Source organism: Pseudorca crassidens, chromosome 5, assembly GCF_039906515.1.
Source record: "Pseudorca crassidens isolate mPseCra1 chromosome 5, mPseCra1.hap1, whole genome shotgun sequence".
Taxonomy (NCBI): Eukaryota; Metazoa; Chordata; class Mammalia; order Artiodactyla; family Delphinidae; genus Pseudorca; species Pseudorca crassidens.
This window is the reverse complement of record NC_090300.1, coordinates 18,378,402-18,500,297: the sequence shown is the minus strand read 5'-3', so window position 1 is coordinate 18,500,297 and position 121,896 is coordinate 18,378,402. Positions and strand designations below refer to the sequence as shown.

Here is a 121,896-nt window from a genome sequence, read left to right as displayed (position 1 = left end):
GCTAACAGTCCGTTCACAGTATATATGTTTGTTTTGGTTTTGTTTACAGTTATAATCCTGTGTACCTAGAGCTAGTTTTAGCATGAAATAGGCATTCATTAAATATTATGATGAGTACATGAATGAGAGTAGCTGAATAGTATAAGAAATTAAGAGAAAATCTATTTATGAAATCCAATACTACAGAACTATGTTGAGAAAAAGCTTCCAAGTAATGCATAACCAAGCCTTTTTTTAAATTATATTCCAAGTAATACTGTGATATTCGCTGTCTTCAAAATGGTTGCCTCAGTCATAATTCTTGGAAGTCTTTGGGATTATGTAATATGTGTTTATATTTGGGGAAATCTTAGGGATTATGTGTTTTCAGTTTATAAAAGTCACCACCAGATGGTGATATTTTTATTAGGTAAATAGTTTTTGTTTTCAGATACATCAATTTGTAGAGAAAAGAGATAAACTATATGAAATAGAGCATTTATTAATAATAAGAACAATATAACAATGCAAAGGTAAGATATTTAAATATAGCACAAAATATCTATAAGGGTATGTCCTATACCAGAATGCATTTTTACAATTGTAATCACATTAAAGAGAAAGTAGACTTTATACCGGTGTAGCTGAACCATCCCCTCTCTTAACAGGGATTGGTAGAAGCTGTTCATGCTTAGGCATAGCCCCCTGTAGAGTTTTCTTGTAGATTCACTACTGTTGCCTTGAAGTTTGAACTGTTACAGGTTAGTAATGTGATGCCAAAGTCTGTGGCTTTGTGGTAAATAATCCTGGTATTGTATGAATACGTCTGAACTTTTAAGTGTATCCATTATACAGTTAATTCAACAACCAAGGACAGTTAAATGGGGATACAATATCCTAGGTTTTTTGTTTGTTTGTTTTTCAATTCCCCCAGAATAGGCCCAAGTCCAGTGAAAATAAAATGGAACACAGGAGAGAAAATGGGTATTACTGTCTTCCAATCCAATTCTTGTATTCTTTAAATCTTGTTTTTCATCATCTCCTCTCCACTCAAAGTGCTGTGCAGTTATAAAGGATTTCTCTTTATTATTTTGTTCAGTTTTATTATGATTCTGTTTCTAATTTTCTTGCTGCCAGAAATTATACTTTAAGCAGCAAAATCACTTTTCTCTTTTATAAAATTATACATCTAAATTTAATATATCAAAACCTGTCTTTTACAAAGCATTATTAGAATATTCAATTCAACTTTGGCTTTTATAACAGACATTTAATGCTGCTGATTTATAACATCAGATTGATCTGGCCATTTGTCGTTATGTTAAATTAACCCTCAAGTTTGGAGATAAAAAGTATTATCTTAAGTTAAATGTATTTGTAATGAGAATACATCTGAATTTGAATTTATATGTTATGCATTATTTGAGGCTTTCTTTACAAACATGACTAGTGGCATTACCTTTGCTTCCCAAGTTTAGATAATGATATATTGAGAAGTTAGGTGAAAGATAGGGAAAGTCCACTGAGATAATTATTTTGAAAATAACTTCTTGGTAGCAAAATAATCATCTGAAGATAAAACAGTCTGAAAGCCCATGTCAAGTAATTTAGAATTCTGATTCAATATAATGAAATAGAAACCAGAATAAATCGTTTAAAAAATAATTCACTCAGTTTGTAAATAATAACTAAGATATGTGAGTTGAGAGTGTACAAAGTTTAAAACGTAAAATGTCAACTCAATAACTTTGGAAATAAACATTTAGGTAATACATTTAATATATGTTTACAGAAAGATCAGAATAAAGCAATTTGAGGAAAAATCACTTTCTAATTTTTTTTTTGAAATATACGTCACTAATATTCTGACAAGGTGATATCTGCATTTTTGCAATGTAACATATTTAAAATTAATCTTGATATGTGTACCTCACAATCACTTAATAAAGTATATTGAATTGTTTCTTTGCTTGAGATACACATATCTTTGGGAAGGAAATGAAAAAGCACCTAAACTTAGAATAATATGTGAACTAAAATTTTCCGTGCTTCAAGAGTGGCGAAGAAGGTCTGCCATATCTGCCACTTTAGAAACAGATACTTTTGTTTGGACTTAGAGGATTTTCCCTCTGCTCTGCCCAGAAGTTTTTTAGTCTACTTGGGTGCACCTCACAGAACTTAATCTTATGGTGTTTTTCCCTAGTTTCTGTTCAAATAAACAAAAGAATTCTAGAAATGATAAGTATACATCTACAAACTTTTCCAATATGTTTAAGAGCTACGTCTAACATACAACATATCTGTTTGAAGAGCAGTCAACATACTGAAAAGGTGAAAGGAAAACTCTCATATTTAAGAGAGAAAGAAAAAAAATTCAGTAAACAATTTGTATTTTATAGAAATGAAGGGAACAACTATTTACAGACTAGGGACATGCACGTTTCAAAGTTGGAAGCTAATTTGCCGTTTTATACAGGAGTATATTTCCTAGACATCAGTGTAAAGCTAAAGCAGTAACTGTAATAATAAGCTTGCTTTGCTAGCCACATTTAGGAAGCCTCTTCAACTCAGAGTTTTGCTACATTTCTTCCATTCCCCAAATATTTTTCCCCTTGCTGTAAAGGCCAACTTTACGTGTAGAAACACATGCATGAGAACAGTATATTCATTGAGCTTATACAATTTTCTGTTTACTCTGAGGTTGACAAACATAGGCGAAAACATTAGTAAACAAGACCAAGGTTTGATTTAGAGAAGGTTTTTAGAAATCAGATAAGAAACAGAATCTTATAATTGCCACAGTGTGCGCGATCTATAAGTAACACTTAAAAAGCACTCAAGTGTTTGCACTAGTTCCAGCTGTTTGCACTAAAAATAATTAACTATTAAGTCTGTAAAGCTTATGTAAACCAACAAATAAAACAGAAAATCAGGGCTTCCCTGGTGGCGCAGTGGTTGAGAGTCCGCCTGCCGATGCGGGGGACACGGGTTCGTGCCCCGGTCCGGGAAGATCCCACATGCCGCGGAGCGGCTGCGCCCGTGAGCCATGGCCGCTGGGCCTGCGCATCCGGAGCCTGTGCTCCGCAACAGGAGAGGCCACAACACTGAAAGGCCCGCGTACCACAAAGGAAAAAAAAAAAAAAAAAAAAAGGGAAATCAAATAGCCTCAGAACAAAGGTGTTAGTTTAGTAGTTTGAAGTTGCAGAGCCATTCTTGCCTTTATTAGGCCAAATGATCACTAGTTATCCTTGCTTTCTTCTTCTCTTCTCCTATAAGCTTTATTTAACAACTGGATTTCCTCCTGGTAGCCGTCCCTCTCTTGGCTCTGCCTTTTACTGTTCTGCCTGTGTGCTTCAACAGTGTCTGGAATGGAGATGTTGATATCACCATCAGGATTACTTGTGGGTAAAAAGAGAGAATATGAGGCTGTTTCCCCTAAATCACATGAAACAAATCTGTTTTCTTTCCGTGAGTAGCGTAGGGAAGGAGATCTGATCTGTGTGGAGGACTGGCTGATGTTGCTAATAATTGACACCGTGTCCAAGGCCTCTTCATTATCACAAATTTCAAGAACCTCCAAGTGTATTTTCACGCTGGTGTCCGCAAATGTGGAGGGAGAATCTTCTGAGTTTGGTTCATGGCCAACACTTTTGGATCGATAGACTTCTATTTTCTTAGAGGCTGGGGTAATTTTTTGTCCTTCTGTGCTCACCTCATAGGTAGAAAGAGATAGGGTTTTCCCGGTTGGGGCTTGGAGAGACACGGTCCCCTGGAATGCACATAGGGGAATGGCCAGGGCACCACCGGAACGCTGGGGACAAAAACAAAATGGTTATTATTGAAACCTGGTGTCTGAGATTGGACCATTTAGTAATTCATTTTATTCATCAAAATGGTAAAGTTTCTTTATTTCAAACCCAATTCCATAGAAACCTTTTACAGATATGGGATTGAAATTCTGTCATCAAAGCTCTGTAGCTTAGTTTCTCCTAGGTCAAATACTACATCTAAATGAGGGCAGTCAGAAACCTATCTTTGATGATAAAGGGACATATTTCCACAGTTTAAGGTAAAATTTGTGTACTGTAGCCAGCAGGAGATGGGCAGAATATGGGCATAAAATCGAATGCATATTCACACTCTGGAATTGTTTTTATATTTTTGTAACATGTTCAGTTACATTAAAAAGCTTTCATATAGGTTGAAAGAAATGCAGAATGTGTTATCAAAATGCACTTTTTTTTTCCTGTTTAGTATGCCAGAGAGAGTGACACCTGTGAAACTATGGTTCAAATTAAATACAAAGAATATTTCGACTGTAGGTTTGAGCACACAGAAGAGGAACCAAATGTCACCAGAACTGTGTGGTACAGTGTGCTTACTTTTCCACAGAGAAATCACAGTCATTAAAGTAAACCCAGTGATAGGGAATGCCCTCACATCCCTGCAAAACTTTTACATTATATTTAGAAGTATTAAAATTTTGTTTTTAAATTGTACTCACCACTGAGGACTGCTTAAGAAATGAAGACTAATTCTTATGATAGTCTGTACTTTATATTGTTGATTCATGCCTTCATACTTTCAGTTGATTCTTTTGGATTACATGTTAGTTTCAGAAGAAGACAGTAATATGCCAACCTTAGAGCAGTGGTACTAAAAGCTAGATCCCCAGACCAGCATTATCTGCATCACCTGGTAACGTATGAGAAATGCGATTTTTGAGTCCTACCCCAGGCCTACCGAATTAGAAACGCTAGGGGTGGAGTTCAGCAGCCTGTATTTTAACAAGCCCTCTAGGTGATTCTGTTGCGTGGTGAGATTCAAGATGCATTGCTGTAACTAAAGAAATGCTGTAGCCCAGAAACAGAAGGTGAGGGGAGGGGTGGTTAACAGACACTTCTTATACGTGTGCCCACCATCTGTAAAGCCTGGAATCACTCACTGGATTGGCTTAAATGTGTCTTTCCACCAGGGGAATGGGCGTGAGGGCTCTTAATGTTTTGCCAATTTAGGATGATCACCCTTCCCAGTTTGCCTGTGACCGTCCCAGCACTGAAATTCCTGCATCCCAGGAAGCCTCTCAGTCCCAGGGAAACCAGGACAGTTGGTCACCCTATTTTCCATGGGCATTTTGTATCTGGACCTAAGAGTAGCTAGAGAAAGCCTAGGACCAGGGTCCCACATTAAAGAACAGTTTGTATTCTCATCTACTTAGGGAATTTTTTTTTTTTTTTTTTTTTTGTGGTACACGGGCCTCTCACCATTGCGGCCTCACCTGTTGCGGAGCACAGGCTCCGGACGCGCAGGCTCAGCGGCCATGGCTCACGGGCCCAGCCATTCCGCGGCATGTGGGATCCTCCCGGACCGGGGCACAAACCCGCGTCCCCTGCATCGGCAGCCGGACTCCCAACCACTGCACCACCAGGGAAGCCCGTAAGATCAATTTTTAAAAATACAGGTTTCCCTTGCTATCTGAAAGTAGACTGTTCTGGTGAAAATTTACATAAGCTGAAATGGCGTAAAGTGAAGAAGCAATTACCTTAGGACACATCTTGCCAATAGATGCACAAAATTAATTGAGATAAAGCACAGATGCTCATAGACACAGTTCAAAGCTATGGCGGCTTGATGCCGAGATGCTGAGTATATTTTCCAGAGAAGGAGCTGAGTGCTGCGATTCTCCAAGCTCTGGGTGTGCGCTGCTTCTATAAAGGCTTGTTGCAAAACAAAAACTGAATGTTATTTTCACTTTTTGCCTTTCTTATTTAAAGCAAAAATCCTCTTTGGATTTCTTTCAGTTAGTGAAAACTGGTTCTAATGTAGGTCTTTCATAAAAGCGAAGTGGAATAAAAGTGAATTTTCGAAAAGCAGGGGATACCTGTATTATTGTTTAAAATTTATCTATTTTTATTTTAACAGCCCTATATAATACCTGATGATAGTCACAAGTGCATCAGAAGGTCATATTGGAACATATTCTTTTTTTTTTTTTTTTTTGCGGTACGCGGGCCTCTCACTGTTGTGGCCTCTCCCGTTGCGGAGCACAGGCTCTGGACGCGCAGGCTCAGCGGCCATGGCTCACGGGCCCAGCCGCTCCGCGGCATGTGGGATCTTCCCGGACCAGGGCACAAACCCGTGTCCCCTGCATCGGCAGGCCGACTCTCAACCACTGCGCCACCAGGGAAGCCCGGAACATATTCTTTTTTGAAAATAAAATAGAATATTGAGGGACTGAATTGTATGTGAAAGTTTATTGCATGATAAAAAGTGGTAGATTCAGAGAACATAAAACTACTCATTTCGTAGTCTCTGCTTTCTTTCCATTTAAAAGCCTATGAATTAGCATATGCTGTCAGGAATAGTGCCAATCCATTATTGCTGTATTCCTGAGTGTAGGTGGCTGGGAGCATTTTTATTTGAAAATGAAAAGCAGTTTTCAAAACCTCAGAAATGCTTCAGGAGGAGAGATCATGCCATGGAAACACATTAGCACAAATAATCTGCTGTGATAATTGATTCAGACTAACTGACCTTGAGCATAATGAACTTTTTGTTTCTTCACTATAAGCCTCTAAGTGAAATCAGGGTGAAATTATAATATAAAGGAGTTGCTCCAAAATATCTCTCCTAACAGTTGAAGTTTCTGTTGATTATCTGAATCATTCAATTTATGGAAGATGTATTACAGCATGTAGGATCATAGGACTCACCAGAGACCATTTTATAAAGGGAGAACTGACAGCCAGAGAGGTGAAACTACCTGCCCAGGGTCACACAGGTAATAGCAGGAGGACTGGCACCAGGACTCAGGTGTCTTAACTCCCAGTTAAATGCTCTTCCCACTGCACTATGTTGTTACTTTGAAAGAAATCTGCTTTAGCCAGGGATGGTGGATCATGGGTTTTCTGTCCAGGAAGCTAGAATTCTATCACTAACTCATGAATAATCCAAGTGACTGACAATTTTAATCTAAATTAAAATCATATAGATGATCTTTATGTGATTTAGGTGACTTTCAGGCATCAAAAAGTACAGACATTGAGGAATTAAGTCAAGCAGACCATCTAAGAGAGCTTGGAGGAGAAGAGATAGGGACACAAAAAAATAGCAGGGAGAGTAAGAACTTTGTAAGAAAAACAATAAACTAGACTTTTTTTTTTTGCGTTACGCGGGCCTCTCACTGTTGTGGCCTCTCCCGCTGCGGAGCACAGGCTCCGGACGTGCAGGCTCAGCGGCCATGGCTCACAGGCCTAGCCGCTCCGCGGCATGTGGGATCTTCCCGGACTGGGGCACGAACCTGTGTCCCCTGCATCGGCAGGCGGACTCTCAACCACTGCGCCACCAGGGAAACCCTAAACTAGACTTTTAATAATTTACTTTTGGAATTTTATTTAAAACTGTGTGATTACTATATTTTCATATATTCAAGTCCCCAAATATTCCTTGTGTCATCCTGTCTACTTCATTTAAATCTTTAGTAAACCAAAAAGAAGCACACACATGAATTGCTTAAAGAAAAGAGTAAGAATAAGAAAATAAGGGCCTCTATAAAGGTCCTATTATGTGGCATGGAAAATGTTAGGTATTTTAACACATTTCCCATTTAATTCTCACAGACCTTTGAGCTATAAATTAAGATTTGCCTTGTTAGTGATGAAAAGTCTCACAACTGAGTGACAGATTTAGGATTGATATTCATCATAACAAATATTTACTGATCTGCTGAACACAGCCCATATATCAGACTTCTTACTAAAGTACTTTATATACATTTTCTTATTTAATTTTCACATCAACCTTATTAAATAGAGACACTCGTCACCCCAATTTTATAGAGTACATAATTGAGTCACAGGGAGGTAACTCCAGTTAGTAAATGGCAGTCAAATCCAAATCCAGGATTATCTGTCTTAAGCCCTCTGTTTTTAGCCGTTTTGCTACTTCAAGGCGTAGTGTTAGGGAATAAAACATGAATAACACCTCACTCTCCTAATCCAGCTGGAACCTGCGGTGTCATGTGGGAACAAGGGAGAAGGGGGATTTATTCACTTTAGGAAGTGAAGGGAGTCTTTAGAGAAGATCTTTAAGAAAAGGGTTTCTAGGGCTTCCCTGGTGGCGCAGTGGTTGGGAGTCCGCCTGCCGATGCGGGGGACACGGGTTCATGCCCCGGTCCAGGAGGATCCCACATGCCGCGGAGCGGCTGGGCCCGTGAGCCATGGCCGCTGAGCCTGCACGTACAGAGCCTGTGCTCCGCAACGGGAGAGGCCACAACAGTGATAGGCCCGCGTACTGCAAAAAAAAAAAAAGAAAAAGAAAAAGAAAAGCGTTTCTATACTTGACTGTAAAAATCCATAAAACTTTATAAGCAAACATTTTGTAAATAGAATCTATGCTACAGTAAAAGAATTAACACAATTATAAGAAGAAAAAAAAAGGAATTCCTTGGTGGTCAAGTGGTTAGGACTCGGTGCTTTCACTGCTGTGGGCCCAGGCTCAATCCCTGGTTGGGGAACTAAGATCCTGCAAGCCACTCGGTGCAGCCAAAAAACCAACCAACCAAACAAACAAAACAAAACAAAAACCCCACAACAATTATTTACATGCAATACTGACATATTTGGCACTTACTGAAAATATATGTACAAAACACTTGGCTGAAAAAGACATTTAAAATGAGAAAACTCAGAGCATTACTATAATGCACTTTCAAATATCTCACAAGCACTTATGGCACAGCAAGTGAAGAGCACCAGGCTCCCTGGTAATATTTAGGTAACTTTAATGTGCTTCCACAAGATTGTTGTAAAACCACCTGAACGTTGTCAAGAATAAAGTCAAATGCCATATTCCAAACTGAAAAAAAGAAAATGGTTTCTAAATAGGGTCCTAAAAGATAACTTCAGTTGGCAGAAAAGTAGGAAAAATGTAATCCAGGATGAGGGAACAGTAAGAACAAAGGCAATTGGAATTTTGGGGAAATGACATAGTAGAGGGAAATGAGACTGACAACAGAGTTTGGGCCCAGGGCCAAGAGCCCTGTCCACCAGGATAACAAGTTCTGATTGTATCCCATAGGCAAGCAGGAACCACCTATTTTTGTTTATTGAAAGGAAGGAAATTAAGATATATGGAAGGTCTACTATGTACAGGCGCTTCATCTTGGCACTTTACATGTGAAATCTAATTTAATATAATACTCCATAAGGAAGGTAAAATTATTTTCATTTTATAGATAAATTGAGGTGTGAAGAGGTTAATTAACTTGCTTAGGTTACACAGGAAGTTAAGTTTTGATTTGTGATATATACTCATCTCAGATTCCATATGCTTTCTGCTATGCCTCTTCTGGTCTAACATGATAATTGGGTAGCCTGTGAAATACAGATTGGGAAAGATGAGTGTGGTGGTAGGGAGACCAATTAGGTAGTTTTAAAAATCATTGTGTACAAAAGAAAAGGGAATCTGAACTTCAGTACTGATAGTAGAAACACATATGTGGGATGGACTATAGGGGAATTGCATAGGCAAAACTCTTGAGATTGTGGAGGGTCCTGGTGAAATATGGCTATGGAGTCATGTATACCTGTCTTTGAACTCGGTTGAGTCACTGTCTTTGTAATCCTTACCTCTCAAGCCTCAGTTGTTTCATTTGCAAAATATGAAGAATAAATGAGTTAATGAATGTAAAATGATTAGTTGAGTGCCTCACACAAAGTAAGTGCTCCATAACTATTAGCTATTTTGGGGAGGTAAGAGACAGGAAACCACGATGCTTTTGAGATTCTATTGCTAGTGTCTAGTACTAGTAGTTGAGAAAAGGAGCTTAGGAGGATGTTGATGATTTAATGCTACTTTAACAATCTTCATCTCCTAGTCATTTTATAATGATTTAAAATTTTGCCCTGATACTAAAACTAAACAGAGATAATCCAAAAAAGAAAACTACAGAGAGCTATAACTCATTAATATAAATGCAAACATTCTTAACAAATATTAGCAAGTGGCATTAAGCAGTCAATAAAAAGAATTAAACTTCATGATTAAGTGGGGTTTATTCCAGATGCAAGGCTAGTTTCCATATTCCAGAATAGGTTGATGTGACCCACCATATTAATAGGCTAAAGAAGAAAAATCACATGATTATATGAATTGATACAGAAAAACTATTTGACAAAATTCAACATCCATTCATGATAAAAGAAAAGTAAGATCAAGAGTAAGTTCTTTTCCTTGATAAAGAGCATCTATAAAAACCCTACAGCTAATGTTACACTTAATGGTAAGAGACTCCTTTCTCTTAAGAGCAGGGATAAGGCAAGGATGTCAGTTCCTACCACTTCTGCTCAACATAGTGCTGGAAGTTCCAGCCAGTGCAATAAGTCAAGAAGAGGAAGAACTAAAACTGTCAGTACTTAGATCACTTAGATTGGTTTAAGCAGAAAACCCCAAGGAATCTACAAAAACTCCTAGAACTAATAAATGAGCTAATCAAGGTTGCCTGCAAGTTAAACATAAAAATCATTTCTATTTCTGTATAATAGCAAATGAATGTATGGATGTGAAAATTGGTAATTACAGTACTATTTACAATTCCTCAAAAAAGTGAAATACATGTTAGTCTAACAAAACCTATGTAGAACTTACATGCTGGAAACTACATGACTCATGAAAGAAATCAAAGAAGTTCTAAATAAAAGGAGAGACATAACATGTACATGGACTGAAAGACTCATTATAGTAAAAATGCCAGTTTTCCCCAAATAGATATATAGATTTAATGCACTTCCCAATAAAATTCCATCAAGATTTTTTTTACAGATACAGACATGTTTATTCTAAAATTAATATGAAAAGACAAATGAACAGAAGTGTGAAGTTATTCTGAAAAAAAATGAATATAGTGGGAGTAATCAATCTACCTAACTTCAATATAGCTACAAAAACCAAGACTGTGTTATTGGTGGAGGGATACACACATAGGTCAATGGAATAGAATAGAGAACCAGGAAGTAGTAGACCCACACAAATACACCCAACTGCTTTTTGACAAAGGTGCAAAACCAATTCAATAGGCTTTTCAGCAAATGATGCAGGAGCAATTGACATCCATAGGCAAAAAAATTAACCTAGAACTAAGTTTCATACTTTATTCAAAAATTGACTCAAAATGGATCACAGACTTAAATGTAAGATGTAAAACTATAAAAATTTTAATAAAAACATAGGTGAAAATCTTTGAGACCTAAGGCTAGACAAAGAGTTCTTAGACTTGGTACCAAAAGCATGATTCATAATAGGAAAATTAATAAATTAGACTTCATCAAAATTAAAAACTTTTGCTCTGTGCAAATGCAGATTTTGATTCAGTAGGTCTGTGGTGGTCTGAGATTCTGCACTTAATAAAATTTCTCAGATGATGCTGAGGCTGCTTGTCCATGGACCACACATTAAGTAACAAAGGACATACAATCTGTAAGGCTCCTTACAGTTCTAAAATTACATGATTTCACAGGTGAATAGATTTTGTTATTTTATAGTGTTAGCAGTTTGGAAAAGTAGAGAGAATTCAATATCAGTTGACAGAATAATAGAAAGCGCCTCCAAATCTCATTTATAGATGAATAGGATGGGAAACAAACTCATATCTTTTCACATGCCTTTAATATATTCTAATATTTTATTCAAATGACACATATTTCAAATGATGAGCCATCCTGATGAAAAATGATCAAGTTTCAGCATGAATCTTCATTTTACGTTGATCTTACAACCAAAACATAAGCTTCTGAAATGAATATATCATTGCATTTAAATTGCTCTATTTTTTATTTATGGAAATTGGTATTCTCATATTTTCAATTCATACTTTTGGGCTTTATCTGAGCCCATGAGCACAATCAGCACAGGCTATAAGAAATCCTATAGGAATTTTTTTTTTAATTTATTTATTTTTGGCTGTGTTGGGTCTTCATTGTGCAGGCTTTTGCAGTGAGCGGGGGTTACTCTTCGTTGCGGTGCGCTGGCTTCTCATTGCAGTGGCTTCTCTTGTTGCGGAGCATGGGCTCTAGGCACGTGGGCTTCAGTAGTTGTGGCACGCAGGCTCAGCAGTTGTGGCTCATGGGCTTAGTTGCTGCGGGGCATGTGGGATCTTCCTGGACCAGGGCTTGAACCCGTGTCCCCTACATTGGCAGGCAGATTCTTAACCACTGCGCCACCAGGAAGTCCCCTGTGGGAATTTTGAATTTAAGTGTGTAAAATTGGAGCTCTTGGGATTATTGGATAGGTTTTCTATTCTCTGATCTAATAGAAACTAAATCTCTTGTAACTCTAACAATGACATTTCAGTTTAGATCTGGTATGTATCCAAATTTATTTCCATGTGAAATAAATGGAAATAAAGAATAAATAAATTTCTTCTTTATTTCCAGAAGAAACTAATTCTTTCTGTTTTATAACAAAATAGAGAATAAACTGTAACTTGAAAGAAAGCATGCATTGTTTCTATTTGGAATATACAATTTTATCAGGAATAAATGAATCCTAAGAAGTGAAATAGTTTTTCTCATCTAAATGATAAACACCCATTCAATTGGGTGTTGTACCAGTTAGGGATACCCTACTAAAAATTGTTGCACAAATATTTTTTCTCATACTTCATGAACCTGAATTAGCTCAGGAATGAATGTATATTTTCATTTGTAAGACAGTTTCAAAGGATAAATACAGTGTTTTTGGTAAGATTACTATACTTCAGAAAAGGTGTTAAAATTCATGTTGATGGTATTTATAAAAGTACAGAAGACAAAATGTTTTTACTGACAGCATAATATAAGAAAAAGATAAAATCAAAAGAACACAAATCTATGGAGATAGTAGTTTAGGGGTATCCTGGGACAGGTGATGGTGATGGATTAAGAGTAAATGGGTAGGGACTTCCCTGGTGGCCCAGTGGTTAAGACTCCGCACTCCCAATGCAGGGGGCCAGGGTTCGATCCCTGGTTGGGGAACTGGATCCTGCATGCCACAACTAAAAGATCCCACACACGGCAACAAAGATCCCGCCTGCCACAACTAAGACCTGGCACAGCCAAATAAATAAAAATTTTTAAATAATTTTAAGAAGTAATAAATGGGCACATGGGATCTAATTGGTGTGATGAAAATGTTCTAAAACAGATTTACTAGAAATCATTGAATTGTACACTTGAAATGAGAGAGTTATATAATATGTAAAATGTTCCTCAATAAAGTTTTGTTTTAAAGAACATTTGACTGATACTCAGGAGACCCTGAACTACAACACTTGTTCTGCCACTAAATAAATAGCCGTGTGACCCTAGACAAGTAGTGTATTCACTCTAGACTTTTATTTCATTATCTATCTAAAGAGTGGGTCAGGCAGATGACCTGCAAAGTATCTCTCATTTCTTCCATTTCAATATTCTTTGACTCTGTTTTGGCAAAGTTAGCCTCAAAGAAAGCACTTTGTTCCTTGAAAAATATCTAAGCAGGGATGCTCTTCTGAAAGAAATTGAAATATAAAAATTTCCTTTAAAAACTTGCTCCCAAAATTATGGATCCAAGCCCCTTCAAAGACCCCTCCCCTTTTTTACCAATAGGACATTGTTGCTGATGGAACATTTTTTATGCTTTCAAAATATATTAAACCTAAGCCACCATGCATTCTGTACAATGAAAATGTCTGTGGTGGGAAAATAAAATAGCAAGAAAGAAAGTGAAGAAGATTATAAACCACTGTTTAGAAAGAAACCTGTAAGAAGAGTTTCATGATGCTTATATAGTTCTAATTTAAATCTTCAATCATAGGAAATATTTATTGAACACTAGATATAGTTAAAAGACCATGTAGAACCCTGCATATATGAGTATATATGGGGTTTGTGTATGTGTGTATTATATATGTGTGTATAATAATTTATAGCTAACTTTTTCCTGATGATAAAAATAATACATTACTGTAAATTTTTACAATTACAATAATATCTGAAGAATATGGACCAAACAGTCCTTAGGTTATAGCAAATTAAGGATGACTTCTATGTGACTATAGTTTTAAGAATTTTAATCCTTTTGAAAAAAGAATCATTCAACTCTATACAGCCTATGTGGATAGCATGAGTTATTTAAATTAATGGGATTTCCTCCTAACTTTTTGCAAAATTTTTTTTTTGCAAAACAGTGGCGAAATTCTCTGGAAACTTTTTTTATACTTCTTGTCTAGAAAATCATTTGATAAATCTAATATTTATACCTTAAAAAAAGACAGTACATGCCATCAGACTCCATTCTCCAGAATTCCCTTCCTTGTATGCTTCCAGGTTAGAATTGGCCAAGACAGGGCTTGCTTAATATTTGGAAGGTAGGAACAAGGTAGTGGTCATAACTGCCTGGAACTATTTTCACAGGCAGGTACAGAGACAGAAGAAGAGATACGTGGCAGGTGCCACCATGTCATCTCACTCTCCTGCCCCACATCTAGCTTTGCTTACTGACTCCTGGCAGTGTTGACCGGCAGTGGCTCAGATCCACCCTTAGGTGCTTGGCTATGGCTCCACAGAGGTTGTGGTTTATTCGCAGGCAACAGGTTTTCATAGACCTCTACACAGATTCCCCCTTCGTGTCCCTACTTTGGGTCTAGACATATGTGGCTTCTTAAATTGACTAACTGGTAACTCCACATCTAGCCCTCCAACTTCTCTTCCAGACTCTTCTCTTCCCTAGATTTACCACAGTTCTAAATAAGTCTCTTATCCCATAACATAGTGCTTTTGCTCCCCTGACTAAACCTTAGCTGACCAAAATCCTATTCAATGGAAGAGAAGCCCCAACCTTAAGAGTAAAAAAATGAGATTTTTTTTTTTGAGATTATTTTTAATTAACTCAAAAACCCAACTATGCTTATGGATGAAGGTGTTGGAATGTAGTCCAATCACAGAATCTCTTTCATCCAGTAATAACATGAAGAAAAATAACAGCCACGGGTTCAAGCAACAACAAAATAAATGGCTCAGCCTCATGTACAGTAGTGGCTACAAAAAGAAACAAAGGAGTCACCCACTTCCAAAAGCAGTTGTACAGAAAGAAGATGACTTAATATCCTGATAACTCTGGCTATAAATTTTATTTTGGCAAGAAGTGGTTTGAAAAGTGGTTCTCAAAATGAGGGGGTCTGTATAGTCAAAACTATTTTCATAATGATACGAAAGCTTTATTTGCCATTTTCACTGTGTTGGCATGTTCACTGCTGGTGCAAAAGCAATGATAGGTAAAACTGCTGGCACTTTAACATGTTTCATGGCAGTCAACACCAAATCTACTAGTAGGCATTGTATCTTCCACCACTGTACATGCATGTGCATGCATGCATGCACACACACACACACACACACACACACTCCAATTTCACTTAAGAATGTCATTGATGAAGGTGAGTAGTATTATTATCCCCATTTTAAAGATGAGTTAACTGAGTTGCAGAGATGTTAAGTGTCTTTTTCAAGGTCAAACACATATTAAGTGATAGAAATGAGATTCCAATTTGGGCAGTATTGTTCCAGAAAAACACATCATTTATTTTAATCAATTATTTGATCCAATTCATTCATTTACTGTATTTTTATTGAGTACCTACTATAAGCCAGACACTATTCCAGGGACTGGGGGTATGAAATGATTTTCCAGCCATCCATCCATCCAACCATCCATCCATCCATCCATCCTTCCATCACCCATCCATCCCTCTCTCTATATATGCACATAGAGAGCTATGGTTCTTCCTGGGTGGTATAATTTTAGGTTAATTTCTCTCTTCTTTGTACTTTTCTGTATTGCTTGAATTTTTAAAATAGTGAGCATGTGTTATTTTTATTAAAACAATAGTCATTATTCTTAAGATAAAACCTAATGTGACTCGTTTCTCTTTTGAAGGAAATAGAAAGTAAATTTTCAAATCTTAAACTCAAAGGAGTATGAAAAGACTGCTTCGTTCTTTCTTCTCACTACATACAAAGCAAAAGAACATGACATGTGGAAATTGTTTTCTCAGACTGATTTAGAAGTCAAGGTCTCCAAAATCTTTCCATCCCACACAACAAATACTAAAGCAATTCTTTTAAAAAACATTACAAAGTTTCTTTAGAAAAAATTAGCTAAAAGTCTTAGTGATATTATTTGATCTCAAAGAAGGAGAATGCTAATGATACAGTTATACATCACCCATATGAACACTCTTCAGAAATTAACCACTTGCCTTCAGAGGAAATGAGCCCTGTGGAAGTGAAAATGCCATATCTAACTAGTCTTTTTATTTCTGGGAAGAGAATACTATACACATATAAAACAACATTAGGAATAGATTAAAGTCTCTGTCCTAATCTACAAGTTTGTAACATGCCTGATAGTGCATTTTTAATTGATGGAATTACTCAGATACTTAAACTTTTCCTGGATTTTCGTTTTAATTCCTGTAAATCATTTGTGTAGTAGATGATAGGACAACCATATGCACAAATGCATGCTTTTAACTTCACAGGGTGAAAATTGGTGATGCTCCAGTCTTTTTTTAAAAATTTGGGCCAATGCATAGTGTTTCTTCTCTCTTCCCTATCAGTTAAGGTTTCAGAATAAGTTGGCAGTCCTATCCTAATGTGGCAGTCCTAGAAATCTGCAATAGACCATCTAGGTTCTTAGAACCAATGATTCTCTGTATTATAAAAGTGTTGGAAGAAAATTTAATCCACCTATTGAGACTATTTATTCTTCAATGAGTGGGGCCTTTGACCTGGCTTCTTCAGTTCTTTAGACCAGTTGTTTCCAAATGTCATTTTTAAATTGGTGCTGAACTGACTCCATAAGAATCACCAGCAGAGTCTGTTAAGAATACAGATTTTTGGCCTCACTGTGGGAGAGCCTAACTCAGCAGGTTTATAACTGGAACCAAAAATTTATATTTGTAAAGAACTCTCCAAATGATTCCTACATATAGCCAGGGTTGGGACCCACTAACTTAGAAGATACAAGAAAATGAAGATAGAGCTGTGATGTCACACAGAGTAAATAATTTCCTGAACACTTCAGAAAAGGACATTAAGAAATATCTTGCTACAAGCCCCTGTTCTCTGATTTCCAAGCTTTAGTCAGAATGACAAATAAAAAAGCAAATGGGCATTTGCATTGGCTGGGACACGTAAAAACTATTAAGGAGGAGACAGATATATCATAAATTTAAAGTTCCAGAGCCACTCACAAGCATGGGCTACTCTGAAAACTGATTACTGTTGGAAGCTGTAGCGTCCTGAGTGGGGAGGGAAACGAGGTTACAACCAGAAAGCATTTCTAGGTGAGTGTACCTGGGAAATGGCCTAACAAGATCTCAGAAAATAGACACCTGAATCTCCAGGGCACCAATACATTTGTTATGATTTCTTCTCTTGTTCTAAATAAATAGTCATCTTCATACCTTATTTTGTACTCATGATTTGTATACTTTATTATTATTTTTTTAATTTTACTTTTTTTTCCTTGGCCGCACTGTGTGTCATGCAGGATCTTAGTTCCCCGACCAGGATCGAACCTGCACTGGAACTGAAGAGTCCTAACCACTGGACCGCCAGGAGATTTTTGATGATTTGCATACTTTAAAAAAAAAGATATCTCCCCGAAAGATGTAATGTTCAATTTCCACATAACCTGTATACATACCTGTCTTAAGGGTCAGTAGTAAGAAATCACAGTACGGATATCAGGCTTATTTAGAGACACACCACTGGTGAAGCATGAGACATGAGATCACATAATAGTATACAGTACTAGGTAATCTTTGAAGAATCCTCTGAGAGGGAATCCTTGACTAGAGGGTTCAAAGTTCTGGTGGAAAGAAAAAGCATGACATATTCAAGAAGTAAAATTATTAATAGTTAGAAAACCTGGAGCAAAGAGTTTAAGAGGAGAGATGAAACCACAGGAACCAATCACTTAGGCCTCATTAAAAACTTTCAACTCTGTCCTGAATGATAAAGGAACCACAAAGTGTTCTAAACAAGGGGTTGATATGATGAAAATTGCATTTTTGCAAATTTATTCTGGACTGTGGTCTGTAAAATAGACTAGAAGGGTTCACACTGAGAGACAGGAGGACCAGCAAAGAGGCGATTGAGAGAGAAAGAATGGTGATTTAAATTAGGGGAGAAACAATGGCTATGGTGAGTCATGAGAATAGCAAGATATTTTTAAGATATAGGATTGGTGACTGATTTGATGTGAGTTGTGACAGAGAAAGAGAAATCAAGGAGGTTGACCAAGTATCTGGCATAGGCAACTGGATGGGCGGTAGTGTGATTCCCAGAGAAAGTGAACACAGAGGAGAAGCAAGTTTGGAGCCATGGGATAGAGGGGTCAGGAGAAGATTAAGAGTTCAGTGTTGGAAAGCTGGAATTGAGATGACTGATGGGTGTCCAAATGGAGAAACTCGACAGGAGGTTGGATATTGGGGCTTGGGGTTCGGGAGAGATTCAATCTGAAATATACATTTATATATATATTTGAGATGAAATTGAATCAGGAGAGTGTGTGAAATGAGAAGAGGATCCTGAAGAACACAAACATTTAAGGAATGGGCAGAGATAGGGGAGATCATAAAGGGGTCCATGAAGGAGTAAGCAAAAGAGATAGGAGAGTAATCAGAAAAGTAAAATGCAATGGAATCCAAGGAAAGAGTAGAAGAAAGATAAAGACAGTGTCAAATGCTACTGAGATGTCAGGTAGGATAAAGACTGAAAAGTCCATTGACCCCTGGACAGGCAGGGAATACGAGATGGAGAATCAAGCTTCCACAAATGGAGTCAATGCAAAGATGCACATATATACTCTTTTCTCTCAGGGCCCAACATGGGGACAGTGGCTGATGAAACCCATGTTGAGAAGCCCTTGGGAAATTTTAAAGGAAGTCCATGAAACTTCATCACTAATTGTCAGACACTTTAATCAAATAACCTGGTTTTGTCTGACAGTTCCAGCTTATAAAATCCATTCTTGTCATATGTGTTTATAGTAGTCAGATTTTTTTGCTGGTTGTTGAAGGAAATATGGTCACCGTATATTTTTTAGGAATAGACATAATGAGAACAAGAGATGCAATTTATCCTGCTTTCCTCCTTCTTGTATACTGAAAGCCTAAAGAGAAGGCACACAGTTTGGTTCCAGAATTCTGAACCTTTCCTGCTTCCCTCAGGACTCTTTTTTCAAGAATCTACATGTCAACCTTTCTGCACCAGTATGATGCGTGGGATTTTAGGTAACAAAAATATGCTGCAAAGAGAAGTAGATGACTATTCATTGCTACATTCTCAGTGTCTAGCACATAATAGGCCCTAAATAAATATGTATCGAATGAAAGGAAAATGTAGGAAGCAATTTTGGTCTTTATGACTAATAGAAAAGTGGGGAAAAGAACTGCTACAGAAAATATCTTTTGCATGCTTAGAGTTTTCTGACCAGTTTTTTAAAAAATTATGAACTCCTTGAGAGCTAGACCACATATCTAAAGTGGCTCACACAAGTCTTAACATTTTCCAAGAGCCCCCAAATGGCAAGTGGTTGAGGGCAAGGGCTCTAGTCTGTCACAATATCCAGGAATAAAGGGGTGTTCCAGACTCAAACCAGGCTCGGTCAAAATGGCCAAAAATGAATATCCCAATATTTTTAGTAGCAAAGGGGGAGGCACACAGACATGTCAAATCTGGGTTAGTGTATATAGCTCAGGGGTCATGTTTTAGTAGAAGAAACCATTCTTGGCAAATCTTAGAAAGCAAGGAAAGATTGGAAAGCAGTTGACTGTTGGCCCATCTCTTGCTTTTTTTTTTTTTTTTTGCGGTACGCGGGCCTCTCACTGTTGTGGCCTCTCCCGTTGTGGAGCACAGGCTCCAGACGTGCAGGTTCAGCGGCCATGTCTCACGGGCCCAGCCGCTCCGCGACATGTGGGATCTTCCCGGACTGGGGCACGAACCCGCGTCCCCTGCATCGGCAGGTGGACTCTCAACCACTGCGCCACCAGGGAAGCCCCCATCTCTTGCTTTTTTGATAGCATCATTGGAGATGCAGACTTTGGTCCTTAGAGAAACTCTTGAAATGGGCTAAGCAAACTTACCAGCATTTCCAACAACCCACCATACTTTCTAACAGAATGCTATTGCAGAGTTGCTTAATAGACTTGTTCTCTCTGGTTAGCCTCTCAAGTCTTACATGATGTGGTACAGTTTGAACAAAGAGAACTATTTAGGACTAGCTCTATAGCAGCTTTTGACAGAGGTTTGTTTCTAAAAATTCTAATATCCTATGCTCCTTAAGAAATATTCAATATGAAATTTTAATCCAACTATTCACCCAAGAGCCACTTTTTAATATTGCTTTTTTCCTTTTCTTTTCCTGGTAGAGGTACACTAATATGCAATTTTATTTGTGTTAAGTAGGAAACATTACCTTAAAACGGTTTGAGAACATTTTGTCCTCAATAGTTCCATGCCAAAATATTACATTGTGTAAATATTTTATTTTTTCAAATGACTTGCATCTTTTTAAAACTTTTTTTCTCCCCAGTGAACTCTCTTCAATACCATCATCAAAGCTTACCACAGGGCATATTTGTTGGTATTAAATCTGTATAAATTCCTGTCCAAAATACCTTTAGGCTATTTTGTCAACTTGAAACTAGAACACTATTTTCACCAGAGGACTAGATGTGCCAGAATGTTAATTTTTAACATGCTGAATAGATCCTAATACTGAAAGTTATGAATCAAATTATATTTTCTCATAACTCATAATCCGTAGTGGCAGTCTAAAATGTCATAAAAGGAATTATACTGAAGTTGGGTGTATGTTCATATCCCTGATTATGAAAAGTATATAACAATTTCCTTATTTTTATCATTTGCTCCTTAATTACTCAAACTTTAGTTGCTGGAAGAGGCATTTTTCACAATGCCCATCTCGTTTACAAAGAAGTCTTAGAGTCAGGCTTTTGATTTTCTTAAAAAGACTCATTTCCTCCGCTACAACTAAAGTTTCTAAAAATGCATCTATAGTAGCTTTGTTCTTTCACAAACCAATTCTTCCTGTTCAAGTTATTCCTCCTTATATACGTTATACATGTCAGGATGAAGTAATGTGTATAAAGAGATTAGTTATTGGGGTTAGATTCAAAGTTCTACCAGGAAGTCAAATAACCAATGTGTGTGTATTCACATTGTATGTATCTTTATACTTTTCCCCAATTACTAATATGAAACAAATGCTATTTTGGAGGAGTGCATAACAAATTCATATAATGTGCCCACACATTTCATGGTTTGTCTTAAGGAACCAGGAGGAAAACAGCAGTATACACTTCGAGCATTCCTGTTTTAGAGAGCTTTATGTAAAAATATGCAAGGCAACAAGGCCATTGTAATAGAAATGGAAGATAACTGCAAAACATTCCCTCTCTGTCAATGCTCTAGAGAGACTTTTCAGCTCAGTGGTTAAGAGGTTGGGCTTGGGAGTCATATCTCGGCCCTACCACTTTAGATATGGGTTTAGATATTAAGCAACTTCCCTGTGCCTCCGTCTCCTTTAACATATTACAGGGATTACAATAATGCTATTTCATAGGGCTATTTTGAGAATTAAATGAAGTAAGGTGAGAAGTAAATAAAACAGATGTGTAAAGTATTGTAGAAGAGGGTATGTTTCAAGAAGTGTTTATAATTGTAAGCCCTAAGCACCAGTACTCCTGAATTTTAAAACAGAAGATAATAATAAAATACACAGGGTAAATGGGGGTGGTAAATTGTGGCAGGAATTTAGAAATTAAAAAGATGTAAATTGTCAGTGGAACATAATTTTCTTTTTTTTTGCGATACGCGGGCCTCTCACTGTTGTGGCCTCTCCCGCTGCGGAGCACAGGGTCCGGACGCACAGGGTCCGGACGCACAGGCTCAGCGGCCATGGCTCACGGGCCCAGCTGCTCCGCGGCATGTGGGATCTTCCCGGACCGGGGCACGAACCCGTGTCCCCTGCATCGGCAGGCGGACTCTCAACCACTGCGCCACCAGGGAAGCCCTGGAACATAATTTTAAAGTGAGTGGGAAGAGAATATGTTGTACTTAATGAATATTACTTAATGAATATTCAGTAGTATGGCCCTTGAGCAAGAATAAGGTCTTAAAAGAAAAGAAAGATTTTAGGCAAAGGATTTTAGGCAAAGGATGTTTTGGTTTTAAATCTGTAAAGCATATCTGTGTAAGCCAATATGAGCAGTGTGCTCTGGGCTAGAACATCATCTTGCTCTGCAATTATTACTTTTTTTCAAACATTCTTTATTAAGGTATAATTTACATACCGCTAAACTCACCCATTGTAAATGTACCATGCAACGATTTCTAGTAAATTGAGTTGTGCAACCATCACCACAGTTTAGTTTTAGAACATTTCCATCACTCCACCCCAAAAATCTTTCCTCATGTCCATTTGCAGGTATTCCCTATTCTGGCTTTCAGTCCCTGGCAACCACCAATCTGCTTTCTGTATACATAGATTTAAATCTCATGGGCATTCCATATAAATGGAATCATACAATATATAGTCTTTCAGGTCTGGCTTCTCTCACATAGTGTTTTTGAATTGGTTTCATGTGTTAGTATGTACTGGTAGTTGATTCCTTTTCATTGCTGAATAAAATCCCTGTTTTGTAGGGGTACACCACACCTTTTATCCATTCTCTACTTGATGGACATCTGGATTGCTTGCAGTTTGGGGCTATTATAAATAGTGCTGCTATAAACATTCAAGTACATGTCTTTGGGCATATGTTTTCATTTCTCTTGTGTATAATCCTAGGAGTGCTGGATTGTATAAGTTTAAGTTTACCTTTGTTTGGAACCACCAAACTTTTTTCCAAAGTGGGTATACAATTTTACATTCTTACCAGCAATGTGGAATGCTCCAGTTTCTTTACATCCTTGCAAACATTTATTACTGTATTTTTAAAACTGCAGCCATTTTAGTGAGTGTGTAGTGGTATCTGATTGTGCCTTTGATTTGCATTTCTCTCTGATATTAAGGATCTTTGCTTATTAATCATTCTGTATCTTCTTTGGTTAGGTATCTTTTCAAATATGCTCATTTTAAAAACCGAGTTGTTTTTCTTCTTATAATTGCTTGTAAGAGTTCTTTATATATCATAGATAAACATTTCTTTATCAGAAGTATAATTTGCAAGTATTTTCTCCCAGTCTGTGGCTGTTTTGTTAATTTTCTCAATCATGTCTTTTGGAGCACACAGTTATTTTTTACTTTCTTTTATAAATTAAAGCTATTTATTTATTTTCATGTTCAACTTTACCAGTTTGTTCTTTAATGGATTATGCCTTTGATGTCATATCTAAGAATTCTTTGCCTAATCCAAGGTTATAAGGATTTTTTTCCTTGTGTTTTCCTTCACAAGTAAAGTTCTTGCATTTATATCTTTGACCTATTTTGAGTCAACTTTTGTATATGGTGTAAAGTAAGGGTCTAAGTTCTTCTTCTTTTTTTAACATATTGATATCCAATTGTCAGCACGATTTGTTAAAAAGTCTATCTTTTTTTAAAAAAAAAAAAAGTCTATCTTTTACCCATTGAATTGTTTGGTTTCTTTGTCAAAAATCAATTGTCCATTAATGTAAGGATTTTGTTTTCTGGACTCTCAATTCTGTTTCATTTGTCTATGTTTTTATCCTTATGCTGGTACCACACTGTATTGATTACTGTGCCTTTATAGGAGGTTTTGAAATCAGGTAGTCTATGACCTACAACTCTGTTGTTCTTCCTTTTGTGCTGCTATCATAGCATCCTTTACATTTAAAAAATAGAAGATGTGGGCTTCCCTGGTGGCGCAGTGGTTGAGAGTCCACCTGCCGATGCAGGGGACATGGGTTCGTGCCCCAGTTGGGGAAGATCCCACAGGCCGCGGAGCAGCTGGGCCCGTGAGCCATGGCCGCTGAGCCTGCACATCCGGAGCCTGTGCTCTGCAACGGGAGAGGCCACAACAGTGAGAGGCCCGCGTACCGCAAAAAAAAAAAAAAAAAAAAAAAAAAAAGAAGATGTAAGTGCTGGGGCATGTGCGTGTGTTTTCTGTTCATCTTTTTGGTCGCAACACTCAAACAAAAAACAAAATATCCCCAACCTTCTTATATATTCTAGAAAATCAAAGGTTTAGGATTGTATGGTAAATGAATATAAATGTTTTTATTTGGCACACAGTTTTTACATTAGCTAGTCCTTGTTCATTAACACCTCTGTTAAAGAGTGTGCTTTCCTATTGGTTAAACTTGTAAGTATCAATGACGTGCAGTTCCTTATGAAACTGAACTTTTATTCTGAAAGTCTGCTTCCAGGGAGTTAACTGCATGCATTATTTTGTATGAGAGAAACCCAAATAATTATTGCAAAATTATTGTTTGGTGGAAAGATTTTTCTACCATTTGAACTGATGCCCATTTCCCCAAGCCCCTGCTGTTGCCACAGTCATTTAACACAAATAGGGAACAAAACAAAATAAAATTAAGTAAGCAGGAAAGTTGTGCTTTTTGCAAGAGAATTGCTTCTACACTATTTAATCCTACATATATGTGATTACATTAAATTATTTATTTACATGATTTATAGACATAAAATGATATTATTCCATCTAAGGCCCCATTTAAACTACTTTTTACATGAAAAATTCATATTATTATGACACATTCTTTGACTTAACTATTGTGCTCTCCACCTCTCATCCCAGAGTTCCATCTACATACAGTGCTATGCTCAGTTTACTGTTATGGGATCATACTGTTATGGGAGCACAGTACTGCTCTTACAGGATGGAAATATTAAAGCATGAATAACTCAAAAGATAACTCATAAAGATAGTGATTTTATTATCTAGATGCCTGACTTCATTATTAACAGGTGTGTCCAAGGAATCATGACAAATCCATTTTCTGAATCTTCTATAAGTATTTTGTGATTCTCTTTGTACCTAATTTAACTAAAATTGTAGAGACAATTGCTCATTAATGATAAACATTTACACTGATGAGAATCATTGGGTCTTATTATGGCTGAGAAAAATAGAGGTCATTCTTTCTTCAGGTGCTTCTTCAAATAAGCTCTTTTATTCTGCAAATAGCCCTTTAAACCTCCCCAGATTAATTTCTCTCTCTCCCATCCTTTTTTTAGAAATGACTATGTTTCAAATTTAATATTTAAACTAATAATTAACACTAATTATTTCAAGGTCAAAATTGTTGTACCTAAGTAAATTAAATCCAAACTCCCAATATCCAATTCTGTAAAAGCACTTAAGGGTTAGATTATACATACAGAGTTAAAAAAGTAAAGCCTGTTAGCTTAACTACCTGCCATTAGGCCATGTGTCCAAATAAATGCCAAGCAAACCCAAACCCACCATATACTGAGCTAAGCCAATGTCAGATACAGAATTTTAAAAGTAGGAACATGAAAGCTAATAGCCAAGGCCCAGGGGCAGAAAAAGCAGGAGGAAAGTTCCTACAGCTATTTTACTTTTTGTATCTAGCAGATATTATGCCCTAAACCAGTGGTTCCCAAGTCTAGAGAGTCATCAGCATTTCTTCAGGAAAATTTAAAAAGATACAAATACCAGGAATCCACACTCAGAAATGTTTATTTAATTAGTCTAGGTAGGAACTAGGTAATTCTAATGTGCTCACAGGTTTAAGAATCACTGTTCTAAACAAAACCTCAAAAAGGCAGCTAAGTGCGACATCGTGACAGATGCAAGTGAGATTTTTTTCCTGGTGAAAATATATTGAAAACAACATGGATGCCCTTGGGAGACGGTCACTGCAGACTATCAAGCTGCATTCACTAGACCTCAAAGATGTTTGCTATTCATGTGAGCTTGTCTCTTCCATTCATGTTGCCACTGACAGAAAGTAATCTGAAGATTTGTTCTTGTTCCTCATCGTATACTTGCTTGTCAGATAACTGTATGTTATAAATGCTGCAGATCAACAATCACTACACCATTTTGATTTCAGAAATCAAGATTTTTCAGGTAGCATTTTTCAAGAGTGCCAATAAAATAAGGTTTTACTGTTTAAATTGTTGTATTTTTAAATTAATTCAGTTCTGTTGGTCTCCAAATAGTTAGGGTTTCGTTTTCCGTACAATGATTGTTTTTAAGTGTTCCCTACCATACCAGAAATGTCTAGTTGCTTTAATATTTTTAATATAAAGTCATTATTTTGGTGGTGGTGGGAGTGAGAAGCTTCAAGATTAAAACAGACTTTAAGATATTTTATGTGGAACTAACAGCTAAGATCTAATTGGAGAAATAAAGGTAATGATTTGAAGTCCTCTTATGCAAGAGCATGGAAGTCATATGTTGTTAAGTCATAGCACTCAAAATTGAATTGGTGATATGCACTAATCTTTAAAAGATGTGATTACTTTCTAGCACAAGTTTCTTAGAAATATGCATTTGTCTTTAGAAGAGAGTAAGGGGTAATATTCTCAACCTAAATGAGTCCAACTGATGCTAAAATTACCTGTTTTGCTGCCCAACTACTTCTATCATCTCCAAACAATAAGACATCTTCCAACAGAAGTTATTCTGCTAAAAGTCAAAGTTTTTTTTCAACATAGGGAGCTAATATTTCCCTGTGGGCTTCAAGGTTTCTTATAACTCTGTTATTACTATGAGAGAATAGGAAACGTTTAAAAACTGCTTGTTTGAAAGAAAAGAGGACAGGCCTTTGGATCTGTTGTTATATCTTGAAAATTGACAGTGAGCCTGAGCAGGAGGGAGTGAGGAGAGAAGGAGTTGAGCCCACTGGTGAGACAAAATAGCCAGCAAAAACATTTCAGACATATGGGTACATCCCACCTATTCAGGAAGTGACATTCATTTTCCCATCAACACCTGGTGCCAGATGTAGCAGAGTTCAGCCAGGAGTGGGTGGTGAAGGAAATACTCAGAAATCCAGGAAGTTACAGGAGACTGTCCACGGAAGCATGGATGCAGCACCCTGGTGAATCTAGATCCCTTTACCAAAAGTCATTTTGCAGAAAGCCAACTTACTAAAAGGTCAATTTGTGAAATGACCATTTAATCAAATTTACCACTTATCAAAAGCTCAGACGGAGAAACAGTTTTCTTGAATAATTAATGTGTTCTACTCTAGCTATACTTTAAATAATATTCAATTTATTAAATGCTGAGGGTCATAGGATCATTAACTTTTCTTATGAGTGTGTTCATGAAGAATAATTTTATAAGGTGAATATTCATATTTAATATATTCAAGAATATATTCTTGATCATATTCAAGCCAAATATATTTTCAAATATATTCTCAATAAGAATATATCCAAATTCATTTAACATTTTCAAAAAGAATGTTCCCTAAAACAAACTGTGAGTATGTTGATACATTTATTAAATTCAGTGAATCAGTCATTCAGAAAATTGCTCTTTCAGGAAATTGACTTTTGGTGAATTGCTCTGTGGGCTGGATTGGGGGAGGATTAGGGCTGAGATGGGGGTGTCAAGGTCTGGAAAGAGTAGAAAATTGCTCTAGTATAGATCGTCGTGAGGGTAGCCCAGGACACAGTGCCCATGCCCCATATCTGGAAAAGGGCTGCTATAATAAGCCTGGATGTATGGAGGCATTGGACCAGAGGCTACTTATTTATAGCCTCAGATTGCTCTGAAAATAAATAGGCTGGACCTGCAGAAGATGAAATTATTTGACCCAGCTGTGGGAGGACTGGGGCAAGAGGAAACTCAGAAAACAGCCTTGGGGCTGAGAAGCTTTACTGAGTAGGCCACATTTAAACCATCTCAGGCCACACAGTCATCTCTGCTTCCTTTAAGTCATGGGCGGTCCCAAGGTAGGAGACAATTCAAGTAGGGTTTGCCTGAGGCTGCAGGCACCTACTTCTCTACAGATTTCTCTGCTTGAAAGGAAGCAGTATTTTCAATTCTTGTTTTGTTTCAGTTCCTGGCAATGAATATGGAGCACAGTACTGGGCACGCCCAAAATAGGTTAAAAAATGCTCGTTGACTTGATATAGTTATATCTGGACTCTTGAAAACTCACGTCAAATCATTTATGGCCTTTCTCATGACAAATTCTAATTTATGCTTTCTATGGCAAATTCCCTAGGAATCAGAATCTCACATTTCACAGGCATATGCTTGAAACACAGAGGTGTTACGGTTGTACCTTGACCTTTGAGGAAGAAAGTTACATACAGATACTGAATTGAAACCAAGCCCTCTGCACTTGAAAGTTGAGAGGAGATTTAGAAAATTGTGACAATTTAAAAGCTCGAGGCGGGCTTCCCTGGTGGCGCAGTGGTTGAGAGTCCGCCTGCTGATGCAGGGGACGCGGGTTCGAGCCCCGGTCCGGGAAGGTCCCACATGCCGCGGAGCGGCTAGGCCCGTGAGGCCATGGCCGCTGAGCCTGCGCGTCCGGAGCCTGTGCTCCGCAGCGGGAGAGGCCACAACAGTGAGAGGCCCGCGTACCGATAAAAAAAAAAAAAAAGGCTCGAGGCATCTTCCTGAAATCTCAGGTGAGATTTTATTTCTAGTAAACTAAACTTCAAAGAAGCAAAGTTATAAATAGCTATTACTAGTAAAGGTCTAGCCATTTTCTCATGTAGAAACATTTCCAGACTCTTTATTTATATAAAGTAACTAGGAACAGCTCAAACCTAAAAAGATTTATTCAAAACCAAAGTCTGTTTGCCTCATCTACAGCTCAGTAATAGATACAAACATCTTCAATAAGAAATGCCAACTGAGGCGATGACACGGTTGCCATGGAAGCCTAAAATTTGGGCTTATATAACTGGGATAGAGAAAACCCTACTACACTGGAAGCTTTTTGAAGTGAAATGTGGGTGCAGCGCAATGTATGAAAGAATTATAGACCATAGCATTCTAGGGCTGGAAAAGACCTGAGGTTACCTAGTTCCAATCTTTTCATTTTTCTCAAATGTCTCATTTTTCAGGTGAGAAAAAATGGCAAAGAGCCTGCCCAGTGTCACAAAATCAGTCCCTGAGCCAGAGATAGAGCCCAAATTCTGTCCAGCAACAAGAAAGCCAACCAAGATCCTGGGCTTGTGTGCCTTTATGTATAACTACTGTGTGTCAGGGTAGAGCTAACTTGGGGTTCATGGTTGGAATTCCATCATCAGTATGGCTATTCTTTCTGGCTACAGAATAACTATAGAATAGTTACTAGCACTTCTCCTAGGCAGAAGAGGATGATGTATGAGACACTGCTGATTCTTCTTCACCTCTTCTCTCCTACCAGCTTCTCTTATGGACTTCCCCTAAATGGACATGTAAGTAAGCTACAGCCTTGAATGCATATTATTTGTTTTGTGAGTATGGTTGTGTGTATGCCTGTGTTTCGAGAAATACTATTTCTTAAATGATACGAGTATGTAGTGCATATCTAAGCTTATGGGTTGAATATGAGTCAGTCTATGTCTGAGATCTTGGTGTTTAGATATTGTTAGGTAGAGAAGTTATTTGCTGAAAAGAAACTTGAAGTATGCCTGCTATAGGGTAGGGAAGGATGATGAGTTTGGAGGTTATCTGACCTGGTTTTCATCCCCAATCCCTGGGGGTCCTTTGGAGATGGAAAATCCAGAGTAGGAATTCATATATATTTTTTGTACTGGTGGTGAGTACTAAGAAGCTTAAAACTCACAAGAGGAACTCTTAACATAGGCATGACACCCTTACCATAGGCATGACACTCACCCCTTGTGAGTGACTGCCTAGTCTTTTCATAGCTACTGGTGGGGGAGTGAGTAGGACAAGAAGAGAGGTAAAAGAGAACCCTGGAGCCTGACATTCTGAGTATAATCTTGACCAGGTGCTCACCAGCTATGTGATTTTAGGGGAGCTCCTTTTTGGTTTGTTTGTTCACCATCAAGTCTACACATGGACTGTATACCCTTAAGAACTGGTTGAGGGACAGGCATAAATCCAAAGATCTCCAATGTGGTAATTTTCACAAATTTCTGTAATTTTCTGACTCTTTGCTATAGATAAGGGGAATGACTAATGGCTCATAACAAATATTAGTTAAATGAATACATGAATTAATACATATTTAATCAACATTAAACTCCTAGTATTTGAAAGATGCTTCATACTTTTAGCTTGTTTCACCTCAATATGCTGTGAGGTGAATCTTTTTATCTCCCTTCACAGTTGAGGGAATTGAGGGTCAAACAGAGGTTGAAGATTGGTCATAAAGCAGAACTAGAAAGTGCTAGCTTCGAGCTCCTGAGACCACAATCACAACTTACACAACTGCAAAGAACTAAACATCGCTTCTTAAGACCCAAGAGTGCCCCCTCTGCTTTTGTTTGCACCAGTATAGGATCAGCATGACAAGTACCCCCCAAAAAGACTCAGACTTGACCTCAAGAGAATACTCTTTTGAGGGAGGAAGATGATGCTGTCTCATGGGGTGACTCTGTGATCACAGGAAAGGGCTGTTTGTACCGATGTTTTAAAAGAGATCAGATTTCCACAGTGGAGCCTGTATCCATCTCCCTAACAGAACAGGAAGCCCTTTGTAGTGAAACCAGTTCCTTAAGGCAACATTCATCATATCTTCAGAAGAGACCACCTCTCACTCTTTGATTCCACCCAGGGACTTGCCTTAGAGAGACTGTGCATTCTGAACGGGCAAAATATCCCTGTGAAAGACGTTGCTGAAGAAAACACAAGATTAGGGACAAAAAAGAAACATAAGCACTTCAGATTTAATCCTTGTAGAGCTGACACTAAGATTTGGTCGTCTAAAAAACATTAATTTATATTTTTCTTGCAAAGACATTTATAATAAAGTTAGGAATGTCTAAATAGGAGAGTCAATATTTTAAAAATATTATAATAATCTGTGTATTTTCTTTCTATCCATCCGGGAGAAATTCAGCTTTTCTCTTTTGGAAGAAGGGTTGAAGTGTATTTTTCTTCTCTTTTTCCCTTTAAAAGAAACATCCAAGAGACTCTCAGGATTATGCTCACTAGATGTTAAATTTTAAAATGCATAACTGAATATATATAAACAATACCTATCACTGCAATTTTTGAATAGAAATTTTGTACCAAAAAAAAAGTGGAAAGTTCTTGGACTTTTCATGCCTCTTTGGGTTGAAATGTGCTCTCTTCCTCCCTCTCTTTCTGCAGGATGAACTATTATCCCTTTCAAAGCTCACAATGAAAGCTGTGATTATTTTAGTTCTCCCTTCAGCAGAATTAAGTGTGCCTGTAGCATTTTTGCCCAAACCACAGTAATCAATTATCTTGAAATACTGTTATTATCTGTGCCCTCCTCCCTTCCTTATCCCTGAGTTACTTGAGAGCAAGGGCTCTATCTTATTGCCTTTGAATATTAATACCTAAGCCCTGGGCTCAATGAATATTTTTTGAGTGAATAATCTAGACCCAGTCGGAAGTACCGATTTCTCCCCACAAGGTCAAGATGCAGTGACCTGACATAAACTCAAACCTGAGTGGACCCAAGCATACATCAGATTTCATGTCTTCTTTAATTTTGGTAGAGTAGGAGTCAGTGAGCCTAAATTATTTCCCTACTTCAATCATCTACTATCTCTGGATGTCTTATTAAACTTCAAAAAGCTATACCTTCTCCAACATGGGAATGGTGGAAAATACATAAGACGACATCTAGAGAACCAGAGTTTCTTATTAGAGAGTACATTATTATTGTCACATCAAGCAAGCTTCCGGCACTCTCCAGAGTGCTGAAAAATTTACCCCGAGAACAAAAAACAACCTGGAAACATTTTCACTATACCTGTGCTCTCTATTATTAAATAGTACACATCCTGTGAACTCCTAGAAAAAATGAAGCAAAAAATAAGACAAAGAGTGAAAAAAAATAAGCCTGAGCATTAGTTTTGTGGAGGACCAATGATTTTTTATAACTTGCCTCAAGAGGCAGAGGCTTTTAAAATAAAGAAATAATATTATTTTGCCTATTTTGAGTTGGAGGAAAGCATACTGATGTGTGAACCATACACAGTTTCTAATAACATGTACTTTTAAAAATACAACTTTTTTTTTTTTTTTTTTTTTTTTTTTTTTGCTGTACGCGGGCCTCTCACTGCTGTGGCCTCTCCCGTTGCGGAGCACAGGCTCCGGACGCGCAGGCCCAGCGGCCATGGCTCACGGGCCTAGCCGCTCTGCAGCATGTGGGATCTTCCCAGACCGGGGCACGAACCCGTGTCCCCTGCATCGGCAGGCGGACTCTCAACCACTGCGCCACCAGGAAAGCCCTGCAACTGGTTTTTTAGGTTGTTTTGAAAACTTATGTTTCAGTTAATAACTTATTTAGAAAATCCCAATGATCTATGTTACCTTACATTTTAGGTACATTTATATTTAGTTTTCCTCTTCTATAAAATGAGTTGTGGAAAATAGCAACATTCCAAAATCTATGGACTCTTATGAACTGTATTTGTGGGAAAAGTACCAGTTTGGAATCCAATTTTCCTTTTGTTTCTCCTGTGTTTTATCAGGACAATTTCAAACAACTTCTCTCTGTTTTTGTCCCTGTCTCTCTTTTTTCTCCCCATTTTCCCAATGTACTCTAAGCTTTTATTTCTGAGTTTTCTGAGTCTATAAGTACTTGGGCTTCTAAGTATATGCTGTTACCTGAGGACTGACTAAGGAATGACTTTCTGGTACCTTGGAAGCGGCATTCAGAAAACATAACCATAGCAAGGCCTGTGGAGTTGACAGGCAGAAACAGGGCAGGCAGGCCATGATTCATTACTTACTCTCTTGCCCTAACTTGACTCCAATCCACGTGACCTGCAGGTTGACTATACTATCACAGAACCATATCATTCATGGCACAGACAGAGGGAGAGCAGAATTTTACCTCATGAATTGGCCACTGTCGGGAAAACCAGGACCACCGTTAAGCTAAACACTTCACAAATAGAAATACGTATTCAAATAAAGTGAAGAAACCACTTTGTTTGTATGAGGGCACTTCCTGGTGAGTGTGAGTGGGAATTAACACAGGAGAAGAGGAAGAACAAAAAGATTACCTCAGGGTTTCAAGAAAAAGGTAACCACTTGTAGGAAAACCATTATGGAGTATTAAGCTCACACCAGGCACCATATAAGACTCCGGGAGACACAAAGATTCAATCACAATCTAGTGGAGATGGCAGACACGTAATTACAAAAAAGCATGATGAAAGACAGGGTAGGTGCATTTAAAAAGGCACAGAGGAAAGAACAATCACTTATGCCGGGGACACAGTCCATCAAAACTTACTGAAGTCACCTGGGAAATGGGTCCAAATCATCTTCGGAAATGACCTTATGAGTCTTCCAGATCAGACATGAGCAAGGGAAACATGGGTCTTCTGGGATTAGTATATATGAAATCAAATGTTCTGTAGGCGTTTTAGTGCAGACTGAAGCCTCCCGAGTTTGGGTTGGCACTAATGTTGGATTGAAAATGGGTAGGATGAAACTTGAGGTCTGAAACTCTCTGATTTCTTCTTTATAATAAACTGATTTTGGCAGTAACAGATGAGGAAAAAATGCACTTCAGCCATTTAAATAAGCTTTAATACACAGAAGCTATAGAACAGTTCCATCCAATAGAACTTTTTGCCATGACAGAAATGTTGACTTCACTCTCCAATGAGGTAGCCACTAGACACGTGCAGTATTTGAGCACTTGGAATGTGACTAGTGATACTGAGAAAATTATTTTTAAATTTTATCTAATTAATTTAAGCTAAAGTTTAGCTACATTTGGCTAGTGGCTACATTACTAGACAGTGCATCTTCAGAGCATAGAAGACCTGTCCCAGAAAACTGAGATGAAAAGTCCAATTTAGATTAACAACTAAATTAACAAGTATGACTTACTCTAGAATACAACTGGAATAAAGTTTTAGATACTACGAGGCTTCTACCCAAACCTGAATGTTTTAAACATTCCAACTATATAGATATGCAGATGTTCATTGATTAGCATTAACCAATCAGCTGCCAGAGGCCTTATGATAATTGTCTTCTAACTAGCATTCCAGCTCTCCAATAAGTAGTTTCTGTCTCCTAGTTATCATTCAAGCTGATTCCTCCCTTTTGGCTTTGTAAAAAGAGTAAGTACTTTCTTACAGATTGCACATCTGAAATATATTGTTTTAGATGCGTAAGTCTATAATTCATATATGTGAAAAGCTATAATGGGGAAGACATTTTAAAAGTTGGAATATTTTAGAGGAAAAGTGAGTTCTGGGATATTAACCTGCTAGGAAACTAAATCAGAATTGAAGATACTGACCTACAAAAGCAAATAAATAATACTCTTAAAGAACTGACTTATTCTTGGGAGGTAGACAAAAAGCTTAGGAAGTAGATTTGGGGAAATATATTTAAAATCAGGTTGTTTAGTAATTTCTCGAGCAAGACTAAAACCATGGATACCTAAAAAATCATACACTCTGTCAGGTAAAGATAATGTTTTCCAAACCTTGATGAATACAGCCAAAAAAAGAAAAAGAAAAAGAAAAAAATCACATATGGGAAAGCAGGAAATCATGTAAGAGTAATTTATTGATATGAAAACACAGACAGGGGCTTCAAAATATTTATTTAATATTTGAAAGTTGTATGTTTCTTGACTATTAATACTTTTCCTGATTCCTTAGACTCATATAGAGGCAGCAACTATTAAGAATTATAAACATGCTAATGTGTGTCCGGTTTTGAATCTAAATCTAGAGTACTTAGGTGGTTGGAAATCTGTAAGATTCTCACTGGAACATTTCATTCCAAGCAGGTATTTTTAAAATGTTGCCTAGATGAGCTTAAACTTATAAATTACATTTAAATTTTTTATTCAGATCAACTTCATTTCTTATACGGCAATCTTTGTTTAGTGAGAGACCAATGTAGCTATTGTCATTTTTATAAGTCAGGTAACTTATAAAAATGATAATAGCTAAGAAATAAAGCCAAACACCTAATTAATTGTCAAGAAATAGTGGAGCTCACATGTTATTGGTTTCTGTTATTAAGGAATTTATATTTTTATGATATATCTAATGAAACAGTATTCTTAATTATAAATATATATGCTCAAATGTATATATATGTGTGTGTATATATATATACATATTCTTTTATTTTGTGACTTTTAACTTACTATAATGGGAGGCTTAAAAACTTTTCTGTTTGTAATGAGTTGACTTTATTACTCTTCTTTTGCTTCAAAGTTTCCCTAAATCTAAAACTTCTTATGACTCAGTATAGGAGCTATCCATCTAAAGTAAATATTATATAATTTGAGAGGGTGTCTTACTCAGAGGGTTTAAAAATATAAATTATATCTGAAGGTGAACAAAATATCATGATTCTAAAAACAGAAATTCAAATAAAACTTGACATCAATAAAATATTTTTAGGAATATAAATATTAAGATTTAGATTATGTATATAAGGACTTTGTTGGAGCTAGAGATCTTTTCTCTCTTCCCCTTGTCTTGTTAACCCTTTTTTGATAATTTCCACCAGCCTGAGATAGGGAGGGAGAGAGGTAAAAAAAAATGAGAATGGTTTCTTCTGTCAATTAGTTCCTTATTTTAAAGAATATAGTTTTTAAAAAGATGTCTAAATATTGAACCAGAAGATATGGCCTTGAGTTTGAAGTATCAATGTTAGCCTTGTAACTTGGGTATTTGAATCCTTCCCACTGTTCTGTAGATCCATTGGGAGTGGTGGGGGGAAGGAAGTGTTCATGAATTACAGATCACATCTGAAATGGAAGCAAATCCAATTCCTATTATTTGGGAAAAGTTGAGAGTCATGTTAGGAAGACCAAATGCCTAAACCGGTTCTGGGGTGAGGTGCCTGGTAAAGGACAGACCCATGGCAAAACAGAGAAAGAATCAGATTCTAAGAAGGGATAGAGTCAGAAACGTTCATGCCAAGAGAAGGCAGGCAAGGAAGAAAGGGTCCAGGACAGCCAACTTGGAGGGACTGTGGCTCATGTAATCAGACACTGGGTGTTACTGCACGTGTTTTATGTTGAGTCTTCTTAAAGAATGGAGTATGCCAGTGGTGTGCTGGAGCTGACTTTGTACTGACGTGAAATTTTCAGCAATCTTGAGAGTCAGTTGCTAAAAATTAAATTATATAAACTTATAATAAGCTATATTATATTTAAAACAAAGATAATGAATACTCAAAATTCACCCTTCCTATTTATCTTATTACATTTTGTTATTATATATGCTCTTGAGATTATTTACATCTATTGTATCTGTGCATTGGAAGTACTATATAATGTGCAGCTGCACATTTCTTCCTAACTCTGCATTCAGTGATATTACTTTGGTAATTTGAAATCAGCTATGGTGGGAGTATTTACACCATGGAAGTTAGCAAATGCTACAAATTAGTACTTGATTTTTTTTGTTTTATTAATTCCCTAGACTTAAGAAAGTAGTGGAGAAAATATTAATACTACTATTAGAATTAAAGTGTGTCTTGTCCATAGTCATTACATATGAAGAGCACAGAAAATTGAAAACTATTATCTGATTCAAGAAAGGTTTTCTTATATCATTGGCAAACAAAAGACAATATGCCTTTGTTGTTTCACTTTCATCTTACTCATTAACGTATGAGAATGTTAACCAATATTCATATTAGAAATACATCCATTTGCCAATTGTAACTTGGCTATGGATTTGAAATTTTGGCAAAAATCAGTGAAAGCATTTTGTGATAATCAAGGAACTATATGGAATTTACAATAAAGAGTAGTATCTTTTTAATATTATTTGTAAAAGGATTGTGTGCTACATATTCTTTATATCAGTAAAATTTATAATAATCGTATGTACTTACATACGTAGGTATATATTCACACCATTGGAATATTAATCTCATTTCAATTTACTTATCCCTCAAAGCAGATGAAAACATCTGTGACTGTCCAGGGGGAAGATAAAATTAGGCAATATATGTGAAAGTTCTTTATACATTGTGAAGTGCTATACAAATTCCAATTAAGATTATGATTAGGGAAGTTAAAGCACCCTTTTTTCTTTTCATCCGATTTTCTCAAAGGCTTTAAAAGGAAAGAATCTTTACTCTATGAAATAAAGACTCACTGGGGAAGAAAGTTGCTTTATGGGGTTAAGTAAAGTTTTGTCAATTTTATCCATGTCTGATATTTTTCTTGCTTATTTTTGTCTTAAATTAAAAATTAGACCATTTAGAATGGTTATTTCTATTTGTATCTGAATTGAAACCATTATAGTTTCCCAATATACACAAATGAGAACAGGAAGTTTTGGCTATAATTTAAAAAAAGAAGACAGGAAGAAAGAAAGAAACAATAACCTTGAAATATCACGGGGAAATGAGGTAAGCAGAATATAGTTACTAAAATTGAAATTTGGCTGAAATGACAAGTTCTGAGGCCCAACGTTTTCATTTATGATCTTCGATCTCAAAATAATTGTGTCCATTATTCAGCTTATCGATGTAGGAACTGACTCAGAGGAAGCAATGTCATTTGTTCAGTGACACAGTTATTAGCACTCGATTGACTTGGCCAACTGAAGAATGACTGCATCAAGTCAACCCTGTTTAGTTTTCACCATTAAGGCATGAAAGCATTAAGGCATGAAATGACGTCTCATCCCATTCATAGAGCTGAACGTAATTCCAGTAAAAATAAGAGGTGGAGGATGCGATTAATTACAACTGGGGCAGTTTTTCTCATTATTTTATAACTTTGGTTTATAAAGTACAGACTAGTGGTGCTCAACCTAAGCTGCTTATTGGAATCAATAGTTTAAAAAATATTGAATACTAGGGGCTTCCCTGGTGGCGCAGTGGTTGAGAGTCCACCTGCCGATGCAGGGGACACGGGTTCGTGCCCGGGTCTGGGAAGATCCCACATGCCACTAAGTGGCTGGGCCCGTGAGCCATGGCCGCTGAGCCTGCGCGTCCGGAGCCTGTGCTCCGCAATGGGAGAGGCCACAACAGTGAGAGGCCCGCGTACCGAAAAAAAAAAAAAAAACAGCTGAGATCCTCATTTGGTTGGTTTGAAGTGGGGCCTGAGTATTGGTATTTCTTAAAAGCACTTCACATAATTTTAATGTCCAGATGGAGTTTAGAACCACTGGCTGGATTTAGGGTGTTTTTCTTTATTAGGTACTTCTCCAGAGATTAGGCTCATTAAACATAAATCAAAGCTTGTATTCATAATGTGAATATCTTATCAAATATTCAGGCTATAATTTCCCACATTTATACAAAACTATAATTCTCATGTAAAAGATAAGCTTAAGTAACATTAAAAAGTGAATAAATGCTACTATAAAGTTAATATTTTGAGGATAAGAAAAGCAAGTTGTAACCTATCCTTTCCCATAAATGTTTAAAAATTGTCAATTATTATTTTGTGTAACAAACATCATCTTTATCCTTAGACTAGTTTTGGACTCCTCCTTTTTCTTTTTTTTAATATTTATTTATTTTGGCTGTGTTGGGTCTTCGTTGCTGCGTGTGGACTTTCTCTAGTTGTGGCGAGTGGGGGCTACTCTTTGTTGTGGTACGTGGGCTTCTCATTGCGGTGGCTTCTCTTGTTGCAGAGCACGAGCTCTAGGTGTGCGGGCTCAGTAGTTGTGGCTCACAGGCTCTAGAGCACAGGATCAGTAGTTGTGGCACATGAGCTTAATTGCTCCGGGGCATATGGGATCTTCCTGGACCAGGGCTTGAACCCATGCCCCCTGCCTTGGCAGGTGGATTCTTAACCACTGCGCCACCAGGGAAACTCCTGGACTCCTCCTTTCTATTCATTACAGATCCTATCTTTAACTCAAATCCCTCCTGGAACTTGACTTGCCACACTGGAATCAAAATTCCCATAGAATGTTTCCAGAGTTGCTGGCAGCTTTCCTCTGGCCCAGAGATAGATGGTCCGTTTACCCAGGCAGGACTGTTAGAAGTATTTGAAGGTATCACCTGAAGTATCTTTGTGGCACTATTATTAAGGAGTCCTTGCCATTTGACACCCTGAGTTCTCTTTACCAGAGAGCAGGAAAATAACTCTTTTACAAACACCTAAGTCACTTCCACAATCCGGCTTGAAACACAAAATTGCTTTCACTGACATTTGTCCATTAATTCGACAGTATATTAGAGTCCCTACTATATGACATACATACATATCCAAAGGTTTCTCTGCTTGATGCTTCTATATTATTATAATCATATACATGTGTAAATGGTTTCATGTATTTGAAATCATTTATATTACAATATTAAATCCTCATAATGGTCCTATGAGCTTACTAAGGGCCAGAGAGGTTACGTTACTTGTCTTATACAATATTTCTTGTAATATATAGTGGTTGTGCCAATGGACAATCTAGGGGAAGGTCTTCATATCCTCCCCAATATTCTTCATTGATGCTCCCAAAGCCACTTCAATAAATTTGCCTTCCGATGGAAAACAGTGAGTTTACCACCACTTAACATAACCAGTGAGTTAAACAACACTTTAACATAAGTCCCTTCTACAAGACTGTCATCCTGATGCTGTATCTATATAAAAATCCTGGAGCCTCCCATGGTGATAAAATACTATATTCTATTGAATTAGGTGACATCATTTCTGAGTGATTCCTCCCTCATTTATACTGCAATGAAACAGAAGTTGTAAAACCACCTTCCTAAGTTCTTGGAATTAAGTTATACTCAATTGATAAGCATTTTATAGGTACCCTTGAATATCTTTGAGGGGAATTTAAAGCAATTCAATAGATTTGGGGAAATGTATCTAGAATGTCCATCATCCTCTTTCATTTATTATAAGATTGTGGAGATGAGGGAATTCTACAAAGAAGATAAACTTCGGAGTTTGACAGATCTTTTCCTGGTTGTGTTCTCTCCCACTTTGCGTGGATAATTCCTGCTTGTCATTCAGGTCTCTGTTGAAATAAATTCCTTATATTCTGGCACGTCTACCCTAGGTTTTCAGTTAGACACTCCTGTTATGCCCTCTATTTATTAAATACTCATTTATTTAATTTTTCTCTTTTATGTTAGGAATTAACTGCATGATGACAGAGAGGATGTCAGTTTTGTTAATTGCTCTGTCTACCACCAGCACCAAGTGTAGTGCCTGCCACCTAGTATGTATTCATTGAACAGCTGCTGAATGAATGAATGAAGGAAGGAATAAATAACAATAGTATCAAACATTATTTCTATATTATTATGAATTGTACACTGAAATAAATATTTGACATGCATTATCTTATTTAAGTTCACATCGGTTTTTTATTTGTTATATTATTATCTAGGGGGATAGAGTACAGGCAGGTGGAGGCAAGACGATTCAGGCCTGCCTATTTCCAAAGCTCATGCTCTACTTGCAACATTCCATCAGAGACTAGCCACTACTAGAGTGGAAATGCATTATAATTCATGATTATATAACTCATCAAAGTGTATTAAATATCATTTTGTTTAAAGTAATGTTTGCTCCAGAAAGAATGGATGTCGATAACATACTTACTGGACTTTTACACTAAAATACTATTGAATTTGTTGTTTCACAGGATGACCCACATGTTTGAGCCCTTGTTTGACCATTTGTAGCTATATGATTCATGGGATGAGGGGACTGGTTCAAAAGTTATCTTTCTTTGAAGAATGAAATTCAAAAAGAAATTAGTTATTTTCTAAAATTCTTAAAAGCTTTTTAACCCTTTTATTCCTATAACTGCTTAAAATCGCTGACTATCATAAATTGATGACTTGACAGTAAGTGGTATTAATTTAGTGGTTGTTTCAAAACTGTTCTGGCTTTGCAGATAATGCCAGTAACTGAATATAGATTTATAGATCATAGCTAAAGATATACAAAAGTGGCTCTTGAACAGAGATATATTCATGAAGGCAGAGCATCTATGTTTGCCCAGAGGCAAGGCAGTGTTTTCCAATGATTCTGCTTAAAGGTATTTTTAAATATAAAGCAGATCATCTAGCACACTTTTGCCTTGCTTTGCTGATAGTTTCACCTCACAGAGGGTATAGGAGGTAATAGGGTACAGTTTCTTAGACTCTGACCAATAAGGGGAAATGACTGGAAAAATTTGAAGAGTTGAACATACAAGGAGAAAAATGTTTATTCCTAGAATATGTGCTATCTGGGAGGGAAAGTTCAGACATAGTAATCTGTGTACCTTTAAACTTGAAGCCAAATTTGAAAAAAAAAAAGAAAAACAAAAGTGGTATGAGCATCAAGATTACAATTCTGGCTATGTAATCATAAGTGATCCAGCTAAGGAAGAAAAGAAGATTGTATATTAAAAATTCAGTTCAGGTCAGGTCAGGCTTAAGGGGAACTATAGAATAAATGACTCATCACCAAAGATGGGAAGATTGGTATTCAGAAGGACAAATGAAGAAAATGATCTTTGGCTTGTGAAAATACTAAGGGCAACAAAAAAGGCCTTTGGAAACATGTTCAGATGAGAAGATCAAAGAAAGGGGTAGGCCACTGCTTGCAGCCAATGCCATAAGTGAAGGATGATGGAGGAACAGCAGATATCCTCAGATCCTAATTTGCTTATGTATCCTTTGTAAAGGAATTTTAAAACATAAAGAAAACACTTGTGAGAATAAAGGAAGAACGATTTAAAATAAGAAATAATAGAGGATCCTGAAGGAGTGGGAGGGAGGGAAGGGGGAGCAAAAGTAAAGGCCGGACCTCTGAGACCGGCACCCCTGAGGGGTGGCTGGGGGAGGGGAGGAGTTCCTACACCCAGGGGGACCCACCCACGGTTAGGGGTCCAGTGGCGATGGGGGAGACTCTGTGGGAGATGGGGCCAGGGTGTGGAGGAACGGAAGGGAAGGTGGCCAGTGCTTTCCCTGTCCACTTAGGCAGCAAGGAGCCTGTTGGGCTTCTGGGCCTAATCCTCCGCCCTTGGAGCCTCCCTCCTGCCGCGCAGAACCCAAGCCCCGCCCCTACACTTCCACCCAGGGCCCTACCTCTACACTCGGAGACACCCTCCAACAAGCTGGGCCTAAACCCCACCCACACACCCTCAGCCAGGGCCCTACCTCCAAACTCCAGAATTCTACACTCCAGAGGACCTCCTTTGGACGTGCTGCCTCTCCCCTTCTGCGCAGGTCCTAAGCATTGGCCCCACCCCATGCTCAAACCTCACCACGCCCCCACCTAGGTGGCACCCCACCCTAAACCTCAACCCTAAGTTCCACCTCTGCCTAAACTCTGCCCCCCATAGCCAAGGCTTTTTTTGTGTGTTTTCTCTTCTCCTCTTTTAGACTGGGGTTTTATATTACCTTGTTGTTGATTCATTATTGTTGATTCATTTATATTTTTATTTTTTCTAATAAATTTTTTATTTTTCTAATTTTATTTTATTCTTTATACTTTGTTATTCTGTTCCTTTTGGCTGTTCCCTTGTTTTTATTTTTTCTGTTGTGGTTTTCTTTTACCTTGTTGCAGTTGTTTAATTATGTTTTTATTTTTCCTAATATATATTTTATCTTTCTAATTTTATTTTGCTTTTTATTCTTGGTTATTATACTGCTCCTTTTTTTCTTTCTTTTTTTTCCTCACCATGTGACTTGCGGGATCTTGGTTCCCAGGCTGAAGATTGAGCCTGAGCTCCGGTCATGGGAGCTCTGAGTCCAAACCACTGGACTAACAGAGAACCTCAGATCCTAGGGAATATTAATCAGAGTGAGGCCTCCTAGAGGTCCTCATCTCAGCACCAAGACCAGCTCTATCCAACTGCCTGCAAACTCCAAGCTGGACGCCTCAGGCCAAACAACCAGTAAGGCATGAATATGGCCCCACCCTTCAAAAAGAAAAAAAAAACGAAACGACAAAAAAACTATGTTACAGATGAAGGCGCAAGGTAAAAACGTACAAGACCAAATAAATGAAGATGAAATAGGCAACCTACCTCAGAAAGAATTCAGAGTAATGATAGTAAAGATGATCCAAAATCTTGGAAACAGAATTGAGAAAATACAAGAAACATTTAACAAGGACCTAGAAGAACTAAAGAGCAAACAAACAGTGATGAACAACACAATAACTGAAATTAAAAATTCTCTAGAAGGAATCAATAGCAGAATAACTGAGGCAGAAGAATGGATAAGTGAGCTGGGAGATAAAATGGTGGAAATAACTGCCAGGGAGCAGAATAAAGAATGAAAAGAATTGAGGACAGTCTCAGAGACCTCTGGGACAACATTAAATGCACCAACATTTGAATTATAGGGGTCCCAGAAGAAGAAGAGAAAAAGAAAGGGACTGAGAAAATATTTGAAGAGATTACAGTTGAAAACTTCCCTAACATGGGAAAGGAAATAGTCAGTGAAGTCCAGGTGGCAAGGAGAGTCCCATACAGGAAAAACACAAAGAGAAACACACTGAGACACGTATTAATCAAAGTATTAAAACTTAAATACAAAGAAAAAATATTAAAAGCAGCAAGGGAAAAGCAACAAAAAACATACAAGGGAATCTCCATAAGGTTAACAGCTGATCTTTCAGCAGAAACTCTGCAAGCCAGAAGGGAGTAGCAAGACATATTTAATATGATGAAAAGGAAAAACCTACAACCAAGATTACTCTACTCAGCAAGGATCTCATTCAGATTCAATGGAGAAATGAAAAGCTTTACAGATAAGCCAAAGCTACCATGAAACCAGCTTTACAACAAATGCTAAAGGAACTTCTGTAAGCAGGAAACACAAGAGAGGGAAAAGACCCACAAAAACAAATGCAAATCAATTAAGAAAAGGGTAATAGGAACGTACAAGTCAATAATCACCTTGAATGTAAATGGATTAAATGCTCCAACCAAAAGACACAGACTGGCTGAATGGATACAAAAGCAAGACCCTTATATATGCTGTCTACAAGAAACCTGCTTCAGACCTAGGGACACATACAGACTGAAAGTGAGGGGGTGGAAAAAGATATTCCATGCAAATGGAAATCACAAGAAAGCTGGAGTAGCAATACTCATATCAGATAAAATAGACATTAAAATAAAGACAGTTACAAGAGATAAGGAAGGACACTACATAATGATCAAGGGATCAATCCAAGAAGAAAGCATAACAGTTATAAATATTTATGCACCTAACATAGAAGCACCTCAATATATAAGGCAAGTGCTAACAGCCATAAAAGGGGAAATCGACAGTAACACAATAATAGTGGGGGACTTTAACACCCTATTTACAGCAATAGACATATCATCCAGACAGAAAATAAATAAGGAAACACAAGCTTTAAATGACACAATAGACCAGATAGACTTAATTGATATTTTTAGGACATTCCACCTGAAAGTGGAAGAATACGCTTTCTTCTCAACTGCACATAGAACATTCTCCAGAATAGATCACATCTTGGGTCACAAATCAAGCCTTGGAAGATTTAAGAAAACTAATCGTATCAAGCATCTTTTCCGACCACAATGCTATGAGATTAGAAATTAATTACAGGAAAAAAACAGTAAAAAACACAAATACATGGAGGCTAATCAGTGCACTGCTAAATAACCAAGAGATCACTGAAGAAATCAAAGAGGAAATAAACAAATACCTAGAAACAAATGACAATGAAAACACAATGATCCAAAATCTATGGGACACAGCAAAAGCAGTTCTAAGAGGAAATTCTTAGCAATTCAAGCTCACCTCAAGAAACGAGAAAAATCTCAAAAAAAACCCCCAATCTAACCTTACACCTAAAGCAACTAGAAAAGAAGAACAAAGAAAACCCAAAGTTAGCAGAAGGAAAGAAATCATAAAGATCAGAGCAGAAATAAATGAAATAGAAACAAAGAAAACAGTAACAAAGATCAATAAAACTAAAAGCTGGCTCTTTGAGAAGATAAACAAAATTGATAAACCTTTAGCCAGACTCATCAAGAAAAAAAGGGAGAGGACTCAAATCAATAAAATTAGAAATGAAAAAGGAGAGATTACCACTGACACCGCAGGAATACAAAAGATCATAAGAGACTACTGCAAGCAACTATATGCCAATAAAATGGACAACCTGGAAGAAATGGAAAAATTATTGGAAAAGTACAACCTTCCAAGATTGAACCAGGAAGAATTAGAAAATATAAACAGACAATCACAGGTAATGACATTGAAACTGTGATTAAAAATCTTCCAACAAACAAAAGTCCAGGACCAGATGGCTTCACAGGTGAATTCTATCAAAATATTTAGAGAAGAGTTAACACCTCTCCTTCTCAAACTCTTCCAAAAAGTTGCAGAGGGAGGAGCACTCCCAAACTAGTTCTGTGAGGCCACCATCACCGTGACACCAAACCCAGACAAAGATATCACAAAAAAAGAAAATTATAGACCAATATCACTGATATAGATGCAAAACTCCTCAACAAAATACTAGCAAACAGAATCCAACAACACATTAAAAGGATCATACACCATGGTCAAGTGGGATTTATCCCAGGGATGCAAGGATTCTTCAATATACACAAAACAATCAATGTGATACACCATATTAAACAATTAAAGAATAAAACCCATACGATTATCTCAGTAGATGCAGAAAAAGCTTTTGACATTTATGATAAAAAAACTCTCCAGAAAGTGGGCACGGAAGGAAACTACCTCAACATAATAAAATCCATACACGACAAGTCCACAGCAAACATCACTCTCAATGGTGAAAAACTGAAACCATTTCCTCTAAGATTAGGAACAAGACAAGGATGTCCACTCTCACCCCTATAATTCAACATAGTATTGTAGTCCTAGCCATAGCAATCAGAGAAGAAAAAGAAATAAAATGAATACAAATTGGAAAAGAAGAAGTAAAACTGTCACTGTTTGCCAATGACATGACACTATACATAGAAAATCCTAAAGATGCCACCAGAAAACTACTAGAGCTAATCAATGAATTTCGTAAGGTTGCAGGATACAAAATTAATGCACAGAAATCTCTGGCATTCCTATACACTAGCAACAAAATATCAGAAAGAGAAATTAAGGAAACGGTTCCATCTACCATTGTAACAAAAAGAATAAAATACCTGGGAATAAACCTACCTAAGGAGGCAAAAGACCTGTACTCAGAAAACTATAAAACACTGATGAAAGAAATCAAAGATAACATAAACAGATGGAGAGATATACTATGTTCTTGGATTGGAAGAATCAATATTGTGAAAATGACTACATTACCCAAAGCAATCTATAGGTTCAATGCAATCCCTATCAAATTACCAATGGCATTTTTCACAGAAATAGAACAAGAAATTTCACAATTTGTATGGGAACACAACAGACACCGAATAGCCAAAGCAATCTTAAGAAAGAAAAACGGAGCTGGAGGAATCAGGCTCCCTGACTTCAGACTATACTACAAAGCTACAGTAATCAAGACAGTATGGTACTGGCACAAAAATAAAAATATATATCAATGGACCAGGATAGAAAGCCCAGAGATAAACCCACACACATATGGTCAACTTATCTTTGATAAAGGAAGCAAGAATATACAATAGGGAAAAGACAGCCTCTTCAATAAGTGGTGCTGGGAAAACTGGACAGCTACAGGTAAAAGAATGAAATTAGAACACACCCTGACACCATACACAAAAATAAACTCAAAATGGATTAAAGACCTTAAGGTAAGACCAGACACTAAAACTCTTAGAGGAAAACACAGGCAGAACACTCTATGACATAAATCACATCAAGATCCTTTTTGACCCACCTCCTAGAAAAATGGAAATAAAAACAAACAAAAATAAACAAATGGTACCTAATGAAACTAAAAGCTTTTGCACAGCAAAGGAAACCATAAACAAGATGAAAAGACAACTCTCAGAATGGGAGAAAATATTTGCAAATGAAGCAACGGAAAAAGGATTAATCTCCAAAATATACAAGCAGCTCATGCAGCTCAATATCAAAAAAACAGAAAACCCAATCCAAAAATGGGTGGAAGACCTAAATAAACATTCCTCCAAAGAAGACATACGGATGGCCAACAAATACATGAAAAGATGCTCAAAATCACTAATCATTAGAGAAATGCAAATCAAAACCACAATGTGGTATCACCTCACACTGGCAGAATGGCCATCGTCAAAAAAATGTACAAACAATAAATGCTGGAGAGGGTGTGGAGAAAAGGGATCCCTCTTGCACTGTTGGTGGGAATGTAAATCGATACAGCCACTATGGAGAACATTATGGAGGTTCCTTAAAAAACTAAAAATAGAACTACCATATTACCACTACTGGGCATATACCCTGTGAAAACCATAATTCAAAAAGAGACATGTACCAATATGTTCATTGCAGCTCTATTTACAATAGCCAGGATATGGCAGCAACCTAAATGTCTATCAACAGATGATTGGATAAAGATGAGGCACATATATACAATGGAATATTACTCAGCCATAAAGAGGAACAAAACTGAGTTATTTGTAGTGAGGTGGCTGGAACTAGAGACTGTCATACAGAGTGAAGTAAGTCAGAAGGAGAAAAACAAATAATGTATGCTAATGAATATATATGTAACTTAAAAAAGCAGTACTGATGAACCTAGTGGTAGGGCAGGAATAAAGACGTAGATGTAGAGAATGGACTTGAGGGTACGGGGTGGAAGGGGAAGCTGGGATGAAGTGGGAATGGATGACTAGTGGGAAGCTGCTGCATAGCACAGGGAGATCAGTTTGGTGGTTTGTGACAACCTAGTAGGATGGGATATGGAGGGTTGGTGGGAGGCTCAAGAGGGAGGGGATATGGGGATATATGTATACATATAGCTGATTCACTTTGTTGTACAGTAGAAACTAACACAACATTGTAAAGCATTTATACTCCAATGAAGATGTGAGAAAAAAATATGAAAAAAAAAGAAAAGAGATAATAGGGGAGAAACTTGTTACTGCAAGAGTGCAAGATTAATCCCTCAAAAGAATCATGTTCAAAGTTACTAGGAAAAGTTGTATATAAACACGGTTGATGACCTTTATGCAGATGGGAAATCGAACACTGGAAATGTGCAAATGTTTCTCCTTTTTCAAATGGAAAGAAATGAAATCAACAAACTAGACAAGTAATATTTACATCAATTCCTGGGACATTTCTAAGATTTACTTGATGAAAAGATAGAGTTTGAACGCCAAAAAAAAAAGAAAGATTTAGGATGATGACACAGTATTAGTTTACTAAAACCATGTCTTAATAGAACAATTCTTTTCTTCCTCACGGTTGCTGGACATAATCACTCCATCCTCCACGGTCTAAAAATGCATTGTCCGTATTCTGTCCACTCTTTTCTCACTGAGCCCCAGCTATTTGCTTGAAAGTCTACTTCCTAACTTGAAGGCAGGAAGCTTATATCTTTATATCCATAGTGTTTTTATTAATAATATTTATTGAATAAATAAACGAATTAATGGCAGATAAAAGAGATGTGTTAGAAAATTTTATATTAGTGTTTCATTAAAGCATCGCATAATATACTAATTACATCCATGTGAAAAAGAGAGAGTAAAAATATATTGATTGGAAGGGTAACTAAAGAGATTAATAACTATTGGAACCACAATACTAAAGGTGTTTTTAAATAAACCAAACTAAAGGAGGGACTTGTTTCTGGTGGTGTACAGCAGGCCTCTTTCTTTGGTCCTGTCTTGCCCCACATTTTTAGTCAACAGTTTATATAAAAATATGAAGGGTGGGGCTTCCCTGGTGGCGCAGTGGTTGAGAGTCCGCCTGCTGATGCAGGGGACACGGGTTCGTGCCCCGGTCCGGGAGGATCCCACATGCCGCGGAGCAGCTGGGCCCATGAGCCACAGCCGCTGAGCCTGCGCGTCCGGAGCCTGTGCTCCGCAATGGGAGAGGCCACAACAGTGAGAGGCCCGCGTAACGCAAAAAAAAAAAAGAAAAAAAAAGAAGGGTGATTTATTAAATCCATGGGTGATACAAATTTGGGAATTACAGCATAGAAGTCAGGTCTTAGAATCAGTATCTGAAAGCATTTTGATGGCATTAGAAAAGGTTATTGAAAATAATGGAAGAGTTAACTAAGTGGAACTAGATGAAATTGAACAGAGATAAGATTGAGTCTAAACAATAGACTACAAAGGTAGTCTAAGCAGCAGCATGAGCAAAAGGGCTTAAGGGTGTTGTTAGCTGATGTTAAACACCCCAGCAGTGTGATATGGCTGCCGAATAAGTGAATGTGACCTTAAGATGCATTAAGAGAAGTGTAGCTCACAGAGTGAAGAAGAAAAGACAGCTTGAACATTCTGTTTGATTCTAGGTTTTACATAATTCAAGCCTATGGGCTACTGTAAGTGAATTTATCATGAGAAAGGCTGAGGAAAGTAACAATATTTAGTTAGCATAAATGAGAAAGGACAGCAATGTGAAGAACTGGATAACCATATTTCATTAACAGCAAGTGGGAGAGGTAACAGAATGGTTCTGGGTGGGCCCAAGAGGCAGAAGCAGGGCACATGAGAGACCTAGGGTGATGGGTGCTCATCAGAATCATCTGGACAAACTTTATTTTTAACTTCTTTAAATTGAATCACTGTGCTGTACACCTGAAACTAACATGACATTGTAAATCAACTATACTTCAATAAAATAAAATTAAAAAAAATAAAATAAAAAATAAAACTGGCTTTCTAACTATGACAAAATCCAGATGCAAGTAAATAAAAAAATTGATAGATTTTTACTATAAACAAATTTTAAAATTGTGCATGCTAAAAAACATCATAAGTAAAGTTAAAATACAAATGACAAGCTAGGAAAAAAATATTTGCAATATATATCACAAAAAACTAATATCCCTAATATATAAAGAACTTTTAAAAATTGAAGGACAAAGGGACAAAACTCCAATAGAAAAATGGAAAAGAGATAAAAACAGTTTACAAAAAATAAAAAGATAAAAAAGGCTCTTAAACAAATGAAAACCATTTAAACTCACTTATAATTATATAAATATAATTTAAAACAACCTGAGATAGTATTTCTCTACTATCAGACTGGCAAAAATTAAAAAGCATGGTAATATATGCTATTACTGAGGTGGTGGGGAAAAGGGTCTTCTGTTATACATTGTTGGTGGCAGTGCAAACTTTTACGACTATTTCTAACAAAATTACACTTAACTTTTGACCCAGAAATTCTAATTCTAGGAATTTATCCTAAAGATACACTTCCAACAATATGAAAATACATTTGCATGAGGTTATTCACTGCAATATTATTTTTAATTGCAAAATATTAGAAACAATCTAAGGTCCATATAAGAGAGTGGTTGAAATAACTATGGTGTATCCGCACTATGGATGATCATGCAGCTATAAAAAGAATGAGGAAGATCTCTATGAACTGATATGGAATGACTTCTAGGATATATTATTTAGTGAAAAAAGCAAAGTGAGAAAGAGTATATGTAAGGAAGAAGAAGATATAAGAAGATATGCATGTATCTGTTCATTGTGCAAAAAGACATACAGGAAGATTAAACTAGAAAGTATGATATTGGTTACTTACAGAGGATAGGTGGGAACAGGGTGGTAAGAATGGTAAAGCGAGAACAGGGAAAAAGGAATGAGGGAAGATGGTATACCTTTTCTATAGTTCCGACTCTTGGAAACATGGTAATAATTTCACATACTTAAACATAAATAATCAAAATCAAAAAGAATCAAAATGAATCAAAAGAACTCAAAATGTAATATAAAATGAAGAGAATGGAAATGAAAATAACTAATCTTATAAATGTAGAAGATTGTATTGTGACGATAAACTGTAAGGTTAAAGATAAAAAGAACTATACACAACTATTACACTCTAGTTAATATTTTTTCCCACAGTGGTGTGTGGGTTAGCAATTCTAAAACTACTTTATGTGTATACCAGGATTGAGCAGATAAGTAAAGAAATTTGTAGAGAATGAGAACCAGTTTCCTCACTGTCAGAAAAAGAAGTAATAAGTAAGAAAAGGGAAAGGTGTGAATGATTTCTGTGGTATTTGATTGGACTTGGGACTATCAGTGTAAACTCATGGTTTTAAATGATTTATACAGAGAAACTGATATAGAAATATAGATTTCTACATGAGCACATATATATTTCCTAGATCTGTCCAATGATAAGGTCTAGAAACAAGACACCTCTGTAACAATAAGCATACTCAGATGTTGGTTTCTAAATCCCATTCTCTAACAAAAGTGACTAGAACTCCTTGGAAAAATGGTTGATTTTAGGGATGGGTCAGGGAAAATACAAAATGAGGCTGGAATATCTTGTGTTGCTAGAAAGTAAGGAAGTGCTCAAAAAGATGAGAATGGCATGTTGAGGATAAAGGCATCAACTTGAAGAAGCTCCCAATGGCCAAATTTAGGATAATTGGAGTAATAAAATAAATAATAGTATGGCTAATAACCTATAGATTAAAATAAATACCTATGATCTCATACTGATACAAATAAGTAAACAGAGGAGAAGAGATAACTTTTTCTTATAGGAGAATTCCAATAATAAATATAGAAGAAATTATAAAAATAGAAAATCATCTTCACATGATAATTGTTACAGGCAAGGTTCATCAATTAATGCTAAAATTAGTGGGCAAAAGTATGATAGGAAAGAGTATTTGCATAGCCTAAAAATATCTCCCTATAAGATACTTATACATTACAAAGGGAAAAATAGTAACTTTACATGGAGAAATCTGGCAGACCTCACCTCTACTAAGTGCTCAAAGTTTACATCACCATCATAAGACATATCAACATCATATACCTCTTGATATGATGTGCTGGGAAGGGCAAACATCACTTCTGTGTTATTCTTGTCAAAAATGCATAAGCTCAATTGATTAATAAGCATATGTTAATTGCAAATTGAAGGATATTCCAGAAATAAACCAAAACAAAACAAACTGGCTGGTTGTCTTCAAAACTGTCAAAATCTAAGACACAGAAAGACTGTGGAACTGCTATAGATTGAAGAATCTGAGGAGACACGACAACAAATGCAGTAAGGAACTGAGGATCAGGTTCTGGACCAAAAAGAGGACATCAGCAGGACAGCTGGCAAAACTGAAATAAGGTCTATAAATTGGTTATTAATTCCCTAATAATTACATTATCATCATGTAACATGTTAACATTAATAGAAGCTGGATGAAGGATATATTAGAACTCTCATACTATTTAAAAAACTGTTTTGTAACTCTAAAATTAGTTCATAATAAAATGTTTTAAAAATGTAGTGTTTCCAGCCATTTGAGTTCAAATAAGGGATAACACTCAACAGGAGTTGTAGAAGAGATTCAAGCCATAACTGGGCAATTCCAACACATAGCCTGTAAGGCCTCCTTAAACCATGAGGCTTTTTTGAGGATATTAACAGAATCCTTAGCTTAAAAAGTGAATTATAGGATTCTACACAAGCTTTGACCCAATGCTAATCCCCTTGAATCCATAGAAAGTGAACAGTTAGCTCAATTTTACTTCATTTCAGCAAATGATACATGCTGTGAGGATCACAAAATCTGTTATGAAATATTCAAATTAGTTTACAATGAAATTCCCTTAGTTTCAACTTTCAAGACTTTAAATACTTGAGAACAAATTTACATTTGTGAATGAGTTTTAAATCACACTCTAAATAGCCATTCTAAACTATACCAGATAATCACACAAATGACTCAAACAATTTAAATCAGGTGAAAATTATACTCTTAAGTGGACAAAGCAGATGCCAAAACAGTACATGCAATATGATCTCATTTTTGTCAAAAGTGAAAATATATGCTTAGGAAAGAGCCTAAAGTTTTCTTTGATAAAATGTAAACAGTGATTAACTCTGGGTGGTTAGAAGTGGGTGTTTTTCTTTGCTTATCAGCAATTTCTAAATTTTCTACAATAATTATATTACCTTATAATCATAAAAAATAAGGATTATAAATGTTTTGAAAAAAGAAAGCAGTATAACAATTTTTCAGGTCTCTGAACAGTGAGTGGAACTAACCACTCCAAACAAACGGATGTAGCTAAATATAAAATATCTATATTCCAAACACTCATTTTGTGTTAGGATGAGGCTACATCTTTGCCTTGAGGCTACAAATAGGAGGTGTTAAGTAAGTTTTTCTCCTAGTCACTTCAGTTAAAAATGTCAAAAATTACTCAGAGAACAAGTTTCAGCATTTGCAATTATCAAGCTGACAGTGTCACAGGAAAATAGTTTATTTTTTAAAATGAAAAGAGAAGATGCACTTTTTTTAGGGAGAGGAAAGAGATATGCATACTAGGGTATCTTCTTCAAGTCTTATTTCACTTTATGGGGCATATGTTAAATGAAGAGGATTGATTATGCCCCACTCTTTAAACTAGTATCCATCTCCTAGTGATTAGATGTTAAAACTGTACTTCTTAAATTTTAGAAAGAAGTACTTAAATTAAGTACTTAAACTGGGGTTGGTTCAGATACACATTACTGATTCTGTAGGTCTGGGATGGGACTTTGATTTTGCACCAGTCACCTGGGGGTTTGTCAGAAATGCAGAATCTCAGACCCTATCTCAGATCTACTCAATCATAATCTACACTTTAACAAGATCCCCATTTGACTTATTTGCACATTAAAGTTTGAGAAGCTCGGATCTAAAGAACCCAAAATCAGTTAAATAGGCATTTGCTTTCTATAGTTTTCTATGAAAAGGATTTAAAGAAATAATAATATTAAAAAAAGATTACAGAAACCAATATTGCCCCTGAACTCTGTGAACAAACACAACTTTAATTTGTAAAACTATTTTTAGATAGTTAATTTTAGATAGTTAAATCATTTTCCTTAAAAGAAAAATTAAATTTCTTTGATTCCCCAGTGACCGTAAAGTTAGTTCTGTTGGTTTATTCATCCTTATACTAAATGGTGTGTAGCTAATTCAAAAGCAATCACTTCCCCCATTTGACTCTCATTTGAGAAGGATTTTTTCAGAATCTGGTTGACTATATTCTATTGGCATAGTGAAGGACCTTTCATCTTTCAAATACTACGATGATACAGAATTATTAGTGGGACTAAGTGACATAGTGACAGCATATCTTTGCTTCTGATTTACAGTAATAAATGAGTTTCTAGAGCTCTGAGACAACACATTAAAACAAAAGAAAACGGGATCCATGGATAACTTGATGAGCTTAGTATTAAAAGAGAAAATTAGAGTGATCTCCCATAAGTTACTAAATTATTTTATAAGTACATTTTTCTTTATTCATAGATGACAAAACTTTGGGGTTGTGGAAAATCATTATTCACTTGAGGAACAGTCATACCATGGCGACCACATTAAAACTTTGTAACCGAAGAACTCTGGCATTTCTATTTTTTCTGAATTTTTAAACAGTAAACTGCTTAGGACTCTACCTACTAGGGGTCCAAAAAGAAGTGATTGTGTGGCTAAGTGTAACACAATTTTAGTCTTACAAACACTCTCACCTGTGACATATTTTATTGGATCACATTTAAACCTACTGAAGCCATTCTACTCCCATTTCCTTTATAATTTAACCTTGATCTGACACTCTCACTCCTACCAGGATTTCCAACAAGATATACTGAGAATTTGTTTACTCACATAAACTCTAAAAAAAATTAAGCAATGTGTATTGTAAAAATATAGTAAGGCTCATTAAATACATTTTAAATCAAACCTGCTTTTTTTTATAGCCTAAAAACAAAGAACATATGCAATTCAATGTAGTACCATTAGATATGAACTGATAAACTGAACCTAAATATTTGAAAGTACAACCATAGAAAATAAAAAGAGATAGTGTTTTCATAGAGTTATTAGAGTATGTATCAGTTTATTGTACCACTGTAAGATACATAAGTTAACTTTGCTTTCAGAGCAAAGAAGGAACTTAGAAGAAAAGGATGAAAAGAAAGTGCTTTCTAAGTCACCACCTACTCCCATGAAATATCTGTTGGTGAAGAACAGGGTAAGAGTTAAAACTGGTCTTTGGTCAGAGGAAAAGTTGTCATAAGCTTTTCAACTCTAAATGTATTTTTGTTATAATGTTAATCTTTAGGTCCACAGGTGATTTTGCTAAGGGAAAGTCATACAAATAACATCAGCCTGTGGCATAAGGACTTCTTACTGTTGTTTTAAATTTATGATAGTATTTCATTTAATTTTAATTAGTTTCTTAAAATATAAATTTTACTTTTCCTGAATATTGTATTATCTATTTAACCACTAAACATTTTTTACAAGTATCATTTTAAATCAGTTTCCTGAACTACTTGCTCTTCATAAATGTTAAAATATTAATACTTAACAAGCAAATCTTGGTAGTTGAAAGATACCTGAATTGATAAACATTTTGTGTTTTCCATGTAGCATTTTTGTTTGTTTGTTTTACAGAGGTGTGTAAGTTGTGCTTCACCATTCTCATAAGACAACATGCTTATATGTAAACAGTATCTGATCTTTTCACATATTTCTAGATGTGTTTAATTGATTATATTCTCCAAAATATAACTCAGGCTTTTAAATGAGGGCTGTATGTTGTGTTAGCTCAGATGGCATTTCCCACTGCTTTGACAAAATACATTAGAAAATGAAGTCATTTCATTACATGAAATGTAATGAAGTAATGTTGAGTGGAAAAAAAGCAAGTCCCAGAAATGATACCATCTTTAGAAAGCTCAAAATAAGCAAACTAAGGAATATATTGTGTTAGAAATACATTCATTTGTGTTAAAACAGTAAAACAAGTAAGCATGAGCAAGATTCAAGATAGCTGAAACCCCTAAGGGGAGAGCATGAGGATGGAATAGGGGAGTGGCACACAGGGTACTGTAGTTGCAAGTTATTGCGATATACACACACATACATGCTTCATAATATTACTTAATTTTTAAGTGCAAGAAAACCAGGAGGATTAGATTATTTAGGAACAAATTGATGATGATATTGTAGGGATTCCCCTCTTAGCTGGGGTATCACATTGTTCTAAAAATACTGAGCAGTGTATACTGTCAGTAATACAATTTTCACTGTATTTTGCAATTTACAGCAAATATTTAGATTTTTTTGAGATACCTAATCACTAAACACTATGAATAATTATTTTTAATCATATATTTTGTTTTATTATCCAACTTTTAAAACTGGTGATATCAAAGAAAAACTAGTAGTTTTAATTAATCAAGGAGAATAAAGGAAATCTCAGATTATTCTGTTCATATTCATAGTTGGTGTTAGATGGTCATACTTGTGATCAATGACTGCACTATTACTAGCAGATATTTGAAAAACTATAGTTTTGATTCCAGAGATTAGGGGCAGGTGGACTCTGATTTATGTTAAGTCATGTAGAAAAAAATATCGTTTCCTAGTAAATTAATTGTGTGGAAAGCAAGAGCAACTTTAATTATCAGGTATGAGCGTTTGGAGGAAAGAACAATCTTATATCAATATCACACTACAATTTCAATAAAATAAGAAGTACCCCTCATCATTCTAGGCAGGTTTAAATCTAGGAAAGAATGCGATGAGCTTAAGGTACAAATTCTTTCATTATAAAACATCATATAGGGACTTCCCTGGTGGCGCAGTGGTTAAGAATCCACCTGCCAATGCAGGGGACACAGATTTGACCCCTGGTCCAGGAAGATTCCCACATGCCACAGAGCAACTAAGCCCGTGTGCCACAACTACTGAGCCTGCGCTCTAGAGCCCGTGAGCTACAACTACAGAGCCCACATGCTGCAACTACTGAAGCCCACGTGCCTAGAGCCCATGCTCTGCAACAAGAGAAGCTACAGCAATAAGAAGCCTGTGTACAACAACGAAGAAGCAACATAGCCAAAATAAATAAATAAACAAATAAATAAATAAAAATTAAAAAAAAATATATAACTATTCTTCAACCCTTAAAAGGATGGAACATTTAGCAGGGTTTTTGCAAAGATTCACTTGGGTCTATTCTGGAATAGGTCTTTTTTTCCTCGCTGAGTATTAGAGGGACTAGTTCCAGCAAGACTAATAGGCAAAATGGATACAGAAGGTGTGGTACATATATACAGTGTAATATTACTCAGCCATAAAAAGGAACAAAATTGGGTCATTTGTAGAGACGTGGATGGACCTAGAGACTGTCATACAGAGTGAAGTAAGTCAGAAAGAGAAAAACAAATATTGTATATTAACGCATATATGTGGAATCTCGAAAAATGGTACAGATGAACCAGTTTTCAAGGCAAAAATAGAGACACAGATGTAGAGAACAAACGTATAGACACCAGGAGGGGAAACGGGGGGTGGCTGTAGTGGTGTGATGAATTGGGAGATTGGGATTGACATATATACACTAATGTGTAAAAAATAGATAACTAATAAGGACCTGCTATAGGGAGGCGCCTTCAAGATGGCAGAGGAGTAAGACGTGGTGATCACCTTCCTCCCCACAAATACATCAAAACTACATCTACATGTGGAACAACTCCTACAGAACGCCTACTGAATGCTGGCAGAAGACCTCAGACTTCCCAAAAGGCAAGAAACTCGCCATGTACCTGGGTAGGGCAAAAGAAAAAAGGAAAACCAGGGACAAAAGAATAGGTATGGGACCTGCACTTCTGGGAGGGAGCTGTGAAGGAAGCTCATTCACTGGCAGGGACGGGGGGTGGGCAGCAGGGGGAGCTTCAGAGACGCGGAGGAGAGGGCAGCAACAGGGGTGTGGAGGGAAAAGCAGAGAGATTCCCGCACAGAGGATCGGTGCCAACAAGCACTCACCAGCCCAACAGGCTTGTCTGCACACCCGCCAGGATGGGCGGGGGCTGGGAGCTGAGGCTCGGGCTTCGGAGTTCAGATCCCAGGGAGAGGACTGCAGCTGGCTGCGTGACCACAGCCTGAAGCGGGCTAGTGCGCCACAGCTAGCCAGGAGGGAGTCTGGGAAAATCTCTGGACCTGCCTAAGAGGCAAGAGACCATTGTTTCAGGGTGTGCGAGGAGAGGGGATTCAGAGTACCGCCTAAATGAGCTCCAGAGATGGGGGTGAGCCACGGCTATCAGCGTGGATCACAGAGATGGGCATGAAACACTAAGGCTGCTGCTGCTGCCACCAAGAAGCCTGTGTGCAAGCACAGGTCACTATCCACACTTCCCCTCCTGGGAGTCTGTGCAGCCCGCCACTGCCAGGGTCCCGTGATCCAGGGACAACTTCCCCGGGAGAACACATGGCGCGCCTCAGCCTGTTGCAATGTCATGCTGGCCTCTGCCACCGCAGGCTCGCCCCCCATTCTGTACCCTTCCCTTCCCCCAGCCTGAGTGAGCCAGAGCCCCCTTATCAGCCGCTCCCTTAACCCTGTCCTATCTGGGTTGGGAACAGACACCCTCAGGAGACCTACATGCAGAGGCGGGGCCATATCCAAAGCTGAACCCCACGAGCTGTGCGAACAAAGAAGAGAAAGGGAAATCTCTCCCAGCAGCCTCAGGAGCAGCGGATTAAATCTCCACAATCAACTTGATGTACCTGCATCTGTGGAATACCTGAATAGACAACAAATCACCCCAAAATTGACGCGGTGGACTTTGGGAGCAACTGTAGACTTGGGGTTTGCTTTCTGCATCTAATTTGTTTCTGGTTTTATGTTTATCTTAGTTTAGTATTTAGAGCTTATTATCATTGGTAGATTTGTTTATTTATTTGGTTGCTCTCTTCCTTTTTAAATTATATATACATATATATATATATTTCCTTTTTCTCTTTTTGTGAGTGTGTATGTGTATGCTTCTTTGTGTGATTTTGTCTGTATAGCTTTGCTTTTGCCATTTGTCCTAGGGTTCTGACTGTCCGTTTTTTTTTACTATAGTTTTTCAGTGCTTGTTACCATTGGTGGATTTGATTTTTGTTTGGTTGCTCTCTTCTTCCTTTTTCTCTTCTTTTTTTTTAATTACTGTTTTATTTTTAATAGTTTTTTCTATTTTAATAACTTTCTTTTCTTTCTTTTTTTTTTTTATCTCCCTTTTCTTCTGAGCCATGTGGCTGACAGGGTCTTGGTGCTCTGGCTGGGGGTCAGGCCTGAGTCTCTGAGGTGAGAGAGCCGAGTTCAGGATATTGGCTCACCAGAGACCTCCTGGCCCCATGTAATATCAAATGGCAAAAGCTCTCCCAGAGATCTCCGTCTCAACACTAAGACCCAGCTCCACTCAAAGACCAGCAAGCTACAGTGCTGGACGCCCTATGCCAAACAACTAGCAAGGCAGGAACACAAACCCACCCATTAGCAGAGAGGCTGTCTAAAATCATAATAAGGCCACAGACACCCCAAAACACACCACCAGACGTGGACCTACCCACCAGAAAGACAAGATCCAGCCTCATCCACCAAAACACAGGCACCAGTCCCCTCCACTAGGAAGCCTACACAACCCACTGAACCAACCTTACCCACTGGGAGCAGACACCAAAAACAATGGGAACTACGAACCTATAGCCTGCAAAAAGGAGAACCCAAACACAGTAAGATAAGCAAAATGAGAAGACAGAGAAACACACAGCAGGTGAAGGAGCTAGGTAAAAACCCACTAGACCAAAAAAAAAAAAGAGGAAATAAGCAGGCTACCTAAAAAAGAATTCAGAGTAATGATAGAAAAGATGATCAAAAATCTTGGAAATAGAATGGAGAAAATACAAGAAACGTTTAACAAGGACCTAGAAGAACTAGAAGAAAACAAACAATGATGAACAACACAATAGATGAAATTAAACATTCTCTAGAAGGAATCAATAGCAAATAACTGAGGCAGAAGAACGGATAAGCGACCTGGAAGATAAAATAGTGGAAATAACTACCACAGAGAAGAATAAAGAAAAAAGAATGAAAAGAATTGAGGACAATCTCAGAGACCTCTGGGCAACATTAAATGCACCAGCATTCGAATTATATGGGTCCCAAAGGAAGAAGAGAAAAAAAAAGGTACTGAGAAAATATTTGAAGAGATTACAGTTGAAAACTTCCCAAATATGGGTAAGGAAATAGTCAATCAACCCTAGAAAGCACAGAGAGTCCCACACAGAATAAATCCAAGGAGAAACACACCAAGACACATATTAATCAAACTATCAAAAATTAAATACAAAGAAAAAATATTAAAAACCACAAGGGAAAAGCAACAAATAACAAACAAGGGAATCCCCGTAAGGTTAACAGCTGATCTTTCAGCAGAAACTCTGCAAGCCAGAAGGGAGTGGCAGAACATATTTAAAGTGATGAAAGGGAAAAACCTACAACCAAGATGACTCTACCCAGTAGGGATATCATTCAGATTTGATGGAGAAATTAAAACCTGTACAGATAAGAAAAAGCTGAGAGAATTCAGCACCACCAAACCAGCTCTACAACAAATGCTAAAGGAACTTCTCTAGGCAGGAAACACAAGAGAAGGAAAAGACTGACAATAACAAACCCAAAACAATTAAGAAAATGGTAATAGGAACATACAGATTGATAATTACCTTGAATGTAAATGGATTAGGTGCTCCAAACCAAAGACACAGACTGGCTGAATGGATACAAAAACAAGACCTGTACATATGCTGTCTACAAGAGACCCACTTCAGACCTAGGAACACATACAGATTGAAAGGGAGGGGATGGGAAAAGATATCACATGCAAATGGAAATCAAAAGAAAGCTGGAGTAGCAATTCTCATATCAGACAAAATAGGCTTTAAAATGAAGAATATTACAAGAGACAAAGAAGGACACTACATAATGATCGAGGGATCGATCCAAGAAGAAGATATAACAATTGTAAATATTTATGCACCCAACATAAGAGCACCTCAATACATAAGGCAAATGCTAACATCCATAAAAGGGGAAATCAACAGTAATACCATCATAATAGGGGACATTATCACCCCATTTTCACCAATGGACAGATCATCTAAAATGAAAATAAAAAAAGGAACACAAGCTTTAAATGACACATTAAACAAGATGGACTTAATTGATATTTATAAGACATTCCATCCAAAAACAGCAGATTACACTTTCTTCTCAAGTGCTCATGGAACATTTTCCAGGATAGATCATATCTTGGGTCACAAATCAAGCCTTGGTAAATTTAAAAAAATTGAAATTGTATCAAATAGCTTTTCCAACCACAACACTATGAGACTACCTATCAATTATAGGAAAAAATCTGTAAAAAATACAAACACATGGAGGCTAAACAATACACTACTAAATAACCAAGAGATCACTGAAGAAATCAAAGAAGGAATCAAAAAATACCTAGAAAAAGATGCCAATGAAATCACGACGACCCAAAACCTATGGGATGCAGCAAAAGCAGTTCTAAGACGGAAGTTTATAGCAATACAATCCTACCTCAAGAAACAAGAAATATCTCAAATAAACAACCTAACTTTACACCTAAAGCAATTAGAGAAAGAAGGACAAAAAACCCCAAGTTAGCTGAAGGAAAGAAATCGTAAAGATCAGATCAGAAATAAATGAAAAAGAATGAAGGAAAGGAGAGCAAAGATCAATAAAACTAAAAGCTGGTTCTTTGAGAAGATAAACAAAATTGATAAACCATTAGCCAGACTCATCAAGAAAAAAAAGGGAGAAGACCCAAATAAATAGAATTAGGAATGAAAAAGGAGAAGTAACAACTGAGACTGCAGAAATACAAAGGATCATGAGTGATTACTACAAGCAACTATATGCCAATAAAATGGACAACCTGGAAGAAATGGACAAATTCTTAGAAAAGCACAGCCATCTGAGACTGAACCAGGAAGAAATAGAAAATAAAAACAGACCAATCACAAGCACTGAAATTGAAACTGTGATTAAAAATCTTCCAACAGGGCTTCCCTGGTGGCGCAGTGGTTGAGAGTCCGCCTGCCGATGCAGGGGACACGGGTTAATGCCCTGGACCGGGAAGATCCCACATGCTGCAGAGAGGCTGGGCCCATGAGCCATGGCCGCTGAGCCTGTGCATCTGGAGCCTGTGCTCCACAACGGGAGAGGTTATAACGGTGAGAGGCCCGCATACCGCAAAAAAAAAAAAAAAATCTTCCAACAAAGAAAAGGCCAGGAAAGATGGCTTCACAGGTGAATTCTATCAAACATTTAGAGAAGAGCTAACACCTATCCTTCTCAAACTCTTCTAAAATATAGCAGAGGGAGGAACACTCCCAAACTCATTCTACAAGGCCACCATCCCCCGATACCAAAATCAGACAAAGATGCCACAAAAAAGAAAACTACAGGCCAATATCACTGATGAACATGCAAAAATCGTCAATAAAACACTAGCAAACAGAATCCAACAGCACATTAAAAGGATCATACACCATGAGCAAGTGGGGTTTATCCCAGGAGTGCAAGGATTCTTCAATATATGCAAATCAATCAATATGATAAACCATAGTAACAAATTGAAGGAGAAAATTCATATGATCATCTCAATAGATGCAGAAAAATCTTTTGAGAAAATTCAACACCAATTTATGATAAAAACCCTCCAGAAAGTAGGCATAGAGTGAACCTACCTCAATATAATAAAGGCCATAAATGACAAACCCACAGCCAACATTGTTCTCAATGGTGAAAAACTGAAACCATTTCCACTAAGATCAGGAAGAAGACAAGGTTGCCCACTCTCACTACTACTATTCAACATAGTTTTGGAAGTTTTAGCCACAGCAATAAGAGAAGAAAACGAAATAAAAGGAGTCCACATCAGAAAACAAGAAGTAAAATTGTCACTGTTTGCAGATGACATGATACTATACATAGAGAATCCTAAAGATGCTACCAGAAAACTACTAGAGCTAATCAATGAATTTGGTAAAGTAGCAGAATACAAAATTAATGCACAGAAATCTCTGGCATTCCTAAACACTAATGATGAAAAATCTGAAAGAGAAATTAAGGAAACACTCCCATTTACCACTGCAACAAAGAGAATAGAATACCTAGTAATAAACCTACCTAAGGAGACAAAACACCTGTATGCAGAAAACTATAAGACACTGGTGAAAGAAATTAAAGATGATAGAAACATATGGAGAGATATACCATGTTCTTGGATTGGAAGAATCAACATTGTGAAAATGACTCTACTACCCAAAGCAATCTACAGATTCAATGCAATCCCTATCAAACTAACAATGGCATTTTTCACAGGACTAGAACAAAAAATTTCACAATTTGTATAGAAACACAAAAGACCCCCAATAGCCAAAGCGATCTTGAGAAAGAGAAACGGAGCTGGAGGAATCAGGCTCCCTGACTACAAAGCTATAGTAATCAAGACAGTGTGGTACTGGCACAAAACCAGAAATATAGATCAATGGAACAGGACAGAAAGCCCAGAGATAAACCCACGCACATAAGGTCACCTTATCTTTGATAAAGGAGGCAAGAATATACAATGGAGAATGGACAGCTTCTTCAAGAAATGGTGCTGGGAAAACTGGACAGCTACATGTAAAAGAATGAAATCAGAATACTCCTTAACACCATACACAAAAATAAACTCAAAATGGATTAAAGACTAAATCTAAGGCCAGACACTATAAAACTCTTAGAGGAAGACATAGGCAGAACACTCCATGATATCAATCTCAGCAAGATCCTTTTTGATCCACCTCCTAGAGAAACGGAAATAAAAACAAAAATAAACAAAGGGACCTAATGAAACTTAAAAGCTTTTGCCCAGCAAAGGAAACCATAAACAAGGCTAAAAGACTGCCCTCAGAATGGGAGTAATATTTGGAAATGAAGCAACTGACAAAGATTTAATCTCCAAAATATACAAGCAGCTCATGCAGCTCAATATCAAAAAAACAAACAACCCAATCCAAAAATGGGCAGAAGACCTAAATAGACATTTCTCCAAAGAAGATATACAGATCGCCAACAGACACATGAAAGAATGCTCAACATCACTAATCATTAGAGAAATGCAAATCAAAACTACAATGAGGTATCACCTCACACCAGTCAGCATGGCCATCATCAAAAAATCTACAAACAATAAAGGCTGGAGAGGGTGTGGAGAAAAGGGAACCCTCTTTCAGTGTTGGTGGGAATGTAAATTGATACAGCCACTATGGAGAACAGTATGGAGATTCCTTAAAATCTAAAAATGGAACTATCATAATACCCAGCAATCCCACTCCTGGCATATACCCTGAGAAAACCATAATTCAAAAGGGTCATGTACCACAATGTTCATTGCAGCTCTATTTACAATAGCCAGGAAATGGAAGCAACATAAGTGTCCATTGACAGATGAATGGATAAAGAAGATATGGCACATGTATACAATGGAATATTACTCAGCCATAAAAAGAAATGAAACTCAGTTATTTGTAGTGAGGTGGATGGATCTAGAGACTGTCATACAGAGTGAAGTAAGTCAGATAGAGAAAAACAAATTCTGTACGCTAACACAATCTATATGGAATCTAAAAAAAAAAATGGTTCTGAAGAGCCTAGGGGCAGGACAGGAATCAAGATGCAGACATAGAGAATGGACTGCAGGACATGGGGAGGGGGAAGGGTAAGCTGGGATGAAGTGGGAGAATGGCATGGACATATATTCACTAACAAATGTAAAATAGCTAGCTAGTGGGAAGCAGCTGCATAGCACAAGGAGATCAGCTCGGTGCTTTGTGTCCACCTAGCGGGGTGGGATTGGGAGGATAGGAGGGAGATGCAAGGGGGAGGGGATATGGGGATATATGTATACATATAGCTGATTCACTTTGTTATACAGCACAAACTAACACTCCATTGTAAAGCAATTATATTCTAATAAAGATGTTTAAAAAAAAAAGAACCTGCTGTATAAAAAAATAAAGAAATAAAATTTAAAACAAAAAAAAGACTAATAGCCAAGCTATGTGAATAGTAGAGTTGCAAAAGGACTACCTGTTTACTGGTAATTGGATAAACATTTGCCCCAAAACCTGTTTTGGACACTTGTGTAAACTTTTCAGGTGAAGAAAAAATATAAAACCTACAAGTTTACTAATTTGAAATAAGTTTTGAGAGTCTAGTCTGAATTTACACAGATTACTTGAGGTTAAAATAGAGGCTCATCTCAAAGATCCTGTTTAGCTCTGCCAATTCCAAAATAGATAGAATTTGACTGAAAATGTAGAACTAATTAAAAAATTTTAAAAAGACACTTTGAAATAAAATTTAGTATTATGGAAATTAATTGAGTTAAGTGAAGATAACCTTGGAGTTGGATGAATGAAATAAGCAATGGATCATTTTTTTGCATGCTGTCATATTTGGTATTACTTTTAATTTAAGAGGAATAACAACCTTTACTGTACCTGACGAGGGGTTCTTTCTGATTTACTCCTACACCATTCCCAGTCTGAAAGGTCTGGTTTCTGACTCTCCTCATGAGAAAGTCTTCTTTCTGGCCCTTCCAAAAGGGTGGTTTCATCATATTTAATATCACCTTCTGTTTTTTCAGAGAGCAGTGGATCAACACCCTTTTCATTGTGGGAATCCTGTTTAGTATCTATAATATCAGTGTTTGTGCATTTGTTGATGCCTTTTAGTGTGGAGCTGTCCAGAGAGGGCGTGGTGCTGATTTCCACCTTTATGGCATTGAATACATTATGAGAGTCTCTCTGAGAGTCTTTTGTAGTTTTGCACTCATAGTTCATGGGATTGTGATAGGATATTGAATTTTCATCATCATCATAGTAATCTTCATGTGCTATTTTATAAATTCCATAACTTCGTTGAAATGATAGATTGAATTCAAAGCATCTCCTCTTGGCTATGTAAAAACAAAAACAAAATTCCATGATTAGGAAGATAGATATAAACAGTGCTTGGATATACAAAATGAATAAAAATAGGAAAGTGAATTCAACCTGATTAGTTGAATTATCTTCGTTTACTTCTTGTCAATTATGCAAAGCAACTGTGCCTCACAAATTCAACCATCTTATCACTCTGGGCCTAACTGTTCTCACTTACACAATGGAAGGCTTGAAATACATACAACCCAAGAACACTGAAGTCTTTAAAGAAATTTTATGTAAAATATTGATCCATAAATTAGAATAGTCTCATATCCACTCAGTTTTAGTTTTAGCTCTATCAATCTACCAATTATCTCTACATTTCTTTACTTGGGGATAAAATACATTGTTTATAAATTTTATTTTGCTACAACTTAATTATTAAAAAGCTCTTAATATTACTTGAGATATTCTGCTGGCAATACCAACAACGATATAACTGCTTTAAATATTTTGATGTATATCATTCCTGACATTTATATGTTTATAAATGCATACAGTAAAAATTAGATAATGCTACAATACAGTTTTTAAACTTTTAAAAATAATATGTACATTTCTGAATAAATTTGAAATGAATTTTAAAGAAGAGTATATAGACATATTTCTGTGAACTGAAGCACTTTACAACATGTATATACCTGATTAACTACAAGAGCAGTTTAGCAGGAACACATAAAACTTTCCATGGTTTAAATCAGGTGAAATATGATGGTATCTTACATATAGCACTACTATTTGGTGAATACTGTATAAAGTCTTAGTAGAATAACACATGAGAATGTGACAGAAGTGATACAATTGTTGTATGTGAACGTCATTAAATACTAGATAATTTTTGTGTATTAAGAATGAAGCTATATCAAGATGGTAGACAAAATGCAATGTAATGTTTTGATTTTCATCTTTCAAACATGGCTCATTTCAAAACTTTTTTTCTACTTGGATAGTTCTGTGTTTTATTAGCACATATTTAGCTATCCTTGGTGGAAAAATTTATTAAAAACTATAAAATTTCTATGAGAACAGGTAAAATTTGATTCATTTTACAATACAACCTCATGTCATTCATATGCTGATTCTATTACTGAAATAGTCTCAGAACTGAAGATTTACAAACCAATTCTGCTGACTGAAAGAGAATTTATAGGTATCACTCATTATTTGAGCCAAAACATTCATTGAGCCAGGATACAAACAAAAATTTCTATTCAAAGAAAATGGAAAAGTAGAAACAGATGTTAACATTATACACTATTTCATTTACAGTACTACTTAACTTTTTCTAGTAATATAGTCCAGTAAAATTAAATTAGAATTTTTAAGTTACTTTAATAGTGTGAAAGCTGAAGGAACTAAAAGGACGTTTTAGTTATTGTTGGGTTTCCTTTTTCTCTAAAAAAAAGTTATAAAGTGACAAGTGGTCAATTCAAGGATATTAAGCAAACAAAAACTGTCATAAAATCCCAATTTTATCATATAAATGGATATCTATGGCTATGTATTTTATTATCTGTGTATTATAACTATGAAATATATAAAACAAAAGTGAGTAAGGTTTTTAAAGAACTGTACAGAATGTGTCGGTGGAAAATCTCCTTCCACATCACTGGGTGCAAGAAGCAGTCTGAGGTAGGCTATGGGAAGGAAGTGTGATTGAGAAAGATACAGTGGGGAACTAGAGCATTCCAGGGACAGTTATGCACAAAGGTCATGACATTTAACAAAACAACAACCCTACATAATAAAAGGCATATTGGTTCTATTTTGCATTTGAGAAAACTGGGGCTGATAGAAGAAACCTACCTAGGATTACTTACCTGGTAAAGAGATTTTAATTTAAAGCTGACTCCAGAATTGAAGTCATTAACCTCTATGTGAAATTGCTTTACTGCTAATCAGATCCATGAAATATGTTAATGGAAGCAGAATGTCCCTGATGTGCTATCTTTGAGTTAAGGGAAGTACATTAATTATGAAATGTAACCAATAGAAACACTTCTTGTTATTGACCTTTCCTTAACACTAGAGGTAAATTCTGACTAACCAATGAAGGTAATAGGCTATAACAACAAAACAGAGTTGACAATATTTGACTAGTAACTTACAAGAAACTTAGAGGAATAGAGTCAGGGTCTTTTGAAGTCTATAGTACACTTATGAAAAATAAGTATAATGTTACATTTGCTCTGAAAAGCAAAACCCTGGATAAGGCATGAAATAGCTCTAGTCTTCTGCTTTTAATCACATCTTACTAATGACAATTTTAGACATAAGTAATTATATCAGCTTATAAATATACATAATTCTTCAGAGTAACATGTCAGCAGATACTTTGACTTTGTCAAAAAACAGAAGCTGAAAATCTGATTTTTATAGAAAATATTTTATTTTAACTGTTTATTTAATTTAAAAAAGAACACATCATGTCATGCAAACCAAATGGGTCTGAAAGCCATATCCAATCCATATGTCTACCACCTGAGACCTCTGTGTTAAAACCAGCTTTTTTAAACAACTTTTGTTTTGAGACACTAGTAATACAGATTATTGTTGAAAACAGGAGAGAACTATTATTTCTGGAAATTATTTTCCATTACTGACATTCATATTCTGGCTGCATGTCTCTCAGTATCCATACAGTGAAGCTGAGATGTAGAATTATGCTTACATCACCAAAATGAACCTACAGTAAATATGAGTTAGGAAAAAATATTTTCCTTTTCTTGCTTCTGGAGTTCCCAGCAAAAGAATGTAAAAGGGGGATATTAATTTGTTAAGGAGAAAAAGCTTAAATGTGACACTGGAGCCATCAAAGTACTATAACTACATAGAATCAAAGTACTATAACTGATCAAGCACCTGCCCACCAGAGGATGAGCCATCTTCGGAGTTTCAAAATTCTGTTTTTGTGTCATCCTAGCAATAGGAAAATTTATGGTGGGTCCTCAGACAAGGAAAGTACATCATTCTTATAATTTTCCTGTGGCAGAGCCTAGGATCAAGTGAGAGAGTGCCATGGACATATATTCACTACCAAATGTAAAATAGATAGCTAGTGGGAAGCAGCCACATAGCACAGGGAGATCAGCTCAGTGCTTTGTGACCACCTAGAAGGGTGGGATAGGGAGGGTAGGAGGGAGACGCAAGAGGGAGGAGATATGGGGATATATGTATATGTACAGCTGATTCACTTTGTTATAAAGCAGAAACTAACACACCATTGTAAACAATTATACTCCAATAAAGATGTAAAAAAAAAAAAAAGAGAATGGAGCCATTTTAAACTAACGTTTCTCACAACATTTTATTTTCGAAGCCACGCCTCTCTAAGCTCACATTTCAACACCTTCCCTGAAATTTTAAAATGAATACGAATAAGGGCAATGATAATTTTAGAGGAAAAATATTATTTTGATCTTGAAAGGCATGGTTCTAATTTCAAACATGAGATATTAGCAGGATTATTGATTCTGCTAGCCTGCTGTAGTTTCTTCTATTTTGTGCAGTATAAGACAGAAGTGCTTCCTAGACCATTTATAGTGATAGATCTGTTGCATTGCTTTGTTTTCAGCTCTGATAGAGGTGCCCTTCAGTTCTTAAAAATGACTGCCCTAAACTCTTCTTGTCTCTCTCACAATTTTAAATACTATAAGATGGGGTTAGTTCATTAATTTAGTGACAAAATATTAATGTTTGATAGAATGGTAGAACTTTAAGGCTTGTAAGTGATTTTTACATGTTCTGTGTTCTTCTATGTGGTTCAAAAAGATTTATTATTAATTTTCTGTGTCACTGTTGCCCTGGATATTAATATCCAAAAGCACATAATTATTACAAGTTCCATGGCTATTTTATTTTAAGGGCATAGATGAATTTGGCATCTATTAACAATAAAACTTCATGGCATCCTTAACACTAAAAAAATCTTCTGGTCATTTGAAAATTATCTAGACATTAAATGTCATGAATACATGGAAAATGACCAGTTCATGACTATTTAATGTTTATAAAATAAACCTGTTGAAGAACTGATTGCAGAATATTCTTTAATAGTCTCTAGTTTTCATAGCCCTAAAATAGTCTAAGATGGACTGTTTTTATTTATTCTTTCTTCTCTGTTAAAGAATAATATACTTGCTTATTCTGAGCAAAGGACAATTAATGGAAGAGTTAATTCAGCATACACTAATGCAGTCTTGGATTTATTAAATGGTAGAACATCCTATCTTTTGTCTGGAATGACAAAAAAATATCCTTTTCCTTATGGAAGAGTCAAAATATACAGGTCATTCTTCAACTTTTCCTGTCTCAGAATAGGAACAATTACACTCTAGTGAGTTTTATAATTGACCGCACTCCTGGTCTAGAGGTACTCTTTAGAACGTAGTTGGTTTTTTTTTTGGTTTGTTTGTTTGTTTTAAGTAACTAGCATGGCTAGATTCATACATGAACATACATTGACAAACTCTGCCACCTTTGTCCTTTTTTGAAATTATAGGTGTTTGTGGGGTTGTTTTGTGTATGTATGTATGTTTTCTAAAAGCAGAGGCAAACACTTAAAATTTGTTTTGGAACTGTTTTTAGTCACTCCTATTGCTTACTCTGAAAACTTTCCAAAACCCTGGAAGAATATAAGCAGCAAACTAAAGAAAATGCTTTTCTTTACTGTTCCACTCAGCAATAATGAACTTTAATATAATGAGTTTTTAACTTTTCAAAGATGCAGACTTCTCATACGTAGATTTGGGAGGGGGAGTTATTTTCTACTCTAGGCTAAGAGCTATGGTAGATATAACACCTAAAGGCCTTTGTTGACTTCATGCTGTTTTGAATAAATTCTCTTCTTTTCTAACCTAAAATAATTATTCAATGTACAAGCAGTTCACAGAGCTGTTTTAAACTTGCCTCATTTAAAACTTACTCCAATATTGTGCTAACACTTGTTTCACATTATAATTTCTTCCATTTACCACTTCATTTGTCCTTGGACTCTTCATCCCCTACTAAGGCAACTCTCTCAACAGACCACCTTTCTGTATTTGACCATATGCATATTGTTCCCAACCTCTGCACTGTTCAGGACTTACGTTTTTTCCCATCAGACGTCACTGCATATGTGTTCTGCTTGCAGTTGATGATGCAGCCACAGGGCAAGTGTGTCCAGTGTTTGGACAAGACAAACACTGGAGTTACAGTGGTGGCCAGGAGGGTTAGCAGAAAGCTGAGCGTCTCAAAGGGAAGGCTCTGAAACCCCACGACGTGCTGGACCACCATGTGGATCTGCAAAAGCAGAGAGCTTCAGACCTATCCTAGGATAACATTTTCCATTTTGCCAAGCCTTTCCCTCAAGCATGCTGCCCCAGCTCCCTCCTCCAGGGCCCTTTCCTGTCTGAGAGCCAGAAGCTCTATTCCTGGGCTGGCATCCTCAGTTTGGGTGATGGACTGGGAATCCTTGGGAGGAGGCCCGCTGCTCCAGACTGCACAGGCTTTGAGGGTTTCCACTCTTGACAGCCTGGTCTGTGCTAGCTGCCAGCTCAAGTTTCCACTAGGGAAACACAGTCACAATATAGAAAATGCTATCCCAGAAAACAGGCAAGCATGTGTGAAACCTGTACCTGGTACTCCAGATGTCCTTTGTCACATCCCTGGCCCCTCACCTCCGCCAGGTTATGCTTGTCACACTAGGGCACCACCTGCCACCTCTCAGCTGGGCTCTTTCCTGGAGGCTTGAACAAAAGCCTGTTTTCTCTACTTTCTGCTGTCTCTACTCCTGACCACGCCTCTCCTGTCTCCCTGCTGGGGATGGGCGGTGTCCTTACTAGGGAAGAATGGAGCAGAGAGAAGGGCATGACAGAGGATTGGGGGCAAAAACCCTCTTTACTGAATACTCCCAGATATCGCTACGAGAGAAAAGGACACCCTTGACCATGAGAGATCTCAGAAAACTAAGTCTCTCGCGCCTGAAAGCGCTCCCCATACTCCTCCCCAGTTTTTTTTTTTTTTTTTTTTTTTTTTTTTTTGGCACGCGGGCCTCTCACTGCTGTGGCCCCTCCTGTTGCGGAGCACAGGCTCCGGACGCGCAGGGACCGGGGCACGAATCCGTACCCCCCGCACTGGCAGGCGGACTCCCAACCACTGCGCCACCAGGGAAGCCCCTCCTCCCCAGTTTTGAACCGAGAAGCACTTAGCAGCAAAGGCTTCGCGGCTGCTAGTCCTACCCGTGAACTGCCTTCCTCCAAGTGCTTCCCTAAAACCAAGCGAGATACATTCGTAAGCGGACTTAATGCACGTCTCTGGGTGACCCTCCAAACCGGGGAGGGTGGTCTCAACACGCACTCATACTGCCTGGCACCCCCCCCCACCCCCGCGCGCTGTGAGCAACCGCACTTTTACCATCATGGGCAGCCAAAGGGTGACTTTTGTCATCGCTAAGATCAAAGAAAAGCGCTTCTGCGCTACGCTCACGGTGAAGCTCCTGGTGCCATAGAGAGTCCCCCGGTCCTCACGCCTGCAGGCTCCAGCCACAGCGGTAGCACCGCGCCCGGGCCCCTGCCCCAGCCCTGCCCTCGCGGGCAGACCCGGTCCAAACACGGTATCCGAGCTCGGGGAGCATCCTCCCGAGCACCGCAGGGCCGGGCCCGGAGCATCATCTGGGGACGGGGAAAGCACTCTCCCCCGCGTTGAAGGGGTCCCTGGAGTGGAAGCTCCGCGGGAAATTTCCTGGTAGTTGGCGTGGAGTCTTGGTGGCTCCTCCGAACACAGCAACTGGTGAGTGAGGGGGACCGAGAGGCCGGCGAGGAGTCCGAAGGCCGAAGTGTACACAGCGAAAAGTAGCAGCACGTAGGAGCTGGAGCAGTCGGCCAGGCAGCCCCAAGGCGTGCGTACAAAGGCGCCCCAGCCGCACAGAGGAAGCGCGGAGAGCAGCAGACTGGCTGCCCACACCGTCAGCGCCACGCCGAGCACCTGGCCAGATCTTCTGGAGGCTGCCTGGCTCCCCACAGCCCTGTGCATCGTGTAAAAGTTGTAGGAGACTAAGAGAGTCGCCTTCAAGTTGCTCGAGAGGCCCTGGCATAAATATAGTAAGGCAGAGGTGGTGCACAGAGACTGGAAGTAGTCAGAGACCTCATTTGGCCACTGCAAAAACATGAAGATGGTCACCGACAAGACGCTCATGAGATCATCCCCAGACCAGGAAGCCACAAGCATGGACACAACAGTTCTGTTCCGCGTTTTCATTAGGGAAACTAGTGAATAAATGCTGCCTGCCAGGGCTGCGAGAGTCATTAAGCATGTCAGGCAAAAAAGATATATATTCACGGTTCCTGGCGGATTTAAAAGATCTGTCGAATTATGATTTTCTTTCCACAGGCTAGAGTCATTTGTTGATAAGTTACTGAGAAATACAGACATTATCCTTGGTCAATATTTAATTTCTTTTTCAATGAGTCTATAAATATTCTCAAAATTAAGCATGGCTGTTAGTTGCAAATCAGATCTCATTATCTCCTACCAAGTTTCCCTCAAGATGTTCACCAGTCAGTCCCGGCAGAAAATGGACAACTCTCCTTTAGATCTGATTCAACCCATATTTTAAAATTGGGTTCCACTTAAAGCAGCAATAAGAAACTTTTCAACATTTCAATTAAAAACAGACAAACCAAAAACTCCCTCCTGAAACCAGCACGTTTCAGGCATGAAAGCAAAACCTCCTCAAGTAGATTGAAAAACAATGATGTGTGGGTCCTTTCGGGTCCTTCTTATGGAGCAAAGCAGCTTTGGCTTGAGGTAATCAAACTCTATTCAGTTTTTAAGAGCAGTAAAATGATGCATTTGGTTCCAGAGCTGGATTCAAAGGCAGAGAGCTTTTCAGGCAGTTTTCAGCTTTGCCGGTTCAGAGACAGAGAGACAGAGAGAAAATGAGAGAGAGAGTGAGTCACTGAGCACAGCTCCCCATCAGAACCGCTGTGTTCTTCAATCAGACTGTGATCCTCAGAGCTGCAGGAAGGAGGAGTCAGCTCCAAGCAGGAGAGAAGCAGGAACAAAAGGGAGGGGAGTCCAGTGTGTGAGCGAAATGATGTACATCTCTTCAGCCTGCCTTATTCGGAGCAAGAGACAATGTTTTTGCTAAGCCTTCCCCTTCGGTTTTGACATATAAAACTAACCCAAATACTTGCTCAGGCTTGATGTGAATGACAGATAACCACTTTGAGAGGTCCAAGCTACTCTACTAAGGGGCTGCTTTTACTCTTATCTGGACCTCTCTGTTCCATAATCCACTGCAGGAAGAATATCATCAATGCCATTTTTAAGAAAATAGGAGGTACCAGCTTTGTTTGTTTTAAAAATATGTATTGTACTTACTAATAAGAATGTCATTATGGTCCTCACCACACTAAAGATTTTGCAGAATCTTTGGGTGGAGCCATTCTAACTTTAGCCATGTAACTATTTTATGTCAATGTCATAAAGTAAGCAAGCTTCCATTTGAATAAATAATATTTCTAGTCGTTAAAGTCAGATGGCATTATATAGGGAGTAAAAAGGAAGTTATCTCACAAAAACATTTTTAACCAGAGTATTGAGGTGTTTTGTACAACAATTGAGTCTCTGAACTCATTTTTTAAATTAATTAATTAATTAACATCTTTATTGGGGTATAATTGCTTTACAATGGTGTGTTAGTTTCTGCTTTATAACAAAGTAAATCAGCTATACATATACATATATCCCCATATCTCCTTCCTCTTGTGTCTCCCTCCCACCTCGTTGGTTTCACAAGATGAGTGGTTTAGCAAAGAAGTAACAGACAGCAATAGTTCTGGTCAAGCATTTCCCAGGATGCTTTGGGGGTAGTATTCCTCCTCAGCTCAGCATCATGACCTGAGGGCTGTCTTTCCACACACAGTGCTGGAGTCTGAAGGAAAGCAGCGAAAGGGAAAGGAGAACATTCATTTGGTAATGGTCTAAGTACACGGAAGTGGCAACAGAACTCTGAACATTCCTTTCATTTTAGAGGTAACTGAAGCTACATTTTGAACCTGAATCTGTTCAAGGGAAAAGTAATTGTATTAGTCATTGCCAGCCATAACCTTCAATAAACAGTGGGTCCTTCACTTATCTTGACATATTGTTTGATTTCCCCTTCACTCAGCCACCTGTGACAGCTAACTCAGCACTCTGGCTCTTCCTACTGATAGTAATAGACCTTGCAGCGTAGTGTGATTAAGGCGGCTCTGGGTTACCTTTCCACATGGTATTTAACCCTGGAGTTTTAGTGGGGTTGGACAATACGTATCACATTGTTCAAATGCAATGAGTGGAAATAAATAACGGCTGTCACAATACCACCTGAGGCTTGGGGACATTCCTTCTGTCATTACCATCATCTCTGGGTTTATTATTAAATATATTTTTGAAAAGGGACAGGACACCTAACCACCATGCTGCCCTTGTCTCTACGATATGACAGAAGGGGCAAGAGTGTTAGTACATTTCCAAAGGTTGGTGGTGGAATTGCAGCCAGCAGGGAGCTAGGAGAGAAATCTGAATTTGATTCCAAACTGTGCTACTGCTGTCTGTGTAAACTTGGGCAAAAATTCTTATACTTTCTCTGGGTATCTGTTTCCACATCTGTAAAATAAGGGGACTTGACTGGATTATTTTTAGGTCCTTTCAAGTTCTAAAATTGAATGATACAATTTTTAAATAGTTCAGGTTAACTTTATCTTAATTTTCTTTTCTGCCTACTTCACAATAATCAATATTGAATTGATGCTTGGGTTCTCCATGCTTTCTCTTTCCCTGCTGTGATGACATGGAGGCCCTTGTCAATATGAAGAAGATATAAGATGCAAGCAGCCTGGAATGTTAGGCCAACTGAAGGATCATGGCTGCCCTGGAGGGCTGTGAGAACCTATAGTAAGTTTTGTATGTGTAAGAAGTAAAGTTTGTTGTGTAAGTCACTGTGTTTTGGGGGTTGATTGTTATTGGATGGTAACTCAGCTCATCCTGATACGGTTAGGTATAGAGTTGCCCCAACAGTTAGTAAGTGGTAGAGCCAGTTTTTAAAATTGTAGCCTGGCTTTGCATTCTTAATCACAACACACACACATTTTCTAATTGCCCCCTCTTAGCACCTCATGATTGGGAACACTTCCAAGGAATGTTGACAATTATAAAGTTTTGTTTCTGTTTTTCTTTCTCAGAAAGCATGTTTGAAATATCTCATTTTTCAAAGTTGTAGTTTATAAACAACCTTTTACCAAACTTTATGTTTTATAATATATATAATATATATATACATACATAGTGTATATATATAATAAATATGTATATTATACATGAGTTTTTTGAAAGTTGTAAGCCTTCCCCCCTTCCCCTTAGCCATAATCTCATTTTCTTTGCAATATCCTCCTGAGCTAAAAAAAAAAAAAAAAAAAAAGAATCACCCTAAATGCCTTTCAAGTAACCAGGGTAACATTTAGGAGTCTGGGGAGAAAGATTTCTAAGAAGCCCCTTTGTGCCTTAGATTTACTCAGTTCTTGTGAATTAGCCTTGCTCCTCTTGTCTCATTTATGATAAATCTTTAAATCTTCAATTATTGAAAATCCTGTCTGCAAATTACTTAATAATGCAAATTTAAATTGATTTAAATTGACATTATGATTACACCAGAACAGGTTAAGTGAAGATGTTATTTATTGTCCCACTGCTGCTTTGAAACATATAGCATTAGAGACTATAAAACAACCTAGAGAGAATTTCATGGAAAAAATTTTGTTAGGCTTTTAGTTTACGAAGTCCTTGATGTGACTGTACCTTTGCAAAGAACTGCAGGCAACTCATTTTTCTAAAAGTCTACATTATATCTGAAAATCCTCAAAAAGTAGGAAACAGCATAAAAAATTCTGGCTGAATATGGTTAAATAACATCCTTAGCAATGCAGAGCTTTGGCAATAAAAAAGTAACCACAGAATCAGATGGAAACATTTAGTCTTGTATTATGAAAATTAAAAAAAAAGGCATCACAGATAAACTTAATCATGAAGATATAACATTTCTTTGTTTCTAAAAATATAGGATGTAACCAAAACATTTTAAAGGACTGGCCCAGGTTAAGACTCTTACTAACTTATCATCAAAGCTCAAGCGAAAGATATCATAAATTATCCAATGCATATGCATACATATACATAATATGTAAAGTCTAGAATTTATGAATATAAATATATAATACACATATAAATTTATAACGTATGTGAATATATATATGTAAAATACAGATTGTATTAAACATATGCATACTCTGCTTTAGCTGATAGTTTCCAAAAAGAGTCACTAGCAATTTGGTGTCATAGGAGAGCCCAAATGCTGTGATTTATTTTCTTCTTTTTCAAAGTCTCATCAGAAATGTACAATATTTAAAACTGTCTAATAACTTTGAATAAGGACACAATTTAAGTTGGTGCCAAGTAAGAGAGACTAACTTCATATATATATGAATGTGTATATATGTTAATGTAGAACAGTTACAGAGAGAAATAGGTTTACTGTTAATGGTCACTCTTTTTATTCATTCTGGGCAAAGATCTTGACCATGGTAGTTCTGAAGGTCCACCTAGTCATATAATAAAGATTATATCTGGAGGAGAGTTTTAATATAGAGTGGTGGGAAGCATTGAGTGGACTGAGAATGACTGAATCCATTCCATAGAATAAAAATATAAATAATATATAGTTATTCTAACCATAATCATACAGTGTAAACTTTCATTCATTCAACATTCGAGTGTCTAAAGTTCAGACAATGTGCATTAACGGTAAACAGAACATTAGAGTTCCTGCCCTTATGAAGCTCATGGTCTAGTTATTTTTCATACTATCTTCTTCCCTAAATTCCTCTCTGAAAATAATCTCTCATCCCAAGGGAGTCCACACAATAAATATTTAATGCTTAGGATGAGAATGTCCTTACGCACAACAAATTGACCAAGTCTTAAATTAGTAATGAAGTAATACAGGAGGGCCCCTGTACCTTATTTTTTGGGCTACAAGGTTTCAAAGAAATTATTTCAACATCTCAGTATCTTGAGGATAGAATAATATCCTCAGCTCAGTACTATGACTATAAGTGATATACGAAGCAGTTCTGATATTATTTTTTAGTTTCTTTGCACTGGGGAGCTGGTGAAATCTCTTAAGTAGCTATGAGAGCAGTTCTTGATTCTGGTCCAGATTTCTCTTCATCCCGCACGGCCCATGTTATGCTGATCCTTAATTTTTATGTGACCATCCCCCCTCCCAGCCCCACCACCACCTCCACGTTGTTCGCGAGCCATACCAGTGCGTGCTGGGACCTTGCTGCCTTTTAAATAAAGCCTTCCTTAGTATTTCTGAAACTTCTCAGTCTCTACATCTATAAAGGCTCAAGGTTCACTTTAAGTACCAAAACTTCATCAACCATGTTGTCAAAGATGATTGCTCTTTCCAGTCCTTTGCAAAATGAATGCCACTCATTGTCGTAGGAGTGGCTTCTCTCTCAGTGCTATGGCTTTGCTTTCTAATCTGAGCACTCTGTCCTGTAGGAGTATCATTGTCTTGCGTTGAGGTGATATCTGGGGCATAGTAATGGGCAACATGTTTTCTCTCATGTCTTTTGGCAGGAAGAGTAATTTCCTTATTAAGGTCCCAGTTTACTTCACTAAGTAAAAACAATGACTTTGAAAGATTTCTTGGTTTATTTTAGGGTCTGGCAAACTATGGTTTGTTTTTGTAAATAAAGTTTTATTGGAACATAGTCACACCCATTTGTTTAAGTCTGTTTGTGGTTGCTTTCAAGCTACAACAACAGAGGTGAACCCTGAGTAGTTGTGACAGAGACTGTGCCAAAAATATTTACTATCTGGCACTTTACAGAAAAAAATATGTTGATTCTTGGTTTATCCAAAACAGGAAAATTTCAGTGCAAAGTAACTCCCAATTGATAGAATGTTTGGGTCATTTGTGAGATTTAGACAAACCCACATCTTATGTGTTCTAACATATATAATAATATATAGTATATTATATAATTATATATTATATTTATATATAAATTATATAATTAATAACAATAACAAAAATAATAGCAACAGCTAACACAATTTTAGTTCTTATAATGTGTTGGACATTCTTCTAATAAAGTTAACTACATGTATTAACTAATTAACTAATACAATACTAAGATGTGAGTATTAGTTTTAATCGCACTTTCCAAACAAAGGAACTGAGGCACAGAGAGTAAATAACCCGCCTAAAATTCCACTGTCTGTAAACGAAGACGTTAGGCTTTATTCAGGTTATTCAGAGACACACCCCTCACTTATAGAGGCAAAATTGTGTGTGGTTTATTTTTCTTTCCTATTCTCTAGATTTCTTGCCTTTGCAAACATTCTGTGAGCTTTAATAAATCAGAGAGATTGCTGGGGAAGACAACTTCCTGAGGCAATACAAATTTCTGAAGTCCTAACTCAGTAAGAGAATGATACAGACGGCCGCCTGTTCTTTCTTTTCATTTAGTATCATTGAGCTCCAAGGGTTTTAAAGAAATTATCTCAGTAGTTCTTACTTCCCTAAGAAGTGAAGTTTTATCCAAACTCTACAGGCGAGAAGCTAGAGGATACAAGCAAAATCACTTGTTGAAGATGATGCTGTAATTCAGTGACTGAGGTGGAAATTAAATTCACCTTCCTCCTTTTTCTCATTCGTGTCTACTCACAGGGGCAGCAGTGTCTCAGGGTTATGTAGTGAGAAATACCGCAGGTTTTGGGTGTATTTGAAATGAAAAGGTTATGTATTTATGAAGTATTTTTAAAATCTCGCATGAAAGAGAGACACGGTAAGGGCTTAGAAATAGTAGTCCTGCAGAGGTGAAAAGTGTTATTGATCCTCTGGTCACTGTGGTAGAGAAGCCGGACTCGACAACCAGAATGATTGCTAACTCTCAACAGGCTTGCTTTGAATCCTTCAGCAAGCCACTTCATCTCACCTATGGTTTTGTTCCTCTGTCTTCATAGACAGGAAAATAATACCTGTCCTGAAGAATTTGAAAAGCTCAGACGAAAAGCATCATAAAAGGTTAGAATAAATAATGATGAGTTTCTAGTATACTTATCTCTGAAACTGGCAGTTCCCTTTGAAGTGAAAGACTACACTAGCACCAGCTCAGGGTTCTCTGGTAGATGACAATAAAGGGGAAGCAGTTGTGATGGAGCATTTATCTCCTTCCTTTCCTTCCATGTCTGATGCATATCAGAACCATAAAGTCACCAAGCAATCGTGCTATTTCTAAATTTGATGCTCAAATTAATAAAATGTGCAATGAAGAGAGGATAGAGAAAAGGAGGGATGGCAGGGATAGGGGGCAGAGAGAGAGAGAGAATGAGAACGAATGAATATATAGTAGACTGGAGGTATCTGGGCTGATACATTATGGTACTCGTGGCGACAGGCATTGGAGTTGGAGGGAATACGGCTGGCCTAGCAAGGTTCAGGGTAAGAGATAAAGACAAACTGATAGACACAGATTCTATATTTTAAAATTTAAAATTGACTTGTTCCAGAAAGGACTGGAGGTGAGAGCCAGTAAGTCAGACCTGAAAATGGGTTAAATGTAACTGTAAAGCTATGGCAAAAAACCCCACCTAAAACTACAGAAGAAAACGTTGCTCTTCCTGTACAGAAGTGATGACAATGAGCAGTTTCATGTGTGCACAAAAAAGGAATCTATACACACATGTAATCATACTTACATTTTGTTTATGGATGAAATCATTTTGAAATCACTTCATACCAGCACTTCTTTATTATTTACAGAGATGTTTTATATTTGGCTATATAAATGAACTGTAATTTATTTAATTAGTTCCTTATGAAAGAATGTGTAAGGTTTTTTCCCTCTTGTTTTGCTCTAAAAAAATAATGTTGAGTGAACATCATTGTACACATATCAAGGCACCTTTTTGTAAGTACATACACAAGGTAAATTCTTAAAGTTGAAATTGCTGGGCCAAAGTTGCTTTAATTTTGACATATTTGTCTATGTGCCTACCAAAAATGTGCACCAATAATGGTACCATAAACCCAAATATACTAAGACTGCCTGCTTCTCCCACATTCTCACCAGTACTGAGCGATATGAAAGCTTTAAATTTTTTTGCTCCATCTGCTAGGTTAAAAAATATTGATTTATAAGTGTCTTTTGGTGTGAAAGAAATAACAACTTCATATGTTCAGATATTTGTTATGAATTTGTCAATTATATTACGATTTTGCTGATGATTAATTTTTTAGGAAATTATTTTATTCAGGCTATTGCAATTGGGAGAGCATTTATTAATGAGAAATAACTCAAAGAAAAGGAAGGGGCCTTGTTTGTACTGAGGGAAGTAACAGAGGAATTATTGATAAGGATGGAGGTGGGTTTTATTTGGGGAAATGCCAGAATATGGTGGGTCTTTGGATTTAGCCATTTCCCAGAGCATAAAGGGTGGGAATCTCTCAACCATTACTGGTTTCTGGGAGCAAAGGGTTCAGCTAAAGTTCAACATTGTCATTCTCCCATTTTGTTCAAAACAAATTTTGTCGCTGAACAACTTAGAGGTAATTGAAGACTTCATGAGTGGGGAGAAGCAGGGTCTAAGAAATAATCTCTCCAGGGTACTTGTTAATCTTTTTATGGCTTATTTTTAAAAGGAGTTTTTCTTTTAAGGCAAACTGATTGACAGTTTCCTTTGTGTCACACAAAATACTTCACATCAAAAGTGTAAAATAAATTACGTCATTTTAAAATACTAGTATGGAATCACTTTTGCATTTAAAATTTTCCTGTTAAATATATTTTGGTACAAGGATTTAGAAAAGAATTTTGCTTGATTTTTATTTCCCAAGTAGGTATCCAGTTGCTCCAACGTAACTTTATATAGTCTATCTTTTCCCAACTGATTTGCTATGACACCTTTAAGATACAGTTATAATCATTTCCTATATGAATTGTGTCTATTTTCGAATCTATATTTTGTTATACAGATTATTCTCTGTTGATTACTATCCCATAAAATAATATATATTTTTATAAATTCCATAACATGCATACAGAAAGGTGTGCAAATGATAAACACACAAATTAATAAATTCTCTCAAAGTGAGCTCACCTGTGTTACAGCACCTAGATGAGGAAACACATGACCAGGATGTCAGAAGCCCCCAAGTGTCCCTTCCAGTTACCACTGAACCACCCTCCAACAACACACCCCAAGTGTAACTAGGGTCTGACTTCTAATTTATAATTGTAGACTAATTTTCCTTGGAAAGATAAAGTATGTGCTGCTGTGAGTCTAGCTTCCTTTGTTCAATGTCATGTTTGTGAGATTCATCCATGTTTTTTAATATAGTGGTTCTTTTTCTTTAGTATATAGAATTCCAGATTTATGAATAACCTACAATTTATGTGTCAATTCTATCATAGATGGACATTTGTGTTGTTGTCAGTTTGGGGCTATTACAAACAAACACTTGTAGATTTTATCCTACTTGCAAGCTTGTAAGTTAACTTGCTGCAGTTTCGTGGCAAAATAAGGGGATTCCTGGTTCAGAAGCAAAGGACTTTATTATTCACAACAACAGCAGTAGAGTATCAGTATTTTCTTGTGCCAGTTTCCCAAGCCCAAATTCCCACAGGGTCATATGCAGAGAGCCAGGTGACACCTGCACACACAATGGAGGTTGTGTCAGGAGAGAAACCCTGAACTAGCTTAGGAACACAAACAGTTTATCATGGGCAGTAAGTATGCCTGTCCTTCACTCTGCAGGAAGACACTATCCCTTTCTTCCAAGGCTGTAAGCAAGTCTGCCTTTTATTTTGTATACAGACATCACTAAAAAGAAAATATAAAAAGACAGTCAGTGTCTCTGCTTGCAAGACATACAGAGATGCAAGATATGCATGGATAATTATCTCCCAATAGAAACAGGACAAGTATGTCCACGATTACCATTGCTATTTAACATATTACTGGGGGTCCTAGCCAATGCTATGAGGAAAAAATACAAACAAGAGATTGGACTGGGTGGAAGTTCAGAAAGAAAATTATTATGTGCAGATGATATAATCATAAACCTAGGAAGCAAAAGAACTCACAGAAAAATGATTACAACTAAAAAGAGAATTCAATTGTTGGGCAAAGGATTCATTTTTAAAAATCAATAGGAGCAACAACCAACTAGAAAGTTTAATAAGCTGGAGAGGGTGTGGAGAAAAGGGAACCCTCTTGCACTGTTGGTGGGAATGTAAATTGATACAGCCACTATGGAGAACAGTATGGAGGTTCCTTAAAAAACTACAAATAGAACTACCATACGACCCAGCAATCCCACTACTGGGCACATACCCTGAGAAAACCATAATTCAAAAAGAGTCATGTACCACAACGTTCATTGCAGCTCTATTTACAATAGCCAGGACATGGAAGCAACCTAAGTGTCCATTGACAGACGAATGGATAAAGAAGATGTGGCACATGTATACAATGGAATATTACTCAGCCATTAAAAGAAATGAAATTGAGTTATTTGTAGTGAGGTGGATGGAACTAGAGACTGTCATACAGAGTGAAGTAAGTCAGAAAGAGAAAAACAAATACCGTATGCTAACATATATATATGGAATCTAAAAAAAAAAATGCTTCTGAAGAACCTAGGGTCAGGACAGGAATAAAGACTCAGCCGTAGAGAATGGACTTGAGGATACAGGGAGGGGGAAGGGTAAGCTGGGACGAAGTGAGAGAGTGGCATGGACATATATTCACTACCAAATGTAAAACAGATAGCTAGTGGGAAGCAGCCACATAGCACAGGGAGATCAGCTCAGTGCTTTGTGACCACCTAGAGGGGTGGGATAGGGAGGGTGGGAAGGAGAGGTAAGAGGGAGGAGATATGGGGATATATGTATATGTATAGCTGACTCACTTTGTTATAAAGCAGAAACTAATACACCATTGTAAAGCAATTACACTCCAATAAAGATGTTAAAAAAAGAAAGTGTAATTAAATATATATTTTCATAATTTAAATCCTTGAAGCAGTAAAAATCATGAAATGCCTGAGAAATTAATTTAACCATGGACACTCAAGCCCTATTTAGAGAAAACTTGAAAACCTGAATAAAAGATCATAGAAGGGCTTCCCTGGTGGCGCAGTGGTTGAGAGTCCGCCTGCCGATGCAGGGGCCACGGGTTCGTGCCCTGGTCCGGGAGGATCCCACATGCTGTGGAGCGGCTGGGCCCGTGAGCCATGGCCGCTGAGCCTGCGCGTCCGGAGCCTGTGCTCCGCAATGGGAGAGGCCACAGCAGTGAGAGGCCCGCATACCATAAAAAAAAAAAAAAAAAAAAAAAAAGATCATAGAAGATGATCTAAATAAAGGAGAGATATTCCATGATTCTGTATAAAACATTTAGTATTAAAATGACATAAATGCTTCCTAAATTTATCTATGTATTCAATATAATCCCAATTAAATTCTAGTTGAGTTTCTTGAAAAACTCAATAAACTTAAATTTATTTGCAAGGATAGAGGTCAATGAAGAGCTTAGTCAGTGTCATAAAAAAGGAGTAATTCATACAATGATGCCATTGTTCTAAAGGTAGTGTGATTAGTACAAAAACACATTAACTTTGTCCCAGCTTGGCATGGACATATATATACACTACCAAACGTAAAACAGATAGCTAGTGGGAAACAGCCACATAGCACAGGGAGATCAGCTCGGTGCTTTGTGACCACCTAGAGGGGTGGGATAGGGAGGGTGGGAGGGAGATGCAAGAGGGGAGAGATATGGGGATATATGTATATGTATAGCTGATTCACTTTGTTATAAAGCAGAAACTGACACACCATTGTAAAGCAGTTATACTCTAATAAAGATGTTTTTTAAAAAAAAACACATAAACTACCAATGCAACAGAACAGAGTTCAGAGACTGGCCTATATATTTATATAACAACTTATATCACAAGTGTGGTCCCCTGAAGGATCATCACCTAACTCTATGGAGAAAAATAAAAATTGATCCTGATCTTATATATGTATAGGTGATCTTAGATGGATCAAAGACCTAAATATAAAAGGTAAACTATTAAGTTCTTCTGAAGCCAGGGAAGTGAAGGTCTTCTTAATTAACACTGAAAACATACAAATCATAAGGCATAAATATTGATGTAGCTTTTTACATCAAAATTAAGAATTTCTGCTAAAAAAACAAATACCAGGAACAAGGTTTCTGGAGTGGTAACAAAAGGAAAGAATATTTTTGCAATAGTTGAAAACCGAGAAAAACAAAAGATGATCAAAATCAATTAAAAGGAATCGCTCCATCTCTAACTGGCTTATTTCACTTAGCATAATGTCCTTAAGGTTCATCCATATTGTCCCATATTACAGAATACATGCAATATACGAAACTTCTAGCCCTTTAGATTCTCCCTCTCACTCTGTCTGTCTCTCTCTCTCTACTTCTCTCTCTGTCTCTTTCTCTCTCTTTTCGTTTTTCATGTAGCGCTTCCAAACACAGAATTCCCTTTTAGGAACTTGTGGAAATATGAATGACATAGAGGCAACATATAACTAGAAGTTTTTGTTTTCTCAGAAGGATTACAGAAAAGGTCTCTTTATCTTTTATTACACCCCAGCACCCTTAAATGATGATGCGCCTCAGTATTTTTCTGTACATAGCTCTTAATTTTTTTCTTTGTAAAGTGATTTACAGGTTACTAAGCAATTTCACCTACATTGTGATCTTTTTTACTCTTAATACAGTATAGCTGATTTAACAAATAGTTACAAGTGTTCACTATCATTTGCCTTTTGCATATGAAAACAGACCTTCAACATTTGCAGTAGCTGTACTTCAAAAATTTCAGTGTGTACACGACAATAATTTACTACATACAGCATATATTGTAATTTTCCCCATAGAATTTTTTTCTGGTTAGTATCTCTCTTTGGGAAGCTTACGATTCTCTGCATTTTAATCACCATCATGAGCAGCTGACTCTCCTTCAGAGGAGATTTTTAATAAAGAACAATTTTTTATGATGGCAAGTAGGTAACAACAAAACTGTTGTAGAGTTTGAGATGCTGTGTGTTCAGCTAGCTTTACTCACTAGCTTAATGTCTCACTCCTACACAAAAGACTCATAATGTACAAACTGGGCAAAACTATTGATAAATTGATAAGTGGCATGAACCTTCTGGATTGCTTAGAAATACTCAATGTGATAAATGTTGCATTGAGAATGACAAGCTCCAGCTATATGTCAAAGCAAGAACTGAATTACAGTTGCTGGGAACTACTTTCATGTTTGAAGTGTTTATCTGAAGTCGATGTTGACAGGAACATGGTATTTTGTGGGGCTTTAGAGATCTTGATAACAAGAAAATATTCCTTATGGAGTTAGCAGAGCAAAGAACTGGTTTCTACCTTAGCTCTGTGGTTCTGATGCTATGCCTTTTATGGCCCCAATAGTAGTTGGGCTGTGAGTAATTTCTGAAGGAAACTCTGGAGGTTTGCTTGTGCTTTGGAGGTATGGCTTGAGTGCTTTAGAATTTAATGAAGTATTTCTCTGAAGCTATCAAGAGCCCTAGTATGGTGAACTTTTCTGCCAACTGAGACTTCATTTAACAATAATCAGAGATAGCACATTGGGGGCACAGTAGGTTTTGAGGTAAAAATCTCAAATAACTGATGTCTTTTTGCAAAGAGTTAGATTGATTGCCTAGAGGCTCCGAACCTTTGTGAACCAAGTAAATAGATAAATCAGTTTCCACCATTTAAACCTGTTTGACACAAATCCCTAGGTGTGATATGTGCAATTTGCATCGAAACATAAGAGTCACAGAATTGTGACTCACTCTTCTTACCTACCCACTTCAGAGTTAGTGGTTCAGTTTTGTTTGTTTGTTTTGTTTTGCTTTATTTTGTTTTGTTTTTGTAAGCCTAAAGAGCAACTGTAACTCAGATGAAGGGTACATCTGTTTAAGTTTACTAATAAATTGTTCAAAACTAAATAGGTATTGTAGTATTTTCAAGCTATTTTTTAAAAAGACTCTTTAGAGATGTTACGATTTTCATAGCACATTGTTACAAAGTTGTGATGGGTGACTCAAAGTTAAAAATAAATTTGGTCTAGTGCATTAAGCTCTATTTTTTGCTAATTATCCTAAGCTGGGTGTCAGTCCATATCATTACAAGTGAAAGTCTAAAACACAGAATAAATTTTAAGAGTAGACAGTATTATTGCACACAGAAAGGAGATATAGAGTCCTTGCAATAGCTCCATGAATTAAAAAGAAAGTATATTATTTTTCCTTGGAAGAGCTTAAATTTTCAGTCTGCTGTTAGAATCAAAGAACTACAGAACTGCAAAGGACCTTCTGGATCATTAGTCAATGCCTTATTTTGGAGAGGAGAAAACTGAGGCTTAGAGAGACTTGGTAGGCTAGGTGACTCATGCAAGGTGAGGAGCTTGCTAATGGCAGAGCTGGCCCAGATTCCAAGTCTATCAAGTCTTAAATCATGCTTTAATTTCTTTGGCAGAATTTCTGACATTATAAAATTGCCCTATTCTTCTGCTAGGCTAATGAAAACTGCTTCAGAATGATTTTCTGGTTGTCTAAGTCTTTTTATTTTCCCCCTCCGCTCCAAATGTCAGTCCCAACCTCATTTCCCTGCCTCTGCCCCTCCCAGAATCTCTGATAGGTCCTTCTGCAGGCCCAGACCTACCTGATTTCCTGGCTAGAGCTAAATGAGGTAGGATGTGTAGTGCAGTTCTCTTTATCTTCTACCTTCACCTTGGGACACTTTGGCTTAAATCATCATCCCGAAACTGGTTATTTCCACTTGGAAGATACCATATGAGATCTTATCTTCTACACAGAGTAAAACTTAATGAATGAAATGAATAATCCATCATGAGTTCATTTATTCAGTGAATATTTATTAATTACCATAGGCTAGGCATTGTGCTAGAAAGTGGGAATACAAAGGTGAGTAAGCCATGGCACCTGTCTGCAAGGATTTGGCAGTCTAGTTACAGGAGTTATAATGTTGTATGTGTCTCCTGGAGACACAAGTGAGGCTCGCCTGGTGCAAATTACTTCCCTTGTACTAGGAAGCCCTTGAATTGCCTTTTGATTTATACACCAAATGTTCCATGCTAACTTAAAAAAAATTTATTTCATAAAATTTACATGGCACTTACCATGTGCCAGGCACTGTTCCAAGAACTTTACGATTATTAATGCTTTAAATCCTCAGTCAGTCCTAACAGGTAGGTTCTATTGTTATTCCCACTTAAATCTGGAAGCCCCAGATTTTCTCTTAAACCTTCCCCTTTTCCTTGGTGAGTATCAGCACTATCCACTCAGCTCCCCAATCAGAACCAGCAGTCTACACATATGGGAAGATCCCATATGCTGCGAAGCAGCTGGGCCCGTGAGCCATGGCCGCTGAGCCTGCGCGTCCGAGCCTGTGCTCCATAACGGGAGAGGCCACAACAGTGAGAGGCCCACGTACCACAAAAAAACAAAACAAAACAAAACAAAAACAAAAACAAACTATAATTCAAAAAGATACATGTAACCCAATGTTCATAGAGCACTGTTTACAATAGCCAAGACATGGAAACAACCTAAATGTTCAACAACAGATGAATGGATAAAGAAGATGTGGTACATATATACAATGGAATACTACTCAGCCATAAAAAAGAATGAAATAATGCCATTTGCAGCAACGTGGATGAAACTAGAGACTATCATACTAAGTGAAGAAAGTCAGAAAGAGAAAGACAAATACCATATGATATCACTTATATGTGGAATCTGAAATATGACACAAATGGACCTATCTATGAAACAGAAACAGGATCACAGACATAGAGAAGAGACTGGTGGTTGCCAATGGGATGGGGGAGGGGAGAGGGCTGGAGTGGGACGTTGAGGCTAGCAGATGTAAGCTATTATATATAGAATGGATAAACAACAAGTTCCTACTGTATATCACAGAGAACTATATTCAATATCCTACAATAAACCATAATGGAAAAGAATATAAAAAAAAAGAATGTATATATATATATGTATAACTGAATCACTTTGTTGTACAGCAGTAATTAACATGACATTGTAAATCAACTATACTTCAGTTAAAATATATATATATATATATATATATATATATATATATATATATATATATATATATATATATATATATATATATATATATATAAATCCTGATGTCTAGGTTACAGTCTGGCCCAATGAAACCAGAATCTCTGGGGTGGGAATTTTCTTTTTCTAAGCTCCCCAGGCAATTCTCCAATGCAGCTAATTTTGAGAATCAACCGCTGCAAGTGCTTTTCAAACTGTGGCATGCATCGGAATTGCCTGGAGGGCTTATTAAACGTAGATTGCTGGGCTCCATATCCAGAGTTTATCTGGAAGGTCTGGAGCGAGGCCCAAGAATTTACATTTCTTAAAAGTTCCCAGGGGATGCTGCTGCTGCTGTTCCAGGTACTCTGCTTTAAGAACCACTAACTGCTTTTCTTACTCCATTTCCCTCTTTCTGCTCATTCACAAAGTCTCCTGAATCCTACCTTCTAAATATCCTCACGTACAACTTTCCCGTCCATTCACCTGTCTTTGTCCTAATTTTCCCCTCTTGAAATATCTTTCTTCCGGTGTTCTTGTTTCCAGCCTCAGCCATTCCAATCCATTTCCACTACTGCCAAAGTAATCCTTCTAAAAATATGTGTATTATGTGACCATGACTCTACGAATTTGAAATATTAATTTGGAGTATGTAATCTAATGACTCTCGTTTACAGTCAACTGTGTTTCTACTACTTATTTCATATTCTACTCAACTTTCCTTACTCTTGGACCCTGAGAAAATCTTAGCACCTCTTTTCCATCTTGCATAGCATTGAGTTTTTGCCTCTGTCATGGCATTCGTTATAGCATACAGTCATTCTTTAGACAGAGGTCTTCTCTTCTTCACTGGGCACTAAAGGAGGGGATGGTATGGTATCTTACTCATCATTGTATACGAAGGATTTCGAACAGTTCTTGGAGAAAGGAAGAATCATAAATATCTGCTGAGTTACTGGGTTGCATCTTTCAAATAAGTTACCCCAAGCTCCTCCTATATCTTTTGAACAGTATTTTTAGTGAGGGCTTAACTAAAAGGAAATTTATATATTTAATCATTACCAATGTAATTATCACTTTAGTGCTGTTTTCTGATACAGGCTGCCTTCTGAAAGAAATTAAGGGCTTTTGAAATCTTAGCCATGTAAAAAATTCAGCATTTTTTCCAGAACAGAATATTTTAAGCCATTATATGAACAAAATTTAAAATACTATGTTTTGGTTTTCTTCATTGTAGTCAGACACTTTTATATGTGTATGGCAGAGTAAATTGTGGTCTTTCAAAAATGTATTTATGATTTTAGGCATATCATTCAAAAACTTATCCTATAACTTTGATGGTGACATTTTACTCAGTTTATATAAATTGTGAGATATTGATACATTCTCAAATTGACATTAGAAGATAATAATGTATATTTTAAAGAACTCTACTTGAAACTAAATATTAATTATTGTGTGATCTGACTAAAATTAATCACCGTAACATATACTCTAAATCTTTTCATAAAAATTTAGTTTGGATTTAGGATGTAACTTAAATGTTACTGGTATTACCCTATCAGTACTGAATCCTTAGTTTATATAAAGCCAAGTACCAGGCTTAAAGCAGAAGTTTCCTGTTTTCTCCATATGGTGGATTATTTTTTTTTTGCTACCCAGCCTCTGTTCTTTTACCTGTGGTGAAACATACCAATTTTCCCTTTTGTTTTGGGTAATTACTTCTCCTCTATTTTGTGCAGTGATGATGCTTGTGGCATAATCTCAATTTACCCCATATCCAGGAAGATTCTACTTTGTCTTTTCAACAGCACTCACTTTGGATGCTACAATGATCAAACATATAATAATAGTAACCATTATTTATTGGACAACTTTGATTTGCAAGACAATGGCTAGGAACTTTTTGTGTGTTATCTGTGACTTCATATCAAAACTGTAAGGCAGGGGTTATAGCAATGTTCTTTCCTTTTGATAACTTTTAACATGTTTAGAATTGTGATCCTAACCACAAAAATTCATCCAAATAGGATGTCATCAAGGTCAATAGGTTTTTCTTAATTTTATGGAAATTTTTATATGTTAAAAGTAGAGAAAATAAAATAAGGAATCCCCATTATCCACCTTCAACAAACTCATGGTCAAATTTCTTTGATCTATGTTCCACCAGTTCTTTCCAGATTATTTTGAAAGAAATTCCAAATATCATGTCTTTCCATCTGTAAATACTTTAGTATGTATATCTCAAAGATAAATATTGCTCTTTTAAACATAACCTTAATACCATTATCATGCCTAAAAATATTTGCAAAAAGTCCTATCACATCGAGTTTATAGACTGGAGTTATGTTTTTCCACTTGCCCAATTTTCTCTCTCTCTCTCCCCCAGCCCCACCAAATCTGTTTCTCTCCCCTTTTCTTCCTTTTTTAGCAGATTGTTTAATCAGGATCCAAATAAGATTAGGTTAGCGTTTAGATTAGTTGCTGTCTCTTAAGTATCTCTCCAACTATAGGTTCTCCTTCAATCTTTTTCTTTTCTTGAAATTTGTTTGTTGAAGAAATGCATTGTTTTTCCATTCTGGATTTGGTAGATCAGACTGCTTCCTATGCTGTCAATTTGTAAGTTTCCTCTGTCCTCTGTGAACTGGAAGTTAGATTTAGAGGTTTGATAAGACTCAGGTTCACTTTTTTTTTTTTTTGAAAAATACTGCATAGTTGATGTATACTTCCATCAGGAGACATATAATGTCTGGTTGCCTCCCTTTTTGTGATGTCGCGAGCCACTGATGATCATTCCCCAGATCCATTAATGCATTAGAGGCTAAGAAATTCTGTCAACTCATTTTCATTTGTTAGCTCCCTCATCAACTATTGAGTTATCCTGAGGTACAGTATGTTTTAACAGCATAACAGATTTTTTATTCTTTTCCTTTGTTACCAGTTTTCAAAATAATGATTGAAACCCTAAGATCCTCCTAAGGTGACCAATTATTATTATCTTTAAAATATTATTATGAATTTATGGGTATACATTTTTAAATTATTTTCTATTAGTTGCAGTTTTCTTTATTGATACTCAAGTCTTCTTAACTTTGGCTAGTGAGAGCTTCTTAAAGTTGGTCCTTAAGTCCTTTTGACACAACTCCAGTAGCTGATAGTTTCCTAGCATATTGGTATGGCAAGATATAATATTCTAGACTCACCTTGTATGTTTTCACCCTGGGTCTGGCAATGAATTGTTTTTTAGTAAAGGAAAGTTTTATTGTCAGCTTGAAGTGACTAAGGAAAGTTATTTAATAGATCATCCTGCCATACAAGTGCTCAAAGAACATTGGATGAAGGTAGAACTGAAGGCTCTCTTTTAAACCAACATTTGCCAAAGTCAGCTATTGAGGGAATGATAGTATCTCCTGGTTGTTTTCTTTGGACTGATTTGACACCTTTAAGGGCTCCATTCACATCCATGGATAAGACCATGGACAACTGAAAAAACTGTCCACGGTTCTACCTACTGGGTCTTTATCAGGCTCATCTTCTTATCTGGCTTCTTCATATATTTACCTCTATTTACAGACCTAGTGCCTTGTAACCATTTTCATCTCTGTGCTTCGTCCCTTTGGGATTGATTGTCTGTGAGGATAGTTTATATGGCTCTTGAGCTGCCCTCCTCCATGGAAGCTTGCCTCCACTTCTGCCTAGGATCCTTCCTGCACAAGGTAGGCTTGGCCCTATCTTACTCCTCATTTAAGCTCATCTCCCAGAACCCCAGTCTAGATAGACTTCTGTTCTCTCTTATTCTTACAGAGGAGTTTGAACTTTTGTCAACACTATGAAATAATAGGCAGTACACCTGAAAAGATGATTATCACATGATTTTGCTAGTTTTTGTGTGTGTGTGAGAAAGGAAAAATTAAAAACTAAAAACTAAAAACTAAAACTAAAAACTAAAAAAGATAAAAACCTGGACTAAAAACCTTTAATTGGGTATTTTTAAAGAGTAATTTTTAACATAGAAAAAAGAAGGAAATACCCTAAATTTAAAAACCTCTGATTTATTTACCACTTTTAAAGAAGAGGTGCTGCATGTGACTAAATCTACTGTTCAGAGTTTGCACTGTATTCCACTGTTTGTTTACTGTACACAAGGATGGACAAAAAATTTATCACTGCCTCACTTCAGATGCATCTGTGGAATCATTTCCTAAGTATGGCTGACCCTTGAACAACATGGGTTTGAACTGTGTGGGTCTACTTATATGCAGATTTTTTTCAATAAATATATCGGAAAAAATTCTGGAGACTTGTGACAGTTTGAAAATACTCTCAGATAAACCGTGTAGCCTTGAAATGCTGAAAAAATTAAGAAAAAGATATGATATGAACGCATGAAATCTATGTAGATACTATTCTACCATTTATCACCATAAAATATACACAACTCTATTATAAAATGTTAAAATTTATCAGAACTTATGCACACAGACCGTAAATGTAAACAAACATAAAGATTCAGTATTAAATCGTAGCTGCATAAAACTGTAGTACACACTGTCCTACTGTAATAATTCTGTAGCCACCTCCTGTTGCTATTGCAGAGAGCACAAGTGTTGCAAGTATTTGCTTAAAACACTTTGTGATGCTAATCGTCTCCACATGAGTTCACCTCTCCAGGAAATTTCATATTGCAGTGAACTCTCGAGGTTCTTGTGTATTTTTCATTGTGTTTAGTACAATACCATAACTTTAAATAACACCATGGTACCCATACGAAGTGCCTCTAGTGATGCTGGGAGTGCTCCCAAGAAGCAAAGTCATGACATGACAAGAAAAAAAGTTCAGTTGTTTAATAGGTACTGCAGATTGAGGTCTGAAATGGTGGTTGCCCACCATTCCAAGATAAACAAATCCAGCATAAGGACACGTTTAAAAAAAAAAAAAAGGAAATTCATGAAACTGTCACTGCAGCTAGGACAGCAGGCATGAAAACGTTGCACTTTTCATGAAATACCTTTTTACCTCTTATTGAAAATGCAGCTTTTATGTGGGTGCAGGATTGCTATAAGAAAATCATACCTGTAGACTCTAATATAATTCAAGAGAAAGTGAAGTCATTATATGATAACTTAAAAGAAAAGGAAGGTGAAGGATCTAAAACTGGAGAATTTAATGCAAGCAAAGGATGGTTTGATAATTTTAGAAAGTGGTTTGGCTTTAAAAATGTCAAGATAACAGAAGCAGCAGCTTCTGCTGACCAAGAGGCAGCAGACGAGTTCCCAGACACAATTAAGAAAACTATTGAGGAGAAAGGATACCTGCCTGAACAGGTTTTTAATGCAGACAAAAGTGTCTTATTCTGGGAAAAAAAGTCACAAAATGCATTTATTATTAAGGAAGAGAAGCTAGCACCAGGCTTTAAGGCAGGAAGGGGTAGGCTAACTCTACTGACCTATGCAAATGCAGTCGGGCTTATGATCAGGACTACCTTCATCTATAAAGCTGCAAACTCCTGAGCCTGGAAGGAAAAAGACAAATACCAGCTGCCAGTCTTTTGATTTTACAAGAAGGCCTGAACAACAAGATCCATTTTTCTGGATTTATTCTATCAATGCTTTGTCTCTGAAGTCAGGGAGTACCGTATCAGTAAGGGACTGTGTTTTAAAGTTCTTTCAATATTGAACAATGCCCCTGGCCACCCAGAACCCCATGAGTTCAAGACAAAAGGCATCAAAGTGGTCTACTTGTCCCCAAACACAACATCTCTAAATTCAGCCTGTAGATCAGGGGGTCATAAGGACCTTTAAGGCTCATTACACATGGTACACTATGGAAGGGATTGTCAATGCAATGGAAGAGAACCTCAACAGAGAGAACAACATAAAAGTCTGGAAAGATTACACCACTGAAGATGCCGCTGTTGTAATAGAAAAAGCCATGAAAGCCATTAAGCCTAAAACAATAAATTCCTGCTGGAGAAAATTATGTCCATATGTTGTGCATGACTTCACAGGATTTATGACAGAGCCAATCAAGGAAATCATGAAAAAGATTATGGATATGGTTAAAAAAAAAAAAAGATGAGGGTGAAAGGTTTCAAGATATGGCTCTTGGAGAAATTCAAGAGCTAATAGACACCACACCAGAGAAATGAACAGAAGACCACTTGATGGAGATGAGTGCTTCTGAACCAGTGCCAGATGATAAGAAAAATGTAGAAGAAGCAGTGCCAGAAAAAAAATTGATGTTAGACAATCTGGCAGAAGGGTTTTGATTGTTCAAGACTCCTTTTGACTTCTTTTATGACAGGGACCCTTCTATGATATGGGCATTGAAACCAAAGGAAATGGTGGAAGAAGAATTGGTACCATATAGCAACATTTTTAGAGAAATGAAAAAGCAAAAATTCAGGTGGAAATTATGATGTATTTCCATAAAGTTACACTGAGTGTACCTGACTCTTCTGCCTTCCCTTCCACTTCCTCTCCGTCTTCTGCTTCTGCTACCCTGGAGGCAGTAAAACCAACCCCTCCGCTTCCTCTTCTCCCTCAGTCTATTCAATGTGAAGGCAACAAGGATGAAGACCTTTATGATGATTCACTTCCCCTTAATGCACACTAAATAATCATCATGCTGTATAGTTCATAAACTGATGTGTTTGTGTGTGAGTGTGAAAATGTAATAACTACATGGCAAGAACTGTATGAGATGTTTATGTGTCATTATCATCATGCCTAAGTATTCATTGTGTAGAACACCGTGTGCAAGATTTGTATTGAGGTGGACAATCTATCCTTACATAGGCATACGGTGAGTGCTATTTAGTATACACTTAATAATGTGTAGGTTTCCTTACTGTTTTATAATTTGCTTTCAAAGAATTACATTACTGTACAGTATGCCCCTCTCTCTCATAATTGGAGAAACTACGTATTAGCCTATCATCAGTGGTAAGTGGTTTTTTTAAAAAAATGTAACAATCTTTCCAATATTGTGTTATGAATATGACTGTAATATTATACGCCATAACATTTTTATAACAGTTCATCCATTAGTGTGTAAGCTAGGCTACCATGAGGCAATCGTATCAGTTATACTACGCTACCATAAAGCCATCATACTGCTGCTTCTTCATTATCAAGGCATGAATTGTTTTACCTGAAAATATGAATACCTTTATCACACCATCTTTTCATTTCTAATGTCTAGTGTTAGTAATACATCTAACATCTATAGTGCTTTGTATTCTATAAGACAATATTGATGTAGGTACTGACAGACAAGATATCTTGTAAACAGGTGACAAATTTATGGTATCCATAATTACAGTACAGTGCTGTAAATGTATGTATTTTCTCTTCCTCATGATTTTCTTAATAACATTTCTTTTCTCTAGCTTACTTTATTGTAAGAATACAGTATATAATACATATAACACACAAAATATGCGTTAATTGAAGATTCATATTATCGGTAAGGCTTCCAGTCAACAGTAGGCTATTAGCAGTTAAGTTTTTTGGGAGTCAAAAGTCATGTGCAAATTTTCAACTGTGCTGGGGTTAGTGCCCCTTACCCCTGCATTATTCAAGGGTCAACTGTATATTATTCTTCATTTATTGTGGATTCCATATCTCTTAAGTGAGCTTGGTTGCCTAAAAACATTAAGAAGCCACATGATAATGATATAGTCAGCTGTATAAGACATCTCAAATTTGTGATTAATTCTCTGTAATGGAATTTATAAGCAATAAGGTAAATTTACAAAGAAATGGTAGAAGAATCTGAGAAGAGATCTTGAGAAAAGGAACGATATCATAGCTAAGAAGACTCACAAATCATGGAATTGTCCTGTCAATGCTTCACATTCTAAAGGTAGATTCAACAACAACAACATCAATCATGTAATGATTATTTATTATCTGTCAGTCACTATTAACTGCCCTACTTACTTACTGTATTTAATTTTCACAGAGGCCCAGAAGTTAGTAGGTACTCTCCCATTGCAGGTAAGAATAAAGTCTCAGAGAGATTAATTACTATGTGCTGAATCACTTAACTAATTAGTAGTGGAACAGAAATTAAAAATCACATCTCTTTGAGTGGAAGGTTCATGGTCTTTCCATTAACACTACACGACCTGGAAATTGCCTTAAGAGGGTAAAAATGTACTTATTTTTTTTTTCTAGTAAGACTAAATTTATTCAATACCCTAGTAAAAGTTTTGATTATAAGTATCCAACAGTATAAAAAGTACAAAACAGATTTGTAGATTTCTAATATATTAATACAAAGTGCATGACTACATACAGTACATCCTACAGGCAAAGAGAGGTGGAAGGGGAAAAAGAAGACTGTGGTTGAGGTCTAGTAATAAATAAATACAGAAGTAGAGATGATCCATATTATAGTATATTCTACCACCAATACTGCAGCCAAAATGTACAAAAAAAAAAAAAGAGAAAAAAATACCATTTCAGAATAACTCAGGAGGAAGATGATAATGGCTGGGATTCTTGTAATACACCTCAAAGTCTGTGGGAGAGTTGACCCAACTCACTATGTAGTCTGTGCATATGGTGGCTTGTAGTTTTTTCCAAAGGAAGAAATATAAAATTTTAAGTTTAGATTAAGAACTATAAGGTACCCATAAAAATTGGCTCACTTCTTCTTGTTATTTATACTATCCAATCTTTAAAATCCAGTTTTAAAAATAAGCACTGAGTCATGTTATTACAAGGTAGGCAAATGATCCTCCCGCATTATGAACAGTCTGAACTGGTGATATACTCTTCCTGAACTTTTAGAAAAGAGGCAATAGATAGTACTTTGGTTTGGGTTCAAGTAAAAGGCTTTTAATGAAGGTTTTACAATTGAAGAGCTCCACATTTAGGATGTATCATCTAACACCTCAATGTTCAGAAAGCCTGACTAAAAGAAACCAAACCAAAACCAACCCACTCAGCATTAACACACACCTCTTTTCTTTTAGTAGAATTTTACTTTAATATAGAATGAAAAACAAAAACCAAAAACCCAAAACCCAAAACCCTAATAGGTTAAAACAAGTCAAACAACAATTCTACACAGATAAAACCTTCACAAAGGTCAACCGAAGTAATCCAGAGCTAAAACTGAATTGTGCAGATTTTCATTGAAGTCACCAGTCATGTAACATAAACAAATTATTTACACACTTGCAAGCCCTCTAAGAAATGTGCCTCAAGAAGCATTAACCTTTGTTTTTTTCATGTGCCATCCTGAAGACTTGCACATTTTATTTTTCAGATAATTTAACATTTTAATAGAGTGCATTCTCTACCAAGGGGTAATGCTTTGGTACTATTCATATAGGATTGCCTATCCTAAAGATTTGACATTTCCCCAAGAGGAACTTTGATTCTGCTTTAGAAGTTTCATATAAATTAAAAACTTTATCAAATATCAATATGGAGGGAGGTGACACAGGATGCAACATATACAGTCAAGTTACCTCTGTATATTTAGAAATTACTCCTTCAAGATATTTGCACTAGAGAGCTTAGTCCGTCCCGCTTAATATTCAGTAGTACAGGTTTGAATCATCAGAACCTTGGCAACACCGTAATATTTCAAAGTTATTAACAACTACCTCTAGGGGCAAGTCTGTGTTTACTGAGTTATAACAAATTTATTATAACGAAGGAAAACAAGTGTAGCCAGCCATCTTAAAAAATGCCCCAACCACTGCTTCTCAATATAGAAAGATTAAAACTACATACGTTTATCATACAACAAATCCCATCTCTGTCCCCTGAAATTCCCCTAATTTCATTCATTAGAAGGGGATTTTTTAAAAAAGCCTTAAAGAGCACTTTACAGCAGCATTCAGCTTTCCTATGAAATACTCAGCATCTTAAATATTATGTACACTTCTTTTTTTCCTTTTAGTAAGCTAGATACTGGCCTCAGACTTTGTGGAACTGGAGGGAAAACAACCCACTCAAAACTATTCTAGAAATCATCTTTTGGCAGAATAACAGGTATCCAAGTTAAAAATAGGAGGGTCATTTTGTTGGTGTTTTCCAAAATTTAACTCATTTTTTGTTCCCCTTCTACATCAGCCTCAGTCACCACTCCTGAGTGGAGATGGGCAGAGGCTCTGGCCCCTGAGCCTCCGGCTTCTCAGCAGCTGCTTTCTCATTACTGCAGCAAGGCTTGAATAGATGTGTGTCGATGAGGACTTCCCCAAAACGGCCTTTATAGATAATGCCACAGCATATTTTCTGTCTTTTCCAGTATGTGAGATCTAAAAAGGAAAACACTGGCGTTCTGTTAGAGCCAGAAGCCATCTCTGTATCTGAGCCATCATCTGATGTTACTATAACAAGGAGATTGAGCTGGAGAGGCACTTGAGGTGGTACTGTGAGCATCAGAATTGTGACGTTTAAATTCCTTCTGCAGTTTACTGATCTGGTTGCTTTTTATCCTGTTTCCAGATAGAGTTTTCACTTTCTTTGGTTTCAGGGTAGTCTTTAGACTGGGTCCTGCCCTTGCATGTACCACATGATTCCAGTTTTTTTTTTTGATCCTGCTGGCAATTTCTTCCATCTTTTCACAAGCAGGACACAGGCATTACAGATGTCTCCTGAACGAGTCTCATGTAACCCAAAACAGCTCTGGAAGTCCTTTTCATAGCGTTTACTGTCAGTGAATCGGGAACTGGAGGATTTAGCTCTGCAAATACAGCAGCCCTCTATACTTCGGTACATCTTTGGCTTGTGAAAACCAAACATCTTTTCTTCTGGGCAATAGTCTGCCAAAAGCAGACGTTCCACGCGCAATAACATTCCCGAGGTGCGGAGCGCACGCCAAGCCAAGCCCACCTCCCAACCGCTCCCTCCTCCTCAACTGCCTTCAAAATGTACTTATTTTAAATTAACTAACCCCATCTCCTTTTCCTTTTTACTTTATGGTGCATTAAAATAAAATCTAGACTCACAGACTTAGAGAATGAACTTATGGTTACCGGGGAAGAAGGGTGGGAGGGGGAAGGATAGTTAGGGAGTTTGGGATCGACATCTAGACACTACTATATTTAAAATGGATAACCAAAAAGGACCTACTGTATAGCACAGGGAACTCTGCTCAATATTACGTAACAACCTAAATGGGAAAAGAATTTGAAAAAGAATAGATACATGTATATGTATAACTGAATCACTTTGCTGTACACCTGAAACTAACACAACGTTGTTACTCACCTATACTCCAATATAAAATAAAAAGTTAAAAAAAAAATAAAATCTAGTTTCTGATATTTATCTCACTACTTGTTAGATACTAGTATAACATGACTAGCCTTCAAAATAAATAATTTCTTTTTTTTTGCTATAATGTGTGTGTTGCTAGCAGTCAAAGAAAACATCTATTTTAATATTATATGCACATTGCTTGAGACATTATTAACTAAATTAACACATTCACACTTATCCTATGAATGTTTTCAGACCACAATGAATAACGTGCTTTTCAAATATAATACAGCAAGCTATAAAATAGGGCATAATTATATTGAGTGAGTTATGGTGTTTAAAATCAGGATCCGCCACAGTGTCAAATAGTAAAAAGGAATGAAGCCATGTACAAAAATCATTTATCCTTTATAAATCTGGTGAAAGAGTAATGTGAGGTCTCTAAATTACCTTTGGAGAAGAGTATGTATTATCTTTGGTGATCCACCAATGAAAACATATTGACATAGAAAAAGAAGTTATAATAAACTTGAAAAATTAAAAAATGGAGATTTTCCCCTTTATATGCTATAAATCTTAGATTTGACTCACTGGGGAAATATTGGTTGGGGATCACCACTTACTACTCCTTAATTTGGATCTCCAACATTCTTTCTAATAGTAAAGCTAAAGACAGCTTTACATGATGCTATATCTCAATGTTGTTGAATAAATGAATTTTCTGGAAAAAAATTGTTAAATATGACTTAAAAAGACAGTTGATTACTGCCGTAAAGTGCTAAAATATTAAAGGAAAATATATTATGTTTTTTAAAGCATTTGTTATTAATTGCAAACAAAAGCTTTAATTGAAAGCCATTGTTTTGATGGTTTATTATGAGGTTTTGCTATACCAATGATATTAAATTCAAATGATAAGACAGCTTTGATCTTCTAAAAAATGTACATAGTAATGGTCCTTTATATAGCAATAATCTAAAAGCTTTTAATTTGAAAATCATTTATTTGATTAATCTAATTCCATTTTCCTTGGAATGATTCTTTCCTCTAAAATGTGGCCAACCCCTTCCCCACCCAAAAAGTCCCCCAAAACAAAAGAAAAAGAGCCTCACCATTACCAATTATTATATACTGAATGTTTGTGTCTTCCCAAAATACATATGTTGAAATTCTACCCCAAGTGTGATGGTATCAGGAAGTGGGGCCTTTGGAAAGTGATAAGGTCATGAGGGTGGAACCATCATGAATGAGATTAGCACCCTTATAAAAGAGACCCTGAGATCTTCCCTGGTGGCACAGTGGTTGAGAATCTGCCTGCCAATGCAGGAGACACAGGTTCAAGCACTGGTCCGGGAAGATCCTACATGCCGCGGAGCAACTAAGCCCGTGCACCACAACTATTGAGCCTGCGTTCTAAAGCCCATGAGCCACAACTACTGAAGCCCGCAAGCCACAACTACTGAAGACTGCGTGCCTGGAGCCTGTGCACTGCAACAAGAGAAGCCACTGCAACGAGAAGCCTGCGCACCACAATGAAGAGTAGCCCCTGCTTGCTGCAACTAGAGAAAGCCCGTGTGCAGTCACGAAGATCCAACGCAGCCAAAAATAAATAAATAAATTTATTTCAAAAGAAAAAGAGAGACCTTGGAAGAGGGTCCTCACCAGAACCTGATCATGCTGGTACCATGATCTTAGACTTCCACCTTTCAGAATTGTGAGAAAATGGGTTCCTGTTGTTAGTAAGTTACCCAGTTTATGGTATTTTGTTATAGCAGCCTAAGCTGACTAAGAAACCAACTGTATTCCAGTTGACCCTTGAACAACATGGGTTTGAACTGTACAGATCCACTTATACATAGATTTTTTTCAGTAAATACTATAGCACTGCACAATCCGTGGTTGGTTGATTCCAGGGATGCAGAACTGTGGTATGGAGGGCAGACTATAAAGTTATACTTGGATTTTCAGCTGAGCAAGGTGGCAGCGCCTCCTAACACCTGCATTGTTCAAAGGTCAACTGTAGCTTCCTAAGGCTGCCATAACAAATTACCACAATCCTAGTGGTTTAAAACAACAGAAATTTATTCTCATGGTTCTGGAGGCTAGAAATATGAAATATAATGTAGACTCCTCCTGAGTGCTCTAGGGGAGAATCCTTCCTTGCCTCCTCCAGATTCCTGTGGCCCCAGGCATCCCTACCTTGTGGCTGCATCACTCTAATTTCAGCCACTGTCTGTACATGGCCTTCTCCTCTTCTCCTTGTGTGTCTCTCTTTTGTTTATTTCCTATAAAAATGGCTTTAATTGGATTTAAAGCCCACCTGGATAATACAGGAACATCTCAGATTCTTTACTTAATTATATCCACAAAGACCTTTTTTCCAAATAAGGTCACATTCACAGATTCCCAAGGTTAGAATGTAGATATATCATTTGAGAAGGCAACGTTTAACCCACTATACCAACGTTACCCGAACTTTAGTTTATGTTCAGGGTTAGAGAGTGAGTTTTGGGGTCTGAAACCTGTGGGATCAAGTCTTGGCTCCACCATCCACTAGCTGTGTGATATCTGGCAAGTTACTAGTTCAGTGTGTACATATGGAAACTAAGGGTAATAATACTGTTCATAGAAGGCTGATGAACATAACAATTGTAGTATGAATCGATAATTGACACTTTCCTTCCTGCCTACTAAGTCGGATTCCTTTTGACCATCTACATTTCACTTGGTCACTTTTACTTGATCTCTCCTTGTCTTTTGGCACTGTTGACCACTCCCTATTTCTTGAACATTTTTACTCCCTCAGCTTCTAAGACATCATGCTTTCCTGATTGTACTCCTACCCTTTTGACTATTCCTTCTTTTTCTTATTTTTTTATCTTGCCCCTTAAATATTGTTTTCCTAAAGTTCCTAATACAAGCCCATTCCTTAATTATGCTATACACTTTCACCAGGAGACTTAACCTAATCCCAGAATTTCAATTAACATCTGATTGCTGAAGATTCTGAAGTCTACTTCTCCAACTCAAAAATCCCCCTTCAGGGCCTCCCTGGTGGCACAGTGGTTGAGAGTCCGTCTGCCGATGCAGGGGACACGGGTTCGTGCCCGGTCTGGGAGGATCCCACATGCCGCGGAGCGGCTGGGCCCGTGAGCCATGGCCGCTGAGCCTGTGCGTCCGGAGCCTGTGCTCCGCAACGGGAGAGGCCACAACAGTGAGAGGCCCGCGTACCGCAAAAAACAAAACAAAACAAAAAAAAATCCCCCTTCAGTTAGAAACCTGTATGTGACTTGCCTTTCTACACCTAGATGTCCTACCTCCAAGTCTTCATATTCACATTACAAGCTAAACCATAATTATTTCACATCCAGAAATCTATACTTTCTTTGAAGACTTATGTATTGTTACTCTTCAGCCATATTGGTCAACCAGCAGTTCCCCAAATATGTCATGCTTTTTTGCCTGTTCTTATCTTTATCCACAGCTTTCTCTCTCCATTGAATGCTCTTTTCCCAATCTTGTGAACACCTATCAATTGTTCAGAACTTAGCTCAAGCATCACCTCAATTTTTAAGATGACCATTCACTCTTTTCTTTGTAGCCCCACTGAAATGTATACCTACTTCCATCACAGCAAATGACATGACATTTTGGGGACTTTTATCCCCCACTAGACCATCAACTCCTTAAAAGGTAAGTAACCACGCTTCATTTATCTTTGTATTCTTACTTTACAGGATAGTGTCTGGCACATAGCACTCAATAAAAATTCATTAAACTGGTTTCTTAAGCCTACCAAAAAGTCATCTTGCTATTATTATTATTTTTGTGTTTAGCTTATTCTTAAAAGCACTTAATGATAGCAATAGTGGCTAACATTCATTGAGATCTATTGTTTCCAGCATCTGGGGGTAGGAAACCTTCTAAAATGGCTTTTAATGATTCTTGCCTCCTGGTATTCATGCCCTTGTGTAATCCCTCCCTTTGACCATGGGTTGGATTTAGTAATCTATTTCTAACAAATGGAATCCAGCAAATGTGACTGGCTTTCACTTCTGAGATTAGGTTACAAAGAGAACATGACTTCCATCTTGCTCACACTCCCTCACTTGCTCTCTCTGATGAAGCAAGCTGCCGTGTTGCGAGCTATTCTGTGGAGAGTCCCATGTGATAAGGAACTAGGGGCAACTTCCTTTCAACAGCCAGCATTGAACTGAGGTCTTCAGTTCAACAATCTGAGAATCTTGTCGACACCTACATGAATGAACTTGACAGCTGATTCTTCCCTAGTCAAGCCTTGACTGCAGCCCTAGCCAACACCTTGCTTGCAGTCTGTGAAGAGACCCTGAGCTAGAAGACACAGATAACTGCATCTGGATGTCTGACTCAGAAATCACCATATAATAAATATTTGTTGTATTAAGATGCTAAACTTTGGGGTAATTTTTTATATAACAATAGGTAACTAAAACTTATTGTTTCAAGCAGTCAGCATGAATCAACTTGTTAATCCTTGAAACAACATTATGAGATAGACACTCTTTTGAACCCTATTTTATAGATGAGAAAACTGAAGCACAGGTTGGGGTCAGGGTGCAACTTAGCTGCACCTCTGTTCATGTCTCAGAAGGCTACAATCAAAGTTTTGTCCAGGGCTGCAGTTCTCATCTTGGGCTCAAGCTCTTCTTCCAAGCTCTTTAAGGTTGTTGTCAGAATTCAGGTCACTGTGGTTATCTGATGAAGATCCCCATCTTCTTAGTAGCTGTCATCCAGGGACCATTCTCAGCTGCTGGAGGCTGCCCACAGTTCCCTGCCATGTGGCTTCCACAGGCAGTTCACAACACAGATTTTTGCTTTCTTCCAGGACATCAGGAGCATCTCTTCAATCTCTAGACCTCCTTTTAAAAACTCATCTAATTAGAATTAATTAGAATAGTCTTCCTTTTGACGAACTCAACTGGTTAGGAACCCTAATTATATCTGCAAAAATTCTTTTGCCATATCACAGGGAACTCTACTCAGTACTGTGTAATGACATACATGGGAAAAGAATCTATAAAAGAGTGGATATATATATATACACACACACATACATATACACACACACACGTATATGTGTATATATATATCTGATTCACTTTGCTGTACAGCAGAAACACAGCATTGTAAATCAACTATACTCCAATAAAAATTTAAAAAATAACATAATATAATCATAGGAGTGAAATTCTATCATATTCACAGTTTTCACCAAGGGCATGGGTCATTGGATATCATTTTATTTTGTATTATTTTTACTTTTTATTGTGGTAAGAACACTTTACATGAGATCTACTTTCTTAAAAAAATTTAAGTGTACAGTACAGCATTAACCATAAGCATGATATTGTATGGGAGATCGCTGCAACATAATCATCTTGCACCTGCATTTTTAATTTTTTAAATTAATTTTTAAAATTGAAGTATAGTTGATTTTCAATGTTGTGTTAGTTTCTGATGTATAGCAAAGTGAGTCCGTCATACATACACACAAATCCACTCTTTTTAAGCTTCTATTCCCATATAGGTTATTACAGAGTATTGAGTAGAGTTCCCTGTGCTATTCAGTAGGTTTTTATTAATTACCTATTCTATATATAGTAGTGTGTATATGTCAATCCCAATCTCCCAATTTATCCCTCACCCGCTGCTTCCCCCTGGTAACCACAAGTTTGTTTTCTACATCTGTGACTCAACTTCTGTTTTCTAAATATGTACCATTTGTTTAGATCATTGGAGATCATTTTAGAATTCTGCCTTTCACTTATATTTCTTCTTCTAGTCTTCCATTAAGCTTGTTTTTATATAGTTGTAATAATGTGGTATATTTAAATATGTATACCCTCCTTTCAACTCTATCATATCACAAGCATTTTCCATTATTATATAGGCTTCATAACCATAATTTTAATAGGCTTACAATGCATTAAAGTTAAATTTGACAAATTTTTCTATACATTTTCATGTCTAATCCTGGGGAGATTAAGATATTTAACTTTGAAATGAGACGAGTTTCTAAACATTTTTCTCTCTATTTATAAAACAGAGGTAGTAAAACAACTTATTTCATGATATTCTTAAGATTAAATGAAATGATACATATAAAATGCTTAACATAATGTCAGGTACATAGTAAGCTTTTAAATAGCATCAACATCGTTAGAATCATTGTCATTTATTCTGACCTTATTCTCATTTTACTCCAGATTCTTGTAGACCTATTTGATACAAAGATTTCTTTTTGATGTCAGTCAGAATGCAGAAATATTTGGGATATGAAGAATCAAATGGTGGGGACTTCCCTGGTGGTCCAGGGGTAAAGAATCCACCTTTCAATGCAGGGGCTGTGGGTTCGATCCCTGCTCAGGGAACTAAGATCCCATATGCCACGGGGCAACTAAACCTGCCTGCCACAACTACAGAGCCCACGTGCCCTGGAGCCCATGTGCTACAACTAGAGAAAAGAAAACCCTCGTGCCACAACTACAGAGAAGCCCGAGAGCGACAACAAAAGATCCCACATGCTTCAACGAAGATCCTACGTGCCGCAATTAAGACCCAACACAGCCAAAAATAAATTAAATTAAAAAAAAAATCTTTAAAAAAAAAGAATCAAATGGTAATTTGAGTTTTATTTACTAGTTGTGTGACTTTGGGTGGGTCACTTAGCTTTCTCATCTGGAGATAGCAAAATACATCCCACAGCTTCTTTGATAATGTATATAAAAGGACAAATAGTGTAATTATCACATAATTAGTACTAAATAATTTAGTTTATTCATCTTGAAAACTTGTTAAGATATTCCAGGTACTTTGTACACATATTTATAGTCAAAATTATTATTAAATGATCTGTATTTCTCTTACGTTCAGAGTTTATGGAAATAACAAAACAGTTTATAAAAGATGGATTATAAAAATAAAGAGCGTTTGAAAGGAATAAGAAAATGAGCTGTTTTAAAGTATTTTTTTTTCTTTTATTCTGAACAAGATCTGTAAATAAGTGTGCAGAATGTCATAGTTCCCATGTTTCTTATGGATAATTTAAATAATAGTAAACATACATATACTCTTAAAAAATAGTCCTGTCTTCAATGAATAATATATTTTACTCAACCATTTTCCTTATAGATTTCTTGAAGTAGACATAAAAAAATTCTCATTCTGTTCAAAAAGATCTTTTGTTATTATTTACCATGTTTAAATCAATTAATTGCTATATTTTTAGTACATTCATCTTTATTTTTCATTGCGGTTTTGTCATATTTCAGTCTGAAACATTCATAGAAACTGTGTGGGCTAAAATGCTGAAATGTTCTGTAAATCACTGCATGCTAATGAAATTCAGTGTTACTGGGATCTTTTAGTTTCACTTTTACAGGAAAGATGATTGATGGAAATACTATATTTGGAGAAACATTCAGGCTTATGTGCATTATAAAAACAAAACAAAACACCGTAACTTCCAGCACTGAGGCTGAATTTGTGAGAGAAAAGCTGTTACTGATATTTGAAAAGTTTGTAAATGTAATTAAATGTATTTTAGTAAAGCCATTCATAAAACAGGAGTATCTGAAACTATCTTTTGCATTGATGATAACGTTCTTTTACATTAGACAGTGATCACTTCAGAAGCCAGGATTCTATAGGTTGCTGAGCACACAGCATGGTGGGTTGCCATCCATGTGGTGGCTAAGATCAGAGTGTCAGACTGGCTATGTGTGAACCTGCCTCTTGGTGCCTCAGCTTCCTCACCTATACGATGGGAAATACATTGGCATTTAGGTTAAAAGAATTTTGTGAGGAAACAATGCGGTCATCTGTGTAGAATGCTGAGGCCCAGTGTATTATAAATAATCAAAGTTAATTTTATTCCATTACTATAATTTATGGTACCATTTTCATAGACAATTTCTGAAATGCTAACCCATTGCTTTTCTAATGCCTCCCTAATGGCATTTCTTTGAAGAAAACTTGATAATATTTAGGCATTAAATTGAACTGTGGCTGCCAGGCCTCAATTTTGATCGGATTTCTCTGTGTTTTAGTGCCACTCCTCATTCTAGATAAGCATGGGCAAGGGCTTAGTTGGCCAGGGAAGGGAATTTAAATCTGTTTCTTTTTAAAAGTTAATGAATCTAAATTTCCCCAAAACCATCCATGAAAAAATTTAAAAACTATTGTGATGTCCATTATGCAGAGGAAACTATGGGGTACATAGACTGATGTTATCTTTTGCCCTATAAAACCAGATGAAATATGTTTAACTTAGACCAAAATGCTATTGTTCCAATGTGTGGAGTGTTTGTAACACCTTCTTCTTCTCCCACAGGAAATGTCTCTGGCACCCCATAAAGTCCTGCAGTTATCATCCCATACCTCTGGGAATCACTCCTGGCTCTGCCTTCCACTTTCCATTAGTCATATGCTTGCTCTGCTATATGGTTCCAGTTTCTTATCTAACTATCCTGATCACTTGTACTAGATAGTCTTTTTGATTCTGGTTTTACCCTTAGATAGTCTCTCTTTCAGTTTTTCCTCCTTGGTTCTATATTCTACGGCCCATGGACCAGCATTGTTCTACTCAGTCCCTAGTCCTGTCACCTAGAACCTTGGCTCTGGTAAATTATACCAGACCCTTGGCCTGTCCAGAGACAGAGTCAGTAGGTGCCCTAACTCTTGAGCATTCCAGTCTAGATATCCCTGGAGAACTAGGAATTCATGTTTGTTTTCATGCAGAGAGACCCAAGATTGTGTGAATAAGGCCTTCAGGGTCAGTGTAGCCTCCCATCCTAGGAGAAAATGAGATGACCCTGGAATGCCAGATACCTTCAATTGATGGTAACAAGATTATAACAAACTTTGGGAATGTCTCGAGTTAACCCAGCGATGCTTCTGGAGCCTTGGAACTGCGTAAGTCTCTTGATATGGTGAAACAAAGTATTGATGGATATTTCTGAAGATCAGACTTTCAAGAGTTGAGGAACTATCCAAAGATGATACCCTTGCCTAGAATTGTTTTTTCTCCCAAAACTTTAGATGAGTTTTTTTTTTTTCTTTTTGAGCCGTGCCATTCCTCTGACCCAGCCCTTGTGCATCCAAAAGTACTCATGGTTTAGAGGGACACTTTTAGAGAATTTTCCAGCCCAATGGAAGCTGGCTTCTGTGGGATATGAAACTATGCTCTCTAAGGCAATACCAATGCCACAGTTAAGAACTCTGTAGCCCCAGTCTAAATTACCAACACCAACTTCTAAAGTGGCAGGTTCTTTTGGAATACATATCTTCCTCCATATAATTCATTGTTAGGTTTGTTAGGTGGGAAATACAAAAGATGTATGGATAGTTCTTATTCTTGGGCATATTATGACCTATGAAAAGTCACAGAAACAATTAAATGATAAAACATGTTTTTGTGTTTAAGATATCAGAGGAGAAAATTATCACTTCAGGTTGGTGGCATATGGTTCCATGGGTGAGGTAGACTCAAGCTGGGGCTTGAACAATGTTGAAGGTTTACACGTATGGAAAATATTGGATGGGGGATATTCATAAAGAGTCACATTGTAACTGGAACAAAGCCTGTTATGTCATTCTCATGCTTAAAATTTTTCAGTGTTTTCCAGTTGTGCTTCTTAAACTTGAATGTGCACACAATTAAACTGTTAAATGATTCAGATTCAGTGGGCCTGCAGTGATGTCTGAGATTCTGCATTTCTAACAAATTTTCAGCTACTGCTGGACCTCAAATAAAACTTTGAGAAATAAGAATCTATACTGGGAGTGCAGGTAGGGCAAACTATAGTCCATGGACTAAATCTAGCCCACTACCAGTTTTTAAACACAGTTTTATTGGAACACAAGCACATCCATTTGTTTACCTATTGTCTGAGACTGCTTGTGCACTGCAATGGCAGCATTACATGGTTGTGACAGAGACCATATAGGCCACAAAGCATAACATTTTTACTCTCTTATCCTTTACAGAATAGGTTTGCCAATCTCTGGTCTATACTATAGGATAAAATCCAAATTCCTCAGGAATGTATGCTAGGACCAGAAAAATTCCCCTTCAGCCTATCTGTCCAAGTTTATTGCTCTGCACTTGCCCCCTTAAGGTACATTACTGCCATATGATCAACTTGCTGGTACCCAGTCCTACATGGTCTTTCTCACTTCTTTGCACATAGCCTTTGTCTGGAACAACGTTTGCAGTTATCCCCCCTTGCTCACTCACTCATCTTTATTCAGTTCTGATGATAACTCTTCTGGGAAACTTTCTCAAAGCTGGGCTAGATGTTTGCTTGTACTTGCTGCTGGACCCAGTACTCCCCTCTGTCAGAGTACTCATCATTATGCATGGCTCTTTCTGTTTGTCTCTCACTGGAAGTCAGTGGTTGCATTTCATGGTACATAATATATAACAGATGTTCCATAAATATTTATTTAGTGAATGAATAAAGCATTAATAAGTTTAGCATATTTGGGGTAGAGGAAGGAGATAGGTTTAATGCAGGATTTATTTAGGAGAGTAGTGGGAAATACGGTTGTACAGAGCAGGATGGCTAAGATAGTGTAAGTAAAGTGCTTAGCCTGGCACCTGGCACATTGCAACTGCTGATACTGTCTTTTATTAAAATACTATTTTTTATCGTCTTTATTGGAGTATAATTGCTTTACAATGGTGTGTTAGTTTCTGCTTTAAAACAAAGTGAATCAGCTATACATATACATATATTCCCCTACCTAAGGAGACAAAAGACCTGTATGCAGAAAACCATAAGCCACTGATGAAAGAAATTAAAGTTGATACAAACAGATGGAGAGATATACCATGTTCTCGGATTGGAAGAATCGACACTGTGAAAATGACTATTCTACCCAAAACAATCTACAGATTCAATGCAATCCCTATCAAACTACCAATGGCATTTTTCACAGAACTAGAACAAAAAATTTCACAATTTGTATGGAAACACAAAAGACCCTGAACAGCCAAAGCAATCTTGAGAAAGAAAAACAGAACTGGAGGAATCAGGCTCCCAGACTTCAGACTATACTACAAACCTACAGTAATCAAGACAGTATGGTACTGGCACAAAAACAGAAATATAAATCAATGGAACAGGACAGAAAGCCCAGAGATAAACCCATGCATATATGGTCACATTATCTTTGATAAAGGAGGCAAGAATATACAATGGAGAAAAGACAGCCTCTTCAATAAGTGGTGCTGGGAAAACTGACAGCTACATGTAAAAGACTGAAATGAGAACATTCTCTAACACCATACACAAAAATAAACTCAAAACGGATTAAAGACCTAAATGGAAGGCCAGACACTATAAAACTCTTAGAGGAAAACAGGCAGAACACTCTATGACATAAATCACAGAAAGATCCTTTTTAATCCACCTCCTAGAGGAATGGAAATAAAAATAAACAAAATAATAAACAAAATAATAAAACAAAAATAAACAAAAATAAACAAAATAATAAACAAAAATAAACAAATGGGACCTAATGAAACTTGAAAGCTTTTGCACAGCAAAGGAAACCATAAAATATTACTATTACCACAACTTGTGTCTACTGTTGACTTTATCACCATCAAAGCTTGTCATTGTCCATTTTTTTCTTGCCTTGTGCTGTGACTTTCAAAAAGCCTAGAACACACATCCTGGCTTATTAGGTACTGATATAGATCACTGTGTGCAAAATCAGCTTTAATGTTAAATAGGATAATATTTTATCCTATAATTTCAAAATATTATGTTTCAGTAAATTTTAGAAGTATTTCTCATATAACTGTGATGTAGTAGCTGAACTTATCAATGTAGTCTTCTGAGATCCATGAGACAAAGAAGGAATTTCTCATTTCATGAAAAGATGACATGAATATTTCTTAAATTTGTTCCCTGAAATTTATTATTGTAAAATGACAGAGAACTACACATTTCCAGAAGAGGTAGAAAAAATTTCTTGTTATTCACATAGTCAATGTCATCAGAATGTTAGGAAACAAAAGGATTTTTGGAAAAATGTTGTGTGGTATAGGCCTCTAGGAATTGAAGAAACACTTACCCTTGCACAGATCTTAATACTAATATCAATAATAGAGTAAAATTGTTCATATTTACTTTTTAAAACTGTTTTAATGATCTCATTTGATAATCAAGTGTATCCTTGCCCTGGTAACCCTAGATTTGGACGTTGTACGTAGATTTATTCTATAAATCTGTGCATATGAGGAATGTATAAGCTCAGAATGTAGCAAAAATCTGTGTAGGCTACATCCTTAAGTATCTCTTATGGTTAAAATTAGAAGGAAATGCAAATCAAGACTTAGCAGAAGAGACCACTATATCACCCCTCAAACCTAAATGGCCCAAATTAAAACTCTCAAATGAAAAATAAACAGCAATTAAAACCTATAGTTAAAAATTTACAGGTGAATTATATTTTATCATTTACAAATAACTGAAACCTAAATACAATTTTTTTTCTTTGTTTTTGTCCTCTATGTGACATCAGTATTTCTCAACTTGAGAATATTCATTTTCTTTGGAATCACAATAGCAACAAACTGGGCCAGGAAGGAATGCCTGCCAAAGCCCATCTACTAATCATGTCTTTGGCAGGCCCTTAGACCTCTCTGAAACCTAGTTAGTCATCTGCAAAATAGGTCAAATAATGTCGACTGTATTTTTTCCACAGTATTATTGTGAGGATAAAAAAAAAATCAATGTATGTGAAACAGAAGTGAAAACTGTAGATGACAATATAAATGTTAAGGGTTACTGTGTATCTGAACCATCTACATTGTTCTTGGCCCCAAGATCTTTGCAAGGCTGGCTTCTTCTCATCATTTAGGTTTTAATTTAAATGTCACCTCCTCAGAGAGGGCTCTCCTGAGCAATTAATCTCAAGTAGAAAGCCACAAACTCTACCGGTCACTCCTTGTCCTGCTACCCTTTTCATACCACTCATAACTATGTGAAATCAGCCAATTTATCGTTTAGGTGTTGTTTTCTGCATCCCTATCCTGTAATGTGATCTCCACGTGGCAGGGACTGTTGTCTGTTGCATTCATTGCAGACCTGCAGACCACCCCCACTCGCAGTGTGTCTGGGATGGTGTACAAAGAAGGGATATGTTCTCTACAATCACTTCTGTCTCCAGGCATGTCTGTTCTAATGGATTTAGGTCTTAGACCTGTGTCAAGCTGAATATTTTCATGTAACTATAACTTTCCACGTACTTGGTAACAAAAGGCTTCAGAAGAAATTCATGCATCCTCCCAGCCCAATGATAAATTCTTTTCTAAAGAGAATTGCTTTCTCTGTGGAATCATTTTAACCTCAGATAAAGTCACTTTACTCAAAATGCTGCAAAGAATTTGTCTATCTCCAGAAAACCAGAAGAGAGATTTATTTATTTATTTATTGCGGTACGTGGGCCTCTCACTGTTGTGGCCTCTCCCGTTGCGGAGCACAGGCTCCAGACGCGCAGGCCCAGTGGCCATGGCTCACGGGCCTAGCCGCTCCGCGGCATGTGGGATCTTCCCAGACCGGAGCACGAACCCGTGTCCCCTGCATCGGCAGGCGGACTCTCAACCCCTGCTCCACCAGGGAAGCCCGAGAGATTTATTTTTTGATTCTCCCTGTTACAGTGGTTAAGATCGTATAGACTACTCTCTTGGTAATCCCCTCTCCAGGGCCAGCCTGGAATTATGATCGTAAAGCTGCCTTATCAAATGGCACAACTGTACTTCGTATGTTGGTTAAAAGGCTAGGCCATTTATTCCTATCAAATAAAGAATCTCAAAGTTTATGTGATTGGAGAAATAAATTATCCACAACTTACAAAAATAATGAATAAACCCCCAAGTCTTCACAATCACTTGTAAAGTCTTAAACCATCTAGCTTCCTGTTAGTCTCTCTGACTTTACGCCTATGGCTTGGCTCTTCCCATCATTCTTTCAGCTCTAGTCACACTGGCCTCCTTGCCATTCCTCTAATCCTCTAAGATCTCCCTTCCCCCAGGTATCCACAAAGCTTGCTCAGGTGTTTGCTCAAATGGCACGTTAGTAGAGTTGCCTTCCTGTCCACCCTATTTAAAATCACAAAGCCCCCTCTCTACTCCCTATCACCTTCCCTGCCTCTTTATTATTTTTCCCATAGCACTTATCACCATCTGACATATGTCCTACTTTATTTATTTAACTGTTCATTGTCTGTTTCCTCTCGCCATAATCTAAGTTCTACAAATGCAGGGATTTTTGTATTTTCATTGCTATGTACAGTCTGGCACATGGTAAACAGTGAATAATAAATATTTATTTATTGAATGAATGAATGAATAAATTAATATGCAAAAGAGCAGCAGAATTTGAATAAAGTTCAAACAATTCATTAAAGTTGATTATATGCAGTTCTCCAACACTTGAAGCTGATTGTTAATTAGATTGCTGCAAGGAACAGAAACTGCAGGGTTACTCCTAGATAACTCCTAGGCTTTTATCTTAAAGGATTTAGGGAAAGTTAAGTAAGGAAGCAAGGAATTGGAATGTCATTCTGACCAATGTTCAGGGTACAGTCGCTGGCCTAGTTTCATGGTTCTTGAACTTTATAGTATATCAGAGTCATCTGGGGTGCTTATTAAAAACATAGTTTTCTGGGCCCTACCCTTAGTAAGTCTGTGTGGGGCGTGAAAATTTTCACTTCTAACCAGTTCCCAAGTGATTGTACCGCACCCTGACCTAGTGGTATAAAAGTCACTGTGCTGACCTCAGGGCATCCTAGGGCTAGTGATTTAGTCCCTTGGACTCTGCTTCCATATTCCTGTTTGATCTTATTCTGATAGCAGTTCTCATTTTTATCTCAAGTCCTTGAAGCCACGGACTCATCGAATCTAGTGCTTCATGACTTCTGCTTTTTGTTTTTTCTCTCTGTGACCCTCTGCATTTGTACCTGCCAACTGTGCCTGGGAGTTAAAGGTTCGATTGGATATTCCAGTCACTCTTCAGTAGAGAGTACCTCTGTAGGGCACAGCTCTTATATTAGACACATTACATGCACCTTTGGTCATGCAAAGATCCTGGACTAGCGAAGTCATGTGAAATAAAGCATAATAGCCTGTGTATAAGGTATTCTGTCTAGTTTTGTTCAGAAGGGGTCTGTGAGAATAAGGCACTTGAGGATTTTCAGAAGAGGGCTCTGTACCTGATAGATAACTTGTATAGATTATCTGCTTCAAGGTGATTAGGGATATTTTGAAAGAGTGTGGGAGAAATTACCTGTATTTTACTGCCAAGTCAGCCATAAATTAGCCTAATAATACAGGACAAATTTTTTGTTTTTCTCTGGGCCTCATTTTCTTCAGTGATAAAGTAAAGGAATTTGACAAGATGAGCTGCAAGTTCCTTTCTGTATGCAGTGTGCTATGATTTGGTGAATCTAATTCATTAGTGTACATACATAGGTGCATGACTAGGTCAGCCTCAATCTCCAGGTTGCTATGATCCAATCTATTATGGTTGAATATTATATTGTTTTCTCCTGTTTTTCTTAAAAGAATGAATACATAACAAACTTGCTTGAATTTAATTCTGGTTATGCCATTTACTAGCTTTTTGCCTTGGGCAAATTACTTTGTTTGATCCCCAATCTCCTCATCCATAAAATTAGGATCATAGTAATTTCCTTATAGTTTTGTTGAATTAAATGAGTTATTACATGTAAAATTATTTATAATAGTAGGGATGAAATGATTTAATATATGTGAAAGTATTTAGAAAGGTAACTGGCACACAGAAGAGACTATATAAGTGTTATTAAAAATACTTATATATTTTTTCATCTGTGTAAATTTTGTCTGCTTTAACACACGTGACTATACTGTGCATGGAATTTTTACTTAGAATTGTGGTTAGAATATGAAGTTGTTAGAGACTCCTATGATAAAATGCTATTGTAGTGAGTAAACTTTGAAGTGTTTTAGAAATACTAGATTCTTTTAAAATATATTTCTGGAAGTAAAGAGGCATATGACATTCCATAAAAGACAAAACTCTAAGAACATAAAATATATAAATCTTTGCCACAGGCTAGAGTGGAGGGGACAGGAGTGACTACAAATAGGCACAAAGCTTTTGAGGATGATGCCAATATTCTCCATCCCAGTTGTGGTGGTGGTTACATGACTGAATGTGTTTGTCAAGATGCATATACAAAAGGAGTCAATTTTATTGCATTAAGTTGTAGCTAAATAAACCTGAATTTATTTAAAAAAATTTTTCTTGGTGTAATCTTTTGATCTGGGAGATCTTGTAGAACATACAGTTGTGTTCTAATCTTGCAAATTGATTCCTAAACTTGCATTCATTTTTATTTCAAGTACTTGAAATATAATATAAAATGTCAGTAGAGACACTGTCACAGCTGCCGCCATCTTTGCAGCACCTGCTCTCCTCATGTTTGGTTAATCAGTCTGTAGAATTTTCTCCTTAAATAGCTCTTACCTCCCTCGCACGTCTTTGCCTTAAATGCCATCCGTACTCCACTTCCATATCCTCCTCCTCATTTCTCCTGGGGCGCCTTAGGCTTTCCCTCACCCAGCAAATTGGAACAAACATGCTTATTTGATATTTGTTGATGCTATTTTGAGTAGTACTATTTTATGAAGTTTATTTTCTAAATTATTGTTGCTGTTATTCTGAAAAAATGGCTTTTTTGAATTTTTCATACTCATTACCCTAGATAAATTTATTTAATATCTTATAAATTATTTTTATTTAAAAATCATATTAAATAAACTTCTAGTTTGCTGAGTGCTTTTTAATTATTATAAATGGATGTCAAATTTTATGACACCATTTTTTTTCTGCATCTGCTGAAATCCCATGCTTTTTCTTCTTCATTTGGTTAATGTTGTGAATTATGCTAATTGATTTTCAAGTGTGAAAACAACCTTGCTTTCCTGGAGTAAATTATCTTGATTATTAGATTTTATTCATTTTATATCTGTTGAATATGATTTGCTAGCTAACGTCTTGCTTAGGATTTTTCTGTCCATGCTTATGGGTGGAGTTGGATTTAATTTTCTTTCCCTTTGGTTTCCTTATCAGGTTTTGATATCAAGACTATGATAACTTCACAAAACAAATAGAGCAATATTCACTTTTCCTCTTAATTCTAAGGGTTTTTATATTATTGGGGACAACTCTTCCTTAAATGGTTGGAAAATTCCACCAAGGGAAGCTATCTTGGCCTGGAGTTTTCTTTCAGACAAGGTTTCAGTTATGGGTTGAATTTTTATAGTAGTCAAAGGACTAATAATATTTTAATTTCATCTCTGTTCATATTGTTAACAGTTCTTTATTAGAATTTTGTCCATATTACTTCAGTTTTCAACATTTTATCAACATAAAGTTGCCTATAACATGCTCTTATGTATTTTCAATATCTGTGATGTTCAACATCTGTGATGTTCCTTGGGTTGTATGTGTTGCCTCTTGTTTTTTCTTTATCATTCTTCCAAGAGTTTTACCAGCTTATTAGCCTTTTCAAAGAATTAATTTGTGACTTTGTTGATTCCCTTTAACATATATTCATTTATTTCATTAATTTTTTTAACATCTTTATTGGAGTATAATTGCTTTACAATGGTGTTTCTGCTTTATAACAAAGTGAATCAGGTATACATATACATATATCCCCATATCCCCTCCCTCTTGTGTCTCCTTCCCACCCTCCCTATCCCACCCCTCCAGGTGGTCACAAAGCACCAAGCTGATCTCCCTGTGCTATATGGCTGCTTCCCACTAGCTATCTATTTTACATTTGGTAGTGAATATATGTCCATGCCACTCTCTCACTTTGTCCCAGCTTACCCTTCCCCGTCCCCGTGTCCTCAAGTCCATTCTCTACATCTGCATCTTTATTCCTGTCCTGCCCCTAGGTTCTTCAGAACCATTTTTTTTTTTTAAGATTCCATATATATGTGTTAGCATACGGTATTTGTTTTTCTCTTTCTGACTTACTTCACTCTGTAGGACAAACTCTAGGTCCATCCACCTCACTACAAATAACTCAATTTCATTTCTTTTTATGGCTGAGTAATATTCCATTGTATATATGTGCCACATCTTCTTTATCCATTCATCTGTTGATGGACACTTACGTTGCTTCCATTTCCTGGCTATTGTAAATAGAGCTGCAATGAACATGGTGGTACATGACTCTTTTTGAATTATGGTTTTCTCAGGGTATATGCCCAGTAGTGGGATTGCTGGGTCGTATGGTAGTTCTAGTTTTAGTTTTTTAAGGAACCTCCATACTGTTCTCCATAGTGGCTGTATCAATGTACATTCCCACCAACAGTGCAAGAGGGTTCCCTTTTCTCTACACCCTCTCCAGGATTAATTGTTTGTAGATTTTTTGATGACGGCCATTCTGACTGATGTGAGGTGATGCCTCCTTGTAGTTTTGATTTGCATTTCTCTAGTGATTTCTACTGTTACCTTTTTTTCATTTTCTTTGGGTCTCTTTTTCTTTTTTCTTGAAATGGATGTTTAATTCATTAATTTTCAACACTTCATTTCAAATTTATGCATTTAATTTTAATGACTGTAAATTTCCTTCAACTTTTAAAAAATCTGTACCACAAAAATGTTGATGCTTAAACTTCTGTGATAATTTTATAATTCAAATAAAAAACTTTTCTAATTTTTATTTTAATTTGTTATTTGACACATTTAGTATTTCTTAATTTTTAAATAGAGAGATATTATCTGGTTATCTTATTACTGATTTCGAGTTTAATTTCACTGAGGTCAGATTTTAATCACTTGGAATTTGCTTTTTGTCCCAGCATATGGCCAATATTTTGTTTGAGTTTTATTTTTTTATACAGCAGGTTCTTATTAGTTATCTATTTTATACATATTAATGTATGTATGTCAATCCCAATCTCCCAATTCATCCCACCACCACCACCACCTCCCATCCCTGTTTCCCCCAGTTGGTGTCCATATGTTTGTTCTCTACATCTGTGTCTCTATTTCTGCCTTGCAAACTGGATCATCTGTACCATTTTTCTAGATCCCACATATATGCATTAATATACGATATTTGTTCTTCTCTTTCTGACTTACCTCACTCTGTATGACAGTCTCTAGGTCCATCCACGTCTCTACAAATGACCCAATTTCGTTCTTTTTATGGCTGAGTAATATTCCATTGTATATATGTACCATATCTTCTTTATCCATTCATCTGTCAATGGGCATTTAGGTTGCTTCCATGACCTGGCTATTGTAAATAGTACTGCAATGAACATTGGGGTGCATGTGTCTTTTTGAATTATGGTTTTCTCTGGGTACATGCCCAGTAGTGGGTTTGCTGAGTCATATGGTAATTCTATTTTTAATGTTTTAAGGAACCTCCACCATACTGTTCCCCATAGTGACTGTATCAATTTACATTCCCGCAACAGTGCAAGAGGGTTCCCTTTTCTCCACACCCTCTATAGCATTTGTTGTTTGTAGATTTTCTGATGATGTCCATTCTAACTGGTGTCAGGTGATACCTCACGGTAGTTTTGATTTGCATTTCTCTAATAATTAGTGATGTTGAGCAGCTTTTCACGTGCCTCTTGGCCATCTGTATGTCTTCTTTGGAGAAATGTCTATTTAGGTCTTCTGCCCATTTTTGGATTGGGTTGTTTGGTTTTTTTTTAATATTGAGCTGCATGAGCTGTTTATATATTTTGGAGATTAATCCTTTATCCACTGATTCATTTGCAAATATTTTCTCCCATTCTGAGGGTTGTCTTTTTGTCTTGTTTATAGTTTCCTTTGCTGTGCAAAAGCTTTGAAGTTTCATTAGGTCCTATTTGTTTATTTTTGTTTTTATTTCCATTTTGTTATTATTTCCATTATTTCCATTTTATTTCCATTATTTCCACTCTAGGAGGTGGGTCAAAAACGATCTTGCTGTGATTTATGTCAAAGAGTGTTCTTCCTATGTTTTCCTCTAAGAGTTTTATAGTGTCTCGTCTTACATTTAGCTCTTTAATCCACTGTGAGTTTATTTTTGTGTATTGTGTTAGGGAGTGTTCTAATTTCATTCTTCTCTATGTAGCTATCCAATTTTCCCAGCACCACTTATTGAAGAGACTGTCTTTTCTCCATTGCATATCCTTGCCTCCTTTGTTAGTTGACCATAGGTGTGTAGGTTTATCTCTCGGATTTCTATCTTGTTTCATTGATCTATATTTCTGTTTTTGTGCCAGTACCATGTTGATTACTGTAGCTTTATAGTATAGTCTGAAGTCAGGGAGTCTGATTCTTCCAGCTCCATTTTTTTCCCTCAAGATTGCTTTAGCTATTGGGGTCTTTTGTGTCTCCATAAAAATTTTAAGATGTTTTTGTTCTAGTTCTGTAAAAATGCCATTGGTAATTTGATAGGGATTGCATTGAATCTGTAGATTGCTTTGGGTAGTATCATCATTTTCACAATACTGATTCTTCCAATCCACAAACATGGTATCTCTCTCCATCTGTTTGTGTCATCTTTTATTTCTTTCATCAGTGTCTTATAGTTTTCTGAGTACAGGTCTTTTACCTCCTTAGGTAGGCTTATTCCTAGGTATTTTATTCTTTTTGTTGCAATGGTGAATGGGATTGTTTCCTTAATTTCTTTTTCTGATCTTTCATTGTTAGTGTATAGGAATGCAAGAGATTTCTGTACATAAATTTTGTATCTTGTAACTTTACCAAATTAATTGATTAGCTCTAGCTAAGAGAATTCAGCACCACCAAACCAGCTCTACAACAAAAGCTAAAGGAACTTCTCCAAGTGGGAAACACAAGGGAAGAAAAGGACCTACATAAACAAGCCCAAAACAATTAAGAAAATGGTAATAGGAACATACATATTGATAATTATGTTAAATGTAAATGGATTAACTTCTCCAACCAAAAGACACAGGCTTGCTGAATGGATACAAAAACAAGACCCATATATATGCTGTCTACAAGAGACCCATTTCTGACCTAGGGGAACATAGAGACTGAAAGTGAGGGGATGTAAAAAGATATTCCATGCGAATGGAAATCAAAAGAAAGATGGAGTAGCAATACTCAGAGATAAAATAGACTTTAAAATAAAGAATGTTACAATAGACAAGGAAGGACACTACAAAATGATTAAGGGATCAATCCAATTTTTGTACAAGTGGAAGGGCTGGCTTTATCTCAGGTTTTAAATCTGGTATCCACCAACTTCCAAGAAGCCCACAGGAGAATTCAGAAGGTTTGT

The 121,896-nt window shown here is 36.9% G+C and overlaps 1 protein-coding gene and 1 pseudogene across 1 annotated transcript; both read right to left on the bottom strand.

Moving 5' to 3' along the window:
- Window positions 1-478: 478 nt before the first annotated feature.
- On the bottom strand, window positions 479-73,963 carry GPR149 (G protein-coupled receptor 149). The gene is made up of 4 exons (XM_067737459.1): window positions 72,456-73,963; window positions 71,150-71,342; window positions 65,574-66,031; window positions 479-3,790 (listed from the first exon to the last, which is right to left on the bottom strand). The coding sequence occupies exons 1-4, from the start codon at window positions 73,470-73,472 to the stop codon at window positions 3,218-3,220; spliced, it is 2,241 nt and encodes a 746-aa protein (XP_067593560.1). The 5' UTR covers window positions 73,473-73,963; the 3' UTR covers window positions 479-3,217.
- A 23,992-nt stretch (window positions 73,964-97,955) lies between these two features.
- LOC137224372 (SIN3-HDAC complex-associated factor pseudogene) lies at window positions 97,956-100,190 on the bottom strand (annotated as a pseudogene).
- Between the last annotated feature and the right edge of the window lie 21,706 nt (window positions 100,191-121,896).

Coding starts and splice junctions, on each gene's coding strand:
- GPR149 (XM_067737459.1), bottom strand. CDS start 73,472: ATGTCTGTATTTCTCAGTAACTTATCAACAAATGACTCTAGCCTGTGG. Junction 71,343..72,455: donor CCCTTTGGCTGCCCATGATG/GTAAAAGTGCGG, acceptor CTGCTTTTGCAG/ATCCACATGGTGGTCCAGCA. Junction 3,791..65,573: donor CAGAAAGAACCCCTCGTCAG/GTACAGTAAAGG, acceptor TTTTGTCCCCAG/CGTTCCGGTGGTGCCCTGGC.